This window comes from Corylus avellana, chromosome 5 (assembly GCF_965113065.1).
Source record: "Corylus avellana chromosome 5, dhCorAvel1.hap1.2, whole genome shotgun sequence".
Taxonomy (NCBI): Eukaryota; Viridiplantae; Streptophyta; class Magnoliopsida; order Fagales; family Betulaceae; genus Corylus; species Corylus avellana.
Window position 1 is genome coordinate 15,912,429 of NC_142494.1, and position 117,403 is coordinate 16,029,831.

The 117,403-nt window shown below is 37.8% G+C and overlaps 3 protein-coding genes and 1 long non-coding RNA gene across 13 annotated transcripts in view; 3 read left to right on the top strand and 1 right to left on the bottom strand.

Annotated features, from left to right (window-relative positions):
* The window catches only part of GLY3 (glyoxalase II 3), an 11,256-nt gene extending 6,379 nt beyond the window's left edge, over positions 1-4,877 (bottom strand). For both annotated transcript variants that reach the window (XM_088516927.1, XM_088516926.1), the window contains exons 1-3: positions 4,469-4,877; positions 849-977; positions 617-724 (exon numbers count right to left, since the gene is read on the bottom strand). In XM_088516927.1, coding sequence (XP_088373053.1) covers positions 617-724; positions 849-977; positions 4,469-4,687 — 456 coding nt within the window. In that variant the 5' untranslated portion in view covers positions 4,688-4,877. The remainder of the gene's footprint in view (positions 1-616; positions 725-848; positions 978-4,468) is intronic.
* Positions 4,878-34,268: 29,391 nt separating this feature from the next.
* On the top strand, positions 34,269-36,792 carry LOC132180457 (uncharacterized). The gene is made up of 3 exons (XR_009440157.2): positions 34,269-34,348; positions 35,266-35,316; positions 36,598-36,792. It is a non-coding gene; the product is annotated as an uncharacterized LOC132180457 (long non-coding RNA).
* A 4,453-nt stretch (positions 36,793-41,245) lies between these two features.
* Positions 41,246-105,559, top strand: LOC132183284 (NOL1/NOP2/sun family protein). Of its 8 annotated transcripts, XR_015912155.1 has the most exons (15): positions 41,246-41,369; positions 41,470-41,591; positions 42,425-42,836; positions 43,696-43,843; positions 51,440-51,577; positions 65,780-65,842; positions 74,958-75,079; positions 86,684-86,921; positions 95,013-95,230; positions 100,585-100,685; positions 101,864-101,945; positions 102,303-102,364; positions 102,446-102,642; positions 102,780-102,837; positions 102,925-103,305. XR_015912155.1 is itself a non-coding variant. In XM_088516894.1 (13 exons), the coding sequence occupies exons 1-13, from the start codon at positions 41,295-41,297 to the stop codon at positions 102,558-102,560; spliced, it is 1,896 nt and encodes a 631-aa protein (XP_088373020.1). In that variant the 5' UTR covers positions 41,246-41,294; the 3' UTR covers positions 102,561-102,773. The 8 variants fall into 8 exon arrangements, 3 of the variants coding, with proteins under 3 accessions (XP_088373020.1, XP_059452670.2, XP_088373021.1); XR_015912156.1 differs by lacking the exons at positions 102,780-102,837; positions 102,925-103,305 and adding an exon at positions 105,313-105,559; XR_015912158.1 differs by lacking the exons at positions 102,780-102,837; positions 102,925-103,305 and adding an exon at positions 105,333-105,558.
* LOC148585843 (uncharacterized) lies at positions 57,686-59,565 on the top strand. 2 transcript variants are annotated; one of them, XM_088516166.1, is made up of 3 exons: positions 57,687-57,716; positions 57,799-59,077; positions 59,314-59,565. In XM_088516166.1, exons 2-3 carry the CDS (start codon positions 57,973-57,975, stop codon positions 59,349-59,351), a joined length of 1,143 nt encoding a protein of 380 aa, XP_088372292.1. In that variant the 5' UTR covers positions 57,687-57,716; positions 57,799-57,972; the 3' UTR covers positions 59,352-59,565. The 2 variants fall into 2 exon arrangements, with proteins under 2 accessions (XP_088372290.1, XP_088372292.1); XM_088516164.1 differs by having other exon boundaries at positions 57,686-59,077.
* Positions 105,560-117,403: the final 11,844 nt, after the last annotated feature.

The window sequence follows — 117,403 nt, forward strand, 5'->3', positions numbered from 1 at the left end:
ATCCAAATAGTTAGGTCAAAACACATCAAAACAAGAAACCAATTTAGTGTTCTTGCCCTCACCCATAACAAATCCATCTGATCTCCTGTGCGAGATGTTCATATTTTTTTCCCCTGATAAGTGGAATGATATATTCATAGATTTATTGTAACTATAAACAAGACATTTACTTGTAGGAAAAAAATAATAATGTGCAAGACATTTATATCATACTGAATTAGAAAAGGAGGATCAGCAATCATGAAGCAGAAACTACTTTGAAATATGAATATTATGTGCAAGATGAACATCGATTAACTTCCTAGTACCTGCAGAAGCACCTAGAAACAAACAAAGCTAATGCCTAGGCTCACCAAGCATATCAAAAGTATGGACCATAAACTATCCAGTCAACCTATCACTATAATGCAATTATTTGATGATTTTCACCAGGAAAAAAAAAAAACAAACAAAAACAAAACAAAACAAAACAAAAAAACAAAAACAAAAACAAACAAACAAAAAAAATAGTACATTAACTTATAAATTTAGGAAACCATTCTTACTACACAACTCAAATAATTTCCATGGTCTTTTGCATGAAATAGTTAAAATTTTCAGGCAACTGCAGCCCTACCTCCAAAAACAGATCACCAAAATAGATTTTATCTCCGGCTTCAATCAGAAGATCAGCTTTTGATTTGCTCGCTTTTGAAATGATAGATTTCAGTCCAGGAACCTTATTCTGCAATAAATAGGAACCACATATGAGAATGCAACAGATTCATTTCTGCCTCTAGCGTGAAAGCAGAGAAAGTTTACAGAAAGGAAATGTAGTAAAGTTCAATACTATGGAAGAAATTCCACACCTTCATTAGGCCACTCCCAGTTACATGGTCAGCGTGGACATGGGTGTTCATAGCATAAATTAGCTTCAGTCCTAGCTCTTTTACAAGGGACAGGTCCCTCTCCACTGTCTTATCAACTGGGTCAATCAACTGCAAAAAGAAAAGAAAAGAAAAAACACAACAAACAAACAAAGAATATTAATAAACCTAGTAAAAGAATAACAACAGCAACAAAACTCGTCACCACAGACTTTTAATTAGACATCAATAATAAAGGTATTGCATAAGCCAGGATGCTAGTCAGCACAAAAGTTAGAAGAAGGAACATACATACCCATCTCATATGATGTTCCCCATTAATGCAAACAATCAGTTGTATTGGTTAAAGTACAAAAGTTCAACTTCTGCCTTTATATTATTTACCTGCTTAATGACTAATGTACTCTAAAGGGCATCAGTCAATGATCAGACCATTTAAAAAGTGTGTACCTACTTTGGCAAGTTCATTAGTGGTTTCTCCAGGAAGAGTTTCTCTGGATCCTAAGAAGTTACTTCAAACTTTTCTATTTTTGAAAACAAAACAAAAAAAGTTCATATAGTAAACGACCAAATTTGAGTTAAAAATGCATTTTAAGTATTGGTAGTACTAGACTGTGTTACTAAAAGTGTGCCTCGGAATGAAGCACGAAGCTCCAGGAGTAAATGCTTCTGACAAACAAAAAACCCTATTTTCTAAAGCGAGCATTTTGGAAAAAATCAAAGAATTAATAAGTACATTTAAAAGAAAAAAAATTGCTGGAAAATATATGAATCAATTAAAATTAATCTTTGGATCATAAAACAATTGAAATTGACTGTGCATTGTACTACACACATACTTATTTCTCATTGTACATCAAAACCCACTGGATCAGATCTAGAAGAAAAAAGAAAAGCTAAAGGGACCACCGTTAGACACTAGATAACTCGCTTGAGTAGAACTTGGTACACAGCTTCCTCTCTCCTTTCTCTCTATTCTTGTACACTTTACTCTTCTTCTATGCCATGCGCTCTATCTCCTGCCCCCCAACCCCCCTCCTCCTCTATTTGTAATCTTTATTCTCTCTCTCTTCTCAGGTTCCATTCCTCTACTTCTACTCCTTACTCAGTTTTTTTTTTCTTCTTTGGTTCTTTCACATTATCTCCCCTCCCCCATTTTTCTGTTCAAGTTAGGGGAACTTGAATACTTCCCCTAACCCCTCCTAATATTCTTCTATAACCCCACCTTATATGACCCTCCAGGCTCGTTATAACACCACCCTACCCATGAACTTTCATATTTAGAGTCTACTACCACTCTCCATCAAGCCTCTCTCAAGCTCATAGCACCAAAACTATTTGCCTAAGTGAGCACGATTTAAACTTAGCAAGTTTCTAACCTCCAACCCTCCCCCAAAGATCAACAAGCAAACCTTGGACCAGCTAACTAAGTAATATTTGAACTCTTCACCTAGCCCACCCCATAGGAATTCACGTTGAAGCTTCTCAATATGGCTTGCACTACCTGCAAAGTAAGGAAAGAGGGACATAAAATACGTAGGTAATTTGGATATGGTGCTCTTGATAAGGGATAATTCTACTACCCTTAGACAAATACATCATTTTCAAACTACCCAATCGATGCTCTATCTTCTCGATAACACCATCCCAAATATGTTTGGCCGTGTAGGAGGCCCCCAACGGAAGACCAAGATACTACAAGGTAAAATACGCAGCCCCACAACCCAAAATCCCAACCAACCCGTCCACATTATCAACATTTCCCACAGGAACCAATTTCAACTTGGCTAAATTAGTCTTCAAACTTGAAACAGCTTCAAAACATAAGAATAAGCTTCAAAACAAAGTATCACCAACAAACAGAAGGTAAGAGATATCAACCCCTATCTCCATTGAAAAGCTAGACAACAAACCACCACTCACTGCAGTAGAAATCATTCTACCCAACACCTGCATCACAATAACAAACATCAAAGGAGACAGAGGGTCCCTTCGTCTCAAGCCATGAGAGCTACTAAAAAAAGCCTACAGTGAGCTATCCAAGAGCACCATTTCTCCCCCAAACTCGCACCTTCTCAACATATACAGCAGAAAATCCCAATTAACATGATTCATATGCTTTTTCTAAGTCCATTTTGCAACTAACATCTAGTTCTCCAGATCTCAATCTACTATTAAGGCACTCATTGGCAATAAGAATAGGATCTACAGTCTACATATCTTGGATGAATGCATTTTGTGAGTTTGAGATAATCTTCTCCAACACCAACTTAAGCATGTTTGCAAAAATCATAGCAATAATTTTGTAAATACTACCCACTAAACTATCAGGCAAAAATCCTTGGGGTCAACAGCCCCTACAATCTTTGGAATGAGGGTGATGAAAGTAGTATTTAGGCTTCTCTCGAACTTTCCACTAGCATGGAAGTCATGAAAGACCTTCATGATGCCCTCTTTAAACACAACCCAACAAGCTTAGAAGAACACCATAGAGTAATTGTCATGGTCCGGCGCATTGTTACCATTTATAGATTTCACAACCTCCCACACCTCCCCTTCCTCAAATTCTCCCACCAACCAACTAGCCTCAGCCTCATCAATAGAATCAAAAGAAAGACCATCCACCACAGGCCTCGAACTAAACTTCTTGGTGCTATTAGAAGTTATTGTACATTATATTGTTAAAAAAATAAAATAAAAAATCATTTGGCATCTTGAGCTTTACTTCAAGTGAGCATGTGTTTGTGCATTGCACCTAGGCTTCAGGAGGCCTTTGCACTTACGCATGTGATGCTTCTTACAAATAATGTTGGTACTAGATCAATAAAAGATGATTATGAGTTTATTTGACCATGCATCCCATTTCAAAACATTGAAGAATTTATATGATGCAGACTCTTTCCATTTTCTCCGTGTATTGATGAGCTGGCTTAAGATTAAGAAAACCAGTTAATCTCACATTACCCATGGACAGTGAATATTGAATATTGTGTCGCATGAGATTTAACTTGGTGGCATATTGTATATATTCTAAGCTGCTATTGCTAAAACTACATCCTACAATCTGCATCACTAGACCCCAAACACGGTACGCCTTTGGATGGGAAACTACCAAAATAATATTAGGGTGTGCATTTAATTGGCCTAAAAGTGTATTTAACACTCAAAAAGTCCATTTGAAGAAAAAAAAAAAAATTTTGATAAAAAAATTGAAAGCGCTTTTAAGGTTCAGAAAGCCTAAAAATGACCAAAACGCACTTTGACAAAAAGAAGCTTTGCAAAAAACTTTTTTTCCTTTTTATTTAAAAGCTCTATTTCTTAAACACAATCATGAATTTGGAATACATACCCGATGCGGAGGAAAAAAAAAGACGGCCACAGCATTGCAAAATAAAAATAGCAGAATATGATCACAAAACAAAACAAACACTACTTTTAAGCGGTTTACCAATTATACATTACATATTTATCCATTTTTCAAGTATGACTGAGCTATCTAAACCCACCCAGGTCCAATTTCCTTTTAAATTCTTAAGTTTTAAGAATTGTATTAATCCATAAAGATTGTAAAAAAAATTAAAAAATTAAAAAATTTAACAAACCAGAGCGGGCTTGTCAGGGTGAGACGCATCGGCAAGCAAGTAGGTGTAGGTAGAAGACTCCTTCTCGAAGAGCTGGCGGAAGAGGAGCTTGTTGGAGGTGGGCTGAGACGACGTCGTGAAAGATGCGGATGCCATGGCTTGGGGCGTGAGCTTGGTGCGAAGATTGAAGAGAGCGGAAGGAAGAGAGACGCGAACGCGAAGGAGATTGATCCGAAGCATTTCTCGTCTCCTTTTTTAAACAATGACTTCACCTTTGCCCGGCCGATTAAACCAATCTCTTTACTCATCCCACTGCTCTCGGGGTTGTGTTTATTTTATTTATTTGTTTCCAATGGGCGAGATGAGTGGAGTGGCAGTTTATGGGCGTCATGGCCAGTTGTTGGACTCCTCGTCGGTTTCCCCTAGGATTTGTGGGCGCTTTCAATGTGGCAATGACAAATACATATGCGTTTCTGTCTTTTTCCTTTACCAGTGTGCGCGTATACGACAAAGCGAGACCGTTTGCATAAAGGAGTCTAAAGTGGGTGAAGATAAATAGCACGCCCGCGTGCTAATTTTTTTTTTTTTTTTTTTTTTTTATTAAAATATTAAAAAAAAAAATTATGTCTGGCGTGCTTTAAATTACGGCTCGTCTAAAGTCGCACACTTTTATTTTTGGATAGTTGAGGGCTTAAAAGTATTTTTAACACTCAAATAATTTGTTTTTAAGAAAAAAATATTCATTTGCTAAAAAAATTAAAAGCACTTTTAAAGGTCTAGAAAGCTTAAAAACGACCGCGCTTTTGGCAAAAGCTTAAAAATAAAGCTTTTGACTTTTGCCAAAAAGTATTTTTGACTTAAAAATTCTATTTCTCAAACGCAATTTTAAACATACCCTTACTTTTAGAGCATGATTGGAATTACCCCGAGAGTTTTAGAGTCAAAAATAATTTTTTTAGAAAAAAGCTTTAATTTTAAGCTTTTTTTTAAAGTGTGTTTTGGTTTGCATAGAGGAGTCTAAAGGCACACTCTTTTATTCTTACTTTTACAGCATGATTGGGATTACCCCGAAGAGTTTTAAAGTCAAAAATAATTTTTTAGAAAAAAAAAAAAAGCTTTAATTTTAAGCTTTTTTTTAAAGTGTGTTTTGGTTATTTAAAAAAAAAAAAAAAAAATCAAAGAAGTACTTTTGAAATTTTTTTTACCAAACATTCTATCTTTTATTTGGCACAGTTTTTTACGTACTAAAAGTATTTTTAAGCTCTCAGATGCAATTCCAAACAGGTTCTTAGAGCATGTTTATGATTGCGTTTGACAAATAAAGTTTTAAGTGCTTTTTGGCAAAAGTTTCATTTTTAAACTTTTGCCAAACACGTTTTGGCCATTTTTAGGACCCTAAAAAACGCTTTCAATTTTTTTTACCAAACGGGTATTTTTTTTTTTCTCAAACGGACTTTTTGAATGTTAAACGCACTTTTAAGCCCCTCAAATATGCCCTTGGAATAAAAATGTCAAATAAGTACTTTAATTTTTTTTTTTACAAAATATGCTAGCTTTTCGTTTGGCACAGTTTTTTAGGTATTAAAAGTATTTTTTACCCTTACTTAACACAATCTCAAACAGGCTTTTACACTCTTTAGTGTGACTTTTAAAATTATTATTGAATTAAAAATCAATAGTATTTCATTTCACGGGAGTTGGGACTTTTAAAATAAGGGAAAATGTATAATAATTCCCTGAGTCAACCCTCCAAAATTTAAATCTCCTTAGTTTTTTTTTTTTTTTTCGAAAATTTACACCATTGGTTAATCAAAATTACAATAAAATCCTTGCCGTCTATTTTTTTAACAACCGTTAAATATACAAAAACGAGCCGTTTTTTAAGTGGGCCACGTCAGATATTTTTGATCCTACGTGTCCACTTTTGACACGTAAGATCAAAACACACTATTTTGAACCTAAAACAGTGTGTTTTGGTAAAACCTGGGGTGTTATTTCCTCAACCCCAATCGTGCGACACATGACACACACAAAGCCAATATTCCTCGTCGAACAACCCCAGATTCCCGACGCACCAAGGTTCCCCCGCCCCCGGGACGTACTCACCGGCGAACCCACCGGCGCAATAGAACCAACCGTGAAACTCAGTCCAACGTCAGATCTCCAACTAGGGTTCTGTGAATTTCAAATTTTTTTATTCAAAAAATTTGGGTTTCGGCTAGAAGTATTTCCTGTAATTTTTTGTGGGTTTTGTTGGATCAAACAAATGAAAGCATTTTCTTGTAGTTTTATGAAGTTTTTTTTTTAGTATTGGAACCTTAATGTCGAAACCCCCATCCCCAAGCATTTTTGTCGAACACGCATTTATATATTTTATTGGGCTAATGTGTTGGATTTATATACTTCATTGTTATGTTATATATACTTTAGTGTTATGGATTGGTAGTGGTTGTCGGCATGGAATATTTTGCTTGTGGCCCTAGAACTTTTTGGTTGTGGTCCCATATTGGTTGTTGTCCATTATTAATTGTGAACTTTTACATTGACAGTAGCTTTGTCCATAATAGGCAGATGTGTTGGATTTTTTTTTTTTTTTTTTTTTTGTCGTGGCTTAGTGGCTTTGTCCATAATTTTGGTTGTGGTCCCATATTGTTTTGTCGTGTTTTGTCCTTTGACAATTTGTTGTGTTAATATATTAAAAGAGGCCTAAGAATTAATCCCTATTTACTAGAAATATATATATTTTTGTCCAATCGCCTTGATGTTAATATGTTATCCACTTTTATTTTTCTTGGGGCCCAAGATGATTCAAGCATAACAAACAAACAAGAAAGAAAGAAAGAAAGATAATGTGACTCATGTGAATTGTACACCTTTTTTATAAATGGTTATAAAAGAAGAGTTAGACTATGTGATAATTTTGTGTGTGTTTGGAAAAGAGTTTTGAGAGGCAAAATGAAGAAGGAATTGATTAATGTGATATAGAGGTAAAGAAGTTTTGAATTTTTTTTAGAGAAAAGTGAAGAAAGTTGTTTAGTAATGTGAAGAAAGGGGTTTGACTCTTTTTTAGAGGGGAGGGGAAATGGTTACCAAACATAGGCTTTATTATGTTTTTTTTTTAAATGCTACTTTTTGGGTTTGATTGTGACCATTTGTAAATTTTGCATACAAAAGTGATGAACTATTTTATTCCATAAAAAACGAAAATGAATGTAAAATATGTATATAATAGTGAGGAACTATTTTATTCGATGAAAAATGGAAATGAACAGGTTTTAATTGGTTATAGATGAAAACTAAAGAAAGTAAATAAAATAGTATAGATAGTTTATATATTAGAAAATGAAAGAAGAATCGTAGTTTATATATTGTTTTTCTTCCTTGTTATTTTTTGTTTAATTTTTAAATAATCTTGTATTAAACAACCTTATACACTCGAAGAGAGAAACATAAGGATATTTTGGGAAGAATTAATAATTCCTATAGGATGCCTAGGTGTAAACCAAATATGAGAATCTTATATTCCAGCGAATCCTATTAGATTCCTAATCATTCCTAAATGTGAGAATAGTTCCATTCCTGGGAATGTAGATTTCGGGGGAAATGTTACATTTTGCGAACCTAACACCATGTTAATTTATGTTGGTTTTGATCCACATATTTCAAATGGTAAATTGCAGCTTTAAACTCAGATTTAAAGATATATATGATGAAGTTCAACATAAAATTTTGGATTAGTTTTTCATAATGACAAAAACGCTTATGGCCTGCTTTCTAATCAAATATAAGTTTCTAGAACTCTACATAAATGTACATTTAGAAACAACAAAGTGCTTGGAATTTGGAAGCCTCAAGCTTTATTTATATGCTTGCCTGAAATTGAGTGCAATGAAACCTCTTTTAGTTTGTACTTCCATTTGCTTATAAAATGTTCCTTCTCCATTGTATAAATGGTTATACAAGAAGAGTTAGACTATGTGATAATTTTTTGTGTGTTTGGGAAAGAGTTTTGAGATGAGAAATGAGGAAGGAATTGATTAATGTGATATAGAGGTAAAGAAGTTTTGAATTTTTTTGAGAGAAAAGTGAAGAAACTCTGGTAATGTGAAGAAAGGGATAATGTGACTCATGTAAATTGTACACCTTTTTATACTCGGTGGTTTCTGTCACTGAAGATAATTGTTGCTTTGAATATCAGTGGTAGCTTTTATAAGATTTGCAAATGCGTAATGCTAGAGCCTAGAGTGCTTTTGGATGACACGTGTTGCTTAAATATTGAATAATGATTGGATTAATATTCTTTCCTTTTCAATTTGGTGCAACAAAAAAAATTCAGTTTCTTGTATTTCTTATCATATTGTATAGTAAGTTTTGAGCACTAAATTTGCAACTCATCCCCATAATTCAATTTGTTGTATGTTGTCGGATTTGTTGGTTTTACGGGTGAAAGGCTTGAGATTCCAAATACTGTAAATAGTAGGGGTGGCAAAATGGATACCTGACACGACCCGCGGATACCCGTTACACGATTAGCCTATATACAGACACGACCCGTTTAGCTAAACGGGTAATCGGGTTTGACACGATTATGACACGAAAATAGCCGGGTAACCCGACACGACCCGTTTTACTCGTTTAAAATAACCAGGTCTAATCGGGTAGACACGACCCAACACGACCCGATTACCCTAAACTATAAAATTAAAAATAAAATAAAATAAAATTCGAAATTGTAATAATAATACTAATACATCTATATAGTCAATGCAAAAAATTGAGTTCCAAGAGATTAAAGGCTTTAATAAAGGATAAGAAAAAAAAAAAAAATTGGAAACTGACCGTAATTGACAAATTCAAATTGTACTCCAAAAGAAATTACTAAACTCATAATTTCACCTAAACTTAAAAGTTAAAAGTTAAAATAAGTAAGTTCATTTATTAAAATAATCCACTTATTATTTAGTATGTAATACAGCCAAGGATAGCGAACTTTAAGCAAAAGCATGAATCTATATAACTATAGACATGGTAAATCTACAACTAAGTATGTAATACAGTAACAGTAGCTCAAAATGAGAATTAGTTTAAAACCTTTTTTATATGAGAATCAATCATTAATGTCTGACAATTCTTAACAAGAATTTATTATTCCTCAATTTATTATCAACTTCTCTATATTTCTTTACATCCTTCTTCCTGTAAGAAACTTGAAATCTGGTATTAAGGAATAGCAATAAGCATTAAGACTGGAGACTGTGTTCATCCAGAATACTTGACAAGAGCCTACAAAAATATGTTACACCTTTAGGAAATTGGTTCAATTTTAAGAACGAGACAGATTCAAATCTAAACCAGTAGGCGAAATGGCCATAATAGCCAATTCTTGCCAAAAAATATAAGGAAAAATATTGATTATTGAAGAGGTCCCTAAGATTTAACCTTTTTATCAAAACAGTCCCTAATGTTTAAAATTAAACAAATCACTCTTTAAGACATGCTCTGCTATCAAATTGCTCCCATCATACATTTTTAGTCATCAATACCTCATAAAGCATAAAGTCTAAGTAAGGACAAAACAAAAATTTCTATTTGAAAATGATCAAAATATGAATGAGATTGATGGGTAAAATAAAATGTGTCAACATTTCCATCATAGCAATAAAGAAAAAGATAATAATAATAATAAATAAAAAAAAGCTAACCAAAACAAAATAATAAATAAAAAAATAAAAATAAAAAACTCAAAACTACATCAACATTAGATTCATAATTGCTTGCAAAATACAAATTAGGTTCCCATGGGCCAATGTCTATTATGCCACTCCACTTGAAGTCTTGAAGGATCCATGAAGGCATCCATGATTCACCCATATAATCAAAGTCCAAAGATATAAAATATAAAACACTACAAATATGATTAGTTTAAGAAATATTAATAGATTGTGCTCCAGATGAATCTGGAATGTCACAGGAAATTGTCAAAACATCATCTTCTTTGCCATCCAAGTCCAACTTCATTCATGTGAGTTCTATATCAAAAAATAAGAAGAATTAGTGTTATTTTATTATAGTGTAGTAAAAAAATAATACACGTAAACGAAAAAATTAAATATGGAAATAACTAATATTACCTTCATCTCCATATAACCAATCTTTAGTGCAAACTAATGCCTCAGCAATATCAGGCTTGAGTAAGCTTCTATATTGATCAATCACACGTCCACCAATGCTAAAAGTGGATTCCGAAGCAACAGTAGAAACAGGAATACTCAAAACATCACGAGCCATAGCAGCGACTTCAGGATAGCGAAATTGATTTCATTTCCAAAATGAAAGGATGTCAAATGTATCATCCAAATCCACAGACCTAGGCTCCTCCAAATAAATGTCCAATTGATTATTTTGAAAATTAATGTCATCTCTAGCAAATGCTAAATAGTCCTACATGAAACAAAGAGAATATAAACATAAATAATTGAGTATATATATATATACAGATATACTAAGTTACTAACAAGATAAGAAATTAATGATATTATTCACCTTTTGCCAAGATAGTTTTGCTCTAGGTACTTGGGAGCGCCGAGCAGTTATGGAGCTTGAACTTGAAGTATTAGAAGAAGCACTATACTCCATAAAAAGGTTCTTAATTTTCTCACGCACATTCTCGAATTGTATAGAATCCATAACTCCATAGATCTTCGTATAGTAATAATTTACAAGGTGAAGCTTGTAACGAGGATCTAATATAACTGTTATGGCCAACACTGCACTGAATTCTAACCAATATTTCTCAAATTTAGAGATCATTTGCGTTGCCATTAATCTTTTATGCTCATCTTCACTCACAAGGTTTTCCTTCAAGGATAAATAAATCATGGCAACTACGGTAAAGTATAAGTTGGCAGTAGGATACTTAGTACTAGAAAAAACACATGTAGCTTCGTAAAAGCAAGCTAAGAAACTACTGATATCACCCACCTTTTCCCACTCAAGTGCACTAGGACAATGCGGCTTATAGTTTGAATCAGTCATCGCCAAATAACTAAAAGCACTACGATAATGAATAGCACTCTCAAGCATAAGATAGGTAGAATTCCATCTGGTTTTCACATCTTGTTTTAACCCCTTATGACTGTCCAATGACATTTGATTTACCGTATGAAGAAATTTTTGTTTTCGCATTTGTGATCCCTTAACATACTTTACGTTATCTCGAACCTTTTCGATAGTATCATCAATTTCTTTTAATCCATCTTGCACAATCAAGTTAAGAATATGGGCACAACAACGCATATGAAAGAACTCACCTTCACAAAGAAAGGCTTTCTTAATGTTCAGTGTTTGCTTTAAAAAGTCAACACAATGATCATTAGCAGAAGCATTGTCCAATGTTATAGTGAAAATCTTGTTCTCAATCCCCCACTCTTGTAGCAAATCATATATCTTTTCTTTCAAAGAAACACCATCATGTGGTGGGGGCATAAAAGAAAGGTTTAACACCCTTTTAGTTAATACCCAATCTTTGTTAATAAAATGTGCAGTAAGGCACATATATCCATCGGTTGTCAAAGACGTCCACATATCAGATGTTAAACAAATCCTCCCAGGACAAGCATGCAACATAGATTTAATCTTTTCTTTCTCCCTCATATGCATCTTAACCAAATCTGCCTTAGCAGTATTTCTAGATATAGAGGGTACATCACCATGCAAGTACTGATGTAATTGTCTTAAACCATCATATTCAACAAATGAAAAGGGCAAATCATGCTTAATAATCAAAGCAACCAACAATTCTCTATATATTTTGGGATCAAATTTAGAGCCACTTACTGACAGAGATCCTGCTTTCCTAGTTAAGAGCATCTGCCCAACATCACGAGTGTTTGCCTCCCCCCCCCCCGGAAACTTGAATGTGCTCTCTCAAATTCCCAGTTCCATATGAACTTCGAGCCTTGTATTTATTACCACATGTCTTGCATTTTGCCCATACCTCCGAGTCATTTGGATCAGCATTAGGAACGACATCATAAAATTGCCAAACAGTTGAGGTCCTCCTCCGCTTCTTTCCCTTTTAGTTACTCCCAGTCCCCACAAAAACAGAGTCACCTTCTAGTAACGGTAATTCGACCACATCGTCATCAATGTCGAATGCATCTTCAATAAGTTCTTCAATATTCATCTACACACATAAATTACATAATCATTAGTTAAACTGTTAAAGTATATGACTAATGACTATATGCTATATAACTATAAATTAAATATTTAAGAATAAATTAAAAGCTATATAGCTAAGTGAAATAAAATAATCCAACCCAAATCTTGCAATAAGCAACTTTCAATTTCAGTATAATTTTTACTATCAAGATTTTTGGTTCCAACTTACAAATAAACAATGTAAAGGCCCAAAAATATAGATGTGAACTGAAGAAACAAACTTACGTCTAGAATGTTGAAATACTTTTTGTGTAATCTATATATGGAGTTACAAAGCCGGGAAAGTTTGGAGATACCTAGGTGATGATAACTTCGCTTGAATTTTTATTGAGGTTGGAGGGCCCCATCTGAAATCAATTAAGTTTTACTAAACCGGTCTATGCAAAACTGCTTCCTGAATATTTTATATTGATCTTTAGCTCATCTTGTTTCTCCCAAACTAGGGAGGAACTGGAAAATCCCTGCTCCCCCAATCCCCCTCCAACCAAACAAAAAGCGAAGAGAACGCTCTATCCCCTAGACACCCCAAATCAACAAAAAGATGAAAAAATTGCTCTTACCTATCCAAGAAGACATAAAGGAAAACAGAGGAAATAATGTCTGAATTGCACTATGCTAGGTGGAGAAAATGAACTTTATACATGTAACTTATGTTTGAAATAAATTCATGCAGAAACATGCAAGGAAATCCAAGGGACAACTCCAACGCAAGGACCTCCGTTTTCATTAAATGCATGGGCAATGCAATAGAGCCTTGAGGGAGGAGTTTAGCAGCGTCATAGAAGCATAGACTGTTTTTCCCTTTTTAGGTCATGTTAAAGTATATGACTAATGAGAGTAAGAGACATACCGCCATACCAGAGATAGAGAGGCGCGGCTGACGGCGAGGAGACGTGGCTGACGGCGACGGTGACTTGGTGAGGACGGCGAGTCGGCGACAGTGAGGTCCGTGAGGATGCCTTGGCGGCTTGGCCTTTGCTAACGCCTAAGTTCCTAATGGTGGCGACGAGGAGGCCCAGGAGGAGGGAGAGTGGAGACCCGAGAAAGAGAGGGAGAATCGGGAGAGTGGCAGAGTGGGAGACGCCGAGACGGTGACTGAGGGAGAGTGAGAGACCGAGTGAGAGGGACTAGAGGGTTACTGGGTTAGGTTACACTTTACTGACAGAGTTTTTGACATTTGGTTCAAAATGGTAAAGTTAAGTCTGTAAGTTAGTAAACGTGAATCGTCTGACTCCTCACGCGAGGCAGAAAAGAAGGAAAAAAAAAAACACCGGGTCGACCCACCAACCCGCCAGACCCGAATACTGTGCGGGTCTGACGGGTCGACCCACCAGACCCGTACAGTAATCGTGTCTGGCGGGTCGACCCGCCAGACATGAATTTTTTGGGTCTTAATCGGGTAGACCAGATTATGACCCGAACCCGATTAGCCCAAACCCAATACCTGTTTTTTCATGTCGGGTTCGCGGGTCGTGTCAAAATTGCTAGCCCTAGTAAATAGCAACTTATGATCATACTAAAACCATATATACTTGTTTATTCTTTTTGATAATGTTCTTCTTTTATACTAATCTCCAATGTGGCTAGAGTACCAAAAATGTCTAAGGCATGCTTTCCAAAGATGAACAAAATTATTGTGTTAACTATGTTTGTCTTGGATACATAAAAGAGCCTGCATGTTTGTCCAAATGCTTTTTTGTTCTTTGATACCATTAAATACATTGTAGACATTTTTTTTCTTACACTATTTTATATGTTTACAGACATGGTTGTCAATATAAACATCCACCATGGTGGGACAATTCACCATACCCCATTTGAGTACGTTGGTGGTGACATCCATCAAGTAAAGGGGTTTGATGTTGGCTTTTTGAGTTTGTGGGAATTTAAAGAGCTGGTTCGTGATTTAGGATACTTGAAGGACTTTAGATGTTGGTATAACGTCGGTGATGATCATGACCAAGTGATACATTTGAATACTGATGCTGACATTGTTGATTTTTGTAACATTGTTGAAATTTACAAGTTAGAAGAAGTTCATTTATATGTAGAACATATGGTGGACGATGCTTTAATGGTAGATGAGACTTTATTTCTTCAAGCTCGTGAAGCACATGGTGGAGATGGGGGTGGTGGGTTAGATGAAATACCTAGGGCTGCCCATGAATACGGAGATGGAGGAGGATTAGGAGAAGATAGACAATGTGAACATTCTCAAGCAAGAAATCGTAAAAGCCTACGGGTTAAAACTATGGCTGCTCGTACGGTTACACCATCAAAGAAAAGGACCTCCACTGATTGTTCTTCTCGAAGCGAGCAACCAACCACCAGCCAAGGAGGTACACATTATTCTATTCTTTTCATTTAATTGATGTTTATTTTATTCTTTTCAATTGAGATTATGTTAATCAAGTGGTGTATTAATTCTTTTAATTAAAATAGAACAGAGTGGAAAGAAAGCAACTGTTGTTTGGACACCAGCCAAGCAAAGGACATCCACCGGACCTGCGTCCCCCAGTGAGCATGCACGCAAGCATCTGACCACCAGTGAAGGAGGTTACATTCTATTCTTTTAAATTGAGAATTCTTAGTGAATTATAGGGGTTGTTGATCATGTTGTTCCAATAAGAAGAATAAGAAGAAAAACATGGGTTGCTCAACCTGTTTTGCAAGATGAAGAGGACAATGCTAATGTTGATGTGGAAGGCAATGACCATCTTGGTAAGGATGCTATAGCCGAAACAGGTACAAAAAAAAAAAAAAAAAAAAAAAAAAAAAAAGGGTAAAGTCTACATACCCCCCTCAAACTACCATCAAATTGACAATGTCCCCCCCCCCCAAACTTTCAATTGTGACAATGTCCCCTCCAAACTATTAAAAAATTGTCAATGTCCCCCCAAAGACTAGCAATAAGACAAAAATGCCCCTATAGATTTCTCAATAAGATAAAAATACCCCTATAAATTCAAAAAAAAATTGATTTTTTTAAAAAACAAAAAAATTTTAATTTAAAAATAATATTGTTTTAAAAACAATTTTTTTTAAACAAAAAATTTTAATTTTTTTTAAACGGAAATTTTTATTAAATAAAAAACTATTTTTTTATTTAGTTTTTAAAAAAATAAATTTTTTTTTTAAACGTAAATTTTTATAAAACAAAAATAAAAAAACTAAAATTTTCAATTTTTATATATATAAAAAAAAAAAAAAAAATCGAATTTTTTTTTAAAAAATTTTTTTCTTATAAAATTGATTTAAAAAAAAAAATAAAATTGGCCAACGTTTGGATTTTTTTTTTTTTTTTTGTTAGTTTTAGGTTTTTTCTAGAAGTTTTAGTTTTAGTTTTTTTTTTTTCAATTTTACTAAGGGTAATTTCGTCATTGGGGGGAACATTGACAATTTTTGGTAGTTTGGGGGGGACATTGTCACAATTGAAAGTTTGGGGGGGACATTGTCAATTGAATGGTAGTTTGAGGGTGTTATGTGGACTTTCCCCAAAAAAAAAAAGAAGAAGTGGTAGGCCACGAAAGACCAAAGTGGTTCAGCCTATTGATGAAGTCATCAAGGAGCTATAGAGTGACTTCGAAGCAACTGATGGCAAGGATGCAGACCTATTCTACGATTCTGATGCGGTCAAAAAAGAAAAGGAAGAACGGCCAACTGGTGGGACAATGTTGATTGTAACATAAATGAGGAAGGAGCCAATGTTGGGGACAACGAATCTGATGATGAAAGTGATGGTCTTATAAGTTTACAAGACAGTGATTCTGACGATATGGCAAAAGAAAGAAGTGGTATAGATAGTTCAATGATAAACATGACTTGAAAAAAGAAATAAAGTTTGCCGTTGGGGATCAGTTCACCGATATATATTCCTTCAAGAGAGCACTAAAGACTTATACTACACAGAAGGGGTTCGATTACCACTACAAACTCAATGACATGGGTAAAGTTAGTGCAGTTTGTAGAGAAGAGCATTACCAGTGGAGGATTCATGTCTTTATTGATGCAGACATGTATATAGATTAAAACATTCTACCTGATCCATATTTGTGGTAATCAGTTTGCAAACACAAGATGCGATGTTGAGTACCTTATTCGTACGTATAAGAAGGATTTCAAGGATGATACCACGTGGACCCCATACTCATTACAATAGAGGGTTAAGAGAGACCTCAACATAGATGTTCGCATTGATCGTTGCTATAGAGCAAAGAAGGGGGCATTGCATCAACTTTTTGGCAGCCATTCGAAGCAAAATCACCTCACGAGGAAATACGCGTTGACAATACTTAGCACCAACTCTGGTAGTAGTGCTTATGTTCATAGAGATGGAGCATTCTTCCAAAGGATGTACATTTGCCTTGATGCATATAAGAAGAGGTTTAAGTATGGTTGTCGGCCCATAATTTGTTTAGATGCTTGTCATCTTAAGGGGGAATATAGGGGGCAATTACTTTGTGCTATAGGCCTAGATGGCAACAACGACATGTTCTCCATTGCATTTGATGTGGTCGAGGCTGAGACAAGAGAGTCATGGCAGTGATTTATTCAGATTTTGCTGGTAGACTTTTGTGGGGCAGACGGCGGACTTGGTTGGACTATTATATCTGACAGGCAGAAGGTAGTAAATTTTGTAATAATCTTATTGTGTTTTTTCATTTGTTTATGTTCTTACATATAATACAATGCATAAAATATTTGTGTGTAGGGGCTTGGAACTGCAGTTGACGTTGTGTTGCCACATGTTGAGCATCGCTTTTGTGTTTGACACCTACATGCGAACTTCAAAGCGAAAGGCTACACGGGGAAAGCTTTTAAGGATGAGTATCGGGGGGTGCACGGGCAGCCAATATTTATGCCTTTGACGACCACATGCAGAAGATCTTGTCAATGGACAAAGCTGCACATGCTTACCTTAGTGGTGTACCTAAGGCGTCATGGTCCAGGCACGCTTTCAACTGCCAAACCAAGAGTGACATATTATTGAATAACTTGGTTGAAAGCTTTAATGCTTGGATTAAAGAAGCTAGGAGTAAGCCCATTCTAACCATGATTAAAGATATTCGTCGACAGATAATGGCACGGCTCCAACAAAAAAGAAATTGAATCTGGGACTCAATACATAATATGCCCAAAAATTCAGAAAAAGTTGGAGAGGTCAAAGAGTGATGCAAGAAATTGTATCAGTCGGTGGCAGAATAAGTTAGAGTTTGAAGTCGACCACATGTATGATGCAGGGCATTTAGTCAGGTTAGATCACGAATGCACATGTGGGAGATGGCAGCTGAATGGGATCTCTTGCTCCCATGCTTGTGCTGCAATTTACATGAATAAGCAAAAGCCAAAGGCATATGTTAATGGATGTTACAAGATGGACACCTACATGCAAGGTTATGCAGCTCAAGTGTATGGCATGGAAGGTCCAAAGACATGGCCAACTGATGATCCATGCGATGCCATTCTGCCACCTATCATTCGAAGGGCTCCTGGTAGACCAAAGATTGTTAGGAAAAGAGATGCAGATGAGCCGATTAACCCCTACAAGCTAACCCATAGTGGATATGTGGTGAAATGTGAAAATTGTGGGTGTTTAGGCCATAATTACAAAGGGTGTCCGGTACCTTTGAATCCAGATAGGAAAAGGTGGAAACCAAAGAAATAAAAGCCAAAAAATGAGGCCACTCAAGCACATGTAAAACCAATACCTTTTTCAATAAAACCACGACCAAGTTATAACTTAATGTTTGGGGATAAATACTATAATGCTTAGTATGAAGATCAGTTTTGACTTAATGTTTGGCTAATGCATTCCAGGGATCATAAGCTCAACCCCAAGAAGATGCGGCTATTCAAGGATCATCACAGCCAAGTGTTCATACACGTAGGGCGACTCAGTCACAGGTAAAACCGATACCTTTTTTTTGTTTTTATTTTCTAATTTATATTATTTTATTTGAATGGTTGGTATGTAGCTCATTGTCGTTCCCCTTAATGTTTAGTTAATGCATTCCAGGGATCACAAGCTCAACCCCCCGTAGAAGCAGTTGTTTAAGGATCATCACAACCAACCTTAGGTACACGTAGGGCAACTCAGTCATTGGTAAAACCGATACCTTTGTTTTTCTGTTTTCTAATTTATATTTGTTTTATTTGAATGGTTGGTATGTAGCTCATTGTCTTTCCCCTTAATGATTTGCTTGAATGGTTGGTATGTAACTCATTATTGTTCCCCTTAATGAATGGGTTGAATGGTTGGTATGATTGGTTTGAATGGTTGTCAATGTTTGCATATATAATGCGGTATATAATGGTTGTCAATGTCTGCATATATTTCTTTTCTATATTAACTACGTAATATTTCATGAATCGTAGACGGAAGTAAAAGCGGGGTCATCACAGCATGTTAGTATATGTAGGGCTACACGTGTACAAAGGAGCCGAGGATGTAGTGCTACGCAATGATGTTGTGTTAACTAACCTATATGATTTGAGTGATGTCATTAACTTACTTAGAGTTCATTGTTTTTGTCCATATCCATATGCCACAATGTATGCAGATTGAATGAATCAATTTTCTTTTATGTAGATTGATATTAAATGAGAAAGGAAAGCAAACATATGATTTTTTTGGTTTTAAAGCAACTGTAAGGGATGCAGCAACATTGAATATGAATATGCGTTTCAAGCATGGCCACATACTTTTTATACTTTTTTTTGAACTGTTGGTATATGAATATAAACATCTAGCATGGGTAGGCCAGTAAAGTGGTCTTTTGTATGATGTTAGAAAGCACATAGATACTCAAAAAGTTATGTATTTTTGCAAGTACAACTTAAAAGACATCATGACATATGAATGTAGTCATGTCAGGATCCCATCAAAACCATATCTATATGTATGTATTAATGCTATATGTTTGCTTAATGGGTTTGTTTGGTCACCTGGCATGATCCATTTTCTATATAACTGTTGGTAATTTGATTGATGTGTTGCAATTATGTCATGATATGCAGGCCACAGATATAGAAAGATAGAAATATTCCTAGTGGGTAGCCATTGTATTTTTGTTTGCTTGTGAAGGGAGTGGTGTTTTGTAGTCAAATTTGTGAGCAGGAGTTGGTTTAGGGCTAGCATTAGTTGTAGATGATTCTGTGGCACACACAAAATCATCCAAACCCAACTTGTCAAAACAAGCCGAAAGATCACCAAACCAGCAAAAAAGGAATGGAATAAGTACACCCAAACAATCACCAAAAAAAAAATGTAACCACCAAATAGAAAAAAAATAAATTTTTTTTGATAAGTAAAAATGTATTTGGGGCGCAACCAAATATACAAGAAAAAAATAATTAATTTGTCATTTCATCAAGTTTTGCGAAGGAGAGGGTAAAATACAAGCATATATACTTATCTCCCTCTCTCTCACGCATGCACACCCATATACATACAAATATAGCGTGCTCACATTAAAATCAGTACAAACATTAACATACATTTAATTATAGAAATTTAACAAGTCATACAATTTTTTGTTGTGCCTGCCTAATCCCCTAATTTAGGCCAGGTGATACAAAATACACAATTGAAAGTTACACAACCTTTCCATGACTCAATGCCCCATCAACCTTAGATTAATTAGCAATACACAATTGACCAACAAAAAAACCAACAAATATGTTTGGATCCTCAGTCTCACTCTAAGTGATGACACTTCACCTTTCAAAGAATTAACTTGTTTATACAACCTAGGTAGGACCTCCCTTCCGCGAGCACCGGTTTCGTTGTCATACCATTGGAAAGAACGACATTGTCCAACTTTTTGTCATTACACAAAAACTTTGACAATTTCAAAAAATTACGAACAAGTACGAAATAACAACCATTTATCAACACCAACTTAGCCAAATTGAAATACCTTTTTATGGTCATACATAGCATACCTATAGAATCTCCTCCCAGTATTTTTAATAGTTATGGATGTTATAATTGGGATTGTAAGGCCACACCTACATTGTACAGGTTTCATATCATCTTTGACCGACGATATTACATATGCAGATGACATTGATTGTTTATTTTACAATGAAACCCTAAATCATTAGCAGTAAACCACCAAAACTCTTATGGGTTTCACAAAATAAAATTTACAAACCTTTTTCAGCTTCCCAGTGCACAATTCGTCTTCATTGTCTCCTTCCCTGAAAATTCTCTTCCTCATATTCATCTTATTATCTAGACCTAACAATATATAAATGACATGGGAGAGAATAATCAAGCTTATAAAAGGACAATATAATCAAGCTCTTCTAAATGCGAGAAATTTTAGAAGCACCAAACAATACTTGTGCATCACATTTTTTCTTGCAATTTTCAGTTTCTTATCTCTCTTTTTTATGATTAAATATCCATAGGAATCCGTGAATGACATTCTCTCATCAGGCATAACTTATTGAAAATCCACAAATCGGCAATGAAGTATGCATAGAGTATCAATCAGCCACAGGGTGAATGAAAAATACATCTCATGCCATATGAAATTATCTCTACACAGGAAGGAAGTTGGATGACATAATATCACTACCCAAGATCTAATAGCTCAAAAACACTAATACTACTCATATATGCACTTCGAATCTTCCTCCTAATGTTTGTCTTTCATTTTGTAGACATCAATTGCTTGCTATACAGATTCAAAAGGCTACTATTTAAAATTTTTTTAGATATGATGAGAAGATTATATCAATGCCAACTAGACGGCATACACGATGCAATCTAAACCACTAAATCCAAAATAAATAAATAAATCCAACCCATCTGCCTATTATGGACAAATCCATTATCAATGTAAAAGTTCACAATTAATAACGGACAACAACCAATATGGGACCGCAACCAAAAAGTTCCAGTGCCACAAGCAAAATATTCCATGCCGACAACCACTACCAATCCATAGCACTAAAGTATATACAACATAGCAATGAAGTATATAAATCCAATATATCAACCCAATAAAGTATATAAATGCGTGTTCGACAAAAATGCTTGGGGATGGGGGTTTCAACAATAAGGTTCCAATACTAAAAAAAAACTTCATAAAACTACAAGAAAAGGCTTCCATTTGTTTGAGCCAAAAAAACCCACAAAAAATTCCAAGAAATACCTCCAGCCGGAACCCAAATTTTTTTAATCACAAAATTTGAAATTCACGGAACCCTAGTCGGAGATTTGACGCTGGACTGAGTTTCACGGTCGATTATGTTGCATCGGTGGGTTCCCCGATGAGTGCGTCGGGGGGGGGGGGGGGGACCTTGGTGCGTCGAGAATCTGGGGTTGTTCGACGAGGAATATTGGCTTGATGTGTGTTGTATGTCGCACGAGTGGGGTTGAAGAAATAACACCCCAGGTTTTACCAAAACACATCGTTTTGGATAGGTCCAAAACAATGTGTTTTGATCCTACATGTCAAAAGTGGACATGTAGGATCAAAAATATCTGACGTGGCCCACTTCAAAAACGGTGTATTTTGGTATATTTAACGGCTGTTAAAAAAAATAGATGGTAGGGATTTTATTCCATGCACTAAAGTATTCCATGCACAAGCAAAATATTCCATGCCGACAACCACTACCAATCCATAGCACTAAAGTATATACAACATAGCAATGAAGTATATAAATCCAATATATCAACCCAATAAAGTATATAAATGCGTGTTCGACAAAAATGCTTGGGGATGGGGGTTTCAACAATAAGGTTCCAATACTAAAAAAAAACTTCATAAAACTACAAGAAAAGGCTTCCATTTGTTTGAGCCAAAAAAACCCACAAAAAATTCCAAGAAATACCTCTAGCCGGAACCCAAATTTTTTTAATCACAAAATTTGAAATTCACGGAACCCTAGCCGGAGATTTGACGCTGGACTGAGTTTCACGGTCGATTATATTGCATCGGTGGGTTCCCCGATGAGTGCGTCGGGGGGGGGGGGGACCTTGGTGCGTCGAGAATCTGGGGTTGTTCGACGAGGAATATTGGCTTGGTGTGTGTTGTATGTCGCACGAGTGGGGTTGAAGAAATAACACCCCAGGTTTTACCAAAACACATCGTTTTGGATAGGTCCAAAACAATGTGTTTTGATCCTACATGTCAAAAGTGGACATGTAGGATCAAAAATATCTGACGTGGCCCACTTCAAAAACGGTGTATTTTGGTATATTTAACAGCTGTTAAAAAAAATAGATGGTAGGGATTTTATTGTAATTTTGATTAATCAAGAGAGTAAATTTTCGAAAAAAAAAAAAAAACTTAAGAAGATTTAAATTTTGGAGGGTTGACTCAGGGAGTTGTTATACATTTTCCCTTAAAAATAATCATTTGATCAAAATTCGATATGTATATACTACAAATTCAATAGTAATTTTAAAAGTCACATCAAAAAGTGTGAGAGTAAACATAGAGGAATTACTCTAAATTGATATTTGAGAAGGGCTCTAAAAATGAGGATTAGGATATCCAATAATTTGTAGTTCAAATTGTTAATAATTTAGATAATAATTATGAAATTAGGATCTATAGCAATTACCTATTTGTAGGGGTGGGCAAAACCCCGCCCAACCCGCAAAACCGCCTTGCCCCGATCTATTCTACCCCGCTAGAATTTTGGTGTTTTTTTGCGGATCCGGGTTGGATTTCTTCCAACCAGTGCAAGGCAGGGCGGATTGCGGGTTTGGAAATATTTGGGCTGTGGGTACCTGCTCCACCCCGCTGAGGACCACTTAAAAGGAAAAACAAAAAAAAAAAAAAAAAACCCCTAGCATCCTCCAGACTCGTCGCTCCTCCTTTCTTTTCATTTCAAAAGGCATTTTGCGTTTTGTTTCTTGAAGGTAAGCGATCAATGTTGTGCAAATATTTACCTAAATTATTAGGCAAATAATTGTACGTTTTACCTGTAAGTGCACAAGCTCAACATAGTAGTATATGGTGCGAGTACAAGATCATTCCCATGATGATTGTTAAATTTTGCTTAAAATCAATTCCGTAAGTAAAACAAAACAAATATTGATTTTGAGTTGATAATAATAAAATGTAGGGCTTTGATATCTACCACTAATTATATTTAGATAATATCACAATATGCCATTGCTTTGATTATGTTATGTATACTTAATGTTTGTCAACCTAAGGGTATGTGTGTCTACTCCTTAAACTATTTATTTTCCTAAGCAACGAATTAGGTATGGGTGTCTACCCTAATTCTTTTATTTCTTAAGAGATTTAGCATGGGTGTCTACTGAGTTGTTCTTTAAGAATGCATGAATTTGTGGAAATCGACAAACACATGAGGCCTAGGGCATGGGTGGATTTCTTTTGTAACTTTTATTAAACCAAAGACTCGGTCATCCAAATTGATTTAACTAACTAGTCCATACCACATGCATATGTTGATCAGGCAAACACATATGAGGAATTCATGAAAGCAGGAATTACTCAAGTTAAATATCACAACATGATCATCACAAAGGCGCCAATATTGAATATTAACTAAACATAATTAGGGCTTCAATCTAGCCCTACTAAGTAAATTAGTTACACATGAGTTTGATGTTAAACATCTTCATAAAATAAAATAGAAAGGAAAATAATAAACTCGAAACTTGAACTTGAAGAGCTCCAATTCTTCTTATTGAAAATTGTGTCTCTATTCTAGAGGTTTAAGGGTCTATTTATAAGCCTTAAGGATACTCTAGAAACCCTAAAAATCATAGGGTTTGAGCCCTAGTTCGCACAAAGTTTCAAGACCCTAAAAATCACACTTTCCATAAAGAGGCTGGCGGCTGTCTTGCTCCTCACGCACAGGTGCACTCGATCGCAGCCCGTGTGAGATCGATCACAGGTGTGATCGAGGCTGCTGCTGGTGCGCCCGAGGGCACGCCTTGCGCTCGTCTTGGCCTTTGCCTGTAGTGCGCTCGATCGCAGCTTCGTTGGGATCGATCGCACTACCAGAGCCTCCAATTTTCCGAAAATAGCTCTTTTATGCTCAAAATTTCGAAAATTACTTCCTTTTCTTCGAACAACCTACAAAAACAAAGAAAGCACGTAAAAGAACTAAAATGGCATAAATTAATCAAAACTAAAGGATTAACAAATGTAAGTTAAAGGCTAAAATATTCAACACAACCCCGAACTTATATATTGCTAGTCCCTTAGCAATACAAACTAAAAACTAAATGAAAAAATATAAAACAAAAAGATAAATTCATCTTTTGTGGGATGTACCATTGCATTTAGCATATGCAACAAACCTTTTAAACCCCTAGAAATTCCCTAGAGGACGAGTGAAGTCTCGTGAAGGTTTTCCAGAAATGTTACCCACAAACATCATGCAAAAGTTCATGTTATCCAAAAATTAAGGTAAACTCAAGATCATGATTTTCATTCATTAGCAAGCTTAAAGAGATAAACTCCATCTTCACAATGAAATGGAATCTTAAAGTTTAATTACTTACTAAGGACATGCTAAAATATCACAAGTTTAAAAAAAGGTGTAAAGTGAACCTAGCACATAAATATGAAGCTTCCAATTACCTCCAATGTGCAATGTCTCAATATCTCAAAGTTAACTAAAATCTCTATTAGAATGAATAATTATGGCATACATTTCTTTTCTTTTTTTTGGTCAAGTTGTGCACTGTTTAGTTCCCTTAAGCTTTCTAATTGACCCATGTAACAAGTGTTAAGTCAATGACTCCCAAACCAGGTAGTTTTAGGGCATTAGGTGTAAAGCACCCCTAAGGACTTACTAAGTCGAGTCAAAAAGGCTACGAAACCAAACTAAAAATTACATTAATCAAATCAAAATTCTTCACCGTTCGACATGATCACTCAATGCTTTGAGGCAAGAGGTACAGTTACTTAGTAAAAAGCTTATCAATGATTTTTATTTTTTTATTTTTTTTATCATCATAAATATATGCCAAAGTATCTATTTAATAAGTCATTCAGTTTCACCCAAAACATACAAACACACACATCAGGCTTTCATGTCATACCCCACAAATTATGTGCTAATGTGCTTGTGTGATCAAATCAAACATGTGAATTCTCAATTATCTTAAGCAAGTAACCAAACTTAACAAATTCTATCATTAGATCATGTGTTCAAAATTTTAAGCTCACTAATGAAATCAAACCACAATTCTTTTAGATTAACCAAAATTTTAAGGCAACATGAACATGTAATTTTTTTTTTTTTTTTTAACAACACAACTAACAAAGCAAACAACATGAAATTGGGAGAAAGTGTGTGTAAAATGGTTTGGAAAGCATAGCTCATAGCACACCCCCAAACTTGAATCGAAGCACACTTGTACTTGCAAAATAAGAAAATACGAAAACAAATAAAATGAAACACAACAAAGTGAAAAATAAATAGAGAGATTAAGTGAAAAACAACAAGACAGCAAGATAAGCTATGGGGTGCCTCCCATGAGCGTTAAGTTTAACGTCTTCAGCCAAACTGTGATTCCCCTCTTAGTGCTGTCCTAAAGAAGATGCTCCTGGTGGTGGTAGCAATCGGCTTAAAATTGACTGCATCAGTTCTTCTAAGGCAGCGAATCTCTCATTTGTTGCAATTCTATCCTCCCGAGCCTCCCGTCTTTGATTTGCGAACTCTCGCCGGAGTCCTGCCACTTCTTCACCAATGGAACGATACTATGCTACACGCAAAGTGACAGTGGCCTCTTCCTTTGCTTCCTTCTGCTTTGCTTCAGGTTCATCTTCTGCCATCAACTCTGCCTCGAACTCCTCCGCTTCAGCTGCTAGTGCTTGAGGTACCCTGGGCATGTGGGAGCAGCTTTGGTTCCATTGGCGAATGCCAAACTTTGGGATCGTGGTGACTGGCTCATCTGCTGTGGTGCCTTTGATGCCCTTTTTCCGGAGGATGTAAGTGATTAAGTATGGTAAAGGCAGCCCCCATGAGTGGGTGTTCTCAGCTCCCCCGACATGAACCTCATTCCAGAACTTGTGAATTTGGTTCCAGATGATTGTAAGAATGAAACAGTAAGCACCTTTATGAAAGGCGTAAAGTGTCTGTAAGAATTGATCACGCCTTTGAGTCTTGTGCCCCAGAAGAAAGGCATTGCGGTGCAGAATAGAGTCCACAAGCCAAAGTTGTGGAGGTAGTTTGATCCTGCTACTGGTATTATGATGTGTGTCGGCATATTGCCCTTGACACATGTCCTCAATGATTTCTGTCACGTAGAATCTGGGAGGTTGCTCTGCAAGCTGCGCTCTTTCGGGAGGGTGCTCATCATTGCATTGTAGAGCCGTGCCAATGTCAGTTGAAGTCACCTCAATGGCTTGGTCATGAACTGTGGAGGACATAGCAGCCGGCCTATTGCAAATGTGAGATAAATTGGTATAGAATTCCGCCACCAATTTTTTGTATGCCGTGGAGGTGACTGGCTTAAATAGCATTTTCAGCCCTCGGTGCATGAATTCGGCAACCGCCCATCGAGTAGCTTCAAGATGTTGGAAATCCTCTCTAATGGCAAAAGTGGTCTAAAACAGCAGCTCCCGCTCCTCACAAGTGGGTGGGGAGGAAATGACTTGTGTATCAAAGCCTCAAGAGGATCAAGTTCGAGCTTTCGGCATGGTGAGCTTAGTTCAGGAATTTTGTCGAACACTTGGTGTGCAGTGGTACAACCAAGGTTTCAAAATCACAGAAGCAATTTCCCAAACCCCCTGCAAAACAAGGAAAATCCAACCACATAAGCAATTGTGGGTGGAGAAACACCCACAAATTGCAAAAATTTTGAAAAAAATTGAGATTGGGAAAAAGCGGAGTTAGGGGTGAGATAGATGAAGGGGGAATTGGACGTGAGTGCTGTATGGGTGTGTGGTGGCCAGAGGTGGGAGAGTGTTGTGGAGGTGCGGTGGTAGTGATACACTGCCGGTGGAGGTGAGTGGTGGTGTACGGTGCAGGTGGGGTGTGTGTAGGTTGGGCAGTGATTGCTAGTGTGGGAGTGTACAGCTCAAGGAAAAAAATTGAGGAAGGGGCAAGGAAGGTGACCTAAAATAGGTCATGTGCCCTGCTGCCCGAGTGCGCTCGATCGCACTCATGCTGCTGTGCACGTGTGTGGTGGTATTGTGCTTGAACGCACACAATGTGCGCTCGATCGCAGATCGCAATACCAGAGAGTAAAAACGCAATTTGTTTTTTTTTAAAAAAAAAAATGCAAAATGAATAGCAACTTAAATAAAAAAACAAAACAGACACAAAATATAAGTAAGAATACTAAAAGTACTACAGAAAATTATGTAAAGTAAAAAAAAGTTTGAACAATGGAAAGAAAACTAAAGATAGAAAATTCTACCGCTTTTTGTGGCCTTAGTACCACTGTTCTGAGGAGATGCGTTCGAGCTCTTGGATTGCTCAAACGCTTCTTCTAGTAACTTCAGTGCTACTATTTTGGGGAGATGCACTTGGACGCCACTGGCTGTGACTCAAGTGCTCTTGGTGGCGCTGCATATTGGACAGACTTGAAATACTGATTTTTCTGTGAGCTATAAACCTCCACAGCTCCATGAGGAGGAACTTGAGTGACAACACAAGTGCAGCTTCCTCTTAGCACTTGGATATGGTGGAAAGGTTTCAAGGGGGTGTTCTGCTTCAATGATGTCCTCAGTAACATCTTCATAATTTGGCTTAATGTTTTGCCTTGTGAAATTGTGAGTGAGGGGGATCTTTAATGAATCATTATGTTGGTCCTGCAAAAGAATCAATGAATAATTACTAAAGGATCTTCAATGATGTTCTCTTGCAAATCCTCCATTGTTTTCTCTTGCAAATCCTCCATTGCAAATCATTATCTTCAATTACTAAACTCATAATTTAACTAATAATGATGTTAGTGTCACAATCGATTAATAAATAAAATAGGTTAATTGTATTAGAAGAATAAAGTTTAATAATAAGTTATAGTGCGGTAAATGATTAATGGTAATGATAAGTTGTAGTTAGAATAAATAAAAGTAGTGTAGGGAATTAAAGAGAACAAAAAAGATAGAATTAATATGAGGTGGGGTAATATAGCATTTTATAAAAGATGGGGCTTTAAAATAAAAAGGAGATCTAACTAATGCCACATATTGGGCTACCATTGGCTATGTGAGATATACCTTATCCCCTTATCCCATTTCTTTCTCCCTTCTCCCAAAACTCACGTGCACTCTCCCCCTCCATTCTTTCATTTCTTTCTCTTCTCTCTTTCCCTTTTTCTCACGTACGCACACCACACCGACAGGGAGAGAGAGAGAAAGAGCTGCAGATTGTGAGAGAGAGAGAGAGAGAGAGAAAGAGAGAGGTGTTGCTGGCCGTGAGAAAGAAAGAAAGAAGAAGGAGAAGAAAAAAAGAGAAAGTGAGGAAGTTGAAGTGGGTTTCGGCAACGGGTGCTTGTGAGGTAAAAGTTTAGTCTTTTCTTGTAATTTTCGTTGTGCTTGTGGGGATGGAAGCTATAAATTAAAAGGATTTGTGGGGCTTTGATTTTGGTCCGAAACTTAGGGTTCTTGAATGGGATTTTGTTATATTGTTAAGATCTTTAGTTTCTCATTAAGGTTTTGTTCTACCCATTGGATATCAAGCTTGATATCATAATAATTTGGAAAATTTCTAATTAGGTCCGAAAATTGGAGAATTTTAATTAGAAGCCCAATTCCTAAAATTAATGTGGGGCTTTTATGTGTTATAGATTGTTATGCATTATACAAGTTCCGGGTTATGGAATTAATGGGTTGAAACTCTAATTTTACTTATTGGTAAAGTATAAACATAAACCCTAATTGGTATAGTATGAATTAAATTTGGGCTTTTGGTATGTGAACACTAGGATGGCTAAATGGATGGGTTAATTACATTTAAAGTGTTAATTAATCCTAGGCTTTCATGGGTTCATGGAAATTGATAACTATAAGGTTTAGGTTCTAATATGTCATATTAGAATCATAATGATTGTTGTAAGTGTTATGAGAATTATAAAGTTGGGGGTAAATTGCAAGATTAAATGGCTTAGAAGAGAATAACAATTATAGGGTTAAGTGTAATGCTTAACCTAGAGTCTATGTATATGCCTCAAGATTTGGTGATTTAATATATTATGATGTAGAGTCATAGTTCAATGTAACTAAGTTATTAGATAATTAATGCATTAGCTTATATATATATATATATATTAAATGTAAGTAAAGGATTTTAAGGGCTTTAGTTAAATAGATTTGGGATGACTTATAGAACATGATACTTGTAGTGCTTAAGTATTATATAAATGCTTAGGTGCATTGCGGTTGAGTCAAGAATCAACCGAAGGGTACTCAAGCGAACAAGGTAAGTATTTTACTTACTAGGCAAAAGGGTACTATTTTTAAAGTATACAAGATGTTTTGGTTGAACGATTGATGTATGATGTTTTGAGATACTATGACTATTGATGATGTTTTATGAGATGTGTTGGATGAATGTTTGATGTAATGTTTCTATTAACTTTTATGGGTTTACAAGATAATGTGATGATTATGTTGTTATGAGCATTGGATGGTTCACATGGTTTAGGACATGATTCTATGATTTCCATGGTATGAATTATGATAGCATATGAGTTCAAGATTTGTTAACATGAGCATTTACACGGCATAACCGTTGATATCAAAACAGGGTTCAACTCCGGTAGCAATGACAAGTCTCGTACCGTAGAGCTGGCCCATGAATAACAAAAACGGGGTTCAACTCCGATAGTGATGACAAGTCTCCTATCGTCGAGCTGGCCCATGCATAACGAGAAACGGGGTGATGGCTCCCGGTAGCAATGACAAGTCTCCTACCGCAGGGCTGGCCTCATATGTATAAGAGAAACGGGGAGACGGCTCCCGGTAGCGATGACAAGTCTCCTACCGCAGGGTTGCCCTCATGATGGAAATGGCCCAAGATGATGAGCATAAGCATAAGCATAAGCATGACCATGCATAGCATATGATTGCATGAAAATTATGATAAAGGCACGGTAACTAGCCTTAGTTTGTAGATGGCACAAGTGGCGGCAAACAAAGTAAGGATAGGGACAAATGATGTTAAAGGAAAGGTAACTGGTCTTACTTTGTAGATGGCCCAAGTAGCGGCAAGCAAAATAAGAGCGGTCCTTATTTTGTAGATGGCACAAGTAGGGGCAAGCAAAACAAGGATTGGCCTTACTCTGTAGATGGCATAAGTAGAGGCAAGCAGAGTAAGGACAGGGACAAATGGTACACAGAAACAAGAATGACAATGATGAGCATGAGCTTGCATGTCATATGAATGTTATGATAATGATGATGATATATGATGCTTGCATTGTTGCATATGATGGTTTTTATGCTAGACGTATCGGTATGCATATGAGACGGGAGATGGAACCGTGTGTATGTATATCGTTATGGATAGATGATGCATGATGACTTTCAATATGTTTTATTGTTAAGCTAATTAAATTGTAAGTATGTTTTCAAATGATGACTCTTTTAGATAGCCCAGTGAGTTCTATACTGCTGAGCATCTCTATTTCATGGAGAAAGCGGGCTCATAAAATCCACCTGCATCATGGGTGGTAGTGATTCCCATGGTGCAGACAATGTTGTGGATGCAGGTACAAAGATGGTAGATGAGGATCCTGTTGCCATGTATTTGGGCCACGATGGTTGAGGCCTAGATGCGTCAGGGATTGATTCTGTTGGACTAGTTATTAGTCCTTTTTGTTAGAGCATTTATGTATATACTTAGATGTTGGTATTTTGTATATGGCTCGTGTCGCATGTGACACTTTGTTTAACCATTCTTTCGTATGTAAAGCATTATTCACATAGATGTATTGTCAGCTCAAATGTGTTAAGTTATGTCTATATTATTTATATTCCGCTGCAAAGATATAAACGTTGATTAATCATGGATGATGCATATAGCTCTATGAGACTTATGATATTGTCAATCAGGTTAATGCATGGGTTCGTGGCACATTGCAGTATCGCCATGCCACTGTGACAATCCGCTTTGTTGTGGCTTATTTGGTTTTTTAAAAGAAAAATTTTTAATCATGCATTTACCAAGCGGGTCGTCCCAGAAATTGGTATCAGAGTGAATGGTATCAAGTTCTTTAGGAAACTTGTTACCATAGCAACTATTATATCATAAGCAGCCAGGTTCATAAAGTTGAGTCTAGTGTTAGTTTAAGAATAACACCAAAGCTATAGGAATCTTAAAAGCTTCAAGAAAATCTAATAAGTCGAAACTTTTATGAGATTATGATTGTGTTGATTGTGTGTGGTGCATCATAGATTTGTTATATGTGCATGTTTACGATATGACATTGCCTATGTGGTTTCCTCTGCACTGACACGAGGCTCTTGCAGAGTGATGCCACGTTTGCTTTGTGGATCATAGGAATTGATCTTTTTAGAGTTTAGTTTCTCTAGGATGTAATGTACGAAGTTGAATTTTTACCCTAGCATAGAGTATGGTTGGTCTAGGAAGAGATGAGTTTTTATGCTGGGTAATCTAGGTATCGAGTGACGTAGTCTTTTCTTAAAGGTATAGCTAGTTTGTATTAAGTTACGAATAATGTAAAAGAGAATTCCTCGAGAGAGTAGTCTAACGATCGTCTCTTCGAAAAATGACGAGGTATTCGAGGAAGGTATCAAAGAAGGCATGGATAGCGAATAGTGTGCTCAACTATGTGAATGGGTTAGAAACTTCGTGGAGGTTGCGCCAACCTTGTAGAGGATAACAGTCTGGCTTGAAGAATTTAACCGATGTTCGTGTCCTAAATTTGGGGATAACACGTGTCTCATTGAAGTAGAAGACTAGCTCGTGAATATTCAGAATTCTCTTCAATGTCACGAATTGTCCGAAGGAGCAAAAAGCTAACTTCACCACTTACGCACTAACAAGAGGAGCAAGACATTGGTGCCATCGCCAAAGGTTGCAGTTGACTGACAAATTGAGGAGCAAGGAAGCTATTACCTAAGCCAATTAATGGAAGCGTTTTGCCGACAGTAATCGCTGATCTATCAGACACTACACGACATGCTGACAACGGTACATATGACTATTTGGGAAAGGCCAAAACATGCGATCTTTAAGTCCTTATTTACATGTTCGAAGAAAAAATAGATTGGTGGAACACATAGGGATGATGAATTAATTAGAGCACCCTAATAATTATTTAAGTACGTATATGAACAATAAAAATAATTTTAGAATCCTAATAGAGAAAAATGTGGGTATGTATGTGGGTAGTGTTAAACTTTTTATATTTACTACCTGTCTAGATTTTTAATGAATATAAAAGGGATGTTAAAGTGACTATGAACTAAAGAAGTGTTAAAGCATCTTGTTTTAAAACAAATGACTATGAAGTAAAGAGTTGATTTAAAGAAGTAGTTTCTATACAATGTGTTAAAGAATCATGTTTTGAATGACGATATTGAAACAAATAGTTGGTTTAAGTATATTTCATAAAATGTGTTAAACAATTGTGTTTTCAAAGTAAAAGTTTAAGCGGAATTTTTCCAAGTATGAGATTTCTAATATGTTTTATGCTCTAAGAAACGGTGTTTGATACAAATGATTGTTAAAGCAAAAGAATTTTGAAGTGTGGGATTTCAATAATGTTTTATGTGTTAAAGAATAGTGTTTGAATGGATGCATACATGAAAGAAGAGTTTATGATCATGTGGTGTAATAGTAAAGTTTCGAGATCTATATGAGCATAATAACTAAATAGGTGTGTACAAATTTCAAGGATGAAATTTAATAAGGATGGGAAGATGTAAGACCCGAGAAAATAATTAAGTTTATTACTAGTAACCTCATAGTAATTTGAATTAATTAGTAGAATAAATAATGCATGGAATAATTTAGAATAATAAATATAATAATAATAATGACTTTATCATAATTGAGATATATATGAGATTGATTAATAATAATAATATTTGTGTGATAATAATATAATAACAATATTATTTAATGATGATATACGTATGTAATGTAAGTATTAAGTGATAAAGAGTTTAGTTAATAATGATGTTAGTGTGACAATCGATTAATAAATAAAATAGGTTAATGGTATTAGGAGAATAAAGTTAATAATAAGTTATAGTGTGGTAAATGATTAATGGTAATGATAAGTTGTGGTTAGAATAAATAAAAGTAGTGTGAGGAATTATAGAGAACAAAATAGATAGAATTAATATAAGGTGAGGTAATATAGCAATTTATAAAAGATGGGTCTTTAAAATAAAAAGGAAATCTAACTAATGCCACATGTCGGGCAACCATTGGCTATATGGGATATACCTTATCCCCTCATCTCATTTCATTCTCCCTTCTCCCAAAACTCACGTGCACTCTCCCCCTCCCTTCTTTCTTTTCTTTCTCTTCTCTCTTTCCCTTCTTCTCACGTACGCACACCACACCGACAAGGAGAGGGAGAGAAAGAGCTAGAGAGAGAAAGAGCTGCAGATTGAGAGAGAGAGAGAGAGAGAGAGAGAGAGAGAGGTGTTGTTGGCCGTGAGAAGGAAAGAAAGAAGAAGAAGAAGAAGAAAAGAGAAAGTGAGGAAGTTGAAGTGGGTTTCGGCCATGGGTGCTTGTGAGGTAAAAGCTTTAGTCTTTTCTTGTAATTTTCGTTGTGCTTGTGGGGATGGAAGCTATAAATTGTGAGGATTTGTGGGGCTTTGATTTTGGTCCGAAAATTAGGGATCTTGAATGAGATTTTGTTATATTGTTAAAATCTTTAGTTTCTCTTTAAGGTTTTGTTCTACCCATTGGATATCAAGCTTGAAATCATAATAATTTGGGAAATTTCTAATTAGGTCCGAAAATTGGAGAATTTTAATTAAAAGCCTAATTCCTAAAATTAATGTGGGGCTTTTATGTGTTATAGATTGCTATGTATTATACAAGTTCCGGGTTATGGAATTAATGGGTTGAAACTCTAATTCTACATATTGGTAAAGTATGGACATAAACCCTAATTTGTATAGTATGAATTAAATTGGGCCTTTTGGTATGTGAACACTAGGATGGCTAATTGGATGGATTAATTACATTTAAAGTGTTAATTAATCCTAGGCTTTCATGGGTTCATGGAAATTGATAACTATAGTGTTTATGTTCTAATATGTCATATTAGAATCATAATGATTGTTGTAAGTGTTATGAGAATTATAAAGTTGGGGCTAAATTGCTAGATTAAATGGCTTAGAAGAGAATAACAATTATAGGGTTAAGTGTAATGCTTAACCTAGAGTCTATGTATATGCCACAAGATTTGGTGATTTAATATATTATGATGTAGAATCATAGTTCAATGTAACTAAGTTATTAGATAATTAATGCATTAGCTTATATGTATGTATTAAATGTAAGTAAAGGATTTTAAGGGCTTTAGTTGAATAGATTTGGGATGACCTATAGAACGTGATACTTGTAGTGCTCAAGTATTTTTAAATAGTGAGAGTTGTTAAGCTAAGAATAGAGCTTAATTATGTGTTTATTATGTAAATGCTTAGGTGCATTGAGGTTGAGTCAAGAATCCACCGAAGGGTACTCAAGCGAACAAGGTAAGTATTTTACTTACTAGGCAAAAGGGTACTATTTTTAAAGTATAAAAGATGTTTTGGTTGAACGATTGATGTATGATGTTTTGAGATACTATGACTATTGATAATGTTTTATGAGATGTGTTGGTTGAATGTTTGATGTAATGATTCTATGAGCTTTTATGGGTTTACAAGATAATGTGATGATTATGTTGTTATGAGCATTGGATGGTTCACATGGTTTAGGACATGATTCTATGATTTCCATGGTATGAATTATGATAGCATATGAGTTCAAGATTTGTTAACATGAGCATTTACACGGCATAAGCATTGATATGAAAAATGAAGTTCAACTCCGGTAGCGATAACAAGTCCCCTATCGTAGAGCTGGCCAATGTATAACGGAAACAGAGTACAACTCCGGTAGTGATGACAAGTCTCCTACCGTCGAGCTGGCCCATGCATAACAAGAAACGGGGTGACGGCTCCCGGTAGTGATGACAAGTCTCATACTGCAAGGCCGGCCTCAAATGTAAAAGAGAAATGGGGTGACGGCTTCCAGTAGGGATGACAAGTCTCCTATTGTAGGGCTGACCTCATATGTATAAGAGAAACGGGGTGACGGCTCCGGTAGCGATGACAAGTCTCCTACTGCAGAGTTGGCCTCGTGATGGAAATGGCACAAGATGATGAGCATAAGTATAAGCATGAGCATGCATAGCATATGATTGCATGAAAATTATGATAAAGGCACGGTAACTGGCCTTACTTTGTAGACGGCACAAGTAGCGGCAAACAAAGTATGGTTAGGGACAAATGATATTAAAGGAAAGGTAACTGGTCTTACTTTGTAGATGGCCTAAGTAGCGGCAAGCAAAGTAAGAACGGTCCTTGTTTTGTAGATGGCACAAGTAGGGACAAGCAAAACAAGGATTTGCCTTACTCTATAGATGGTACAAGTAGAGGCAAGCAGAGTAAGGATAGGGACAAATGGTACACAGAAACAAGAATGACAATGATAAGCATGAGCTTGCATGGCATATGAATGTTATAATGATGATGATATATGATGCTTGCATTGTTGCATATGATGGTTTTTATGCTAGACGTATCGGTATGCATATGAGATGGGAGATGGAACCGTGTGTATTTATATCGTTATGGATAGATGATGCATGATGACTTTCAATATGTTTTATTGTTAAGCTAATTAAATTGTAAGTATGTTTTCAAATGATGACTCTTTTAGATAGCTCAGTGAGTTCTATATTGCTAAGCGTCTCTGTTTCATGGAGACAGCGGGCTCATGAAATCCGCCTACATCATGGATGGTGGTGATTCCCGTGGTTCAAACAATGTTGTGGATGTAGGTAAAGAGATGGTAGATGAGGATATTGTTGCCATGTATTTGGGCCATGATGGTTGAGGCCTAGATTCGGCGGGGGTTGATTCTGTTGGACTAGTTATTAGTCTTTTTTGTTAGAGCATTTATGTATAGGCTTAGATGTTGGTATTTTGTATATGGCTCGTGTCGCATGTGACACTTTGTTTAGCCATTCTTTTGTATGTAAAGCATTATTCACATAGATGTATTGTCAGCTCAAATGTGTTAAGTTATTTCTATATTATTTATATTCCGCGACAAAGATATAAACTCTAATTAATCATAGATGATGCATATAGCTCTGCGAGACTTATGATATTGTCAATCACGTTATTGCATGGGTTCGTGGCATACTGTGGTATCTCTATGCCACTGTGACAATCCGCTTTGTTGTGGGTTATTAGTTTTTAAAAGAAAAATTTTTAATCATGCTTTTATCAAGCGGGTCGTCACACGACGGCCCCATTTCGTTAGATAGAACTTAATGTGTCTCTCGAGTAGTTCTCTAGTATTGCTTATAATGATTTGTCATATTTCGTTATAACATGGAATTGTGATGTCAGAGAGCTCAAGCGAACGCACGAGGTAAGTAAACACTTACGACTGCTTTCCTTAAAAACGTGCAATATGTCAGCTCACTGAGCACACTTATGACATGAGCATGCATACTTTTGTATAACTCGGTAACTATCTTAATAACAAGTTGATAAGATGCATCGTATGACATAACACCAGTACGTGCGGTATAATGGCCATGAGCTTATTATATAGACTTGATTATATGGTCAAACATGTGTATGGATGTGATATAAGGGCCTAGGATCCAATAATTATTTCTTGACCTGCGCAACCTTAATTAGCAGGTCACTACAGGGCGTACATCATTTGTAGCGTAGGCCACCCGAGGTCAGACTCGGTCGGGCTACTAGTGTTATGGACGATAACATACAATGGTCAGGGCACCGGCATTGTATTACAGGTCTCTCGAGACAACACCAATCCTACTGAGAATGAGTAATATCTCAGGTAAATCATATATGATAGTTATGACATATTAAAGCATTAGTTTTCTGCATTAAAACTCTTAGGTGATTGTCGCTCCTCGTTATGAATCTACTAAGTTGGAATTGTCGTGGGCTTGGGAACCCACGAACAATTCGGCGTCTTTGCCAGATGATGAGGGATAAAAAGCCCAATATTATATTTCCCTTGGAGACAAAACTACAGAGAAATAAAATATCATATCTACGAGGAAAGCTTGGCTTTGATTGTATGTTCGTGGTTGATTGTGTTGGGCATAGTGGGGGTTTGGCGCTCTTCTAGAAGAAGAATGTGGAGCTGGAAATTCAGAATATATATAGTCAACATTACTCAATAATAACAAATATAGTATATAACTTTTTGTTTTTCTTGTTATTTATACACCTGTGTGTATATATATTATATATATGTATATATTATATAAACACATATAAGAAATATACAATATATATAGTAAATAATAAGAAATATTTGATATTATCATTAATCATTTTATCATATGATATAATCATATGGTAAAAGTTATTGTGTCATTTAATAAAAGTATTATCATTAGATAGTTTATACTTTGGAAATTGGAATCATATATCACATAATCATTAATCATTATATAATTATATGGTATATTTGCATAAGTTATTGTATTATTTAATCTATGCATTATAATTAGATACTTTATTCTTATAAAACGTACATTACATGATCTTAGATCTAAGATAATATTAATATGAATTGTGAGATAATATGATCATATAATTTAAGTATGAGTGTATGACCATTAGATCATGACGAATTTAAGACTTAGAGTTTGAGCATTACCATTAGATTATAAGTTCAATTCAAAATAATAATAATAATAATAATAACACAATTTTTATTCCTAATCTCTAAATTTTGAATTTTGAATTTTTGATTGAATTTAATCGTAGCCATCCAATTTAATTGAATTTAATCTCGGCCATTAGATTTGATCATTGAATTTTGAATTTTTATTCAACCCATATGAAGCAAGAAATAAAAATATTCTCAAGATGACAGAATGATAAACGGGGCAAGAGAGCAGAAATTTCTCACCTTGAGAAATTGGTTAACTACTGCTGTGCTAAGATTGAAAGAAAATTTTGAGATAAGCTTCTGAGTGAGGGAGAAGGAGAGTCTTTTATATATATATATATATATATATATATATATATATAATATTAATGGCACTTATAACTGCATTTAATATATACAAAGATGCATTATAAACCTTTTTTAAATCTATAAAATTTATAGGGTGCCACATTTAATACTTAATCATATGATTTAATGACGATCTTGTTACTTAAGCATATTATTCATATACAATGACAATGTGATTCAAATAATCCCAAATTACTTATGAACTAACTATTTAGTATGGTAACTAATACATACAAATATAAATATTAAATAACCTATATAACATATATTACTCGGTGAAAAATCATATTTAGCCCTTAGGTTTTAAAATATAGGCTCCTTTGTCAATTTATCATTAAAGTTAATGGTTTGTCATTTGCCACATATCTTATTTGACACATCATAAACACTCCAATGCAATGCTACGTCAACAAGTGTTAAGTCATTCATTAAAAAAAAAAAAAAAGATCGATTTGACACGTAGAACTTAGAGAAACACAAAACCTGAGAACTTAAAGAGCAAACTCGCATTGCACTGGGGTGTTGAGATGGACGTTTACGTGGCAATTGACAAACTGTTAATTTTGACGGTAAAGTGATGGAGGGGCCTATTTTAAACTTGGGCAAAATTTAAGGACATTATTCTTGAAATTGCAAAACCCAATAACTAAATCCAAATAAGATGAAAACCTAAGGACTAAATAGCATAGTATTATACATACTTAAATTTATATAACTCATTTTTTGTAATATATTAATATATTTTGTATATATAAACGAGTTAACGAGTCGAGCTAATGAGTTAGACGAGTGATCTAGTTAAGTGTTAAATGAGTCGAGTTTGTGAGTCCTTGTTGAGTTCAATTGAGCGAGTAATCGAGTGAGTTTGTTTGTACAATATTGAGTTCGAGTTCAGATTGAGCTTAACCAAGCGGGTTGTTGAGTGTAATGGCTTGTTTATTGCCTGTTGTGCCAAATACCCACCTAAATTAGTAGGTAAATACTTGGTACATTTTTAATTCGCAATGCACAAGATCAAGACAGTAGTATAGGGTGCAAGTACGAGATCATTCCCATGAGAATTGGTAAACTTTGATTAAAATTAATTCCGCAATGAAAACAAGAGAAAATATTGATTTTTGATTCAATGAAGATAAAATGTAAGACTTTGATATCCACCACTAATCATACTCAAATAATATAACAATATGCCAATATTCTAATCATATCGAGATTTCTTAATGTTTGCCAACATAAGGGTATGAGTGTATACTCCTTAAGCTATTAATCTTCTTAAGCAACGAATTAGGCATGACTGTATACTCGAATTCATTTATTTCTCAAAGGATTTAGCATGGGTGTATACTAAGTTGTTCTTTAAGAAAGTATAAATTCAATGGAAATCGATAAACACATGAGGCCTATGGTATATGTGTATACTCTCGGTTCCCCATGTTGGTTACCCCAAGAATCCGCAAAGATATCTTTTGTTACTCTATTAAGCCAGGACTCGATCATCGAAATTGACTTAAATAACTAATCCATACCACATGCATATGTTGGCCAGACACATTCATATGAGGAATTCAATAAAGCAGTAAATAATTAAGTTAAGCATCACAATATGATTATCACAAAGGCGCCCATATTGAAATATTAAAGAGACATAATTAGGGCTTCAATTTAGCCCTACTAAAGTATTTAGTTACACATAACTTTGATACTAATCATCTTCATAATAAAATTAATAGAAAAAGAATAAACCCGGAAAAATGCTTCTTGAAGAGCCGCAAATTCTTCTCCTAGAGATTGTGTCTTTTTTTATGTTTACAGGCCTATTTATAGAGGTTAGGGGAAACCTAAAGCACCTAGAAACCCTAGAAATTGTAAATTAAACCCTAAGGCTCTTTCCAAAATAAGGCCAGCCGCCACGCTCTTCTCTGGTGCACGAGTGCGCTCGATCGCAGGGATGGTACGCTCGATCGCACACCTGCGATCGATCCTGGTGTTGGGCACTCGAGCGTTAGTGATGAATGGCTCATTTTCTTCCATGACCTATAAAAACACAGAAAAAACAAAAAGAGAGTGAAATTGCATAAGCTAACACAACTAAGGAATTAACAAATATAAATTAAGGGGCTAATATATGGATATTTTAGCACTTAACATTGCCCCACCTATAATAGACAAAGAAGGTGCTTAATCATCAATTAATTTTATAAACACAAATCTCCAAGGAGGTAATTCAATTGATTGGTAACCACGCTTCATAAAACGAAGTTCAGTAGATCGAATCCAACTTTCCCTCTTACTACAACATGTAAAAAAAAAAAATTATAAACCCGCTCCAACAAAGCCCAACCTCTTTTTCTAGTCACAGCACGACCTAAGTTTTTACCCGCCTCTTTGAATGAGGAAAGCGAGGGATTTGGTCCAAACCTCAGGCAGACGCTTCCTCAGGCTCCCAAACTCTAAGACACCCAAGGTCTCTCTCTCTCTCTCTCTCTCTCTCTCTCTCTATATATATATATATATATATACGTATGCTTTTTGGACGTTGGTAGTTAAGCTTCAATGTGTTACAGATGGAGGATATATCGGAGCGATACGGGTACAAGCCGATGCTGCGATGGAACCCTCAGGTGGAGGAGTACTTCATCAAAGCCTACGGAGCCGACCATTTCTCGCGTATTTCCAATGCCCTAACGTACTCTCACTTTACTACATTTCTTTCTCTTTTCGTATTATTGCTTTTATATGTTTCTCAATTCATTCTTCTGAAAACCAGTTCTTTATGTTGCGTTCATCCTTCTCTCTAGCTGTTTGGTTACTGAGAAATAAATTCAACTTTCCGAATCTAGTATAATTACTTTGAAAATAACTTTTCTCAATGAGCCTAGTATAATGTTTCACTTGTCTGAGCCAAGTGATTCACCTTTTAAATTAAAAATTGAATATTTACGATTCAGTGATACTGTCATCGAGAAATATTCTTGCTAAGGAAGTCTAGGGAAATAATTTTTTTTGGCATTTTTAAAGTTTTTGTTTTTGAGCCCAATGGTTCATTTATCGATTTATTAGAGGTTCCTCCTCACTCCCCCAATTTTTCTGAATGAAAAAACGATAAGTTTCAGAGGTGTTTGATTTTGTGGATTGAATAGTTTTCATGTTTATGACATCCAACTGTTGTTATAATCCATGCATCAATTAATAACTTGAGTAATGCCTTACATACTAATGAACTGTACAAATGGTTCATACAAAATGATGTGCCGGTGCTGCTGTCCATCAAATGCATGGTGTTAAGGGCTGTGTTCCATACTGCTTTTGCTTAATGACATCATATATTGTGCAAATTTTGTAATTTCATTCGCAATAACAGCATTTCCTGACCAGCTTTTATATATTTCATATCTGAGATGAGTTTTGTGCACTGAAAGTATCTATTTTGCAAACTCAATCCTATTAGTTTGGTTTTCTTGAATTTACTAATTTTTCCTGTCATTGTTATCTAATTGAGTGCTTGTATGCTTTGATCAGGCATCCGTCTTGCTACTCTTGTGTACGTGTGAATACACTCAAGTCAACAAGTGATGCCGTTATTCAGAAGCTAATGGCAATTATGAAAGAAGCAGAGCATGACGATGCTAATGAGAACTTAAATGAATATGATGCCAATGTCAATGCTGATACAGGCTTGAAGCAAAAAGGTTGTTTGAAAAAAACTAACATTTCCCTGAATTTGAGTGACTGTAGTAAGGTGACAAATGCTCTGAAAGAAAACTTCCAAACTGGTCCCATTTCTAAGTGTCAGTTCCCTGGGTTAGACTATGTGGTGTTTGTCAGGGGTTCAGGACCACATGTGATTGATTATGGTTATATACATGAAAAACCTCCTAAGGAGGTAATTGTGAGCCGGAAATGTGCCGAGGCAGTTCTTCGAGGTGCTCAGGTTAGCATAATCTTTCATTTCTAATGTATGAAGATTATATTTTTACTGCCATGTTTGCATTGTCTGCTGATATAATCTTAATCTAACATGTATGAAACACGTAGCAATTGTTTCCATTTTGCTTAATTTTTTGGAAACCCTACTTCCATGCTTAGTGTTATTGGTTGACATTAAGTCTGAACTCAGCAAACATTAACTGTTTTTCCATACCTTTTTTCTCTCAGAGCTTTTTTTTTTTTTTTTTTTTTTTTTTTTTTTTTCTATTGTATTTTAAAGTCCTAATCATTTTCTTTGTACTTTTTTGAAGAAATTACCATGGGTTCCTGTAAGTCTAAAATCTTGAAAATGAATTTAGCTGTAGCAGGGCAATCAAGATGAACCCTAGACACTTATTATAACTTGATTGCAGTGCTGACATATTATTAAGAGCACCTCATTCTACAGTTTTTACCTTTTTGTGACATATTATTAAGAGCACCTCAACCCTAGACCCCCCCCCCCCCCCCCCCCACTTTTTTTTTTCCTATTGTATTTTAAAGTCCTAATCATTTTCCTTGTACTTTTTTGAAGAAATTACCATGGGTTCCTGTAAATCTAAAATCTTGAAAATGAATTTAGCTGTAGCAGGGCAATCAAGATGAACCCTAGACACTTATTATAACTTGATTGCAGTGCTGACGTATTATTAAGAGCACCTCATTCTACAGTTTTTACCTTTTTGTGACATATTATTAAGAGCACCTCAACCCCAAAACCCTTTTTTTTTTTTTTTGGGGGGTTTGGGAGGGGGGGGGGGGGGGGGGGGTATCAGTCATTAGTTTTTTTGTTGATCAGGGACCTAAGTATAGTTTACCTTTAGGTCTATGTTCCTGGTGTAATGGCTTGCAGTGCTCACGTTGAGAAAGGGGAAAAAATTGCAGTTTCAGTTGCTGTGGAGCAGCCTGGTCCTGATGGCGGATGGGGGCTCGGTATAACACGTGGGACTGTTCTGCAGGGCTTGGAGACAGGTAAGTGCGTTCATTCCCTGCTGAACTGACAAATAATTTTAGTATATTGTCTGCATTATAAGTATTGATTGGATTCAGAGTTTTTGTTGAGGGAAGAGTGACTTGGTAAATGTCAGCTAAAAGTAATAATTTTTTGGTGAACTAGAAGGCATGTTTTTCCCATGCTAAATGCATGTAGTTATCAGATAAACACTTTTAAAATTACAAGTAGGCATAATTGGTAATGAATGAATACATAAGGTGGTGTTGAACTTGTGTGTTTAATCATTTGCACAACCCACTGCATGCATTTAGAGAAGTTTTTTTTTTTTTTTTTTTTTTTTTTTTTTTTTTTTTTTTTTGTTTTCTGAGAGCAGAAAATCTGATGATCAGGGTATGTTTCATCAACTCAGAAAATTTCCAATGTAGTCCTAAGTACCAGCCTTTTTTGTTCTATAGTTATTTTTCTTCTTTTCATTTTCAATGTATTTCTACGTGCGAGTGTTTTTTCCCCTTTGGATTAGCCAACTTCCTATATACTTCCTATGTATATGAAGCTTTATCCTCTTTCTAATAAATTCTTTATTACTTATCAAATATATATATATATATATATATATATATATATATATATATATATAATGTATTTGTTTATGTGCAAGCTAATTACTAATGCATTTAACGAAATTGAAAAAGTAACATACATAGGAGAAAGGGCTCAGAGACCAAATACGATGCCTAACACAGCAACATGATATGATACTTGTAGGGTTATTTTATAGTAAACATCAGGGAAAAGATTGAGGTTATGAAATTCTAAAGCATGTGAAAAAGAAGTAGAGGGCTTATGACTTAAATCAGACTTGGAAGGATTGCATCTTAAAGGTTTGAAAACAGACTTTTGGTAGGTAGGCTTTTTCCCTGGCCGCAGGAATTTGAGGAGAATTAGGATTTTTTTGAATTTGAGGGAAATTGGGGTTGTTTCGATTACGATTTGTGGTAGAAATGGAGTAATTATGGAGTAATAGTGCTTCGTATTAATGGTGTCCTATTCGACGATCCAGCTGAGGTAAAAGATCATATTGTGCAGTATTATCAAAGCTTATACTCGGAGCAAAGCGCTTGGAGACCTAGAATGGATAACCAGCCTTTTTTGTCAATTGATGAGGAGGATAATAGTTGGTTAAAAAGAGATTTTGAGGAAAAAGGAGGTATGGGAGGTGGTAAAAGGTATGGAGGTGATAAGGCACCGGGTCTGGATGGCTTTTCCATGGCATTCTTTTAAGCTTGTTGGGGTGTAGTTAAACATGATGTTATGGCGGTTTTTGCTAAGTTCCATCGTAGACGTCAATTGGTGAAGAGCTTGAATGCAACTTTTATTTCCTTGATTCCGAAAAAGGTGGATGCGGTGGAGATGAAGGATTTTCGGCCCATTAGCTTGGTGGGAGGGGTGTACAAAATTGTTTCTAAGGTACTTGCCAATAGGATGAGAATTGTTTTGGGTAAGATCATTTCCAACTCAAAATGCTTTCATCAGGGGTCGTCAAATCCTAGATTCTGTGCTCATTGCAAATGAATGTGTGGATAGTCCTATGAAATCAGGGGTGCCAGGTGTTCTTTGTAAATTGGACTTGGAAAAGGCTTATGACCACGTAAATTGGGACTTTGTTTTGTATTTGCTGCATCGGCGCGGTTTTGGTGAGAGGTGGAGGGCTTGGATAGAGTGGTGTATTTCGTCAGTAAGATTCTCCATTCTTGTGAATGGTTCTCCGGAAGGCTTCTTTAACAGTTCGAGAGGAATTCGGCAAGGGGATCCTCTCTCTATGTTACTTTTTGTGCTTGTTATGGAGGCCTTGAGTAAGATGGTGAATGCGACGATTGACCAAGGCCTTTTGACTGGATTCTCGGTGGGAGATAGGGTCTTCTTGGAGTTGGTGGTTTCTCACTCTTTATTTGCTGATGATACTCTAATTTTTTGTGAAGCTTCTCTCGAGCAAATCCGTTATGTGCGCCTCATTCTCTTATGTTTTGAAGCTGTTTTGGGTTTGAGAGTCAATCTTGGAAAGTCAAAAATTGTGGCTATTGGTGAGGTGGAGAACATTGGGGCTTTAGCTAATATCCTTGGGTGTAGTGTTGCCGATTTGCCTATGAAGTATTTGGGTCTGCCTCTTGGGGCATCGTATAAGAATACGGTTACGTGGAATGATGTGATCGAAAAGATGGAGCGGCAGATGGCAGGTTGAAAGAGAATGTATCTTTCTAAGGGAGGCCGTTTAACTCTCATTAAGAGTACGTTGTCTAATCTTCCAACTTACTTTTTGTCTTTGTTTCCGATTCCTATGAGTGTAGCAAAAAGGCTTGAGAAAGTCCAAAGAGATTTCTTGTGGGGAGGGATGGGAGATGAGCCTAAGTTGCATCTTGTAAGTTGGAATCAAGTCTGTCGTCCCCTGTGCTCCGGTGGTGGTCTTGGCATTTGGAAGATGCATCAGTTTAACCAAGCTCTCTTGGGGAAATGGCTTTGGAGATATGCGAATGAGAGTGAGGCTCTTTGGTACAAGATTATCAAAGCTAAGTATGAAGGTCAGGATGGTGGGTGGTGCACGAAGGAGGTTATGGGCTCTCATGGTGTGGGCTTATGGAAGCATATTCGACAAGGTTGGAACTTCTTTGCCAAAGGTATTCGGTTTGAGGTGGGGGTGGGTTCGAAAGTTCGTTTCTGGCATGATATTTGGTGTGGGGAAAATTCTTTGAAGCATGCCTTCCCGTCCCTGTTCAGTATTGCTAGATACAAAGAAGCTTGGGTGAAGGATAACTTTACTTGGAGGAATGGGGTTGTCGAGTGGAATGTCATTTTTGTGCGGCCCATCCAGGATTGGGAGACGGATATGGTTTTTTCTTTCTTTGATCGGTTGTACTCTTGCAAGATTTCCCTACGTACTGTGGATCGTATTTGCTGGTCCTCGTCTAAGAAGGGTAAGTTCGAGGTAAAGTCGTTCTTCAAGGCCTTGGTCCAACATTGATCATGAGGTGTTTCCTTGGAAGAGTATCTGGCATACTAAGGTGCCTCTGCGAGTGGCTTTTTGCGGATGGACCGCGGCCTAGGCAAAATTTTGACTCACGATAATTTGCGTAAGAGGAACCTTGTGGTTGTGGAATGGTGTTGTATGTGCAAGAAGGCCGGAAAGTCAGTCGATCATCTTCTTCTTCACTGCGAGATTGCAAGTGCTCTTTGGCATACTATTTTTAGTTGGTTTGGGTTGCTTTGGGTCATGCTTTGCAGGGTAAGGGACTTGTTCGATTGCTAGTGGTCGGGAGGGCGTTCTCGAAGTGCGATGGTGTGGTAGATGATCTCTCTTTGTCTTATGTGGTGCATATGGAATGAAAGAAATGCTAGATGTTTTGAGAATTCCACTAGGATTGTAGAGGAACTTACCCATCTTTTCTTTTTTACTCTTTACTCTTGGACGGCCGCTTGGCTTGCTCCTTTACTGATCAGTTTTTCTGACTTTCTCTTTCATTTCTCTCCCTCTTAGGCGCTCTCTTTTGATACTTCCCATGTATGTGGGTTGCGCCCCTCTGCGCTTTTGCTTTATATCATTATTACTTATCAAAAAAATTATGGAGTAACAGTCTGAGCATATTTTGGAGCTCAAAATAGGTAGGAAAATGAAGGAATCAGATTTGACTTAGGCCCCGTTTGGTTTGCGGATTAGACCCTTGGATTGAACTAGTTAACACTAGGTATAACTAGTCATTTGTTTGGTAACACTCTATTCCTGGGAATAGTCTATTCCCATGGAACTATTAATCCCATACACATAGGGTTAGCTAAGTCACTAAAAAAAAGAGTGGCTTAGCTAATCCATTACTATGGGATTAAAATTAACATGTAAAATTGCCAAAAAAACCATACCATTCTCACACCCATGAGGCTCTCACGATCTCCATCTCTCAAAGTGACTCTCTCAGTCCAAACTGCAACAATCTCTCTTCTCTGCGCAATGTATCTCTCCCCCTCTCTTGTCTTCGACCTCTCTTTTCTTGGTTATTTCGTTCTCTTTTTGCTTCTTGGATTTTTTTTCTTCTCTCATTTTTTTTTTTTTTTGTTCGTTCTCTCACAATTTTTTTTTTGTTCTCTACTCTCTTAGTTTTTTTTTTTTTTTTAGTTCTCTCAGTTTTTTTTTTCTTTGTTCTCTCAGTTTTTTTTTTCTTTTTAATTTTTTAATTTTTTTAATTTTTTATTCTGTTTTTTTGATTTCTTTTGATTCTCTGCAACGTTTCTTTGATTCTGTTTCTCCGTCTCTCTTTTATTTATTTAGATTTTTTGTACGGTTTTTTTTCTTGATTGAGTTTGATTGACATTGGAATTCAAGATTGAGTTTGATTCTGTTTGCTCCAACTATATTTTTTTTGTTCGAGAAAAACTAAATGGGTATTGTTAGATTTTATCTTTTAGTAAAGCTTGGACCTAGATTTGATATGATGATTGTGATTTTTTTATATAAATAATTTTGTAGCATAATTGCAAAAAAAAAAAAAAAAAAAAGGCCACATACATGACAGAGTTAAAAAAAAAAAAATTTTATAGTATAGTTGTTTATGTTTGAAAAAAAAAAAGGTCCATAATAATATAAATTGTATTTGTATTATAAGGGTATTTTAGGAAATAAGATCACAATACAATTCCATTCACCAACATATTGCATTGTACCAAACAAAGGAATATGATTAGCTAGTCTATTCTAGCATTACAACCAAACAAAGGAATAGGAATAGCTAATCTATTCCACACTCTTCTATTCCCAGTGGTAGCTAATCCTTTTCCAATAGACTAGATAATCCGCGAACCAAACGAGGCCTTAGACTACAAACGGTAGCCTGGGACAGGTCTTTGTGGTTAGGAGGATAATGAAAGGTAGATCCTGTTAGGGTTTAAGGGTGAGAAATCAATGCCAGATTTCAATTTGCTGGAAGTTCAAGAGAAAAAGGAAAGAAGAAGATAACCCAGGTATTGTACCTTGTTTTTCCTAAGCATGGCCCTTGGGGTTTCATTGTCCAATAAATTCCACTATTTTGTGACTTTTGTGGATGATATTTCCCATATGACATGATTATTTTTAATGAAAAATCGTTCCGAGTTATTTTTTATTTTCCAAATTTTCCGCAATATTATTAAGACTCAATTTGCTCAAAAAATCCGTATCTTGCGTTCTGATAATGCTAAAGAATATACATCTCGTTCTTTTGCCTCTTATTTGTTTGATAAAGACATTATCTATCAAACCTCATGTGCTCACACTCCACAACAAAATGGTGTGGCTGAACGCAAGAATCGTCATTTATTGGATGTTGCACGTTGTCTCTTGTTTCATATGCATGTTCCCCAACAATTTTGGAGTGATACTGTTCTCACTGCTTGCTATTTCGTTAATAGGATGCCCTCCTTGGTCTTAGAAGGTGCCTCTTCTCATTCTCTTTTATATCCTTTTTCATCCCGGTTCTCCTTGCCACTGAAGGTTTTTGGGTGTCTGCTATGTTCATAATTTGGGTCCTGGGTTTGATAAGCTTGACCCTTGTGCTACTAAATGCGTCTTTCTTGGGTTTTTCACAACCCAGAAGGGATATTGTTGCTATAGTCCGGTTTTTCGACGCTACTTCACTAGCGCCGATGTCACATTTGTTGAGTCTCTCCCCTATTTTCCTACTTCTACCTCTTTAGATGACTCTTCCATTGAGCCTGATGGTGAGTCTCTTCCGCTGCCTATTCCTCTTCTCTTTGAGCCTAACTCTCTTGCTCTTCCAGTCTTGTTGCCTCATAGGGTGCCTGCTCCATTCTAGGTTTATTAGCGCTGACCTCGACCATCAACTCTTGCATCACCATCATCATCCTTATCGTCCCCAGATCCGGTGCCTCCACCATCATCCGACCACTTGCCTATTGCCTTACGGAAAGGTAAACGTTCTTGCACTACCCAACATCCTATCAGTTAGTTCGTCTCCACTAGTTCTGTCATTACGGCTGATGAGACAAAAAATGGAGACAACTCCTAGAAAATTGGAAGAAGTTGGCATACAGTTAGGGCTTGTTTTAACAAAGAAAACTTTACTTTTTTTGAAAACAATTAAGCTGGACAGATTCTGCTAGGTTTTAGACTCAACAATTATTGATCTTTTTGTCCTTTATAAGTCATTTTCAGCCCTCTAACATACCCCCCTATTAATTAAGCAAACAACTACGACACAACAAATTAAAAAATATAGAACAGCAACAACATCATAAAATAACCCTAGGGGGTCTAGGGTGCTACAAATGGCTCTTTGCGTTGCATTTTTTTTATTTATTTTTTTGATAAGTAGTAAGTATATTATCAAACGCGCAGAGGGGCGCAACCTATGTATACAAGAAGTATATAGGGAAACCCCTACTGATTAGGAAAAGATTTACAAAGTTCTAAGAAATCAGAAAAAGTGGACTCATGCGAGCTCAACCAAGTCCCGCTCCAATAGAAGCACATAATTTTTTGGTAGGATAATTGTAGGTGGACCTATTTTTTTTTTTCCCCCCTAAAGGACTGGAAAAATTAGATGGAATGGCTCTCTGCCTCACTTGCATTTTATGATACACATCATTTATTATAACTGGTCTAAGATATTATGCCATAATATAAAAAATTAAGATATCTAGATTTTGATGGGGAACGTGATTGTTATTTCTGGGCAGAGATTAGATAACATCATTACGAGCAGCAGATTTTTTTATCGCATGTTAACACCCTCTTCCTGTAGGAAAGTGATATTATGCATCACTTGAACTAGAAACATAGGGATAAAAGAATTCCATGAACTGAAAGTCATAGCAAACTAAACGTCTCATAACAATTAAAACTGCAACCATCGTATCACTGTTTTTACAACTCATCCCATTAAAACTTAATAGCTAAGCCTTACTATTAATATAAGAAAGTGTACTAAAACAAAACAAACTAATGTGCTATATGCACTTATTTAATCCTCTTCTAGGTGAAGGCTTGTGGCTCTAGTTTTCCTGGATTGTGACAGCATGTACATGTATTCATATTATAGTTACTTGCATAATTTGCATAGAAGTTATGTGTTTGCTATTTTCTCATTATTTATGTTATGGCGTGTTCACCAACTATGTGTATATAATACTTATATAGTGAGTTGAACACCCAGTTTAGGACTTGTAATTAACCTTTTGTAAAGAGAAGTAACATACTGAATAGAAGAAGTAAAAAAATGTATGTGTTGTTGAAAAAAGAAATTAGTCAACAACTAATTTCTCTTTAATGCAACCAAATGTTTTATTTTTTATTTTGATAGGTCTCCTTAGAGATGCAAATACCTTGCAATGCATATACCATCCACCTTGAGCTTTAAATAACTAAATCAAGTTTGTAGTTTCAAATTTACATGTTTTCCAGATTGCTATAACCGTTTCAACCCAGAAACAAATAACTTCTACTTTTGCAGTAGATATAATACTTGTGGTTAAAAGATATTTCCCTTCACACGCAGATATATGTTGGTGTTGAACCTAAAATCAATGGTTTATTGGATATTGCGGGTTGATACATGTCACTATTATCAATGTAGATCCATATTATTTTGAACGAAACGGTCTGTACATTGGCCAAGGAAGAGCGATGATGTCAAGAGCTGGGATGTTCCGTGTTTTAGAAGGAATTGCTGTGGATATGAGCAATAGAGTATTTAAACTGCCTTCCTTTCATGGTATATCTTATTTCTTGCACCAAATTGGGTACATATTTTTCTCAAAAAATAATTACTGTGAGCTTGGATAATACTATATATCATTCCTTTTCTTTTTTCCATAGTTGTCATGTCTTCTAAGGTGTTGCACTTGCACATTCTTTAATGGAATATTTTGAAAATTGTACTGAATTATTATTATTATTTTTTTTGCTTTCTCCTTGTTGGATATGATATATTATTGATAGTTCAGACTGATTTATGGTCTGTTTTTTTATTAGCATGCATCTATCTGTAAGCTGAAATAGGCTAATTTATTAGAAAGCTTGATTTTTGTTATTTTGTGGTCTGGATGGTTTCTCCGAATGTTTATATTGAGTTCTGACCATGAGACTTGAGAAATTATAGAAAATATGGTCTTTTGATAAACTGGAGAAGAATGCCTTTTCAATCTCATGATTGCATTTCATTTAAGAGCTTCTTTTGAGGTTTTTGATTAAAGAATACTTGAATTGTAATGACTCAGTACCTGTATCCAGTGGAATTTATGTCTTCTGATTTTGTTGAAGTCAGCCATTTAGTTTATTGAGCTAGACTCGTTAAGTAGCGTCATTTGGTGAAATTATTCTTTAGCTTTTGCCCAGATTCTTTTATTCTTCTATACTTGTATTGGTTGGAAACGTGATTTTTTTTTTTTTTTTTTTTTTTTTTTTTTTTAAATTATGCAAAGTGATTACTTGCAGCTTGGTTGTGGTGTAGGGTGGCACTAGCTAATTGCATAATGTTGTTTACTCAAGGTAATGGACTAAAGCACAGCAATTTTCGTAATATTGGGGTTTTAGTTGGTGGGAAATTATTAATAGGCTTAATAGATGGCTTTAGATTTTAGTAGGGATGTGGTTTGAATGGCAAGAAGTTGCTGGAATATGAGAAAAGTTTGCTGGATTTCCTAGACAGCAACTAGATGCATGGATTGGGTGTTCCAATGAAGGCTTAGAGTAAGTGTTACTATGATAAAATGTGGAGGAACAAGTTAAAAGATATTATAAATTTCACACCTGAAATTCCTAAGCATCAAACCTAGGTCAGGGTTACATCAGGTAATTACTGAAGGGTTTAATTGCTTTTGAAAAATGCATTGTATATCCAAATATTTATTGGTAAACAACTACATCTCTCAATTGGACTAGGACTCCAAATATTCAGGTATAGTTAAATCCATCTTAGTATCTTGTCTTGGAATGTTAGAAGGTTGAATGAGAGAGATAAAAATAGGATCAGGAATTTACTCAGATAATGGAATGTTGTTAACATTGTTTGTTTACAAGAAACTAAATTGGTGCATATGTCAAGGGTCGTTGTGCGTAGTTTGTGAGGTTGTCAATATGTGGAGTGGTGTTACTTGGGGTAAAGAAGGGCTTCTTGAGGGATTTTCCTTATGTGGATTAGGAGGGTGGTGGAAAAAATTGAGGAGTGTGTGAGGGACTTTACTATTTTGTTCCTTTAGAAATGTCGTTGATAATTGTTTTTGGGCTTTTGCGGGTGTTTATGGTCCTATTGTTGACTTGGATAGAAGGTTGCTATGGGATAAATTGTATCCCCCTCTGTGTATCAATCATCATGTTGTATACTTTTTTGTGTACTTAGGGGTGCCTCCTGGTTTTAATAAATTTTGTTGATTACTTATAAAAAAAGGGGTTAATTGGGGGTTCCTGCTATCTAGGTTGAGGAGATGTGATTTTGGGGAGAAATTGTACGAGTAGATTATGCGTTGTATTTCCATGATGTGCTTCTCTGTCTTGATTAATGGAACTCCCTCTTCAACAATTGCTAGTGTTTGGGAAGGCTTCAGGCGGTGTTGGCGCGCAAATATCGGACGGCGACACCCTGACCTCGCTGGCGTGCACGTCTCTGGTCCACGGGGAGACAGGGCTGCAACTGTCGACAGTGGAGAGGTCAAATCCAGTGGGCGAGGACAGATTTTTAGAGACCGGTTTTCATGGCGATGAGATACAGAAGGTCGTGCAGGTCAGTGAGGGGCGGGACTCTTATCAGGACGTAGGGGTCTGGGTTGGTTGTCCACTTCGGAATGCAGGAGTGGTTGAGCTCTGTGATGAGGGCCTGCTTGCTGGAGAGGATGGCAGGGTGGTTGAGCCAGGAGTCGAAGTTCAGACTCTTGGGGACGAGGACAGAGGATGCTTGGGTAGTGAGGATGAAGGGGTTGGGGGTCGAGATGTCGTTGTGTCTTCTCCTTGGAAAAAGCATGCTCATGTGGCAGGGGGTGCTTTGGGTTATTCAGATTGGGTGATCCAATGCACCAATGAGATCTAACCGATTGTGGGGATTTCTTATACGGGCCACAAGCTGCAGCTGTTAGCCCTTTTGACTTTCTTAGAAGAGGAGCGAAGGAATAATATGACGGTTACTACAAGCAGCGGATCCAAGGGCAAGAGGGAGGTTAGGAACTTGGAATGCTCGGTGAATTATGATGCTAGAAGTATGGGTTCAAGACGTGGCAGTAGGAAGGGGAAGGGGCAGATAGCAACACTATGAAGTTAAACATTTTATCTTGGAAGGTGAGAGGGTTGAACAAGAGGGACAAGCGTTTGAGGGTGTGTAATTTGCTTAGAGACTAGAAGGTAGACATTGTTTGTCTTCAAGAAACCAAACTTAGAAGTATGTCTCGCAATATTGTCCGTAGTCTTTGGGGGCGGAGCCATGTGGATTGGTGCTGCTTGGATTCAAGTGGGGCTTCGGGTGGTATTCTAATTATGTGGGACAATAGGGTGGTGGAGAAGGTCGATGTTTGTGTGGGGGCTCACACCTTGGCAGTGTCTTTCAGGAATATGGGGGATCTCTCGGTTTGGGCTTTTGCCGGGGTGTATGGCCCGAATTTATACAGGAATAGAAGAATCCTTTGGGAGGAGTTGACTGGCATTATGAGTTGGTGGGGCATGCCGTGGTGTATTGGGGGTGATTTTAATGTCACTCGATTCCCTAGCGAAAGATCAGGGGGAGCTCATCTAGATGCGGCTATGATGGAGTTTTCTGATTTTATCCTTGAACAAGGGCTGATGGATCTTCCCCTAGTTGGGGGCTCGTCTACTTGGTCGTTATCCAACGATCCCCTGGTGTGGTCAAGGATTGATCGGTTTCTTGCTTCCCCAGCTTGGGAGGCTTGTTTTCTAGGGGTCAAGCAGAAGAGGCTCACTCGCCTTTGTTCCGATCATTTCCCAATCATCCTTGAGGTAGGGGAAATGCCCAAGGGGAAAAGGCCGTTTAGATTTGAAAATATGTGGCTGAAAGCGGAAGGGTTTGTGGCCCAAGTGCAACAATGGTGGGACTCTTATGTGTTCCACGGTTCACCGAGTTTTGTTCTTGCCTGTAAGCTTAAGGCCTTGAAGATGAATTTGAAGACTTGGAACGAGGTGTTTGGCAACATTGAGAGGAATAAGAGGTTGCTTCTTGAGGAGCTCCAGGTGTTAGATGTGAATGAAGAAAATAGGACCCTGGTAAAGGAGGAGGTAAGGAGGAAGACAGAGGTGGTTTGTGAGGTAGAGAATTGTTTGCTTATGGAGGAGGTGAGTTGGAGGCAGAAATCCAGGGTGATGTGGTTGAAGGAAGGTGATAAGTGTACTAAATTTTTTCACTCCATAGCCAACTCCAATAGAAGACACAACGCTATTGATACTCTTATGATTGGAGATAACCCCTCTTCAAACCCGACCGAGATTAATGAGCACATAGTCAAGTTCTATAAAAAACTCTTTACGGAGCAATGCTGTTGGAGGCCTCTGGTTGATGGTATTTCTTTTGACTCCATTTCGGAGGAGGAGGCTAGTTGGTTGGAAAGAGACTTTGAAGAGGAAGAGGTCAGGAAGGTAGTGTTCAAGATGAATGGCTTTAAGGCGCCGGGGCCTGACGGGTTCTCTATGGCTTTCTTCCAAACTTGTTGGGAGGTTGTGAAGGGAGATATTATGAAGGTGTTTAGAGATTTTCATGCAGGAGGTCTATTCGAAAAGAGCCTCAATGCGTCTTTTATTTAGCTTATTCCAAAGGTTCCCGGCGCCATCAATCTCAAGGACTTCCGACCGATTAGTCTTGTGGGAGGTATCTATAAAATCATAGCCAAGGTATTAGCAAATAGATTGAAGGTTGTCTTGTATAAGATTATTTCTCAGTTGTAAAGTGCTTTTGTTAAGGGTAGGCAAATTCTAGATCCTATTCTGATTTCCAATGAATGCCTCGATAGTCAGTTGAGATCGGGGGAGCCAGGGATCATTTGCAAAATGGATTTGGAAAAAGCTTATGACCATGTAAATTGGGATTTCTTGTTATATATGCTCAGGATGTGTGGTTTTGGGGGGATTTGGTGCTCTTGGATTGAACATTGCATTTCTTCGGTGCGATTCGCAATCCTAGTCAATGGATTTCCTAATGGTTTTTTTAGCAGTTCCAGGGGTTTGAGATAAGGGGACCCCCTATCTCCTCTGTTATTTGTTTTTGTGATGGAAGCCTTGAGCAGGATGATTTCGATGGCAATGAATGGGGGGCTGCTTGATGGCTTCAAGGTCGGTAACATTGTGGTTTCTCACCTTCTGTTTGCTGATGATACTTTGTTGTTTTGCAATGCTATACCCTCCCAAGTCCGTTATTTGCGGAGTCTATTTCTATTATTCGAAGCTGCTTCTGGTCTGAAGGTCAACTTGGCTAAGTCGGTGTTAATTCCAGTGGGGAATGAGGAACAAGTGGGCATGTTAGCAGGCATTCTAGGGTGTGGGGTTGCAACTCTGCCTATCAAATACCTAGGTATGCCGTTGGGGGCTCCTCATAAGGCGAAGCATATTTGGGATGAAGTGATTGAAAAGATAGAACGTCGGTTGGCCGGATGAAAAAGGTTGTACTTGTCGAAGGGTGGCAGGGTCACGCTTATCAAGAGCACTCTTGCTAACTTGCCTACTTATTATCTATCTCTCTTCCCTATTCCGGTTAGTGTTGCCAAGCGCATAGAGAAGCTACAGCGTAATTTCTTATGGGGTGGGCTAGGCGAAGAGTTCAAATACCATCTGGTGAAGTGGTCAAAGGTGTGCACTCCAATTAGGGAAGCTGGATTGGGGATTAGAAACCTAGTGGTCTTCAATCACTCATTGCTAGGAAAATGGCTGTGGCGTTACGGTTCAGAAAGAGATGCTTGGTGGAGGGTTGTGGTGGATGCGAAGTTTGGAAGTGTTAGAAGAATGTAGAAGAATGTGTTAGAAGAATGTAGAAGAATGTATTAGGGTATGAGGGCAATTTGGTCATTTATGTATTCTCAAAGCTTATATATAATATGTGTGAGGTAGGCTATGTATCTTTGAACAGCCTCCTCTTTTCTCTATACTTTATTCATAAAAACCTCTCAACATGGTATCAGAGCCTAGGGTTTATACCTTTTCCTGATATCTTATTCTTCTCTCCCAAATCTTTTTCTTTCTTTTAGTTTAATCGTTTTTTTTTCCCCGGTTCTCTTTCCTTTTTTTTTCCTCTCCCATTTATATTGCTACTGATTGAACGTAGTTGAAGTGCTGGGCTTCAAGCCCGTGGTGGAAGATGGCGCTAGGTTCCCCATCGCCGATGGTATGAACCGCCGTCATCTCCATGGGCCTTAAGTCGTCGTCGATGATCGGTTGGTGCTGTCTGTAGTGATTACCGCTCTCTGCGGTGGCCGGAGGTGTGTTTGTCGTCGTTGGTTGTTTTCCGGCACGATCTGGGTGTCGCCGGCACGGTTTGGGTGTCGTCGGCACGGTTTGGTTGTCTCCGGCGCAGTTTCGGCGAGGTCTGGTTGTCTCCGGCGCAGTTCCGGCGAGGTCTGGCTGTCTCCGGCGCGTCTGGCTGTCTCCGGCGCAGTTTCGGCAAGGTCTGGCTGTCTCCAGCGCATTTCCGGCGATGTCTGGCAGTCTCCGGCGTGGTTCCAGCAGTTTTCACAGACGAAGATTGGGTGTTTGGCTCCGGGTTCCTGCTGTCGCGTATTCGGGATAAGGATATCCCAACCTTCAACCGGGATAAGGCTATCCGGTTTCTGGTTATCCCCTGTCCAGACCGGTCCAGCCCATTTTCCGGCCGGTTCAGTCCATTTTCCGGCCAGTTCAGTCCGGTTCAGGCCAGGTTCAAGCCGGTTCAGGTCAGTTTTTGCTAATTTCTCTCGGTTTCTTCCGGTTCACTATGGTTTAGACCTGTTTTTGCTCAACTTCAGTCCGGTTCAGGTCAGTTTTTGACGTATTTTATCGATTCTACCATGGTTTGAGTTGTTTTTGGTTGGCATTCATCATTGTCAGCAAGCTTTGCTTTGAGTTGGGGCTGTTTTGTGTGAGTTTTTTTTTGGTAGTTCGTTGGTTGGTGGACTTGTGTAGTTGTTTGCATCTGGTTAGTGCATTATCATGGCTCCTCCTTCCGATTTAATTAATTCTGCCTCTATGGGTCCGGCTACTATGACACTTGTGAAACTTAATGGCAAAAATTATAGTTATTGGTCACGATCTGTGGAAGTATACTTGAGAGGGAAAGGTCTGTATTCTCACTTCGAATATGAGCAATCTCCGGAAGATGACTCCAAAGGCCTTTGGGACCAGGCCGATAATCAGATTATATCTCTTATGTTGAATAGTATTGAACCTCACATTGGATCCTCATGTCTCTATCTTCCTACTGCTAAAGCAATTTGGGATCATCTCCGGCATATGTACTCTGGCGCTGGGAATATCACTCGAGTTTATGAGGTGTGTCAACGATATTTTGGACTAGAACAAGGTACTCAATCTTTAGATGAGTACTACAATCAGGTTGTGACCGTCTGTCGGGAAAGAGACATGTATCAGCCACTCTCCACTGACTTGCAGAAAATGGAGAAGCAACGTCAAGATGTGGATGTGGTTCGATTTCTTCTCGGCTTGAAACCTGAGTATGAGTCTGTTCGTGCGCAGATTTTGGGAGGTTCTGATCTCCCATTGCTTTCTGAGGTTTTTTCTCGGGTTCAGCGTGCTACTATTTCTGATCATGGTTCTTTGTTGAGCATGGAACGTACTGGTGATCGTGCTGCATTTATTGCTGCCCGTGGTAGTTATGGTGGTACCCGTGGGGGGCGTGGCAGTCGAGGTGGTCGTGGTTTTCGTGGTGGCCGTGATTTCCGGGGAGGTGGTCGCATTGGAGGTCGTGGGCCTCGCAAATGCACTCATTGTGGCCGTACCAATCATTCTGTGGAGTTTTGTTGGGACTTACATGGCACACCATCCGGGTTTGCCAATCAGGTTACTTCTCATGAGGGTTCTCTAGCCCCGGCTGGACCACTTGGTACTCCAAGCTCACCCCTTGAGAATGATCTCATCTCCATCCCGAAAGATGAGTATGCTCAGTTCTTAGCCCATAAGCAGGCCTCTTCCTCTTCCACTGTTACTCTTGCTCAGTCAGGTACTGCATCTCACTGTCTTTTATCCTCCACTAGCAACCCGTGGGTTATCGATTCTGGCGCCAATGAACATATGACTGGTTCGTCTACTTTCCTCTCTAATTATCATCCTGTTGCATCACCTAGAAGTGTCACCCTAGCTAATGGTTCCCTATCCAAAGTGGTCGGTTTAGGCACTACCCATCTGAGTCCTGACATTGAGTTGTTATCTGTTTTACATGTCCCTGGCTTTCCTTTTAATTTGTTATCTATTAGTCAAATCACAAAATCCCTTAACTGTTCAGTTAGTTTTTATCCTTCTCTATGCATTTTTCAGGATCTCAAGACGAGGAGGATGATTGGTATGGGGCATGAAGTTGATGGCCTCTATTATCTCGATCTAGCACCCACAATTTCCTCTCATGCGTTGCAGTCGTCGGCCTCCGCTCTTCAGTGGCATTGTCGTCTTGGTCATCCTTCCCTTTCTACATTGAAGCATCAAGTCCCCAGTCTTCGTCATGAGACGTCTGTGCCTTGCGAAGCTTGTCAGCTTAGCAAGCATCATCGTGTCTCGTTTCCGTCTCGTGTTGTTAATAGGGTTTCAAGTGCTTTTGAGTTAGTTCATTCTGATGTATGGGGTCCAATTAATATCGCAGCCAATAAATTCCACTATTTTGTGACCTTTGTGGATGATTTTTCCCGTATGACATGGTTATTTTTAATGAAAAATCGTTCAGAGTTATTTTCTATTTTCCAACTTTTTCGCACTATGATTAAGACTCAATTTGCTCAGAAAATCCGTATTTTGCGTTCGGATAATGCTAAAGAATATACATCTCATTCATTTGCCTCTTATTTGTCTGATAAAGGCATTATCCATCAAACATCCTGTGCTCACACTCCACAACAAAATGGTGTGGCTGAACGCAAAAATCGTCATTTATTAGAAATCGCACGTTGTCTCTTAATTCATATGCATGTTCCCAAACAATTTTGGAGTGATGCTGTCCTCACCGCTTGTTATTTAATTAATAGGATGTCCTCCTCGGTCTTAGATGGTACCTCTCCTCATTCTCTTTTATATCCTTCTTCCTCCTCATTCTCCTTGCCATTGAAGGTTTTTGGGTGTGTTTGCTATGTTCATAATTTGGGTCCCGGATTTGATAAGCTTGACCCTCGTGCTACTAAATGTGTCTTCCTTGGGTATTCCACAACCCAAAAGGGATACCGTTGCTATAGTCCGGTTCTTCGACGCTACTTCACTAGTGCCGATATCACATTTGTTGAGTCTCTCCCCTATTTTTCTGCTACTACCTCTTTGGGTGACCCTTCCCTTGAGCCTGATGTCGAGTCTCTTCCGCTACCTATTCCTCTTCTCTCTGTGCCGGTCTCTCCTTCTCCTCCGGTCTCGCTACCTCACCACCAACCTGCTCCACTCCAAGTTTATCAACGCCGACTTCGACCATCAGCTCCTGCACCGCCATCATCATCCTTATCGTCTCCAGATCCGCTGCCTCCACATCCATCCGACCACTTGCCTATTGCCCTACGGAAAGGTACACGTTCTTGCACTACCCAACATCCTATTAGTCAGTTTGTCTCCACTCGTTCTTTATCCCCTACATTTTCTTGCTTTCTTTCCCATCTCTCTACTGTCTCTATTCCTAAGACAGTGCAGGCTGCAATATCTGACTCTGGTTGGAGGCAAGCTATGGAATTGGAAATGAAGGCCTTGCATCACAATGGGACATGGGAGCTTGTTCCCTTACCACCTAATAAGAAAACTGTGGGTTGCAAATGGGTCTACACAGTTAAGTTTCATCCTGATGGTTCGGTTGAAAGATTGAAAGCTCGGTTGGTTGCTAAGGGCTATACGCAAACGTATGGTATTGATTATGATGACACTTTTTCTCCTGTTGCCAAAATTTCATCTATTCGTGTTCTTATTTCCATGGCTACTAATCTTGATTGGCCCTTGTTCCAATTGGATGTCAAAAATGCCTTTCTCCATGGGGATTTGAGTGAAGAAGTTTATATGGAGCAACCACCTGGGTTTGTCGCTCAGGGGGAGTCTCAGGGCTATGTTTGTAAATTAAGAAAGGCATTGTATGGTCTCAAGCAATCACCGCGGGCATGGTTTGGAAAGTTCTCTGAAGCGGTACTGGAGTTTGGTCTGCAGAGATGTCAGACAGATCATTCAGTATTCCACTTACATACTAGTGCTGGCTATATTCTCCTTGTGGTATATGTAGATGACATTGTCATTACTGGGGATGATTCAGGAGGCATTGCCCGATTAAAACAATTCCTACAGGATCAATTTCATACAAAGGATTTGGGCAAACTTCGATATTTTCTAGGCATTGAAGTTGCTAGATCTCGAACAGGTATCAACTTGTCCCAGAGAAAGTATGCACTTGACTTATTAGAAGAGACAGGTCTTTTGGGTTCTCGGCCAGTTGATGTTCCAATGGATCCAAATAAGAAATTACTAAAGGATGAAGGTGAATTATTTGAAGATCCCGGCAGATACCGTCGTCTAGTTGGGAAGTTGAACTATCTTACTATCACCAGGCCAGATATTTCATATGCCGTTAGTGTTGTCAGTCAATTCTTGGAGGCTCCTCGGGTTTCACATTGGGAAGCTGTTACTCGGATTATTCGTTATGTAAAGAGACAACCTGGTCTAGGAATATTGTATAGACCAAATGGACATCTCAGGGTAGAAGGTTTTACTGATGCAGATTGGGCAGGTTCTCCTTCAGATAGACGGTCTACTACAGGGTATTGCACATTCTTTGGTGGTAATCTTGTAACTTGGAAGAGTAAGAAACAGACTGTGGTGGCACGATCTAGTGCTGAAGCAGAGTACAGGGCAATGGCTCATACGACTACTGAGTTGACATGGTTACAACATTTCCTTCAGGAGATCGGCTTCTCGACTACTACTCCTATCCCATTATCTTGTGATAACCAGGCTGCCATACATATTGCATCTAACCCGGTTTTTCATGAAAGGACTAAACACATTGAGGTTGATTGTCATTTCATCCGAGACAAGATACTCAATGGAAACATATCTACAGTATTTGTGAAGTCTGGAGACCAATTAGCTGATATGTTTACAAAGTCTTTATGTCGTAACCGGTTAGAGTTTATTTGTTCCAAGCTGGGCTTATATGATATATATGCTCCAGCTTGAGGGGGAGTGTTAGAAGAATGTAGAAGAATGTGTTAGAAGAATGTAGAAGAATGTATTAGGGTATGAGGGCAATTTGGTCATTTATGTATTCTCAAAGCTTATATATAATATGTGTGAGGTAGGCTATGTATCTTTGAACAGCCTCCTCTTTTCTCTATACTTTATTCATAAAAACCTCTCAACAGGAAGCTTATGGGGAGGGTGGTGCTCTTTGGAGTGTGGAGGCTCTTTTGGGGTAGGGTTATGGAAGAATATTAGGAAGGAATGGGATACTTTCCAAGGCTTCACGCGTTTTGAGGTGGGAGAAGGGACTAGGGTTTGATTCTGGCATGATGTGTGGTGTGGAGATACGGCTCTTAAGACAGCTTTCCCTGGTCTTTTCAGTATTGCATGTGCGAAGGATGCTTCTGTTGCGACCCTTTTTGAGGTGAGGGGTGGCTATAATCAGTGGAATTTTAGTTTTTCTAGAGGGGCTCATGATTGGGAGGTGGATGTTTTTGCCTCTTTTTTCCAGTTGCTGCATTCGGCTCGAGTGAGACGAGGGTGTGAAGATAGGTTGTGGTGGATCCCCTCCAAAAGAGGCCAGTTCAAGGTTAGACTTCTTTATGCGTCCTTGGCTGGTTTTGAAAGGAGGCGCTTCCCTTGGAAGAGTGTGTGGCATACACATGCCCCGCCGAGGGCTAGTTTCTTTGTGTGGTCGGCAGCTTTGGGCAAAATTCTGACCCTAGATAATCTAAGGAAGCGGCAGGTGATTGTGATAAATAGGTGTTGGTTGTGTAAGAGGGATGAGGAGATAGTGGACCACCTTCTTCTTCACTGTGAGGTGGCCTATGCTTTGTGGAGCGCTTTTTTTGGGCGGTTTGGGTTGTCTTGGGTGATGCCGAGATGGGTTTCTGATTTGCTCACCTGTTGGTGGATTTCGGGAAGGAGGGGGAGTGCTGCGGTTTGGAAGATGGTGCCTACTTGTTTCTTTTGGTGCCTTTGGAGGGAGAGAAATAACAGATGCTTCGAGGATGTGGAAGGATCTTTGGAAGACTTATTATCTTATTGTTTTCATACTTTTTATCTTTGGACTGTAGCGTATGTCTTCCTGGTGTCAATTAGCTATGATGATTTCCTTATTCGCTTTTCTCTATCTGGTTAGGTGATCCTATTGTATACTCCCGGTGTACTTTTGGGAGCCTTTACGCTTTCAATAAAATTGGCTATTACTTATCAAAAAAAAAAAAAAAAAAAAAAACAGTTCTTGTGGCTTGAAATAGGGGGATCCTTTATCCTTTCTTCTTTTTGTTGTTGTTATGGAGGTTTTGAATAGAATGTTGTTTGTTACTATTAATAAGGGGCCTTATAAGGTTTTTCGGTGGGGTCTAAGAATAATGACGAGCTTTTTCAGTCTCATCTCCTATTTGTGGATGAAACTTTGATCTTTTGTGAGGCAAATTCTGATTACCTTCGCCTTTTGCGTTGTCTTTTCTTATGCTTTGAAGTTGTCTCAGGTTTGAAATTTAACTTGGATAATCAGAGCTAGTCCCTGTAGTCTATGTGGAAGTTGTTGAAGGCTTGGCTCATATCCTTGTTTTTAGGATTTTTTTTCTCTGCTTTTGAATTGCCTAGGTCTTTTGTTGGGGGCTTCTTTCAAGGTTAAATCAATTTGAGGCATTGAGAAGCTGGAATGTTGCTTAGTTGTTTGGAAGCAAGTGGTTATGGAGGTTTGCTACGAAAAGGGTTGTTTTGTGGAGGAAGTTGGTGGACATCAAATATGATAGTATAAGGGATGGTTGGTGTTCCAAGGAGGTTGGGGGACCATGTGGAGTGGGTGCTTGGAAATTTATCCAGAGGGGGTGGGCTGGTTTTGTGCATTATGTGTGGTATGAGGTAGGTAATGGTTCTAAAGTGTTGTTTTGGCATGATGTGTGGTTTGGAGAACCACCTTTGAAGGTCCTCTTTCCTGAGTTGTTTGCTATTGCATGTGGGAAGGATGCATGGGTGGAGGAGAATATGCAGTTTAATAATGGTACCATCCATTTGCATATCTTGTTTACTATATCGGTGCATGATTGGGAGGTGGACGTGGTCGCTCGATTTTTTGAGCTTTGTACTCCCAAACAGTAAGATATGTAAATGATGAGAAAATATGTTGGATCCCATCGAAAATGAAGTTGTATTATTAGGTATTGTCTACTCCTGTATGGTCCACATTTCCTGGAAGTATTTGGAAAGTTAGGATTCCCCCGCGAGTGGCCTTCTTTGTGTGGACGGTGACTCTTAAGAAAAATATTAACTTTGGATAACTTATGTAAGAGGAATATTATTGTGCTTGAATGGTGTTGTCTGTGTAAGAATAGTGGAGAATCCATTGAGCACTTATTACTTCATTGTGAGGTTACAACAGAGATGTGGAGTGTGATTCTTTAGTTGTTTGATGTTGCTTGGGTTATGCCTCGCAGTGTGAGTGAGTGTTTGGGAAGTTGGAGGGGATAAGTTGGAAACTGTTCAGCGTTGCATTTATGGAGGATTGCCCCCTTATGTTTGATGTGGTGTCTTTGTTGCGAGCGGAATGCCCGAAGCTTTGACAATCGTGACTTGTTTGTTCAATTTGAAGAAGTTGGTGCTACATACTTTGCATAGATGGAGAGTGACATGGACTATTTCGTCCGTTTCTACTCTATCTGAGTTTTTAGATTTATGTTTTTCTTTCTCTATGGGTTAGGGGTTCTCTTGTATACTTCCTCTGTACTTGGGTTGGGCCTTTCTGCGCTTTGAATGAATACACACATTATTTATATAAAAAAAAGCATTCTAGGAAATAAAATTAAAGAAGATAACACTAAGAAATTTTATAGGTCAATCATCTTCTTCTCCACTGTGAGATCGCTCGCTCTTTATGGTATGCTATTTTTAGCCGGTTTGGATTGTCATGGGTTATGCCTAGTAAGGTGGCGGACTTGTTTGCTTGTTGGTGGTCAGGTGGGCGTTCCCGGAGCGCTGTTGTGTGGAAGATGGTTCCCCTATGCCTAGTGTGGTGTTTATGGTTAGAAAGGAATGCGAGATGCTTTGAGGATTCGGAGAAATCTTTGGAGGAACTCACGGCTTTCTTCTTCTACACGCTTTTCACTTGAACAGCAGCTTGGCTTGCCCTTTTAGTGATTAGCTATCTTGATTTTCTTGTTCTTTTCTCTTCTCCAAGTTAGGCGTTTTCTCTTGTATACTTCCTGTGTACTTGGGTTGCGCCCCTCTGCGCTTTTGATATAAACATTACTTATCAAAAAAAAAAAGAAATTTTCTAGGACTTGCACACTAGAGTCCCTTACACATCCACCTAGCGTTAAGGTTGCTTCACAAGATCATTTATGAGCTTGTTCAATCCTAATTTTAGGGAAACATGATTTTGGTTTTGTTATTTATTACCACCTTAAAATATTGAGCATCTCCCTGTGGGTCATGAAGTATTATATCTTTTTTTATTTATAGCTGAATGCCTATGTGACTAGTAGGTTGCTTTTTTTCAGGATTTAATTTCTATTTTCCTGGTTTTGTTATGTTCATAGTTTTGGATATGCTGTATATAAATAGTTCTCATGTCATTTGGTTTGATTCCCAGATGTGCTTGAGGGTGAAATTTTTCTTCAAAACCTGCCAAGCATTGTCACTGCTCATGCCTTAGGTACCTATTACTGTTTCAGATTTTTCATTGAGTTATTTGCCATTTTCTGATCCTTGGCGTAGGACTGTTTGGTCTTCATTTAATTTATTCATATCATAAATATATGAGGTCTGTCAGCACATAACGTGTCTTTTAATGGCTTAAGTACTATGATAACTAGCCTATAACCCGCTCTATGAGCAGGCTTTTTATTTTTTATTTTTATAAGTAATGTTATATATATCAAAAAAAGCACAAAGTGCCTCTAAGTACACAAGGAAGTATACATAGGTAATCCAACCAAAGCGCACACACAAAACACCCTAAAAAACCGAAAAATCCAAAACGAAAACCTGCAAAAGCCCAATAACAGGCCTTACTGCACCTCAGGGGGGAAGGAAAATGCATTTTTAGACCCAAAAAACCCCTGCCGGCTCTGGCACTTAGCCGGAGAAGACCTCCGGCTTCTAGCCTCAAAATTTATGGAGCATTCCAAATTTTTGAGCTTCCTCTTTTCCTTAACCTTTGGAGCAGAAACATCAATTATAGGCTCCCTATCCTTTTCAATGACAGAAAAAAGATCCAAAAGATCTTTCTCGTCACCTCCCCCGGACAACCCCATCACTGAAGCAAAGTTCACCGCATCATCAATCACCACCTTGGAATAGCCCTCCACCCCCTCCACAGGAGTTTCTGCCACAACCTCGGCAGGCTTTTTATTATAATTTATTCGAGAAGTCGTTAAAAGATTATCAGTAATCAATTTCCTTCCCTCAATTAACTAATTGTTACCAAAAATAAAAAATGTTTATAAACATCACTTTGAACAACATTTTTTTACTCAACAGCATAAACCTACATATCAAATAAAGTTAGAAATTCATAAAATTTAATCCTTATAAATTGGGATGTGTTAAATATTTGTTCCCATAGACGTAGTTTAAAATGAAAGGACCTACAAAGGAAAAAAATTATCAAAATGAAAACTTAGATTAATCAATAATAAAACATGAACAAAGTCACAAAATCCCAACCAATCACAATCCATCATATATCAACAATACTACCACTTCCCTCCACTGCAAAATACTTTCTTTTTTCTCTAGAATATTAACATGGTAAACCTTTCTTTCAGCAGTTAAACTTTCTTATAATCAACAAATTATTCAAGAAATATTTCTATTACACGGGCAAAAATAAAGAAGTGTACTAAAAAAATATGAGAATGTTACCTGATTCCAGTTAGCTTACTCATTTTATAAACAAAAGAATGTTGGTATTATTATTTTTATTATTTTTTTAAAAATTTTTTAAAAAGAGAAAGAAATCATGGCAGGAATATTGAAGCACCCAAAAACAAAGACATGAACAAAAAAATATGGCATGAACTCTTAGAAAATAACCAAAATGCTTTACCTCCAAAAGCAAAATACTTTCTTTTTTCTCTAGAATATTAATATGGTAAACCTTTCTTTCAGCAGTTAAACTTTCACCTAATCAACAAAATTTTCAAGAAATATTTCTATTACACTGACAAAATAAAAGTGTACTAAAAAAATATGAGAATGTTAATACTTGATTCCAGTTAGCTTACTCATTTTGTAAACAAAAGAATGTTTGTAGTATTATTTTTCTATATATTTTCCCGATTCCAACGAAAGCAAACAAAAAATATTGAGTGTATGGGTACCACATTTTTTGCTATAGGCAAAAACAAAAACCACTTTATGTTCATGTGAGAGAAGAAGAAAGCCATTCAAAGGTTCGAGCAAGCATTAACTGAAGCTATAGCAGTTTGCGTAGCCATGTGTCATAACGCAATAGTGAGTGGCTGTCTGAGTGGACGACCACGCGTCTGCTTGAAGCTCTAGTCAAAACGCAACAATTAAAATGCACAGTTTTACTCAAAACAGAAAAATCAAAACATTTAAAATGTTACTTGAAATTCTTGGTGGAAACGCAACAATTAAAATGGACGGTTTTAATAGAACGCTGGTTCAGACCTTAAAAATTATGGGTTCACGCCACTCTAAGGAAGGATTCAGCTTTATATATATATATATATATATATATATATATATATATATAATTCCTCCATATATGATTCAGAAACTAGACGCTGAAGAAACATTTTGATAACTGGCTCAGTGAGAAGAATTTAGGTCTAAGATAAATCTGATCTGACGTAGCAAAAAGGCTCCACCTTGTTAACCGATCGACACAAATAGAGGCGATAAGAATAATTTCCAGCAATAACACTAGAGATCATAGTAAAGAAAGATCAAGATTGAAGTGGCAACAATAAAGAATACATTTCTAGGTTCAAAAGATTCAATAAAACTATCAGATCTGGATTTTCATAAATTAGATGGGTGAAGGCTGCATACAATGACTCTTTAGAGACTATTGCAACCCTAAGCCTCATTGAACATTTCACCAACTAATCTTAGCCATCGAAGCTCAGCCCTTCATATGCATTTTTGATAAGTAATAATGCATTGAAAGAGTGCAGAGGGGCATAACCCAAGTACACAGGGAGTATACAACAGAGCGACTAAGCTGGGGAGAAAGAAGAAGAGAACATAAAGAGAAAATCAGGAAAATTAATCACTAAAGGAGCAAGCCAGCCTGCAGTCCAAGTGTAAAGCGTGTACAAAAAGAAATGAACAGGGTCCTCAAGGTTCCTCGACAAATCGTCGGACCGTCTCGCATTCCTTTCTTTCCAAAGGCACCATAAAAGACAAAGGGAAGCCATCTTCCACACCACGACATTACTAGTTCTTCCGCCCGACCACCAACTGGCAAACATATCCTTGACACTTCTAGGCATAACCCAACACATGTTGAAGCGAGAGAAGATAACATCCCACAACTTGCGTGCAACCCCACAATGAAGAAAGAGATGATCCACAGACTCCCCATCCGATTCACACATACAACATCGATTAATCACAACAATACCTCTCTTCCGAACATTATCCAATGCGAGAGATTTCCCAAGGGCTGCCAACCAAGCAAAAAAGGCCACTCTCGAAGGAGCCTTGGTGCGCCAAATACTTTTCCAAGGGAAGTGTTTGGACTCTTTAAAGACAAGCATCCTATAAAAAGAGTGAACCTCAAACTTCCCTTTTCTTGAAGGGATCCACCACATCCGGTCCTCCCCTTCCCCACAAATCGATAACGAATACAAGAGCGAGAAGAGAGAGGCTAAGACCATCTCCTCCCAATCATGAATTCTACGGGTAAATGTAACATTCCAGTGAACCATACCATTTAAACACTCCTGGATATCCGCAATGGAAGCATCCTTATTGCTAGCAATATTGAAAAGACCGGAAAAAGCATCCTTGAGGGACATCTCGCCACACCAAATATCCTCCCAAAATTTGACTTTCACCCGCAATCCAGGATCAAATCTAAAGTGGCACTGAAACGACCTCCACCCCTTGCAAATGTGTTTCCATAACCCCACCTCATGCGTTCCACGAGTAACTTTAGAACGCCAACCACCCCCATACACCCCATACTTTGCCACCAATATACTTCTCCACCAAGCTTCTTCCTCATTTGCAAATCTCCATAACCATTTCCCCAAAAGAGCTTGATTAAAAAGACGCAAACTCCGAATCCCTAGGCCACCCTCAGCAATCGGAGAACAAACCTTGTGCCAACTGGCCAAGTGGAACTTAGGCTCGTCGTTGATCCCCCACTATAAAAAATCCCGTTGAATTTTCTCAATGTGATTCGCCACAGAAGCAGGTATGGGAAAAAGGGACAGAAAATAGGTGGGAAGATTGGATAAGGTGCTCTTGATGAGAGTGAGCCTCGCCCCCTTGGATAGATACGAACGCTTCCAAGGGGCCAACCTTCTGGCAATCTTCTCCAACATATCATCCCAAATAGCCAAATGCTTGGACGAGGCCCCTAGCGAAAGACCTAGATATTTCAAGGGCAAAGAACTAGTGTCACAACCCAGAATACCAGCCAACTCCCCCGTCTCCACCGAACCTCCGATTGGGACTAAAATAGATCTGGCCCGGTTTACTTTTAACCCTGAGATTGCCTCGAAGCCGATAAGAAGGGCTTTAATAAATCTAACTTGGTTAGGAGTAGCTCCACAAAAAACCAGCGTATCATCAGCAAAAAGAAGGTGAGAAACAATTACCCGCTCAGGCTCTCTGGCACCCACATAGAAGCCGTTGATGAAACCCCTACTAATGGAAGCATTAATCATCCTGTTGAATGCCTTCATGACCATAATGAACAAAAAAGGCGAAAGGGGATCACCTTGTCTCACCCCACGCGAACTCTCAAAGAAACCGGAGGAAGAGCCCTTAATCAACACCGAGAACCGCACCGACGAGATGCAATGCTCAATCCAAGAGCACAATTTCTCACCAAAACCGCACCTTCTTAACAAGTAGATTAAAAACTTCCAGTTCATGTGATCATAAGTCTTATCCATATCTAGCTTACACAAGAGGTTGGGATCCCCAGATCTGATACGACTATCCAGGCATTTATTAGCGATAAGCACCGAATCCAAAATATGTCTACCTTTGACGAAAGCATTCTGTGGGTTGGAAATGACCCGATTCATGACTCTCCTCATTCTGTTGGCTAAAACCTTCGCAATAATCTTATAGATCCCCCCACAAGGCTGATAGGGTGAAAATCCTTCAGATCGGAAGCCCAGTGCGACTTCGGAATAAGAGCAATAAATGTAGCATTGAGGCTTTTTTCGAATTTACCTCGGTCATGGAACTCCGCAAAAACAGCCATGATGTCCAGTTTGATCACATCCCAGCAATCCTAGAAGAAAGCCATAGAGAAACCATCCTGGCCTGGAGCCTTGTCCTTATCCATTTTTTTGACCACCTCCCACACCTCCCTTTCCTTGAAGGGAACTTCTAGACTAGAAGACTCATCCACCTCCAACATATCGAAATGAAGATTATCCAACCTCGGTCTCCAACTAAGAGTCTCTGTGAAGAGCGACTCATAAAAGCGAGTGATATGATTACTAATAGCCTCTTGATCAGAAGTAGTAGTGCCTTAAATGTTCAAAGACTCAATATAATTTTGTCTTCAGTTGGCATTAGCGATATGATGGAAGAATTTCGTACACTTGTCGCCCTCTTTCAACCAACGAATCCTAGATTTTTGCCTCCAACTGATTTCTTCTTGAAGGAGGGAAGATTCTAGCTCTCTTGCGAGCACCCTTTTCCTCTCAATCTCTTCTGTAGATAAACCTCTCTCTTCCTCCACCCTATCTAGAGCTTTAAGATCTTCCATACGAGCCTTAATAGAAACCCCTACATTGCCAAAATCTTGAGCATTTCATCTTTTAATATCCCACTTTAGAGCTTGCATCTTTTTAGAAAGAATGAAGCTTGGAGTATCCTGAAAATGATACGAGTCCCACCAGTTGCGCACTTTATCCACAAAACCCTGCACTTTGAGCCACATATTCTCAAATTTGAAAGGCCTTTTGCCTCCCGAGTAAGAATTGCAGTCCAAAATAATAGGAGCATGATCAGAACAAACCCGAAGCATCCTCTTTTGACGCAAGTCTGGATAACGGGCTTCCCAATCCGGAGAGACAAGAAAGTGGTCAAGCCTGGACCAAGAACTATTATTTGACCAGGTAGAGATCCCCCCAACTAAGGGAAGGTCCATGAGACCCTGCTCCGAGATGAACTCACCAAAATCCCTCATTGCAGACCGTGAGTGAGCTCCCCTCGACCTTTCACTTGGATAGAGGGTGACATTGAAATCCACACCGATACACCATGGCACGTCCTAGCAACTCATGACCCCTGCCAGCTCCTCCCAAAGAATACGCCTAGGGTTTACTCTGTTAGGACCATACACCCCCACAAACACCCACGCAAAACCATCCTCAACATTCTTGAAAGAGCAAGCCGCCACATAACTCCCCAACACTACATCTACCTTCTCGACAGCCCTCTTATCCCACATGAGCAAAATGCCCCCCGAAGCCCCAATGGAAGGAACATAGCACCACCCCACATACGGGCAGCCCCATAAACTCCTCACTAAGTTATACGAAATAAAATCCATCTTTGTCTCTTGGAAACAAACTACATCCGCCTTCCAACTTCTAAGCAAATTTCTAAACCTTAACCTCTTATCCCTCTCGTTCAAACCTCTCACATTCCACGAAAGAATCTTGAGCTTAATGATTTAACTCGACTGGCCCTTCCCTTGTTCCTGTCCCTCGAAGAATACTCCAAAAAATTGATAGAAGACTGTAAATTATAAAGCTCCCTCTTACCTTTTTTAGCTGCAGGGGTACACTTCCTTTTCCAATTCATTGCCTTTGTTGTCAGCCATAAGTAACCTAATGGTCTCCTCAAGCTTTCCTTCTTCACTGTCACAAGATAGTCCAACTTCCTTGCATGCCTTAGTGATAAAGACCCTCTCCTGCTCCTCCAACGGCTCCTCATGTAGAGAGTTTGGAACAAAAGACTCCTGGGAAATAGAACCCTCTACTGCGATAGAAACTCCTCCCAAATTTTCGACCGGTGTCGTGCATAACCCCGGTTCCTTACCCAGAATACCCAGCACAGAACCACCCAGAGATTGATCAACGGGGTTGCTCCCCAATAATTCTTCCCTCTCAGGCTCCTCATAGACACCAGCAGCAGACCCAGAGAAAACCGGTAACACCCACTTGCCAGGCTTCTTACCCAAAATCCCTGTGGCAGAGACGCTCGAACCTCCCTTCGGAGAACACTGATCAACAAGACTAAGAGGTACATTCCGCGACTTACCTAGAAAACCCGGAGCTTGATCGCATGACTCCATCGTCGAAATATCCTTGATATTGGAGCCCATCGTCGAAACGTCTCCTAGAGCACCAACCCTCGCCGGAATCTTCCTCGCCTACCCCTTATTGGACGATGCTACCTTTGACAGCACCTCTGCTTGAGATGTGGAGTCTATCGGCAGGATAGAAATGCCGTGGGCCTCCCTGGCACAGGGCATCGACCTAGTAGCGGGGCTTACAGAAATACCGGCCAAAGACACCCACTTGTCAGGCTCCTTCCCCAAAATCCCCATAGCAGACACGCTCGAAACACTCCTTGGCGAGCTCTGATCAGCAAGGTCGATCACCGGCAGATGAGAAGCATCAGGAACGAGGGGAGTAACCTGCTCCTTCACCAGGAGCCCCACGCCAGAATCACATAGACCCATCGTCCACTTTGCTTGAATAGTGGAGCCCACCGTTGATACGTCACCTTGACTACCAACCTTCGCCGGAATCTTCCTCTCCGGCCCCTTACCAGACTCTGCTACCTTTGTCAGCGCCTCTGCCGTGAACTCAAGAACGATCAACAATGGAGGGACAACATGGCCGTCCCTGGCAGAGGGCAGCGACCTAGGAGTGAAAGGCTCAGAGAAACCTACGGCACCCATCGGAATATTGAGACTGCCCGCCAAAAGCTCCAGCTCGCCCAGAGGCTTCAACCCTGTACCTGAGCCCTCCCCTTTCTCCAAAGTCCTCGTCACAGCCTCCATAATAGTATAGTCTTGCAAAGCCAGGGCCTTACTAGCAGGGCTCGGCCCGATACCAAGGTCCAGAGTGGGCCGTGCCATCTTTTTCCTTAAATAGGTCTGGACAGGTTGAGAAAGCTTCTTCTAGTCCATCTTGGACCACCCAACCTAAATCTTCTTAGGCTGGGCCACATCAAGCTTGGATTTATCCCCTCTGACCGATCCACCATCACAAAACCCACCAGGCTTAGCTGAACAGCTCCGACACTCAATGTTTTTAATTGCTAAGTCTAACGTATTGAAACCCACATCGACCTCACCTTTCAGTCTGCACAACAACTCCCTAGCATTAATGAGCTCGTCTTTTACATGAAAGAAAGACTTCTCATCGTGGTAACCATCCCCCTCTTGTCCCTTCACGTGATCAGCAACAATTTTCGAAGCTGACAGCCTTGCCGTAGAAAACCAACTGCTCACCGGAGCTTGGCCTCTGCTCGCCGGATCCATGTTGACCTCTGCCGACAGTTCCCCTTCCTTTGGGTTGCACTTTCCCGCCACAGCAAAAAAATGGGTCTTCATTGGACCCTCCATACAACCACCGATAGACCTCGCCTGAGCTTTAAACTTTTGCGAACCCACTCCTTGCTTGCTGGAAATTTGGGCTTGCTTGTCCATTTCTGTAGAAGCCTCTTTCAGCCACCTTGGCACCCTGGCTATCGGCTTTGTATAAGAATTAAAGCATTCCTCTGCCGGTTGCACCGACACACCCAAAGCCTCCACATAACTCCTCCTTCCCACCCCCCCTTAGCCTTCTTTTCCTCCTTGGCCTCTCTGATTTCACAAAGGGATGACTTTGCCAGGCGCACCTCCAATATAAAACGATTCCATCCTTGGCCATAGCGACCTTCTGGGATAATAATTGAGCCACATCTTTGCCTTTCATCAAATTCTTCTACTGTCAAGAAATGCCCATGTCTATTGGAACATATCTGCGCAATAATCCGTGGATACCCTGCTCTGGATTGATCCCAAAAAACTTCAGATGTTTCTACTGCCACCAAATCCTCCACTATGCGCACCAGCCACACAACTCGTCCTTCTGCAAGAAGATAGCTTTTTGTTTCTTGTTACTTCTTTCAAAGATCCTCACCCCTGAAGCCCCTCCCTTAATCAGCAATTCAAAATACTTGGACTCCACAGACCACCTTCTCGAAACAGCCATGACACTAACAAACAACTAAAGACTAAACACCAAAATAGTTCTCATGCGCCGCCCAAGGGGTTATTTCTCAGGCGGGGATGGAAGGGAGATCATTTTTGTTTCTTTGCCGTGAAGGTAGTACATGAAAATCTTAGGTATACAATTGTTCACATGGTACATGAACAGTTAATTATTTGGATAGAAGGTTGACAAAAGGATCGATTTGAAACACGGGTAAAACCTAAGGACCTAATTGTCAAAATTGAAAAACTCGCTCAGCCCTTCATATACATAAAACTAACTAATCGAAATTGTCAACTAGTGTCCCTTGCATGATTTAGCTATTGTTTAATTCTTACACTTGGGATTTAATGGACTTTTTGTCTGCATGAAAATTTTCTTTTTATGTCTTAGATCCCCAAAAGGGTGAGCGAATACTAGACATGTGTGCGGCACCAGGAGGGAAAACAACTGCAATTGCAATCCTAATGAAGGATGAAGGAGAGGTTGTTGCAGCTGATAGATCTCACAATAAGGTACAACTTCTGAACTAGAAATGTGAAAGTAAAATGTCATACATTCCTTCCTTTTCATATGATTCTTGGATCATATATTCACCAAGCATACCAAATTAAGTTGATGTAAATATGTTAACTTGGCAACTGAACCTATGTATGCGACCCCAAAGAGTTGTGATTAGGTTTTATGCTTTGGAGTTGAGTTTAGTTGGTATATATGGGCAATTGTATGTGCTAAACATAACAACCACACTTTCCACAACTAATCAAAGGAACAGCACCTGTTCTATTTGCTTGTGCAACCTCTAGAAAATGGATTTTCCTACTGAGGTGCTGAGTTGTTTTTTCCCATATTTTGATATTCAAGGTTGGTTTCACTATGTGTAGGCGTAGCATCTCATGCTAGTTGTTAGGTAAAGCTGTGGTTACATTAAGAGTCCCTCATCAGAGTCTTACTTTTTGTTAACTTTAAATTTCATATAATTTTTTTTTTCCCATTTCCCTATATTATACTACTATATGGCTGGAAATGCTTTTTCTTGAGAAATATGTTTGATTAGAGCTATTTTATGCATTTGTTTGTTGTTTGGTAGATAGGATCTTTTCATTTGTACGAAGACTTATTGTAAATCCTCTGTGTTTGCCTTGTGCACTTAGATTATCGTAGAATAATTCATTTGATAATGAATCTTTTTTTGAGTTCATTATTCATATTTTCTTGTTCCATATAGGGGATTGAAACTTAACAATTTATTTTGGAGAAAAGTTGTATTTTACCCCCCCGTGATATGGCTCAAGTTAGGTTTCCTACCTTTGGTTTAAAAAATGACGTTTTACCTACTTGAGCTCACTTTGTTAATGTTTGTCAAACATCTCCATTCAAAACTTGCATGCACATGTCACAAGCTTCAAGAGAAAGTAACACTTTGCTGATTTAGAAAAAGTGACATTTTACTCTCGTGTTTTAGAAAAGTGACACTTTACCTACCTGTTTTTTTTTGTGATTGTTGGTTGCACAGCTATACTAAACATTGCAATTTAACGAACACTATGAGGATCTCACATGGGTAATTATTCACCTTTTAAATTGCATTGTAGCAAACCAAACTAACATTGTACCACTGCTAGTATTTATAAGGCCCGTTTTTGTATTTGGTTTTGAGTTTTGGCTTAAACCAGTTTGTTTTACTTCTAACTTTTTGGTGGACACTAAAAGTATTTCTCCCTCTTCTTTCTTTTAATTGATCTCCTTACAGTTATTCCATAAACAATCCACCATTCATCCTCTTCTTCACCTTGAACGGCAACACCTTTAGTAATAATAAAAAATAGTTTAGTGAAAAACCTACTTTTAATTCACCACTCAATAAACCAAAACGTAACTTTTATTAAGTTTTTATTTTCTTCTTCTTCTTGTTCTACTGTGTTGATCTCCTTATATATATTCCATTTATACGGTCCAATTTTTATCTATCCATTTTTTCAATTACCTTGAAAGCCAGCTTCTTTAGCCATAACAGAAACAGTTTTAAATTGGTGATTGAAAAAATATATCTTACTTTTCTGCTTATTAAGAAATTTTAACAATTGTTTTTTCTTTAATAAGTAATCACTGAATTTTTGAGAAATCTCATAGCATCTTGGCCATAATGTCTAGCTAATCCCAGCCGTGTTACACGAACACATGTTCTTCTATTTCTTACCCTTAATTCATTGTGGTCTGTCTTGATTTCTAATGATACACCCAACATTTGTTAGTAATAACCACAGGGTTTATATATAAAAGCGCAAACTCTTTTAGGTAAAAATTTGTTGACCAAAATACTTTAATGCTTCTAAAAGAGAATTATATAATTAGGGGAACTATTGGAAATAACAAGAAGATAAGGGTCATTCTGTAACTTAATTTAAAAGAAGAAAATCAATAATTTACTAATAATTTATGATGGGTATCACATTTGTTTTTTTTTTTTTGATAAGTAAAAGTATTATATAACAAGAGCGCAGAGGGGCGCAACCCATATACATGGAAAGTATAAAAAGAGAGCGCCTAGGAAGGAGAGAAATGAAAGAGGAAGTCAGAAAAACTAATTACTAAAGGAGCTAGCCAAGCGGCCGTCCAAGAGTAAAGAGTAAAGAAGAAAAAATGAGTCAGCTCCTCTATAGTCCTAGTAGATTTCTCAAAACATCTAGCATTTCTTTCAGTCCATATACACCACATAAGACATAGAGGAATCATCTTCCAAACTACCGCGCTTCGAGCACGACCTCCCGACCACCAGCAATAAAATAAATCCCTCACTTTGCCAGGCATAACCCAAAGCAACCCAAACCGACTAAAGATAGTGTGCCAAAGAGTTCTTGCGGTTTCGCAATGGAGAAGAAGATCTAACGACTCTCCTAACTTTTTGCACATACAACTCCACTCCACCACCACAAAGTTCCTCTTACGTAGATTATCAATAGTCAAAATTTTGCCTAGGGCCGCGGTCCACCCGAAAAAAGCCACTCGCAAAGGCACCTTTATGCACCAAATACTCTTCCAAGGAAACACTTCATGGTCAAAATTAGACAAAGCCTTGAAGAGCGACTTAACCTCAAACTTGCCTTTCCTAGACGAGGCCCAGCAAATACGATCCACCGTACCTACAGAGATCTTGCACGAGTACAACCGATCAAAAAAAGGAGCAACCAAATCCATCTCCCAATCCTGAACGGGTCGCACAAAAATGACATTCCACTCTACAACCCCATTCCTCCAAGTAAAATTATCCTTCACCCAAGCTTCTTTGTGCCTAGCGATGTTGAACAAAGAAGGGAAGTCTTGCTTCAAAGGATTTTCCCCACACCAAATATCATGCCAGAAACGAACTTTCGAACCCTCCCCCACCTCAAACCGACAACCTTTGGCAAAAGAACTCCAACCTTGCCGAATATACTTCCATACACCCACACCATGAGAACCCGAAGCTTCCTTTGTGCACCACCCACCTTCCTGGTCTTCGTACTTGGCTTTGATAACCTTGCACCAAAGAGCCTCACTCTCATTCGCATATCTCCAAAGTCATTTCCCCAAGAGAGCTTGATTAAACTGATGCAACTTTCGAATACCAAGACCACCGTAGTGCAAGGGACGACAAACTTGATCCCACTTTACAAGATGCAACTTAGCCTCATCTCCCATTCCTCCCCACAAGAAATCTCTTTGGACTTTCTCAAGCCTTTTAGCAACACTCATGGGGATCGGAAACAAAGACAAAAAGTAAGTTGGTAAATTAGACATAGTACTCTTATTGAGAGTTAAACGGCCTCCTTTGGAGAGGTACATCTTCTTCCAACCTGCCATTTGACGCTCCATCTTCTCAATCACATCATTCCACATAACCGTGTCCTTAAACGGCGCCCCAAGAGGGAGACCCAGATACTTCATGGGCAACTTAGCAACATTACACCCAAGGATATTAGCTAATACCCCAATGTTCTCCACCTCTCCGATAGCCACATTAAATAGACCATTAACAATTTATGTTATGTACCACAACATTAGTGTTCCTACTACGCTAGCTTATTATTTTTATTAGTGTCAAGTAATATAATTACATAAATGCCCACCAATCTAATGACAAAAGTATTAGAATAAATGTCATACATCATGCATGCTCCTTCTCAAGTTAAGGGCCTATTTAGGATTGCGTTAGAGAACTTGAAAAATACTTTTGGTACCTAAAAAGCCGTGCCAAACAAAAGTTGGCCTATTTGGTAAAAAATTACAAAAATATATATTTTTTTCTTTTTTACTCTAAAAATGGCCAAAACGTACTTGGCAAAAACTTAAAAAATGAAGCTTTTGCCAAAAAACTCTTTTTGACTTAAAAGCTCTATTTCTCAAACGCAATTCCAAACTAGCTCTAAAACAAAGATATTCTAATGCCTAGCTTGTTTAATGTTGTGTGAAAGACGCTACTTGACACTCCCTTTGTCAAAAAATCTACAAGTTGTTTTCTTCTGTCTTCACATAATAAGTACAGATTAAGCTGGCTTGGAAATTCTTCTTAGTAAAATGTTTACCAAACTCAATATGCTTGGTCCAATGATGTTGGATTGGGTTGTGAGCAATACTATGCTGCTTTATTATAACAATACAATCTTATGGAATTAGAATCATGCTTTATTATAACAATACAATCTTATAGAATCTTTAGAGTCATACCTAAGTTCTTCATAATGATTCACATACTCTACGTGTTATGGTTCTGAATTCAGCTTTTACACTAGATCTAGCAACCATTGATTGTTTTTTACTGTGCCAGATAATTAGATTATCTTCCACAAAATGTGCAGTATCCTAAAGTAGACCATCGATCCATAATTGATACAACCCAATCTGCATCTATATAAGATTCTATCTTTAAATGGTTATGTTGAGAAGCCAACAGACCTTTACCAGGTGAGGATTTTTGGTAGTGAAGAATTCGGTAGACTGTCTCTATATGTGATTCACATGGTGATTGCATAAATTGGATCACCACATTAACTGCATAGGCAATACCTGTGCGACTATGAGACAAATAAATTAATTTGGAAACCAATCGTTGATATCTACTTTATTCACTGGGACTCTCACTTCTTTCTCCTCACTTATTTTTCTGCGCCATTGGATTATCAACAACTTTACAACCTAGCATCCTTGTTTCCTTGAGAAGATCGAGAAGCAATTTTCGCTGAGAAATAAATATACCATGTCTCAATCTTGCTACCTTAATGCCCAAGAAATATTTCAAACTTTCCAAGTCTTTGTGAAGAATGCTTTGTGAAAGTGTATGATCAGTCAAAATCTGCTTATACCCATATCTTTATGTATCTTGAGAAAACCTCTCAAACCACTTCCTAGGAAATCGTTTAAGTCTATATAATGCGTTTTTTACAGTACATACTTTACCAATGACCAAGAGAAATTTGAGACCAGGAGGGATTTCCTTGTATACTTCTTCCTCTAGGTCTCCGTGAGGAAATTTACATCAAATTGATGAAGTGGCCAAACTAAATTTAGTGCCAACAAAGGTAAGACTAAGAGAATTCATCTTCGCCATTGGAGCAAATGTCTCCTCATAGTCTATCCCATATCTTTGTATAAAGCCTCATGCAACCAATCTAGCCTTATGTCTTTCTATTGAACCATCAGCTTTATGCTTAACAGCAAACACCCATTCCATCCTAGCGCTTTTCCCCTTTAGGCAATCCAACAAGATCCCATGTATTATTTTTGTGAAGGGGCTTTCATCTCCTCCCATGTTGCTTCCCTCTACTTTGAATCCTTAAGTGCTTCCTGTAAATTTTGAGGAGAAGACACAAAAGACAATTTGGAAATAAGGTACGATATGACGATGAAAGGTTTTGGTAGGAAATAAAGTTAGTAGCAATAGGAAGATCTGTGTTATTAACAACAGATATTTAGGAGTCTAGACTAGTAGACATACCTGAGTTGGGAGTTTTCATTTGGCAGGGAGAAAAGGGAAAGTCTTACTCTTCTAGTGTTTGTCGTTCTCCCCTTTATCAAAAGTTTGGGTGAGAGTTAAATAGGGATGTACCTATTTCAAAGGGATGTTAATATTTATACCCCTTTTGAGTTTATGAATACCCTAAGAGTACATTTAAGAGCTTGAGGAGCCAAGTTACCTTGAGCTGGACCATGAAGAACAAAAACAAACACAGCAAAAAATTCAAGGACCAACGAATAAGGAGAAAGATAAAGGAGGTGACAAAACATCAATAGGTGTCTTGAAATTCAAGACATGAGATACCATATTATTAATAAGATATGCAACAGTAGCTTGGTGGGAGGGGTGTACAAAATTGTTTCTAAGGTCCTTGCCAACAGGATGAGAACTGTGTTGGGTAAGATCATATCCTACTCTCAAAATGCTTTTATTGGGGGTCGTCAAATCCTAGATTCAGTTCTTATTGCAAATGAATGTGTGGATAGTTGTATGAAGTCAGGGGTGCCAGGTGTTCTTTGCAAATTAGATTTGGAGAAGGCCTACGACCATGTTAATTGGGACTTTGTGTTGTATTTGCTGCATAGATGTGGTTTTGGCGAGAGGTGGAGGGCTTGGATAGAATGGTGTATTAAGTCGGTCAGATTTTCCATTCTTGTGAATGGTTCTCCGGAAGGCTTCTTTAATAGCTCGAGGGGAATTCGGCAAGGGGACCCGCTTTCTCCATTACTTTTTGTACTTGTTATGGAGGCATTGAGTAAGATGGTGAATGCGACGGTTGACTTAGGCTTTTTGACTGGCTTCTCGGTGGGAAATAGGGTTCTATCGGAGTTGGTGGTCTCTCACTCTTTATTTGCTGATGACACATTGATTTTTTGTGAAGCTTCGATCGAGCAAATCCGGTATGTGCGGCTCATTCTTTTGTGTTTTGAAGCTGTTTCGGGTTTGAGAGTGAATCTTGGAAAGTCTAAAATTGTGGCTATTGGGGAGGTGGAGAACATTGAGGGTTTAGCAAATATCCTTGGGTGTAGTGTTGCCGATTTGCCTATGAAGTATTTGGGTCTCCCTCTTGGGGCGGCGCATAAAGATACAGCTATGTGGAATGATGTGATCGAAAAGATGGAGCGTCAGATGGCAGGTTGGAAGAGAATGTATCTCTCTAAAGGAGGTCGTTTAACCCTCATTAAGAGTACGCTCTCTAATCTACCGACTTACTTTTTGTCTCTGTTTCCGATCCCTATGAGTGTAGCCAAAAGACTTGAGAAAGTTCAAAGAGATTTCTTATGGGGAGGGATGGGAGACGAGCCTAAGATGCATCTTGTCAATTGGAATCAAGTCTGTCGTCCCCTTCGGTACGGCGGGCTTGGCATTCGAAAGTTGCATCAGTTTAATCAAGCTCTCCTAGGAAAATGGCTTTGGAGGTATGCGAATGAGAGTGAGGCTCTGTGGTATAAGGTTATCAAATCTAAGTATGGAGATCAGGATGGTGGGTGGTGCACAAAGAAGGTATCGGGTTCCCATGGTGTGGGCTTATGGAAACACATTCGTCAAGGTTGGGATTTTTTTGCCAAAGGCATTCGTTTTGAGGTGGGGGTGGGTTCGAAAGTTCGTTTTTGGCATGATATTTGGTGTGGGGATTCCGCTTTGAAGCATGCTTTCCCGTCCTTGTTCAACATTGCCAGACATAAAGAAGCTTGGGTGAAGGATAACTTCATGTGGAGGAGTGGGGTGGTCGAGTGGAATGTCATTTTTGTGAGGCCCGTTCAGGACTGGGAGATGGATGTGATTTCTGCTTTCTTGGACCGGTTGTACTCTTGCAAGATATCCACAGGTTCTGAGGATCGTATTCGATGGTCATCGTCTAAGAAAGGCAAGTTCGAGGTTAAGTCACTTTTCAAGGCCTTGTCTAATTTAGATCGTGAGGTGTTTCCTTGGAAGAGCATTTGGCGTACTAAGGCGCCTATGCGAGTGGCTTTTTTTGGGTGGACCGCGGCCTTAGGCAAGATTTTGACTCACGACACCCTACGGAAGAGAAACTTTGTGATAGTGGAATGGTGTTGTATGTGCAAGAAGAATGGAGAGTCAGTCGATCATCTTCTTCTCCATTGCGAGACAGCGAGCATTCTTTGGCATACTATTTTTGATCGTTTTGGGTTGCATTGGGTCATGCCTTGCAAGGTGAGGGGCTTGTTCGATTGCTGGTGGTCGGGAGGTCGGTCCCGAAGTGCGGTAGTGTGGAAGATGATCCCTCTGTGTCTTATGTGGTGTATTTGGAATGAAAGGAATGCTAGATGCTTTGAGAACTCCACTAGGACCATAGAGGAATTGACCCATTTCTTCTTCTTTACTTTGTATTCCTGGACAGCCGCTTGGCTTGCTCCTATAGGGATCAGTTTCTCTGATTTCCTCTTTCATTTTTCTCCCTCTTAGGCGCTCTCTTTTATACTTCCCGTGTATGTGGGTTGCGCCCCTCTGCGCTTTTTATATCATTATTACTTATCAAAAAAAAAAAAAGATATGCAACAGTAAGCAAAGCATCACCTCAGTATGGTGTAGGACCATTCATGGAAATCATTAATGCTTGTGTAACCTTTAGGAGGTGCTGGTTCTTTCAATGAATGACTCTTATCTACTGTGCGGTTTCAATAAGTGGTTTGATGAAAGACGCCATGTTCACCAAAAAGATACTCTCCTTGATTGTCAAAACAAACAATTTTAATGGATGTATTGAATTGGGTATGAACCATTTTGTGAAATGTTTGAAAACAAGAGAAAAGATCACTGTTATCTTTCAACAAGTAAACTTAAGTAGTTTGAGAATAATCATAAAAAAATATAACAAGTTAACGAAATCTAGAGAAAAAGACAACATAGAAACCTCAAATATCGAAATGAACAGTAGCAAATGGTTCAATACTTTTATTGCAGCTAGCAGGAAAAAGATATTAGATGGTGTTAAGCGGGTTGACAAGTGTCACACTGAAACTAAGAAACATTATTTTGGGAAAAATAATGAACGAAAAATGCATTGTAAGAAGAGAAACGAAGGATGCCGAGTCTGCGATGCCATCACTGCCCTAGCATCATGAGCTCGTGTTGGTGTGGTAAGCTTGTTTGAGCCAGCCAGGTGTCTTGATCTGGGAGTTCAAGTAGTTGACCATCCATCAGGCTACTACCATTAATCATCTTCCCTGTGACGGGCCCCAGAAAAGACTAATAAGAATAAAAGCTTACTCGGCAGTTCAATCAGTAGTAATATGAGCAATATAGAGGAGATTATTGGCAAATTTAGGTAAATGTAAAACAGATGAATGAGACGTAGATAGGGTTATAGGAATTGAACCTTTGACAGACAGAACCATAAGCTATTATAACTTTTTCCCTGCCTGAATAGAGATGATATAAGGAGAAAAGAAATGAGAAACTAGTTATATGGTCAGATGTCCCTAAATCAATTATCAAGGGATCATCAAGTTTAGCTAAATTACCAGTAGCGACTGTATTCATATATGAAGCAAATTATTTTAATGCGCAAAAGGGGTGGGTGCAGTAGTGGTGGCTCTAGTTGAGACATAAGCCGATGGTAGATTTAAGCCTGTCCGATATATTAGTTGTGATTTGGAGAGGTAGATTTATACCATGGGATGTTATCTGACTCTCTACCCTCTTTTAGCGATTTTCTGAGGTTTAATTCATTTCTAACCTTTTGAAATTAGTCATCTAACCAAATACTCCATTACACAACAATTGGGCTCAATGAAATTTCAAATATCAAAAATAAATTTGGGAACACACATCATACTTCATAAATGGCACAAACAACAGAGGTAGACCCTTTTTTTTGGTTCAAAATACAACCTTTCATTTAGGCCAACTTACCTATCGTTTGGCTCAATTCTGTACAACTAGCTTTTTCTCTGTGTATTAAACTGCATGTCCTTTTATACATACTACTGTTTGGTCTTTTACTATCTAGCACATTGTCTGTTGTTCTAGCATACCAGTCGAGCAGCCGTTTAGCGCCTTACAGGGCCATCATAACTAGCCTGCCAAAACTGTCACGACCAACACTAGAACCTCAAATTTGTTCAAAACTGAAAAAACCCTGAGAAAATGCCGAGCATACCAAATGACACCTTTATGAACTAATTTTGTGCGAAAAGCAAGATCAAATATCAAAAATATGATCAACACCTCCCTCTCTTGAGCTCCAGTTTGTAAGACTTAAGAGGAAGAAAAACATGACCAATTTTATCTTTGACAATCTTCGGAAATCATGGTTGAGAAGCCTGTGAGGTTCTGATAGAAAATCTAGGCCTCTTCTCCTATGCTGATGCCAGCATCCATACGGCTGATGTCAGTGGCCTCACTGCTCAGCACTCATGTGGGTTTTTTCTAATAATTTTCTAAGATTTGAGGGCTCTAATACCAAGGTGAAGAGTATGTAGGAAAAGAAGAGAGAAAAGAGAGGCTATAATAAATAGAGGACCCAGAAATTAGCGTTCCTACTCTACTAGAGTATTATTTATATTGGTGTCAAATACTTACAAAAAAAAATTATTTGGTGTCAAATAAAATAATTACAGAAATGCACCAATCCATTAAGGACAATAATATTAAAATAAAAGTCATCAACAAAGATCAAATTAACTTGTGTGCACTATTACCTTAATTTCAAAAATATTAATAGTTTATGATGGGGACTGCATGATCAAACTGATTTTGTCCTCTCTTACAATGTGAAATGTAAATTAAATGTGTAAAAATTAAATTAAGTCTTTCAATATATATAGCATAAAACAAAAAAGTTATTAGTAGGTATTCCTGAAATGAATTGTTATTTGATTAGATTACTAAATTACCCAAGCAATAGCTACATATTATCTCAGCTTAATTTGCTTACCATGCTCTTCATTTTCTGAATTTTCCGTAGTGCGGATTAGTAAGTTGGCCCTGGACAGTGAGTCTCTGCACATTAGTTTACATTAAGCAAGCAGGTGGGGCTCTTTCATAATGTATGGTTTAATTTTGTATGTTTACTTCTAGAATAACTAGCTTCTTAGCCAGCAGCCTCTTCACAGACTAGGATAGTTAGGCCTTAAGGGTATTTCACTTTTAAGCAACCTCACACTTTTGAGTCCTTATAACTCCATCTGGAAGTTGCCTCTTTGCTGATGCTATATATAGGCTAAGACTTTTAATCTGAGGAATAATACTGGAAAAATGTATTGGAATCACTTTGTTTCATATGCAGTATGATTCCTCAACTAAGGTGAGATGTCACCTTATGTGAGGTGCAATAAAACTTTACACCAAGGAGTGGAATTAATTTGTTCCAAGTGAGGCGTGGTGCCTCAAATTTCATTTTTCCTTCTGCTTCCTACTTGTTACTTCTACCTACTAACTGATTAATTGCGTGGATCAACCCTAAATCTGTAACACCCCATTACCAATCTCATGGCCTGCGGCCAGCCCTCCTTTGAAGAATAATGCCAGCTGCTTGCTTTGATTCTGGTCTTGGTGCTTACCACACCAAACCAAATTCAAAATCTTGGCTTTCCTTATCCTTTGTGCTTTATAAAAGGTAATACTGGTTCTTCGGCTAAACTTTAATGTGACCAATATGAACAAGCAAAACAACAATAAAATTTTCTTTTTATAAGGAATCTTCCATTGGCTATGTATCCAATGCCATAGAGCCAAATATCAATCTGGTTTCATGACCAGATTAAAGTGCGCTGAAAGGAGCATGTATGTTGTGTTTGCTAGCATTGTGATAAGATAGCAAGCCTTTCATCAGGGCACTTGCATTTGATTGTATTCAGGGGTTTTCATGGCTCTGGTAGAATATATGATAGAATAAATACATGGGTCCTTAAAGGAGGATAAGAAGCACGGTTTTCATTATATTATAACTGGGTTGCCTGCTTTCCAAAAAATAAATTGGTTTTCTTTGCGATTCTTGCTGATTGATAAACTTAGCTTGCTCCTTTGTATTAGCAGTGTCAAAATGATATTCAGTCGTTTTAAGGAAGGAAGTTTTACCTTTCTTTTTTTTTTTTATCCTTTTCAGTTTCATTGTTTTATGAATTTTAATTTCTTGCTTCTTTTGTTGTCAACTTAAAAGGTGCTGGATATTCAGAAATTGGCTGCTGAAATGGGTTTGAATTGTATAACCACATATAAGCTAGATGCTCTTAAAGCTGTTTGTCAAAGGAATGATTCCAATAGTACAACCGATCTCTGTTGTAGTAAGGAGGATGACGGTGTAACTAATCTAAATTCTGACATGCTGAGTTTACATGTGGAGAGAGAATCATCCATCACTACAAAAGAGATGAATGACAAGAGTCGCAAGGAAAATGGTAGGTAAATTTACATATACTTTGATATACTGAACTTATTGACTTGCAGAAAAGCATTAAAGGAACATTTAGCACCAGCTTTTGTTAAATATCTGAATCGGTTAGCATTTATTTGCTTGTTTGACTTGTAAACCTTGATATCTTGAGTTCATGTTCTTGAACCTTTTGAAATATAACAAACAGTACTTTTGAGTTGATTTGTTACAATTAACATGGTCACTATTATTATTTGTTGGATTAGGTTTTCACATATTATTTCAACTACTTTTTTAGGGGAATCTTTCATATTCATTCCTTGAAAAAAGATCAAGAGCATAAAACTCTTACGTCAGAGAGTGTAAAGCTCTGATAAATCATAACCAAAGCTATGGGATTACAACATCATAGAGTGAAACATAAAAATCTTAGAACCAAATCTTATCTATGACTTCAACATTCGCTAACCCATGTTCAAACTTCAGTTATAGAACAAATTTGCTATAGGCAGACTTAATCTAATACAAAAGGTAGTCCATATTCTCAACTTTTATTTTTTCGGCCAGAGGAGTAAAACCCTTACACCGAAACTAATCCTCCTCGACTCAAAGGCCAGGATAAAAACCTTTATCCCAAAGATCGCTCATGAAAGTAGATCTAAGGAGAAGTCAAACCCTTATTCAAAAAAATAACAAAAACACAATAAAAAAACCAGCAAACAACTACAACAACCGGGGTGTGGGAGGCGAAGTGCACTGGCCGGCGCGTGGTGGACGAGATGGAGCCGTTTTGCACCAATGCGCAGCTAAGGATCCGGGGAGCACGGTGGGCCAGCGTGTGGCTGAGCGAAACCAGTTGAGGAGACTAGATTTAGATTTAAAAAATTAGATCTAAAACCTAACCGATTCTGGGGAGGCGATGAGCGGCGCAACAAGGTGGAGGGCGAATGGAGGCAGCGCAACATAAGCAAAGAGATTGCTGGAACAACTAGATTTGTTGGAAAAACCAAAAAAATAAATTGAAAAAAAGAAAGAAAAAACAAGAAGGGGAGGGGGAGGAAAGAAGAGGGGAGTAGGGAGGAGGGGAAAGGAGGAGGGAGCACTCTTCCCCATAGGTTTTTTCTCTAGGAGAAAACCTAGGGCCGGCTGATATTATTTCAACTACTAATAAAGCAATGATGTCTGTGTTGTTTTCTTTTTGGTGTGATGAGATGGGTCTTTTTGGATGGCTATTTGTAGAATCTAAATTGTTTGAGTTTGCAATGGAAGGAGTCTCTGTTTTATTTGTTTTCTAAGTAGGGGCTTTATGTGTTTCGTTTCGTTGGGTAAAGCGACTGCGCATTGGTTGGTGGCAATTGTGGCGGATCTGCTTAATGTAGAGGTGACAAAAGAGTTTTTGAAGTCCTCCATAGTGGGCCCTAAAGCATTTACCACTCAATGGTGTGAGAACCAATTTGGTCGCTATTTGTTGATGGGGAATATGCGGTGGTGGGCGGTGCGGCTCCGTCATTATACCAAAGGGCCGAGAAGGTAAACGTAGGTACTATTGAGTGATTGAACTTCCAAAGACTGTAGCTTCCTTCGGTGTATTAGACAGTAGGGTGGAACGGGGCAAGTCCTCCTAGCCACCATCCAGCAGAGGTAACATAGAACCTTATTTAGGGACAGCTTTTCGTGGGGAAGTACCAACAAATATGGAGTTGCGTCCTTCGGTGACCAGGACGCTTGAGCTGGGGAAAGAGGTGGTGCAATGGTCGTACAAGGATCCTTGCGACCAATACTGACGAGGCAGGGGCGATGGTATGTACAACCAGCTGTCAGGGTGGAACAGGTGAGGTTAGCGCCAAGAATTGCACAGGTAAGAACTATCACATTGGATGCGTGGTAGAAGTGGAGAATGTTCCTTCTTGCTGTTGTTGTGATATGCGATCCTAGTTGGTGAATATGAAAGAGGAGTTGGACTGGATGGTTGATAGGTTGGATGTGGGCTGCCAGGCTGGGGTCATTTTGTGTTGGGATAAAGGAATAATTCCATTGAGCAGCTGGTGATTAATGGTACAATTTGTTCAGATAAGATTGGCATCAATTAACACATTGTGTAGTTCTATGATAGCTTGTCAGGTTGGATGGCCTCTTGTTTGATTTTATTGTTGGGGGGGATTTGTTGGAGAGACCTTTTGAGGATAATGAGGCCTTTGAGGTGGTGAAAGCCCTTAACCGTGACTAGGCTTTGGGTCCTAATACTTTATTATGGTTTCTTCCAAGCTTTTATCAGGCTTCACAGTGGGGCCTAGGAGTGGTGGTGCTATCAACATTTCTCACCCTTTGTTTATGGATGACACCTTGATATTCAATGAGGCAAAGCCAGATCTTCACAAGTTTCGTTGTTTGCTTTTGTGTTTTGAAGCGATTTCAGGTTTGAGGATTAATTTGGCAAAATTAGAGTTAGTTCTGGTTGACAATGTTATCAATGTCGAAGGACAGGCTAGTACTTTCGGCTGCAGGGTATCTTCTTTGTTTAAGGCCAAATCTATTTGGGATGCATTATTGAGAAGGTAAAGTGTCGTTTGGCTGGATGGAAGATGATGTACTTGTCAAAGGTTGGGAGAGTTACATTGATTAAGAGCATTTTGTCTAATATGCATAGTTCATTTCCCTTTTCCCCCTCCCAATTGGTGTGGCCAATCACATAGAGAAGTTGCAGCAGGATCTTTTGTGGGGTGGTGTGGGTGACGAGTTCAAATTTTATTTGGTTTTGTAAGGTGTGCACTTCGATATCTGAAGGAGGGTTGGGGGTTCGGAATTTACTTGTGTTCAATTTGACTCTTTTGAGGAAGTGACTTTGGTGCTTTGTTCAAGAGGCCTTTTGGAGGGTTGGTGTTGTTCAAATGAGGTCTATGGGTCGTATGGGATCAGGGCTTTGGAAAAATATTGGGAAGGTTTGGGAGGAGCTTTCTAGTGATACTAGATTTGAGATGGGTGACAGTTGCAAATTAGATTCTGGCATGATGTATGCTGTGGAGATTAAGCCCTAAAGATAGCCTTGTTTTAAGGAAGCTACAGTGGCAAACTATTTAGAGCTTTCTAGTACCTCACATCAGTTGGGTTCTTTCCAAGAGAGGGTTGTTTGATGTTAGATCATACTACATTGTTCTTGTTCTCCATGATTACTCATTTACCTAGGAGGAGTATTTGGCAGAATTAGGTTCACTTCAGAGTGGCATTCTTTACCTAGTTGGCCGCTTTAGAAAAGATCCTCACTATGAACAATTTAAGGAAGCAACATATCATTGCGGTTGAGTGGTGCTGTATGTGTAAAAAGAATGGGAAGTAAATCACTATTTGTCCCAAAATTTTAAGCTGATAGGAAAATGTAAATTTAATCACTTAATCATTACTTTTAACATCCTCTTCACATGTGGACTTAAACTCCCTTTTAATAGATGAGGCCCTACACGTGGAATATTTAATGGGAAAATTACAATTTACCCCTCAAAGTTTTGCGCCTTTTTTGATTTTACCTTTAATGTTTTAAAATTGACAATGTAACCCCATGATTTTTTTTTTTTTAAATTTTTTTTTTTTTTTGCAATGTGGCAATTCTGTTTACAAATTCCATCTTTTTGGATGGTAGGCAGGACACGTGCCACACACATCGCCTTTAAGCACAAATTTTCCAAAATTACCCTATGATATTTCGAAATTACCCAAAATGTCCCCATGATTTATTTATTTTTATTTTTAAAAAAAGCGGTGGCCAGCAACTACCCCTTGCCCCTGGGGTGGCTGCCGGCCACCCCCATTCTGGCCAGTTAGGGTGACTTGGTGACGTAGCAGAAGACTAAGGTAACCAATCAAATAGCAGCGTCTTTGATTCTACAAAGAGAAGTGTCTTCGTCTTGTACCCAAAAAGATAAAAATAAGCCCGCAGGTTAAAAGAAGGATAAAACTCCGCAGAGTATTTGAGAGAGAATTCTTTGATTTGATAATAATTCAATTGAGATGGCTCTCCTTTGTCTTCTTTGGTGCCTCTGGAAGGAAAGGAATGCGAGATGCTTCGAGGATGTGTCAAGGAATCTTGAGGACCTTATTCACTTCTTTTTGTACACTTTATTCACATGGACTGTAGGCTGGCTTGCTCCTTTAGTGATCAACTTTCCTGATTTTCTCTTTATGTTCTCTTCTTCTTTCTCCGCTACTTAGTCGCTCTCTTGTAAACTACTTGTGTACTTGGGTTGCGCCCCTTTGCGCTCTTTTAATGCATTATTACTTATCAAAAAAAATAATTCAATTGATTCCAAGTTTTACATAATAAGCAAGCATATTTATAGAAGAGAAATACTTGTAGAGAAAGTAAATCTAATCCTAGTAGAGAAAGTAAATCTAATCATAGTAGGAAAGTAAACATAATCCTAGTAGCAATAGTAAACCTAATCCTAATAAGGAAAGGAAAATAAAGTTGTAATAAAATAAAATAAAATCCTAATATAAAATTAACAATTAGCGGGAATCGTGACAATCTTTCCTTTTGTACTTCCATTGTTTAAGAACGGATAAAATTCTGATCAAGCGGCGCTCCTCCAATATTATTATTGATATTTTCCTTATTTTCTTTTTTTACCGAAAATATAGGTAAATATCGTCTTACATCAGACACCTCCACTTTAAAAAAACTCGTCCCCGAGTTTTCTTTGGGACATGGCACACGCAACTCGTCCGCAGAAATATAGTTGGAGATATCTACATAGATTTCACCAAGGCATGTTTTCTCATTTTCGTCCTTTTCCATTAAAATTCCCCCAACGATATCTTCATGGACGTCATCTTCAACTTCACCGTTATCTTCCAAAGGATCGCCAATTTTTGTGGTGATTGTGGTGAGTTGCACCTGTGGTGGAGGAGGTTGCATCTGTGGTGGAGGAGTTGCACTTGTGGTGGAAGAGGCGGTAGCTGTTCCTCCATTGACGTAGTCGTTGGAATCAATGATGGTGGCTGCACAAATGTTTTCTCTGACGGCAACTCCACTTCTTCAACGAACTTAACATCTTCACCATAATTAAAATTCTCTTCACAGGCGAAAGGCCAATTTGGAGAGTTATGAAGATGATTATGGACATGACGAAAGTGGCTTACGTCATCCTCACGGAATCGGTCAACATAGGGATACCGAACGGGTTCCCTTCGGATCCCATAGTCATCTGGTGGTAGGAATCGGGCATTGAGTAACCGCTTCATCTTGGGCCAAGATGTAACAGGTCTTTTCCCTTCCTTGGATCGAGAGAGCTTCAACCATTCCCACCAAGCGGATGCTCCACCTTTGAGCTTATAAGCCACCAACTTCACCTTCTTTTCTTCTGGAATACACATGTACTCAAAGAATCTTTCTACCTCCATTATCCAGTCAAGGTAATCTTCAATGTGAAGATAACCATTGAATGAAGGGAGATCGATATTCATCCGGTACTCCCGGGTGTCTCTGTGATTCCAATGGGCACGCATCTGCCTGCGTTCAAATGACTCGCACAATTGGAGCACCTCCTGTTGCATCATCTGCGCCGCCTGCCGGAACTCTTGGAATTCGGTTCCCCATGGAGCCTCTGATTGCTTGATGTATCGCTGGTAGTCGGATCTCGAAACATCTCTCTCACGAATGGCGTCGTTATAAAAGTTGTAGTATAAGTTGGCCATCGAATCCGGATAATGCTGGCTCGGATACCCCATGAATTTGGCTCTCGAAAGAGCCCCTCCCCTACAAGCGGCGTTGTTAGAGAAGTTTGTCACCGTTGCGTTGATTGGCCATGATTAGGATAAAGCCTGCTCTGATACCAACTGACGTAGTGGAAGACTAAGGTAACCAATCAAAAAGCAGCGTCCTTGATTCTGTAAGGAGAAGTGTCTTCGTCTTCTACCCAAAAAGATAAAAACAAGCCCGCAGGCTAAAAGAAGGATAAAACTCCGCAGAGTATTTGAGAGAGAATTCTTTGATTTGATAATAATTCAATTGATTCCAAGTCTTACATAATAAGCAAGCCTATTTATAGAAGAGAAATACTTGTAGAGAAAGTAAATCTAATCCTAGTAGAGAAAGTAAATCTAATCCTAGTAGGAAACTAAACATAATCCTAGTAGCAATAGTAAACCTAATCCTAATAAGGAAAGGAAAATGAAGTTCTAATAAAATAAAATAAAATCCTAATATAAAATTAACAATTAGCGGGAATCGTGACAATCTTTCCTTTTGTACTTCCATTGTTTAAGAACGGATAAAATTCTGATTAAGCGGCGCTCCTCCAATATTATTATTAATATTTTCCTTATTGTCTTTTTTACCGAAAATGTACGTAAATATTGTCCTACATCACTTGGCCAACCCCTTGGCCCAAATGGGGGTGGTCGAATCACCTCAAAACCCATTGGGGGTGGTTTCGATCACCCCCATTTGGGCCAAGGGGGTGGCCGGCCACCCCCATTAGGCCATTGGGGTGGCTCGTGACCCCCCCTTGGCCTAAATGGGGGGGGCTTGCTACCCCCATTTCGGCTAGTTGGGGGTGGCCTTGTCCCAAATGGGGGTGGTTGAGCCACCCCAAATGGCGGCCAACCTTTTTGTTTTATTTTTTTATTTTTAAAAGAAAAGTAAGGACATTTTAGACTTTTCACATGCTAAAAAATCACATGAGATGCATGTGACCTCCAAACCGTCAAAAAAGACGGAATCTATCAATGGAATGGCCACATTGGGAAAAAAAAAACTTTGTGGGAGTATATTGTCAATTTTTAAACATTAGAAGTAGAATAAAAAAAGGCACACAACCTCGGGTGGGGTGGGGGGGGAAGGGTGGTAAACTGTAATTTTTTCATATTTAATTGATATTGGGAGGTAAATGATAGAATCAAGGTTTGAATCCAGAACTTTTGGCTCTGATACCATAATAGGTTTGGTGTTTGTGCAGTGCTGCTTACCTCAACCGGTACAACAGTGTTGTATATACTTGAGTTACAAAACAATTCTAACTTAAACTCTATAATAGTAATACACGTTAAACCCTAGATGAGCACTAGAGTCCTATTATGAGTGTTCTTCTATTGACACTTGATGTTTATCTTCCTTGTCTAATAAGTGGATCTCTACTGTATGAGTTTGAATTGGTCTAATAAGTGGATCATCTTCTACTTCACTATGAGATTGCTAGTGTTAGACTTGTTTGCTAACCCTTCTCTTTTTTCTTTTCTTTTCTACCCAATTTTTCTAGCAAAACATTAACAAAAAACTCAAAAAATCTCACTTTTATGTCACATCAAAATATTTTTTCAGCCAAAACACAAAAAACACCTCTTAAAAAGAGTTATTAAATGCCACCACTATCTTTAGTAGTAAAGGCTGGCTTAGGCTATGCCTAGGCGGGGTGGTATATCTCTTTGCTTGTTGGGGAGCGCTAGGTGGTAGGTTTTAGCTTGATGCTGTTTGGAAGATGATACTGCCCTACCTTATATGGTGTCTTTGGAGCGAATGAAACGATTGGAGCTTTGAAAACCGTGAGAGGCATTAGTGGATGTAAAAGCTTTATTCTTTAAGATTCTTTTTCATTCGGCTGTTGCCTTAGATTTTAATATTTCGAGCGATTATGTTTTTTTAGATCTTTTTTCTGCTTCTAGCTGGGTGTCTCTATTGTATACTTCCTGTTGTGCTTTTTAATGAATTCACAATTACTTCTAAAAAAAAACATGATCACTATGGCCAACTCTACCATGCATTTGTGGTCAGACTGTTGGTTGGATACAAATGACCATCCTTTATTCAATACCATAGCGGGGATAGCCTATGACCAGTTGGTTAGGGCAGATGTTTTCTAGTTTATTCCTTTTGAGTTGTTAAAACTTGACATAATGAATTATTATGGAGGGCCAAAAACATATGTGGAAGCATTGCAATCAAACACTTAAGTGGTATATGTTGCTTTGAATTATGATGTTAGAGTTTGGATTCTGCATATTATTAGAATGCATGTCCTGTATTTGTTTTCCTTTTGTGTATTGTTGCCATGGTTATTTCCTCTTTGTTATGAACATGTAATGTTTAGTCAGTTATGAATTCATCTCTAATTAACTCGTATCCTAGATAGCAATTCCACTGAAAAAGCGAATGAGAGAACTTATGTTAGCAAAGCTGACATCAGGAAGAATATGAGAAGAATGCGGAATGGCCCAGGAAGAAGTCAGTCCAGTGGAGGTAGGGTTCAGAATTCGAAAGGTTTTTCTCCCAACAGTTTTGATAGAGTCCTTCTCGATGCTCCATGCTCTGCCCTTGGTTTGAGGCCTCGGCTGTTCGCTGGAGAGGTAGGAGAGTCCACTTCAGTCTTCGCTTCACTTATTTATTTATTTTTTATACCTATTCTGTATTTTGGCTAATTTAGTTTAGGTTTCCCTTTTTTGATGCTGAATAATTATATCCTGTTTCCAAATCACAGGCAGATGGTAGAATTATGATTAGGTGTGTAGTCTGGTTTAAGCAGTTGGTTGGAGAGTACTAATCCTTGGCTCAGCTGGTAATATTGTGGGGTGGGTATGAGATAGGCATTGTGTTCAAATCTACCAATCAAATGAAGAAAATAAAAAGGAAAAAGAGATGGAGAGGTTTTAAGTGTGACAGGAAGGTCTGTGTGAGAAGTCATGTTGACATTAGGCCTATTAAGCATACCCTGACATGGCTTTCAGATAGACACATTCGGCCCTGATCCTAATTTTCAGCTGTGGAAGATGGTGGCAGAGAAATATCAAAGAGTGTATTGTTCTTTATTACAAAAGGCTGGATTTAGAGTTGGTCCTTCATTGCATTTTATTATTATTATTATTATTATTTTTTTTTTAAAGTAATAACCATTCTTATTAAAAGCGTAAAGCGCCCTAAAGTACATAGGGAGTATACAGAAGGATAACCTAACTAGAAAAGGAAAAGTGAACTACGAAATCGTCATAACTAGTCGAAAACGGGGACAAATGTGCTACAGTCCATTAATACAAAGTACGAAAACAAGAGGATAAAATGTTCTCCAATAACCTCTCTAAATCCTCAAAGCACCTATTGTTCATTTCTTGCCATAAACACCAAAATAGACACGTAGGCACCATCTTCCAGACCACCACACTCCCCCGCCTCCCAGAAGGCCACCAACAAGCTAGCAAATCAACAACCTATCTAGGCATTACCCAGGCCATCCCAAAGCAACTAAAGATGGCATACCACAAAGCAGAAGCAGAAGCAACCTCATAATGAAGAAGGAGATGATCCACCATCTCCTTGCTTCTCTTGTACATGCAACACCTGTTTATCACAATGGCGTGACACTTCCTAAGATTATTCAAGGTCAGAATTTTGCCTAGAGCCGCCGACCAAACAAAAAAAGCAGATCTCGGAGGAGCTTGCGTCCGCCACACACTCTTCCAAGGAAAACTCCTACTCTCATAACAAGCCAGAATAAAAGAGGGCCTTACCTTGAATAGACCTCTTTTGGAAGAGATGCACCACAATCTATCTTCACACCCTCGTCTCACTCTGACTGAATGCAGCATCTGTAGAAAGGACACAAAGACTTCCAACTCCCAATCATGTGCCTCTTTAGTGAAATTCACATTCCACTGGTTTGAACCTCCTAACATCTCCATATTAGCCGCAACTGAAGCATTCTTCTCACAAGCAATTCCAAATAAAACTGGAAAGGCTACCTTGAGAGCCGTATCTCCACACCACAAGTCATGTCAAAAGCTAATCCTTGTCCCATCCTCCACCACATGTATAGTAAAGACTTTGAGAGTCTCCCACCCTTTCCAGATATTCTTCCACAGCCCCACCCCAAAAGCTCTTCTAGGCTCAAGAGAGCACCACCCTCCCCATAAGCTCCCATACTTTGAATCTACCGCCACTCTTCACCAAACATCTCTTTCAATCCCATAGCGCCACAGCCATTTCCCTAAAAGTGCACGGTTGAACACCAATAAATTCCTGATACCCAACCCTCCCTCCTTGATTGGAGTGCAATCCTTCTCCCAAATCACCAAGTGATACTTAAACTCTTTACCTATACCAGCCCGTAAAAATTTGCGTTGTAGCTTCTCGATGTACTTAGCAACACTCACCGGGATAGGAAAGAGAGACAAATAATAAGTGGGCAAATTAGCCAAGGTACTCTTGATAAGGGTGACCCTACCACCCTTCGATAAATACATCATTTTCCAGCTGGCCAATAGGTATTCTAGCTTCTCAATAACGCCATCCCAAATATGCTCGGCCTTATAAGAGGCTCCCAACGGAAGACCGAGATACTTCATTGGCAAAGATGCAACCCCGCATCCTAAAATCCCGGCAAACATACCCACTTGCTCCACATTCCTCACCGGAATTAAAACCGACTTAGCCAAGTTTACCTTCAACCCGAAGACAACTTCGAGCAACAAAAACACACTCCGTAGATAACGCAACTAGCTGGGCATAGCATTGCAAAAGATCAAGGTATCATCGGCAAACAGAAGATGTGAGAAAGAAGCATTACCAACTTTGAATCCTTCTAACAGTCCCCCGTGCTCCGCTGTTGAAATCATCTTGCTCAAAACTTCCATCACAAAGACAAACAGCAAAGGAGAATTGGGGTCCCCATGTCTCAATCTCTTGAAACTACTAAAAAAACCATTAGGGGTACCGTTAACCAGAATCGAAAACCACAACGAAGAAATGCAATGTTCTATCCAAGAGCACCATGTCCCCCCAAAACCACACCTCCTAAGCAACTATAGCAGAAAACCCCAATTCACATGATCATAAGCTTTTTCTAGATCCATCTTGCATGGTCCAAAAAATTGGCCTTGTTCTGCAACCCTTTGGGCGTCAAATCCAGCCCAACAATGAGGCCTTCAACCAGCCCAACTAAGGCCCGATCTAGCTCAGTCCGAAGAAGCCCCAAGTGAGCCTTCACTTAATCCTTCGTCTTCATCCTCAACGAGTCTGCCGCCAGAGACTTTACCACCAGCAAAGATGCCTCTAGAGGACTGTTTTTCGTCTTCGGCAAGATCTGCTGAACCTCCAAGTCGTAGCAATCCACTGCTAAGCGCAGCTCAACTCCGCCATGCTGCGCCTCAAAACAGGCCAACACCGGAAACACATTGAGGAGGCATGAGGCATGAAGACAGATGCTTCAACCCATCAACCCTTACTCGCTGCACATCCACGAAGGACTGTCTACAAATAGACCCATAATAAGCTCTCACTTCAACCTCAAAATGCTTCCCGGCAAAGATGGAAACTCAGAGGCTACGGATCCAACCTTTTCGCCCTAATACGCCAGCATCTGTCTCATCTTACCCACGAAAAGACGCTAGCCCCACCCATTTCGGCCCTCTGGAATCCAAGTAATCCCTTTCCGACCACCCTTGGCATAAACTGCCACTTCCAAGAATCTACCTGCCTTGTTACCACCCCCATGAACCATTAGCACTTTCTCATCCTCACGAAAATACTTGACTGTATCTTCAGAAACGCCTCTTCCACCATTGCCACCAACCGGACAGAACTTTGAAGATCCACAATGATGACCCTAATGAAGCCCTTCCTCCTTTCCTCTAACCAAAGATCAGAGGACCCTTCCTTTGCTATAAAGCAGAATGCTTTTGCTTCAACGGAGAAACGACGTTCCATTACTACCACACTCAACGTAAATTTTAACAAATCTGAAAGGTCTAAATAAGAAATGGGAATACTGCTGAAGCAGTACTTGAGCAATGTTTTCATGCAAAGATCTCATGAATTAAATTATGAGGGGACTTCCTAGAAACGTTAACTTCAGTGAAGATTCAATATTTCTCTCTCTAAATGGTCTATATAAGGCAAAATGGAATAATATTCTAAATGAAGCTACTATTATGGCGTCCGAACATCCTTTTCAATTAACACTCAAAACTAATGACCGCAACTCTCTTGCAACAGAAGAGTGAAGCAACAGATGATCCATTGACTCACCACAAGGTTTGCACTTCCTGCACCACTTCAATATAGTAATGCTCCTTTCGATGACTATCCACATAATCTTACTCAGTTCAGCTGTTTATACAAAAAAGCAACTTTTCTTGGAAATACACTTCCATTAAAAGTGCATACCTTTAAATCCTCCCAACGCAGCATAAAGTGAGCACACATCAAGTTTACCTTTATAGTTTGGCCACAATATCTTACTGTCACAGCAATTAATGGAAGATTAGAATATTAAGTTAAAAACAGATTCAACAAATTCTAGATTGGGTAGTTCCCAATCTTGGCCTGTGTCTACATTCATAGGGCATAAAGAAGTTGTATAAGCATCCTCATCATCAACTTTGAAAAACAAATTGGAAATCAAGTTTTCTTAGGCTGCCTCCCCAGTAGTACATTTGCCAAAAAATGAATCCTTCTACCATCTCCTATCACAAACTTAATAATGCTAGCAAACAGCTTCCAACAACACTAAGGGCTTGTTATTATAGCTGTAGATGATGCAGAAATTGAGGTATTATTCAACATTTTGATTGCATGTAAGTTATTGTGTTATTTGCCATTTATTTTATGTTAGTTTTGGGTTCTCTGTGTAGTCGAGTTTTATTTATTGTTATTAGGAGAAACTTCACTTACTCTCTTTGAACTTACGCGCCTTTTGCAAACACCCCTCTAATATTCAAAGTCTTTCACTTTGGTGTATCGAACTTTGATTTCCTTCTACTTTTCCCCATTCATTAGGATTTTCTATTAAATCCTAACGGAGGGGTGTGAAATTACTAAAATATCCTTATTAAAAAAAAAAAAAAAAACTCTTGACCCCATGGGTTTACCGGTGGATCTAACCCACCTGTATTGTGACTTACGGGCCATATTATTATTATTATATATTAAAAAAAATTGACGGCTGGTGACTAGTGACCCGCCGTGGGTCACCGATCTCCTCTGCTTCTTCCTGCAGCAAAGCCCAAGCCCCTGCTTTTTATAACGCCATGCAATATTATCGTCCTTTTCTAAAAGTCGTCGAGAAATTGTATGGAAGTTGCCAACAAGACTTGGACCAATTTGTGTGGACTAGCTAGTTTATTGTTTCTGTGCATGAAGTTATGAACCTAGCTAGCAGCCATGACTGAATTCTTTGGAGGAAGCAGAGGCAGGAAGAAGGAGAAGAGGCAGTGGTGGTCTGACGAGTCTTCTTCATTGCCGAAGATGGAGGAAGGGTGACCCACTGGGGGTCAAAAAAAAAAAGTGCCCCACGGCCAAGTGACCCACCGGCCGGTCACAGAGGTGACCCATGGCGGGTCACAAAGTGACCCCCGGTCGGTCACTTGGCCGTGGGTAACTTCTTTTTATTTTTTATTTTTTATATTTTTATAATTTATAATGATTATAATAATAATTTTTTATTTATAAATAAGGGCAAATTTGAAATTTAAAAAAAAATTAGGAGTATAAAGGTCTTTTACCGTTTAATTTAACTACAATATTTAACGGTAGGAGGTATTTAGAACGAAACGAAAGTTCGATACACCAAAGTGAGAGACTTTAAATATTGAAGAGGTGTTTGCAAAAAGTGCGTAAGTTCATGGGGGGTAAGTGAAGTTTTCCCTTATTATTATTATTATTTTATTACTATTGATGGAGGAAATTTAATACACTACATTGTTCTTGCCAGGAAACAATTCAATCCTTAAGAAGCCATGCAAAGTATCAGAGAAAAATGTTTGACCAGGCTGTTCAATTAGCTCGCCCGGGAGGAGTCATTGTATATTCAACGTCAGTATGCATGTATTTTTTTATGGACAGTTTTTCTCAAAATTGGGCTAGAGGAATTTCTTCCAATCTAGTTATTAAACTGACATGTACAAAATGCATGTGATTCTTACTGACATTTTTCTAAATGTATTATATGAAAATCACATATATTTTGGACGCATGTTTGTTTAATAGACCGGGTTGGATGAAAACTTTGTCCTATTTTTATTCATTGTGTTAGGGGACCATATGTTGGCACATTTTTAAAGTGAAAATTTTTTCCTTATGATGATAGTAATCACAGCTGTATCATAAAAAAAAAAAAAATTGTGGAGGTTGAAGAGCAAGTTTGAGTCCACATGGGGATTAAAATATTAAATGTTTACATTTCGAATAAATAGCTGAGATGTAAGAGCATTTACAATTGAGGAGGCAAATTTTTATGCAAAATGGCTCCTTAAAACTCACTTTTATCTAGTTTAGCTAATGAATTTTTAAATGTCTCTGCATCCGATTAGTTATTTTTTTATTCTATTAAAATATTACTTTTTTACTTTTTATTGGGAAAAAATTTTGGGAAAAGTTATTTGGAAAAAGTGGGAAAAGTTTTAGGAAAAAGAGAAAACAAGTGAGAAATAATAAAAAAAAAAAAAAATGACTCCCTTGAAAAGTGTTGCTACATTTAGCATTTTTTTTTTTTTTTTGGCTCTTCCAATCAAATATCCATTTTGCATTTTTCTTGGCTAATCCAATGTAGGGTTTTTTACAAATCTGATTAGCCATTTTAGATAAAAGTAACATTTGGCTCTTTCATTGTGAATGCTCTAAGAGGCGGGTAGCTAACACTTCTTAATTATTTTCTTGTATCCCTCCATTATCTACGTAGATGTATTGGGGTAATTGTACGCTATATCTTAGTATGGTACGTTAATACACAATGCCGTAGTGTGATGGTTAAAGACTCTACAGTTACTATGTTTAGAGTTGTGGTTCACCTTTCCTGCCCTAAATCCATTCTCAGTCCACTGTTTAGGTACATGACTATTTGCACGGGATTCACATAGTGATTTATTAGTGTCAAATGCATTGCTGTATGAACGACACAGAGTGTATTTTGCTATTATTAGAGCAATTATGTTTATTGTATTTGTAACTCTTATCATGTCCAAAATGTTTACACTGTTGTTTTGAATTGTTAGGTGTACGATTAATCCCGGTGAGAATGAAGCATTGGTACGATATGCTTTGGATAAATATAAATTTCTCTCCTTGGTGCAACAGGTTAGATGCCAAATTCTACTTTCATTTGTAATGACTCAAGTTTGATCTGCTGGTTGTAAAATTGACAAATATATTTATGGGAGAAAGATGACACTGATTTTTCAATCCCTGGCAAAAGGTTTGGTGCCATGAGACTACACCAACATTCTTAGTACCATTGGTTTAAACTTGAAAAATATAGTACTCCCATTGCATTAGAATTTCTAGTTCAAACCATAATATTATTGTTAGGTAGGTGACTGGCATTTTCTAGAATTACAGCTTCTATGTGTGATGTTTGTTTCTTGAACTATGTTCTTTTGAAATGTTGTTGTCTTGCTGTTCATTGTTTTGATTGTGATTTTGTGGTACTCTCAGCATCCAAGCATTGGAGGACCTGGCCTTGTTGGCCATTGTGAATTTTCTGATGGATATATTGAGTAAGTACACTTTTCCGGTCGTATTGCACTGCATCTACATTTTTAACAATCCGTATAACTAGTTGCAATGGTTGACTACAGGGAGTGGCTAAGACCAGGTGAGGAAAAACTCGTGCAGAGGTTTGATCCATCATCTCCACTCGATACGATCGGGTTTTTCATTGCCAAGTTTTTTGTTGGCTCCAAAGACTGCTGACTTTGGAAAACTCTGCAACTTCGTGAGATCATAAACAGTTAAGGGTATGAAGTTTTCTCTCAAGTCAGACCTCATCAAATCGGTATGTCGAGGCTATATATGGTTTATTTTATCGTAACACAACATAATTTTGGCTTGCCAGTTGTTTTCGGGACTTGTACATGATTAAGTTTTTGGGGATCCTTTGCTTAGTACAGTTATTTCCTATGTTTCTTTTAGGACTAAATATTGTCGAGTACAAATGAAAAACTTCAAAAACATCAAGTGCTTGCCGGAAGTATGGATTATAATTTTTTTTTTTAACTTGAAACGTGAAAGGGTATCTAAACGACCTTGCCTGAGGTTCATGCATTTCATTTTGTAGGTTTCCTCTCAGCTAACTCTCCTTGAGTCGACCTTGCATCATCCTTGCTCTGTTGAAGTCTTCACTGTGTTGCTTGCTAATCTAAATAGAATAGGATTCTCACCCTTCCAAATGAAATGGATATTATTCATTTTATGGCCAGGATTTAACGAGTGTACTTGATGTCAATGTTGACATGCTGTTTTATGAAATTTAAATAATGTGATATCATGTACACCGTTAGATGCACATACTTTAAATCCTGACCATGAAATGGAGAGGATCTTTGTCCAATTTAAATGATTGTGGAGGGCTAGGAATGATAATTACCCACGATTGAGGGAATGTCCCAGCAAATTAATTTTAAATAACTAAAAGATCTTATTATTATTATTTTTTTATTTTATTTTTTGTCGGAAGAGGGATTTATTGGCTTAGAAGAAAACAATTATACAATGAGTAATGCTTCTCTATGTTCTCCTAAAATTAATGTAACTTTTAAAATTACAATTTGATCAAAATTTAATAGTGATTTATTATAAATTACAAGAAAAAAAATGGGTCTTACATTTAACATTACTCGTTATAGAATAGTGCATGTCATACACATTACATGGACCTAGCATAAACCAAAAAATGTTCATTTAAGACAATGGAACTCGGTGAACAGTTGTGTAGTTGAATTAATTAAATATGAGCTGTGAACTGTTGATGTTGCATCAACCTCCACTTCGAAGATATTAATTTCACTGAAATCCCCAAGTACTCCTACTCTACTATATCATTTTGTTTCTACACGCCAAAATAAACTTGATTGGATTAAGATTCTGAGTCCTATAGCATTTTACTAGGCAGATTGCTTTGACCATGGATTTGGAATTCATGGAATTCAATGGTTGAAATTTTACCATATCAGTGGTTATCAATAGTTATCATTTTATCAACTGCTATCAATAGTTATTACTTACCATATTCATTCATACTTTGGAAGAGGGTTGGCAAAACGGGTTGGCAGGTACCCGTGCTGACCCGTGACTCGTTTAGGGTACTCAGACATGACTCGTTGAGCTAACGGGTCAGCCTCACCAAACCCAACACGACAATTTTCACAGGTCACCCAACACAACCCGTGAAACCCGTTAAAAATAGTACAGGACCGGTTTAACCGGTTTAGCTTAGAAATGATTTTTTTTTTTAAAAAAAAAAAAAAAAATGAAAGTGATGTGGCTGGCTGGCATTCACAAATCTGAAATAATAATAGTTTTAGGTTTAATTGTCTATTCAAATAGACATTCATCTCTTGAAATTAAGCTTCTAGCACCAAATCACTTATTAGGCTTAATTGTATAATCAAATAACCAAAAAAAACAAAAAAAACAAAAAAAAAGAAAAAAGCAAAAAAAAAATATATATTACAAGTACAAATTGGGTTTCCATATCTTTGGGTCATCTGGTACAAGTTCATCAAAACAGGTCCAAACTGTTGAGGTGTTTTTACGCTTGTTTGAGACCTTTTTTTTCGACTTCGTATGAATAGAAGGATCTTCTATTGTTTTTACTTCAACCACATCGTCATCAAATATAACCGAATCTTCGTTAATCACTTACACACATAATCGTTAGTAAGTTAGTTACAGATAACTTTAAGACTTCAAGTATGAATCAAATCAAATTCACGAATGTTACCATAAAACTAGAATTAAGTAAGCATTAATTCTTTGTCATTAATTCTTTCCGTTTGGTTGTTGACAAAGTTTTATTAACCACATTCAATATTATCCTTTCATGTAATTACATAAACCGCATTCTGTAAGAAAGTGAGTTATAGATATTTATGATCACATTCAGTAAACCACATTAGTGATGTATAAATTATCTATACATATTTATGATCACATTCTGTAAACCACATTATGTAAACCACTTTGTTTCATTCAATCTTTCTCTGAGTTTGGCTTCTAAGAAAGTAAGTGAACTGGGTAATCATTTTATCGTTTCTTTGCCAAAACAGAGAAAGGTTAATCAATTTTTTACCAAATCAGATTCAGTAAGGCAGATATTCCAGTTCATCAAAACAGGGTAATCATTTTATCGTTTCATTCAATATTATCATTGTTTTTTTTTTTTTTTGATGAATAAGTAATTTCATTAAGCTCAAAACTAACCAATCAACAACTCAACACCCCATTACAAGCCTTTATAAAAGGCCACAACCAAAAACAGCAAGAAGCCTACAACCCTCACTGGAGAAAACAACAAAACCCCAAAACAAAACTTAGTAGAATACCAGAACAGAACAAACCAGAAAATACATCTAATTAAGGAGTTCTGTAGGTAATTTCCAACTAGAACAAAGAAGAATATTATCATTTCTTTGCCAAGTTTCATTTTTATGCCCAATTTATACAGGAAATGAAAAATGATTTCAGAGCATGAGAGAGCAAGAGAGAGATACATATCGGATGCGACATCGGCGCTGAAGAGAAGAGAGAGAGAGCGGCAGAGTGCGACGTCGGCGGCACAGCAGAGAGGGGGAGAGCGGCAGGGTGCGAGGTCGGAAGCAAGCGGAGGGCGGGAGAGAGTGAGTCTGTGAGAGGGAGAGAAACCGAGAAAGAGAGGAAAATCAATGGAGAAGAAGAGGGGCGGTGCAACGTGAAAGAAGAGGAAAAATGATTTAGGTTTAGGAAATTAGGTCCTCTGTCCTTTCCTTCAGTTTTTTTTTTTTTTTTAATATAATTGTGTCTGGTGGGTCACCCACGGGTGACCCGTGACACGACCCGCCAGACACGAAATAAATGGGTCGCCAAACCCGTTTAAGGTAAACTCAAATCCGCTAATTTCGTGTCGTGTTCGAGTTGGGTTGTGTCAAAATTGCTAACCCTATTTGGAAGCCATCGAGCTGAGATGATAAAATTTCAACCATTCAATTCTAACCCAACGGTTAAGATTTGAAGAAATATACTTAGTAAAATATTCTAAGAATCCTAGAGAACCCTTATCCAACATCCAGTTCTATTCGTATATTACCATTTCAATTATGTCTCATTTTGTTCCTATGTATCAAACGTGAGCCATTTTCAAGAATCCGACTTGATCAAAATTTAATAGCTTGGATTTTTAACCTCATATATTCTAGTTAACTATGCTCTTAAACACAACTACATATATTCTCTTATTTACAAAAAAGAAAACAATCACTATATTATCTTGGTATGGGAGTTGAACACAGATGAGATGATAAAAAGATGAACAAACCAAGGTTTTATTCTCTCTTTATTGTGCAATAGATCACACAAGAACACCAAAGCATCTGCGAAGAAATTCACTTACGGAAGATGAAAAAAAAAAAAAAAAAGTGAAGAGAAACCAACCTAAAACCTAACGCCCAGTTGGCAAAATTTTCCTCACTTTTTCTTTTTTTTTTTTTTTTTCCTTTTTTGGCGCCTCGAACAAAGAAGAAAAGAAGCTCACCTCCGAAATTTATATGTACGGAAGCTTTATTGATTATTGAAAAGAAGATTCAATAAGCCGGGCTCTTGCGTAGTGATGTGAACCAACTAGTAACAAAATATGTGAACCAACTAGTTACTTCGAGAGAGCTGTTATCTCCAATGACTACTTTGAGGGTGTCTTGAACTTCAAAACACAGTCAACTGTATTCTAAAATAATAACCATCTTATACTTTGTTATTGATAGTTCTCCTTTAAATAGAGAAACAATATACTATTGATTACATCATAGACCAATTAGGTCTTGACTTGGACAACTCTAATAAGGAAATAATCTAACTATTTATTAGATTATAAAATCTACAGAGATATATTCCTTATTAGACTCTAACACGACATTGGACAATATAAAATAATATAAAATAATTATAATCATATCATGTAGTAAAACAATTAAAGCCACATTTGCCAAATCTCTGCCTTGGCTTTAATTTCATTAAACTCGACAATGTGAATATTCTTAAGATGTCTCTGCCAAAGCTCCTAAGGGAAATCACAATCAACAAGTACCATAGAAGTTCAAGTTTAATCATTTATTGAACTTGAGCATAGAACATGGTTCATTCATAACATCACACATATCTACGAGTTCTATTGGGTATAAAGCCTTTTTAGCTAACTCAGTCTCATGTAGACCCATTTGCATTTTGAACAATTCTACCAACTCCCAAGTTTTACTTTTCTATAGTGACTCCACTCTTTTGGCATAACATTTTGAACACACGATGAATCTCCACTATCAGCTACTATAACAAAAGAAAGCATATCCTCAAATCCATACTTTTTTGGTGCTTTTCGATCAAATTTTTATTTTTATTTTTATTTATTTATTTATTTTGTATATTTTGCTAAAGAATAAGACCCTTCTTAGTATTGTGAGTCTCTAGATAAGTTTCATAATTACCCTTATACATGGGTGAACTTTGATCATCAAACTCCACCTCCACGACTAGTTTCCCGGTTTGGCTTCACTTTTTCTTAACACATAGGCTTCATCAAAAACCACATCTCCTACTAATAATTTTCTTTTTTAAAATTTGACCCCATAGCTTAGCGCACTTTACACCATTCTTGATGCTAAGAAGTATATATTTTCTTGATTTTGGATCTAATTTCAATTATTCTCCACTTTGCATGTGAACATATACAAGACAATCAAATATTTTCAAAATTAATAGTCAACTATTTTACCTATACATTCCACTGGAACCTAGAAATCAATCGTTGCAGAAGAAGATTAGTTTGTGGTGAAGCATGCATAATTAATTGCCTCAGCCCAAAAACGTTTTGACAATCTAGAATTCAACCCTATGCATCTTGGTTTTTCCAGCAATGTTCCATTTATCAATCCAGCAACTTCCTTATGTTGTAGAGTCCATTTAAGTATGAAGTGACGAGTAATGCCTCTTGTTTTACAAAATTCCAAAAATTCATTGCGGGATATAAAATACTTCACTCTTTTTTTTTTTGGTCAGTCTGATTTTCTTCCTATGCTTTTCACTACTTGAAGATGGTGAAAACCTCTAACTTGTGCTTCAAAAAAAAAAAAAAAAAAAAAAAAAAAAAAAAAACCAGACATTTCTTGAAATATTATAAATAAAACTGATAAAATAATATGCACCTCCAATTGAAGATATTGTCAATGGTCCTCAAGTATCTGAATAAACATAATCGAGAACACTTTTGCTTGTATGAGATACCACCTTAAAGCCAGCTCTTCATTGTTTTCATACACAATATTTGCATGATTTCATGCCTTTTGGAAAATTTCGCTTGTAAAACTTAAACATACCACACTCGCCTAAATGGCCAAGCCGCATATGCCACAAAACTGTATAATCAATATATGACTACCGAAGTAAATGCTATAATTTCAACCGTGTTCCTGAGTAACTTATAAAATTAACAATTTTTTTTTTTTCCTGTCATTAGCACCAAAGCATGTTTAGTTATTACCATAACTTCAACTTTGGCTAAATAACCATAGCCCAAAGAATCTAATGTGCCTAAAGAAATCATATTTTTGTTAAGTTTTGGAACATATCTAACACTAGTAAGAGTCCTCACAACCCCATCAAACATTCTGGCTTTAAAGGATCTATTCCAATTGTCTTACACATAGCATCATTACCCACCAGAACAATATCAACATTATAGGATTTAAATGTCTAAAACCACTACCTATTCAAACACGTGATATGAGCAAGCAGAATCCCCAAAAATCTATAAGAGAATATGTACCTAAAGAAACTGAGAGAAGATTTGCTAACAGCATCCCCTATCTAGACAGGCGTGCTTGACTTCCCTTCAATAGGTCACACTATAGCTCACCTTATGTCTTCCTTCTTTCAACCCAATTGTCACCATCCCTTCATTCCCCCACAAATAGCCACACACTAGCCTTCGTTTATCCATAGAGTCATCGTATCAATCCTTTACTTTTTGATAGGGATAGGGACATAAAAATTAATTTTTGACATTTTCATTAATAAGAATGTTTTATTTTATGAAACTTGATGAATATAGCTCTTAGGTTACATTGTATATGATCTAGGTGTATTAATGAGATTAATACACAAAATATTTAATTACAAGTTCTTTGTAATTTATAAATATTAGTTCATAGTTGGTGATGAAATTTAGCATTTCATTTGATAAGACTATATCGTATCAATTAAGATGATATGTCTTGATCATAGAAGTGGAAACTTTTGCTTGATATGTTGGTGTGTTTGGAATACACTGAATTGGACTACCGTGAGTTATTATTCTGTAAACCTATCAACTGAATAACTAAACTCATGACTGCTAATAACATTAACTCTTAATCTGAAAAGGAATGTGAACTCATACGTGAAGTGCAGGTTATTGATGTATCTAGAAGTGAGATCTTGTATGGTCAAATCCTCAATACATTGGGTAATCATTTAGCATTATGGAAACACTAACCCTCAAGATGGAATCTATAATCTCTTTTGAGACGTGAAATATCCTATTGAGATAGATTTAATGAGAATTGATTATTCTGAGTCTTATGTTTGGACACTTTAGTAAGAATTTACTAAAATAAAATTACTCTATAGAATTTCATTCTAAGAGTATAAGAATAATTAAGAGATTCAAACAATTAAGAGGTAGAAGAAATGAAGTGACAAAATTAATTTGACTTTATTTCTCTACAAATATTTCATGGAGGGGTCAACTGTAATTTTTGATAGTAAGGGAGCTCTTTTATAATTAAATAAATTCTTGAGTGAAAGTATATTTTTATAGTGGAATAAACTATTATTAACGGTAACTTTGGGCTGTTTGGAATTCATATGTGAAATAATCACATCAATAGCAGTGCAAAAATCCCAAGGGTCGAACTCCATGATAAACATAGCACCAATTTTTTTAAAATAGAAAACATTATGTGTTTTCTAGAAAGAAATCGCATACCTTAATTATTAGGACTTCAAGAACGGTTTGGGTCTGTGTTTGGTGGCTAAAGTTTGGTCTCAAGACCTCTTGGATCTTTTCCTCAATTTTGAGTTGTGGCCAAAGAGTGTTGGCTCTCATACACAAGAGCCCTTTAAATAGACATGTGATTCCTAGTTAGGGTTGGAAATGGAAACTAAGTCTTACATTAGCACTTAATCGCACACCTGCTAGTAGTTCTACTCCTTGTGCAATTAAGCCAAGCCCAATAGGTAATATCAACTTAAAGATGGACCTAAAGGAAAAATAACACTAGTTCCAATGGGCCTAGGAAACTTCTCAAAAAACAAATCTTAGAAATTACTGGATGACTTTAATAAAAACTCTAGAGGTTGTCAAACTTGACAATTAGGAGACATGACCTTGACTGTAGTATTCCGAGTGTTTACTGAGGTTGTGTTTAGCTTAAAGTGGGCTTATGGGTTTGTAAAGTTGGTTCATTGGAAATAATAATTTTGACTTTTGGCTTTTGACAGAACATTCAAAGCTAAAAGAACACGAGGATCGTATAATATTCTCAAACACAATAAAACAAGTAATAATATAAACCAAGTAGACATAAAGTAAAACATGCACATCACAATCATAAGACAACAATTTTTTTACAAAGTAGAAAACGCAAAGAACACATTAATGGGAAAAACACTCCAGGGTATCGAAACCCGGTAAATCACTATGTGAGAGATCCATATTACATACACATGGAAAACTTACAACTCGATAGAAATTCCTAGATTCTGTAAGACAGTAAACCACCCAACAATGCCTCCAAGCTCGAAAATATTCACGTAGTGCATTTCCTCATCGTCTTCTTCGATAAACTCTTAGTAATGACACAGAGATGAACCAGCAACACAAAGCAAGAAACCAATGAAGCAAGACAACCTCTAAAATCCAATCTAGGTAGAATACAACCAGCTTGCTTAACCTCTAAAATGAGCACACAACTCTATTTATACATTTACCTGAACAGTGCAATAAATGATTTATATCTCTTAATTATTGGGGAATTTCATCAGGATGGTTTGAGGAAGAAAATGTAGACATAGAATTTTGTCATGACTACTTGATGATAAGATGATCACGATCTTTAGATTTGATATTTCATCATGACAGCGGTGGAAACGTCATGACGAACTGCTAAGGTTTCATCGATATCTAGTGGTTTCGTCATGATGTCTTCATAACGGTATGCTGACGGAAAGATCTAGTAGCCTCATTAACAATTTCGACATGATAGGATGTTGATGTCATCATGACAAAATCTTATAGTAGGTTGAAACTTAGAACTTGCCTTTTTCGTCATGACATAAACATGATGAGATGAGGATGAAAAGAGATAGTAGCTTCAGGATCATTTTGTCATGACAGGATGCTCACGTCATCATGATAAAAGCTTATAGAAAGTATTCCAACCTTTCTGAGCAAAACCGTCAAAACTTTGTCATGACGAAAAGACGTAGAAAGTAAACATAAGCTTACTGACTAAAACCGTCAGTGTTTCGTCATGATGGTTTTATGACGAAATTACAGAGAAGGTAATTACAAAGACAAATTACTACAAGTCTTCAGAGAACATAAATAGAAAACATACTCTAAGTTTTAACAAACCAAATCGGGCCAATTTCTAAAACCTAACAGAAGCCTTGTGTCCGAACATTCGAGAGAAAGACCTTAGTGACGAACGTTCAAGTATGGACCACCGAACGTTTGGCGTTAACCCTATCCCTGAACGATCGATTGTTCTATTGTTGGGGATTGTGCCTCGACTCCTAGTGATTTTATATCCATGTTGACATTCAATTTTGTAATGAACATATGTTTTATTCACACAAGGTGGTTATCACATAAAGTCTTAATCCATAATCATTGTCTCCTTAAACATAGAGAGTTTCGCATTCGGTAAATGGAACTGGACATTTCCATTTTGAATAAGACAGTTATACATCGAATCATGATGATCTACCTCGATCAAGCAAGGCAGAGACTTTGGATTGATGTGTAGGTGCTAAGACCCTAAGGAGTTGAACAGACCAAGGAGTTGTCATTTCATAAAAATGCTGTCTATAAGGAAAGATAATAACTTCTTAAAGACTACTTACAACTTTGATTCTAAATCCTAAGGGAATTGTGGACCTAGATGTTGCATGGAGATTGCTTTGATACACCAAAGGGTAAGATCAAATATACGGTCAAAGAATCCAATATGTTGAGCAATCACATGTAACATTGTGTGAAAGCCTTTTCCACGAGGAAATCCAAATCTTTTGTCGGATAACAAAGAGACAATATATTTCTCCTTGAGATAGATTTTATGGATATTGATGTGGTGTTTTTGTTGTGCAAAAATTATCAATAATAAAATTATCACTCGCAATAGAACGATTTCTTGTAGAATAGGGCTATATGGAGGGTGTCGAATCTCAAGGATTGTGTTGACGTTGTTATTAAGCTTGCCCAGATTGAAAATAACTCAATTCAAAGAAGATTGTTTGTTTTTGTTTATAAACTAAATGCATAAGAGTAAAAGTAAAGGAAATTGCAATAGGAGAAAGAATAGGAGGTTGACTTCACTACTAACCGCATAACAATGGTTAATCATAAATTAATAAGGAAAATTCATTCTATACATGATAAGACTCGTATCAAAAAATACTATTATTAAGAAATAAGTATAATCCATCTTCTACTTGCACAGACCGTCTGCCTAACCTCTAGGTGCGGTACGGTCCATCTTCCCTAGGTATGGACTATCAATTCTCTTAACTAGTTACATGCAATAAAGGGATAAACATAACTCATCTTCTGTTAGTACGAATCATCTACCTGAATTACACTAAACTAGGGTGTAGAACAATTCTCTTTCCTTGGGCATAGCTTATCAAACCCTATTGATCATGTGTCAATTAAAACCATTGCATGACCATCATTTTTATAATCACATAAAATAAGAATGATTGGGTTCTCTTGAGGTGCAACAATGCTACTCTGCTCACTTGGACGACTCTTAGAACATTCCTTGCGGGGTGCAATTTTGAATGCAATATGTTGTGCAAATTTTAATGTATTTGCAAGTGCACGAATCGTTTTGCAATATAGTGTTGCAGGTGCAAGGTTGAACCCACAAGGAATTGTGTTTGTGAAAACAAAATGTATCTAAACCAATTAAATCTTAACATAATGCCAAAAGGTAAGTGATTTTTGAATAGAAAATAAAGAACATAAAATAGACAGAATGAAACTTATCAAATGACAAAGCACTAAGGTTTTGGAATCCACACTTACCAAATCATAGCAACATATCCTCATGATCATCCATACATCCAAAATTCTCTACATAACACTCTTGATTTACATCAAAATTGTTATGGGCAATAAAAATCCTATGCATGTTCTACTTTGCGTAAAAGAATAAATCAAAACATCGAATGTATCCGTTTATTGCACAAATCACAATGGATACCCAATTCAAACCAAATCATCCAATGTATCTGTAAAACAAATCACAATGGGTATCCAATTTAAATCAAATCATCCAATGTATCCGAAAAACAAATCACAATGGATATCCAATATTTTGACAAATGAAAATGTAAGCAAATCAATTAATAAAAACTATCTCAAATCATGAGAAAAACATGATTGAACTCATATCTAAGAATCATCTCACCAATTGAATTAAAGCAGAACATTTTAAACGTCAAAGCTCATATATTCGGAGAATATCAACTTACATGAAAATAAGGTTGCTACTCATTGGTGAGGCTTCATACTCAACCTTAGTTGACAAATTAGCTACACATAACTATGAAAAATAAATCGTACAAACAAATATACTAAACACAAAGGAAAAACTAAGCTAAAAAGAATGCTGATGTGCCTCTTTTCGTCCTATGTCTCCAGCCCCTTTTTCTTTTCTTTCTTTTTCTTTTTATATCCGTCTTCTAAGGTTTTTTTTCTTCAAAAACAGCACTTGAGTAAAGAGGGCGAAAATTATGGAACTGAAGTGTGCACTCGAGCGCTGTCTGAATTCGCTAGAGCGCACTCGTGCTTGTAGGATGCCCTGCGGCGCTGGCACTTGATCGCTGTCAGTTGGGCTCGAGCATAGGTGTGCTCGAGCGTAAGTCTGTTGGGTTCGAGCATAGGCTTGCTGGGCGCGAACGTAGATGCACTCGAGAAAAGGTTTTGCGCTCCATCCCTTTTCCCCTTGTGGATTTTTTTTTTTTTTTTTTTTTTAGCTTTTGTATTTTTCATATTAAGTCCACATTTTTCCCTTAGCAAATTGCAAAACACTAAAATCACAGAATTAACACAAAACATTAAATTATAATGCAACTAAAGGATAACAGGTGTAAGCTAAGGGGCTCAATATGCAATATTTGACACTTATCTCACCCCAAACTTGCATATTGCTAGTCCCTTAGCAATACAAAACTAAAAATAAAATGAAAACATGAAACAAAAATCCTCTTTTGTGGGAAACACGATTGCATTTAGCATATGCAACAAGCATTTTAAACCCCTTGGCATCTCTAGTGGATGAGTGAAGTCTCGTGAGGGTTTAACATAAATGATACCCACAAACATTGTCAGCACTATGTTGTTGAAAAGAATGAAGTTTCACACAAACAATGGTTCTTATTCATGAGCAAGCTTAAAAAGATAAACTCCATCTTCAAAATCTTTAGGACATCCAAAGTCAATTCACTCATAAATGGATAGTTGAGACATCATATGTTCCGAGAGGTACAAAGTGAAATTAACATACAATCATGACGCTTCAATTTAACCTTACGATAAATGGTTCAGTACCTCAAAATTTGTAGGAATTCCTATAAGATGAAACAACCAAGGCATTATTATTAATAAGAAATTGTACCCTACTTCTTTTTTTATTTTATTTTATTTTATTTTTTAATGTAGGTTATGCAATGCTTAGCTCCCTTAAGCTTTCTAATTGACTTATGTAACGAGTGTTAGGCCAATGACTCCCACACCAAATGGTTTTAGGACACTAGATGTAGAAACGTCTCTAAGGGCTTAATAACTCAAGTCAAAAAGGCTACGAAGCTAAACTAGCCATACCATCAATCAATCTGAACTTCACACATTTTTACGTGAATACTCAATGCTTAATGAGGCAAGAGGCCTGGTTACTTAGTGAAAAACTCAAAATGATCTTCTTCTTTTTTTTGAATTTTTTTTTTTTTGTGAAACAGCCATGTTTATTCATCAATAAGTCATCCAACAAATCTCAAGATAAACATGATTAAGTTCAAATTTCATACCTCACAGACTATATGCTAATGTCCTGGTGATAATTCAACTCAAAGCAAGTGAAGTCTCTATTGCCCAAAAATAAGTAACAAGACTCAGATTCTAAATGAAATGATCATGTGTTCACAACTTTAAGATCACTGATGAAATGCAAACCACAATTATCATTCAACCCATTCTTAGGAACAACATAATTTTTTTTTTTTTTTTTTTGAAACATAAATTGAAACAAACAATAAAAAGATAACAAGAAATGGACAACGGTGTCTTGTCATACCCCCAAACTTGAATCGCACATTGTCCTCAATGTATAGTGTAGAAATACAATACAAGGAGGATAAGAACGCCTGAGCATGAAAAGGCGGGGCGTCCCCCAAACTTAGACACAATAGCACTTGTCCTAAAAATCAAAGCAATACTTCATAACAGAAACGGGCATCATAAAATTAATTGTTGTTGGAAACGCAAATAAAATAAAATGACAAGAAATAAAAGGAAAAAGGAAAAAGGAAATTGTGACTTGAGATGTGGAAAATAAAATGAAAGATAAAAATAATTTAAAAATTAAATCACTCATGTCCCTAGATAGTGCCAATACACTCGAGTAATCAGATGTGCTCAAGTGTAGTAATCTTCTGGTGGGTTTGAATGTATAGGGCATTAATTCGAACCTACTTACCCACTGGAGGTCTAGAATGTACAGAAACTGCACTTGATCCCTCTAGGGTCTAACCTGTTTAAGCTCAAGTCCGAAGCTGTAGGTGTTTTCCTTGATCCTTCGGATGTCCAATTAATTCCTTCCACCCTTTCTTGTTTAAAACTTCATAGCACTCAGGAAGAGTGCTTCGCCATCTTAGGTGGCCAACTTGCTTGCTTAGAAGGACTTTTTTAGGAAGATGGTTCCTAGATTTGTGTGCTTGTGTGCATAAGCCCTTGAGAAATTTGGCATAAGATGGCTCTTTAAGACATTGGGGAAATGAAGCTTACGGTTCATGATATGTCTCAAGAGGGAAAATGATAAAGGAAGGAGCTTTAGTACTCACTTCCTTGTCATTTGACAAATTTGGATTTGACGGGGGCTCAATTTGCTCATCTTTTTCTTGCTCCTCGTTGTTGTTCTTGTTAAGTGCCATAATATTCATATTTTAGCCCTTAAACTTATATGTGTTAATTCATTAAGTTTTGTTGAATTATGCTATTTTAGTTCTTTTATGTGTTTTCCATGCTTTTGTAGGCTTTTGGAAGAAAATGAAGTAAATATGGAAGATTTGGGCTCAAATAGAGAAATTGGGAAAAGTTGGAGTCCCTAACAGTGCGATCGATCGCAGGTTCCCTGCGATCGAGCGCAATACCAAAGAAGACAAGTAGTGAAGCAGCCATGTGTGATTGTGCGCACAACAGAAGAGTCTCGATCACAGACATGCGATCGAGCGCACACGGGTTGCGATCGATCGCACCCGTGCGCAGGCGACACATCAAGAGGCGGCCAGACTGTTATTCTTTCCATATTAGGATTTTCCAACTCCCACTTGTAATAGGAGTAAAACCCTACGAATTTCTTAGGTTTACTAGTGTAACAAGGACTTCTAAAGCCTATAAATAGACCTCTTAGCCTCTAGGAATAGGGTGGAGAAAAGAGGCACAAGCTTTGGAAGGGAACTGAAGGCTAAATCAAGAGGAGTTTGGGTTTTTCTTCTCTTCCACGTTTTATTTTATTATGTAGTTTATATTGTAATTAGGGCTAGATTGAAGCCCTAATCATGTCTTTTTAAGATTACAATATTGGCGCCTTTGCTACAATTATATTTTGGTATATTTAACTTGATTAATTCCTGTTATCTTGTATTCCTCACATGTGTTTGTCTGGCCAACATAAGCATGTGGAATGAACTAGTTAATTAAATTAATTTGAATGATTGAGTCCTAGGTTTAATAAGAGCAACAAAAGAAATCCATACCGGGTTCTTGGGTTAATCAACATGGGGAACCAGGAGTAGACACCCATGCCCTAGGCCTCGTGTGTTTGTCGATTTTCACAGATTTATGCTTTCTTAAATAACAACTTAGTAGACACCCATGCTAAATCCTTTAAGAAAGAAAAGAATTATAGTAGACACCCATGCCTAATTCGTTGCTTAGGAAAATCAATAGCTTAAGGAGTAGACACCCATACCCTTAGGTTGGCAAACATTAGATATATCGGTATAATTGGCGCATTGGCATATTGTTATCT

What these genes read in the sequence shown, in the direction of transcription:
- LOC132183284 (XM_088516894.1), top strand. Translation starts at nt 41,295, where the DNA reads ATGAGGAAAGCGAGGGATTTGGTCCAAACCTCAGGCAGACGCTTCCTC. An exon ending in CGTATTTCCAATGCCCTAAC is followed by an intron (nt 41,592 to 42,424) that starts GTACTCTCACTT and finishes TGCTTTGATCAG; the next exon opens with GCATCCGTCTTGCTACTCTT. An exon ending in TTTTCTGATGGATATATTGA is followed by an intron (nt 102,365 to 102,445) that starts GTAAGTACACTT and finishes GGTTGACTACAG; the next exon opens with GGAGTGGCTAAGACCAGGTG.
- LOC148585843 (XM_088516164.1), top strand. Translation starts at nt 57,973, where the DNA reads ATGGCTCCTCCTTCCGATTTAATTAATTCTGCCTCTATGGGTCCGGCT. An exon ending in CGCCAATGAACATATGACTG is followed by an intron (nt 59,078 to 59,313) that starts GTTCGTCTACTT and finishes TGCATTTTTCAG; the next exon opens with GATCTCAAGACGAGGAGGAT.